At 47.6% G+C, this 144,179-nt stretch overlaps 2 protein-coding genes and 2 pseudogenes across 6 annotated transcripts; 2 read left to right on the top strand and 2 right to left on the bottom strand.

Moving 5' to 3' along the window:
* The first annotated feature begins 163 nt into the window (after nt 1-163).
* Nucleotides 164-577, top strand: LOC139009972 (histone H3.3A-like; annotated as a pseudogene).
* A 28,750-nt stretch (nt 578-29,327) lies between these two features.
* On the bottom strand, nt 29,328-133,607 carry DPYSL2 (dihydropyrimidinase like 2). 3 transcript variants are annotated; one of them, XM_070416628.1, is made up of 15 exons: nt 133,281-133,606; nt 133,095-133,193; nt 93,053-93,141; nt 91,204-91,388; nt 61,837-62,001; nt 58,663-58,724; nt 58,099-58,179; nt 57,468-57,536; nt 50,739-50,859; nt 42,357-42,513; nt 41,918-42,059; nt 39,084-39,254; nt 34,355-34,534; nt 33,371-33,536; nt 29,328-31,843 (listed from the first exon to the last, which is right to left on the bottom strand). In XM_070416628.1, the coding sequence occupies exons 1-15, from the start codon at nt 133,446-133,448 to the stop codon at nt 31,752-31,754; spliced, it is 1,947 nt and encodes a 648-aa protein (XP_070272729.1). In that variant the 5' UTR covers nt 133,449-133,606; the 3' UTR covers nt 29,328-31,751. The 3 variants fall into 3 exon arrangements, with proteins under 3 accessions (XP_070272729.1, XP_070272728.1, XP_070272730.1); XM_070416627.1 differs by having other exon boundaries at nt 133,095-133,607; XM_070416629.1 differs by lacking the exons at nt 133,095-133,193; nt 133,281-133,606 and adding an exon at nt 96,534-96,947.
* LOC139011226 (coordinator of PRMT5 and differentiation stimulator-like) lies at nt 114,613-115,234 on the bottom strand (annotated as a pseudogene).
* On the top strand, nt 132,602-141,056 carry PNMA2 (PNMA family member 2). Of its 3 annotated transcripts, none has more exons than XM_070416632.1 (3): nt 132,602-132,621; nt 136,926-137,060; nt 137,352-141,056. In XM_070416632.1, exon 3 carries the CDS (start codon nt 137,809-137,811, stop codon nt 138,901-138,903), a length of 1,095 nt encoding a protein of 364 aa, XP_070272733.1. In that variant the 5' UTR covers nt 132,602-132,621; nt 136,926-137,060; nt 137,352-137,808; the 3' UTR covers nt 138,904-141,056. The 3 variants fall into 3 exon arrangements, with proteins under 3 accessions (XP_070272733.1, XP_070272731.1, XP_070272732.1); XM_070416630.1 differs by lacking the exon at nt 132,602-132,621 and adding an exon at nt 133,808-133,917; XM_070416631.1 differs by lacking the exon at nt 132,602-132,621 and adding an exon at nt 133,963-134,029.
* Nucleotides 141,057-144,179: the final 3,123 nt, after the last annotated feature.

Below are 144,179 nucleotides of genomic sequence, written 5' to 3'. Positions count from 1 at the left end.
GATGTAACGAGACAGTAAAAAACAGAACCTGGAAAAAAGCGGTTTGGTTATTCGTTGGGGTCGTCTGTGCACTTAGCTCCTGGGCGGCGGCTCTTGTTTAGGCAGCGGGAGCGGCATCACGGACTCAGAAGCGGCCTAAGACTTCGGCGTTGAGTGAAAGAAAATGGCGCGAACCAAGCAGACTGCTCGCAAATCCGAGGGTGGGAAGGCGCGCCGCAAACAGCTGGCCACTAAAGCTGCCAGGAAAAGCGCCCCCTCTATGGGTGGGGTGAAGAAGCCCCATCGCTACAGGCCCGGGACCGTCTCGCTTCGAGAAATCCGCTGTTAACCAGAAATCCACCGAGCTTCTGATCCGGAAGCTGCCTTTCCAGAGGTTGGTGAGGGAGATCGCCCAGGATTTCAGAACCGACCTGAGGTTTCAAAGTGCAGCCATCGGTTTGCTGCAGGAGGCTAGCGAAGCGTACCTGGTGGGTTTATTTGAAGATACTAACCTGTGTGCCATCCACGCTAAGAGAGTCACCATCATGCCCAAAGACATCCAGTTGGCTCGCCGGATTCGGGGAGAGAGAGCTTAAGGGAAGGCAGTTTTCACAATGTTTTGCAGTAAATTCTGTAAAATACTTGGGTTTAATTTGTGACTTTTTTGGTAATAAAGTGTTTACAATAAAATAAATAAATAAATAAAGTAAAAAAGATAAGATTTAAAATATTTGGTAAAGGTTATACACAGATTTTGGCAAAAAAGCCTGGAGTTGATGTTCAAATGGGGGCAGTTTGGGAAACTAGATCAGATGATTGATTCCCAGCCTGTTTCTGAGCCTACTTTATGAGTCCACATTTTTTTAAATACTCATTTAAATTAATTTAATGTAATGTATAAAAATAAAGATGTCATGTATATATCACTTTTGTTTATTTTTACAAACTTTTTCCCATTATAAAGATTATGCATGCTTTATTGTTGTTGAAATGTGACCCTAAAAAATACATAAAGGCATAAAGATATTTAAAAACTAAAAACCACAGAGTAACACCATTTAGAGAGAAATACATTTAATATGTGAGTTGTTTTTTATTATTATACTAGTGGCCCGGTGCATAAAATTCGTGCGCATTAAAAGGGAATTAATTAGAGAAAATATTTTAATATCGCTATTTGCCCTTTCTCTATAATAGAAGTGTCAGAGATGAAAGGAAATTAGTAAAATGTATATGAAAATCTCCCCCCTGTCAGAGTCTGGGGCACACTGTGGAACCTAGAGTCAAGTCCCCACCCACCACCGGCACGTGCTTCAAAAATGCAGGAGACCGCCATAACCGGTTTGGCTCAGTGGATAGAGTGTCAGCCTGCGGACTGAAGGGTCCCAGGTTCGATTCCGGTCAAGGGCATTTACCTTGGTTGTGGGCACATCCCCAGTGGAGGGTGTGTAGGAGGCAGCTGATCGATGTTTCTCTCTCATCGATGTTTCTAACTCTCTATCCCTCTTCCTTCCTCTCTGTAAAAAAATCAATAAAATATATTTAATTAAAAAAAATGCAGGAGACACAGACCCAACTGGCCCCACTGCCATAAAGCCCCTCCGGGTGGGGGGGCACAGCCTCAGGTCCCCCAGCCCAGCGCCAGGGCGGGAGTCGTGGCCTGAGGTCCCCTGTCAAGCATCGCCAGGCAGGGGGCATGGCCTGAGGTCCCCTGTCAAGCCCCATGGGGTGGGGGGGGTGCAGCATGAGGTCCCTCTCCCTGGCCAGGCACCATGCAGCCTCATGTGCCTGCTGTTCGGTTGTGATGTTACCGCATCCTGGTTAATTTGCATATTCCTTCATTATATAGATAGGAACTATATCAAACCTTCCCTTGTATACTTAAAAGTTTAATTTACTTAAAATTTTATACATGTAATATTTAGTGCCCATACTGTTCCAATCATTTAAGACACTTTTTTACTAAAGTGTCATACAATTTCAATCAGTTATAATCAGATGAGTGAGGCTTTCTTTTGGACTTTGTGCATTAAGCCCCTGCTTTTTTTACTTGCCAGAGACACACACTTTCCAGCTCTTTGCACAATTACCCTTCTGTTATGGAAGAATAAAAGCAGCAGATTGGGCTGTGTACTAATTTTCAATAAGAGGAAACAGCTTTGGCTGTATTGCCCCACCAAGTTAACAGATGTAGAGAGATAATTATCTACTTATAAAAGTGGTACAGGTGTTGAAAATATTTACATTTTTTTCCAAAGCAGAATGTCAGCATGGTATAACTATCACTTTAAACACAAGCAGGCAAGATGGTTAGAAAACAGCAACAGCAACAACCACTCCACACCAAGACAGGAACCCACTCCACCAATCCCACCTAAGGATTTCTCTAGAGAATTTTCAGGAGATGGTGTAGTCAGTCATTTTCAGGAGAATGACTACACCATCACTTAATTTTGATGTTACAAGGGGAGAGAGGTTGGGATTATATGATGTTATTAGGGCATTTTGTCAGGAAACATAATGAAGCTAAGGAGATAAATAAGTCATGATCTTGAAACAAACGCCTGCCTAGTCCCGTCAGCTCCACTCAACCCGAATACCGACAATGTAAAAAACTGTAATCTCCACGGAGGCCAGGATTCCATGAAGTTGGCTGTATTCCCTGTGCTTTAAACAGTGCTTAGTTCTTTAAAGTCTCTTTAATATCATTAAATGAATGAGCCATTATCATAACAGCTACACTTCACATCTCTGTGACTATCCTGTAACTACCAATTTGTACTTCTTAATCCCTTCACCTTTCTTCCCCAGTCACTCAACCACCCTCCCCTCTGGCTACCACCAGTCGGTTCTCTGTGTCTATGTCTGTTTCAATTTTGTTTATTTATTTTGTTCTTTAGATTCCACATATAAGTGAAATCATATGGTATTTGTCTTTTTCTGACTAACTTATTTCCCAGCATAGTACCCTCTAGGTCCACCCATGCTGTTGCAAATGGTAAGATTTCATTCTTTTTATGGCCAAGTAGTATTCCATTGTATAAATATACCACAGCTTTTTTCATCCACTCATCTCTGATGGGCACTTGGGTTGCTTCCATAGCTTGGCTGTTATAAATAACACTGCAATGAACATAGGGGTGCATATATTCTTTCAAATTAGTATTTTTTTCTTATACATCTTCAAAAGTAAAATTGCTGAGTTATAAGGCAGTTCCATTTTTAATTTTTTGAGTTATGTGTAGTTTTACCTCCTCTTTTAGGGAAGCAGAATGGAATTGTGAAAAAAGCTGAGTCTCTCCCATGTATGAGTATGTGGCCTGGGAACGTTTTTTTACTTTTTGAAATTAAATGTATTGGGGTAACATTAGTTAATGACATTATGTAAGTTTCAGGTGTAATTGATAATATGATATCCGTGTATTGGTGCTCACTGCCCAAAGTCTGGTCTCCTTCCATCACCATGTATGTGACCCTCTTTGTCCTCCCTCCACCCTCTTCCTCTTTCTTTTTTTTTTAAATATGTTTTTATTGATTTTTTTTTTTTTAGAGAGAGAGGAAGGGAGAGGCATAGAGAGACAGAAACATCGATGAAAGAGAGACATCAATTGGCTGTCTCCTGCATGCCCCCAGTGGGGATGGAGCCCGAGAGCCAGGCATGTGCCCTGATTGGGAATTGAACTGGTGACCTCTTGGTTCATGGGTCAACACTCAACCACTGAGCCACACAGGCTAGGCCTCTTTCTCTTTTCTTAATCTCGCTTAGGCTTCATCTCTGCATCTGGGAAAATGGACACAGTATCTCCAATTCACTTTGTCCTCCGTATTAGTGGTCCTAGGCTAGGACAAAATGATTTGCATGGGGGTGTCCATAGAGCAGCCTGTTCCGCCAGCACCAAGGAGAGTCTTGCTGATCCCATTTTTTCTCCCTTTTGCCTTAAAATGGGGGGGGGAGGGTCTTTTTCTGATTTAAAAAGAGACTAGCCCAGTCAAAATAATTAGGGTCAAAGAAAATAAGGCATTTAGATTAGGAATGGATGAGGGGTTTGGGGGGTGCCTGTAGCAAGGCCGCTCCTCTGGGCGGGGGGGAGAAGGGGGAGGGGAATGCATGGGAAAGCAAGGGGTTTTAATCACTGTTGCTGGGGCTGATCCCAATCTTTATAAAATACCTTTCTGAGACACAGGATGGAATTCCTTTTTTTACGTTAAATGAATAAGCTGTGCTCTGATTGGGGTTCATAGGGTGTGATAATAGTTACAGACAATAATCACAGTAGTAGAGCCCAGAACCTACACTCGGCCTTGGTGAGGCGTGGGCCCAGGGGCCCAGCGCTGAGGCCTCCTCCTGCGTGATCCCTCGAATCCTCAGCCCAGGAAGCACTAGCAGGGCCCGCACACGCCTGCTCAGTGACGTTCACCCCTGACGCCTTGCCTCGGGCCCTAAGTCACAGGCAGTTAGCCACCCTCCCCTGTCCCCGCTCCCGCTGCAGGCTGCCCTTAACCCAGTTCCCAAGGTGCCCCAGGTACCATCCACACAGGGCGAGAGGAGCCCAGGCGACCTGCGGGCGATCCCAGGCGTCTGCGTGGCGGAAGCCTGCACCTCCTCCCTGACAGTTAAAAGAGTTTGATTGAAGAGGTCGTGGGGGGAGTATGTGCCTCTGTAAATCATGTATCGCATCCCATACATGTAGCAGTAAACCAAGAGAAGGTTGGTGCTGCTGTTTTGGTCCCAACGTAGAATAGCCCCATTGGAAAGGCCCTCACACAGTGGGACTGCTCCAGCCCCTCACACAGTGGGACTGCTCCAGCCCCTCACACAGTGGGACTGCTCCAGGCCCGCGGGTGTCCTTCATGGGGAGTGTGGGGTGTCAGTGACCCGCACCGAATGACAGCTGTGCTGGCCTGTGACAGGCATGGAAGGGACTCGTCGACAGGCCACTCAGAGTCCTCAAGCTGAACACCGACAACCTGGACGAGAGACTCTGAGCCCCGGGTCTGGCTCTGCGGAAGTCTGTGTCACTGCGGACAAAGGCCAGTACTTCAGCAGATGTCTGTCCAGCACAGCACTCCTGCTCCCGTGTCCCTCAGAGGCTGGTGAGGGTGTGGGTCAGCACATGCCTCGGGGTCACTTCTCTGGTTCATGTCCGGCTCTGCCCTAATCAGTAACTGTGGCCCTTTGGCAGGTTCTGGACTCTGGCTCTCAGTCTCCCCACTTGTGAAATGGGTCAATTGTCCTATCATCGTGGGGCACCTGAGGAGTAACTAGAACAGCCCAAATACATTCTGTAAGATGTTGTCTGGCACGGAGTTAATGCTAATACATGTCAGCTAGGATGATATTTATGTGACGTTTCTCCTACTGGTATTAATTTTGCTGGCTGTAACATATTCATAGCAATATGAATTTGTAGGATGCTATTAGCATTTTCTATACACATGTGCTAACCTGTATCTCATAACAGCCCTGAGAAGCAGCGGAGACCCAAAGGGCAGGGCCAGGAAATTCACTGGTGGCCGCCGCTCCTCACACTCTCTGTGCCTCTCTAGCTCCCCCTCGCTTGGCTTTTCCACATTGCAGGGCTCTCGCCTGCTCTTGGGGTGCTCCGCAAGCTCCTGCATTGGGGAGCCCTTGGGGTCAGGCAGATGAGGACAGCGAGGCCAGTGCAGCCTTGGGCACAAGTTCTCAGGCCGCTGCCCGCCTCTGCTTGTGCTCTCGGGGCTTCTTGGCTTCTCGGAATCCAGCCCAGTCTGGCGGCCTTGCCAGGATGTTCAGGCAGGTGAACACCACTATTGGTCCTGAGGAACGGAAAGGGTGGTGCCTGCCGGATCTTGCTTTTCCAGCTCCTGTGCCGCCAGATAATGGTGAGGTTCTGTGTGCTTTCAAGTCTGCCTTCCTGGGTCCTCAGCAGAGTTTTGCCATTTGTACAATGTTTGACCTTGGGCATTGTGCACTGACTCTCTTGGCATCGTAACATTCTTGTCTGCTCATGGGTGGCAGCGATAATCCTTCCTCATAGGCTCTGGTGAGGCCTGGATGAGTTAACGCCTGCGGAGTGCTTAGAACCGTGCCAGGCAATAGCCAGCGAGCTGTGAGGCTGAGTTAGTTGTTCATTTTTTCAGTTACTTAACTGTTTCTCTTCCCAGAGGCTAGCCTATAGCCTAAGCCAGCCGGGCACAGGCATGGCTTAGTCTGTGTTTGCTGTACAAGGGAGAAGCGTCGCAAGGGAGCAGGTCTCAGCAATGGCTGTGGCTTGATCATGCATCTTCTCTAAAACTGAGGCCCGGAAGCCAGGTGCTGAGCTCTGGGGACAGTGGGACACCTGCAGTCACAGCCCAGGGACAGCCCTGCATTCCTGATCACAGAGGTGAGAGCCACCTGGCAGGTGGTGCAGTCCGGTCCCTTGTCTCCTGTGAGCGCTCTCAGGGACGGAGCCTCACTACTCACAGGGCAGCTCTTTGGAGACGGGGATGCCTTCCTTTCACTGACAGGTGTCGACTGCCTCATAATTCCAGTCATAGGGTTCTTCTCTTGGCTCTGAGCCATGCAGAATAAAGTCCAATCTCTCTGGCCCATGATAACACTCGAATAATTCATTCTTTCCCAAGTTACTACTACGTGCAGGATGCTGTGCTCCGTGCAGACAGTGAATGAAAGAGGGATTGCCCCATGCTCTCGAGAAGCCTACAGTCGGGTGGAGAGACTCAGGTAAAGCAGGCAAAGCGGCATTAAAATGGAGAAAACTGTGGTAAAGAAACAACAGCTTATGACTGGGCATACGTCATCTTTTTGGAGTTGTTGGGATTCTCACCTCTTAGGAGGAAATGTTTCAGCCACATCCTGATGACAAAGAGGGAGCTGGCCAAGCACAAGGCGAGGGAGTGGCCTATCGCATGGCCCGGGGGTGGGACAGTGGAGCGTGTTTGAGGAACAGAGGTGGCGCTCCTGGATGTGCTGAGTGCAGGGTCAGTGGCGGGATGTTCCTCCCACAGGGACTGGCATTGGCCTGTTTGGGGTTTGGACTTTACTCCAAAGGCAATGGGAGCCATCAAAGGTTTTAAGCAGGCATGTCTGTCTGTCTGGCAGAAGCTGGATTTGGTGGGGCTGGAGAGCGACACAGGATAGGAAGTGAGGTGACTAGTTGCAAGGGGAGCTGCCAGACCGCAGGTGAGCGGGTGGATGGCATCCCGGGTAGCGTGGGGCAGTGCGATGCAGCAGAGTGGGGAATGTGGGGTATGTTTAAAGGTAGAATTCCTGATACAGAGTAATGGGTGAGCAAAGGGATGAGAGGAAAGAGGTGAAATTAAGGATGGCTCCTAGAGGTCTACCTCAACCACCTTGATCATGAGGTGGGGGATGGGGCCATTTATCAGTGACTCTTGGAAACCAATTGATGTGGTTCCTTCCCACCAGACTGCTGGCTGCTTCCCATCAACTTGGAGCTGCTTCTCCCAGACACAATGTGGGGATGCCCACAAGTCTCAGTGTTTTGTTCAATCAAGTTTACAAAAATCTCCGCTCTTTCAAAAACTGTTATGCAACTGGATAGAGATTATTAAGAATAGTAAGAATACAAATAAAAGTAACATTAGCTTCTAATGTTTTTTAAGCCAGTGCTGAGGACTTCGTAGGCATGATATTAACAAACCAAGCTCTAGTGGTCATGATTTCCATTTTAGAGAGGGGCAGGCCAAGACTTGAGTTGATTAATTAACGAAGCCAACACCACCTAACAAATGCATCGTGTGAAACTGAAGTCCAGATCTGTCAGAATCCACAGCCTCAGCTCATACCCACTAGCCAGAGCTAGTCTCCCTGGTACCAGCATTCCATGTTTCAGAAGAATTGCACTCCTCCCTCCTCCTCACCCTCGTGCACACATTTTAGAGGTGGTAGCACATCATTAATCACTTAAGAGGGATTTTTCATAATGTCCTCCAATCAGCCTGATTAATTTCTGAAGGAGAGACAGTTTGGCAAAAGAAACATACTCCTGATGTACACAGTTCTTGTTTACATGTGCAACATTAAAAGTGCCTTATAAGTCAAAAAAGTTGTAAGCCAGGTAGAGTAAATATTTTTTGTTGATAAATTGGTCAGATACTTTAAATTCATTTAAGCAGCATCATATGCAAAATTCTTAAGAGTTAGAGAGACAAGTTGATTTTCTCATTTAGCTAAAGTGTGCATCACCCTCCAGGTAAACATGGGATTGTCATCCTAAGGGGGGAAAGGTAAGGAGCAGTAAGGATAAAGGCAATCACTACTGCTTTCTTCATTTCACACTGAACATCCGTAATTAGAAGCAGCTCATGGACTTCCCTAGGGAGGTAACCATAAGATGCTCAGGCCTTAACGATAAGATGTCCGTGCCCTTTTTTTCCTTCAAGAGCGTAGGTCTCATGCCTTTAGTTTTGCCACCTTTATTTTGAGAAATGTTCTCATCCCAAATGGACAGTGGGATACTGAAACTGTCATGACTGGACCAGGCTGAGCAGTCATTTTTGGATGAAGGGCATTCAGTCACCCTTTGACTGTCAACAGCCACGCCCAGAGAAGTGCTCCAACTTTATTAGCCGTGTCCACAGTGTCAGATACCAAATCAGTTAGTTCTTTGTTAAACCAAGGTAGCCTAAACGAAGTTTCATTAAGGGTAATATACTCACTAGGTATAAAATGGCTTGAAAAAGCTTAACTATCATTGTTTCTTAGAATAACTCAAACCTTGGCTAGGAGTTGACTCTGACCTTGTGCAACAAGCCATCAGCATTTAATTCGTCAAGCCCCTTGATTTGTTGGTTACAGCGCATCCAGGACGTAAATGTGGATGCACCCCATGCAGCGTGTTCAGCTCAGCAATGCTTTTCTGAAACTACTCGTCCGGCGAGTTTCAAAGGCTCATGGATGTTTGTGATTATGTATAGAATAACTCTTCTATTCCCATCCTTGGCTTTTATGGTTATTTTTAATTTACTGCAACCTGATTTTTAAATCCAGGAAAAGAATGCTTTGCTGCTATTTTCCTTTTCAGAATCTTAGCTCCTCCCAAGGACACACCTCAGCCTGTGAACATCTAGCTCATTTACAAATAGAAGAAAGGGGTTTTGAACTCAAAGCCTCTAAATGTTGTTCGACACAGGTTTTACTCATTGCTTCTCCTGGAGGCATTTACATAGGCTTGATACACCAAGAAATTGACATGTCATGTGCCTTTGTGTATGTATATTTTTGTATCATCTCTATCGGGGAGAATAAAAATAGGTCGCAAGTGTAGCCGAAACCAGTTTGTCCTGAGCTTTAGCTTTGCTGGTTTGCCATATTGCATGCTGCCTCCAGTTTTCCCTTTTATTTCCAGGACAAAAAGAACATTTTTTTCTAATCCTCACCCGAGGATATGTTTCTATTAAATTTAGAGAGAAGGAAGGCAGAGAGAGAGAAACATCTATCGGTTGCCTCCATACATGCCCAGACTGGGGATTGAACCTGTGACCCTTTGGTGCATGGGACAAGGCTCCAACCAAGTGAGCCACACCAGCAGCCAGGGCACAAGAAGAACATTTTTCAAAGTTAAATGCATACAGTGGGGCCTTAACTTATGAGTGTCCCAACTAACGAGTTTTTCGAGATACGAGCCCTCTCTCGGCCGATTTTTTGCTTTGAGTTTTGAGCTAAAATTCGGGTTATGAGCCAGCTTCAGATACCCCACCGCTAGTTGGCGCAGCGAACGTCACAGTGAACGCCACAACATCAGCCCAGCATCACGTGTCTCACTTGTTCACTTTTTGATTTGACATATGAGTAATTTGAGTTATGAGCTCCGTCACAGAACGAATTAAACTCGTAAGTCAAGGCCCCACTGTATTAGCAGTACGTTCACACTATCTGTGTTCTGTCTGTATGATGGGCAACCAGACAACCATACCTTCCCTCACTACTGCTTTCTTCATTTCACTTTCTCCTTTCACCTGCTATTACTGCTTTTCTTGTGTTGGGCTTGGAAGTTGTGAGGATTTGCTGCAGCTACAAGAATCTGGCTGACAGTAGAGGCTCGGTCACTAGAATGGGATTCGATTGATCTGGAAATGATGCATCCAGTGACGCAGAGCCTCGTGCTGCTCACATGATCAGCAGCATTGGGCCTGGAAGCCATGAGGGTCCCTGTGCCGTGCAGTGTCAGGCACAGACTGGAGCTACTGGGCAGGGAGCAAGCACGGGAGCCAGGTCTGGCCTCCACTGGGTTGAGGGCTGTGTGGCCTGCCGCAGTGCAATTTCAATCTATACATAAGTCACGTGGGTTTCTCTCTTATGTTCCCCTCCATGGGAATGGGATGGAACTGGCTATATTTACAGCACAGATTGCTTAGAGCTAAGGGAGAGTTGATGTTATGAAAATAATGATGACTAAGAGATGGCATGTATCACTCACCGTAGTCTTTGCCAGATTAGGATCAACCTTTCTCATTGGGGTACAGACTTACCTTTTGTTTACTTTCCATTTTCTAGGGGAAAGCTTATACAGCCTTACTTGTTCAAACAAAGTATACACCAGGTATTTTCAAATATTGGAATTGGCACCAGGTCTAGATGACATCCCAAATGTGACATCTGTGGGACTTCGTTAATAAGGTTCTGTTTATATTAGCAGGAAGAATATTAAAATTCTCCCCCAAACAGCTTGAAACATTACAGTGGCTTTATTTCTGAGGCATAACAGGGATGAAGCACATTACTAAGGTAGAAACTAGGTGGAGCGTCTTCCTCCCCCTTAGAATTCAGTGATGCTCTTTGAGGGCAGCTTATAAAAATCGTAACATCGTTCCAGAGTTTTGTAGTGAACTCATTATCAATATCCCATCCAGGGAGCCCCTTCATGTGCATTGCTTTATTCTGCTGGTCCAGCCCTCTGCTCTCTTTTGTTCTGATGAATTAATTGCTCTCTTTGTCTGTCAATCAGATCTCTCACTTGTTCTCTCGCTCACTGTTGGGCATTGTCTTGCTGATTCCTTTTTCCCTTCCTGGGCCAACTCAAGAGGACAGTTGTCTTGATGTCTACATTACCCCCTTCCCTGCCCCCCAAGAAAACTATAGTGGCTAACTTGTGCACTGCATTGTGAAACAGAGTGGGCTTACTAAATAGATCCAATTTCCATTCATTGTGTCACCATCTTCACCCCTTAATTCATATCGACAGTGCTATGAACAGAGGCCTTTTTTTAGAAATAGTTCTGGGTTCAAATTCCAACTTGGAAGGCTTTCTAACTACTCTAAGCCTCTGCCTTCTTGATTGTAAATGATTTGTTTACCTATTTATCTATGCATACATTCATTCAGTGAGTAGCTAAGTACCTACTATGTGCCAAATGCTGTTCTTGTACTAGAGATGCGATAGTAAGCGTATAAAAATCCCTGCCTTCGTGAAGTCTAGTTTCTGGTGAGGGAGATAGTTGGCAGTCAAGCTAAGTGAGTAAAATTTAGAGTCTGTTAGGATAAGTGTCAAAGAGAAAAAAATAAGCCAGGGAAAAGGGGATATAAAGTGGGGAGTTGATATTTTATTCATTTTTGGTGGATTGACATTTTAGATAGGGCCATGGAAGGCCTCACTGAGAAGGTGACCTAAGCAAAGACCAGATGGAAGTGAGGAGTCACACGAAAGGACCATCTGGGAGATGGAGCAGCAGGCATAAAGGTCCAAGCGGGGAATGCTCCTGGCTTGAGGAGTCACAGGGATGTCTGGACAAGAGAGCTCAGGAGGTAGAATATTGGGAATGAGAAAAGAGAAGTGATGGGCCATACAAACATGGTGAGGGCTTGACTGTTAAGAGTCAATAAAAATATATATTTTAAAAAGAAGGATACTTTAAAAAAAAATTGCTACACTTCTGATTCAAGATGGCAGAACTAAACTGGAATTACAGCTAAAATATAGAGCAATCGACCTGAATAGCCAACCGAAAACTAGCTGAAGAGAAGTCTTACAACCATGGATTTACAGAAAAGGCTGCATCAAGACTGGTAGGAAGCATGGACACACTGAAAGGGCTGGCCCCACTCCCACAGGCAGCAGCTGAGCTTCTGGAGGGATATCTCAGCTGCAAAGGTTCCCCCTGATTAGTATGGAGTTTCAACCCCAGACCAGGCTCCCCAGCCCAGAGCAAGAGAACTGGGAAGAAGCAACCACATAAAATCAATTTGTGGAAATCATCAGGGATTCTGTCCACCAGGGAAAGACAGAGTCTGCTAGGGACACAGGTGCCTCTTAAAGGGCCAATGAACAAAATCTCATTTGCAGCCACTCACCCTGGGAGGGTGGAGCAGACTAGAGTCATATGACTAGAGTCTGGGGTTTGTGTCTCTGGGGGAGAGCTGAGGGGACAGTTGCTGGGATCCCCCTGCACCACAGATACAGTCTTTCATGGATGGAGCTCTGTCCCTCCTTACAGCATCAGTTTCAGGGAAAGACAACAGCTCCATCCTCTGGACTCCCTGTCACACCACCCTGCAGAGCTCATGCCCTTCTGAGGTGTCAGTGACTTAGACCAGGGTGTAGAGGTCTGGGCAGACTCAGGGGGTGTCAGTGAGTGAGTTGTGTGGCCTTGGGGTGAGGGCCATTCCCCCCACTTTCCCATGAACCTGGGACCCTCCCCCTCACAGGAGATCTCCTAGCCCCACCTTCTGGGCTCCTAGAAGCCCCACCCACCCTCTTGACTCTTGGTGGCTCCACCATGCTTAGGTCAAGGCAGAATCCGGCCACAAGCCTGACCAGCATCTTCCACTCTCCCAACTCTGAGCAGCCCAGCCCTGTTGAGATTGGGCTCCTGGCAGACGTTAGGACAGACTGAGTTGGTTGGCTCTGGGACAGCAGAAATTTTTCCCTTGCATAGATGACGAGTGCAGAGCCCTGCCTTCACATGGCCAAATCTTGGTCTATTAGGGCCTCATAAACTCTGCTGGCCCCAGACTGATGACTCCCTGAGCCCCACTACAAAGGTATATGAACACCCAGTGGGTCACAACTAGACTTGGTATACCCTAGGACAGTGGTCAGCAAACTGCGGCTCGCGAGCCACATGCGGCTCTTTGGCCCCTTGAGTGTGGCTCTTCCACAAAATACCACGTGCAGGCGCACATGTACAGTGCAATTGAAACTTCGTGGCCCATGCGCAGAAGTCTGTATTTTGTGGAAGAGCCACACTCACGGGGCCAAAGAGCCACATGTGGCTCGCGAGCCACAGTTTGCCGACCACTGCCCTAGGATATTTGCTGAGTGGCCTCAGACCCAGCACTGGCACCAAATTTGAACCTGTATCAATCTGGTGAACACTACTTGTCCATAACTGGTGACTCCCTGGGAACCTATCTCATGCAACTTGTACTGCCAAGAACTCTTTCAGTGACTGATCCTAACAGGCAGCTGGAAGACAGAGGCAGGCAAAGGTGGATCTCAGGTTTCCTTGCGACTTTTGCTGGCCTGCTCCTGGCCTGGTGCTGGTAAAAGCCAACCTTGCTGCACAGCTTGAAATTTCCTGCACACATCCAAACCCAGCAGAGGCAACCACAAACTGTGGGTTGCTTTATAGTTCCAAACAGGTTGCCCAGAGTCAAAGGCAGCCTCTAATATTGGCATGCCCCAGAGATGCCCCCAAAAGGCCCCAGAACCAATACACCCTGTGGCAAGCTTCAGGCAAAATCAGAGCAAGATCCAATTAGCTTCACAAGTAGAATATCCAAAGGAGGACCTTGGCAGGCACAAGACCCTGATGAAGCAAATTCTGCTCTGTGTGGTTAGCACCTGTATAGCAGCTCATACCCTATGTTCAGGGTTGATTCTCATAGCCATCCAGCCTGAGGGTGACCCCACACATAAATGGGCCAATACAAATCAAGATTCATTTACCACAGGAGGGCCCATACAACCCACATAAGGGTCATTCCTGGAGCACCCAGAACAGGTGATCAAGGAGACTGAGCCAGGGTTTTCCATAGAAGATTTATTACATAGGCCACCCTACCAAAACTGGGAGTCATAGTAGATCTACCTAATACATAGAAACAAACACAAAGAGAAAGCCGAAATGGGGGGACAAAGAAACATACCCCAAATAAAAGAACGGGAGAAATCTCCAGAAAAGGAGCTAAATGAAATGGAGGCAAGCAATTTACCAGATATAGAGTTCAAAATAATGGTTATAGGATGCTCAAGGAACTTAGTGAGAATTACGACAACATAAAAATGGCATAAAAGGTGGTAGCCGGTTTGGCTCAGTAGATGGAGCATCGGCCTGCAGACTCAGGGGTCCCGGGTTTGATTCTGGTCAAGGGCATGTGCCTTGGTTGCAGGCACGTCCCCGGAGGGGGGTGTGCATGAGGCAACTGATCGATGTCACTCTCTCATCGATGTTTCTGACTCTCTATCCCTCTTCCTTCCTCTCTGTAAAAAGTCATTAAAATATTTTTTTTTAAATGGCATAAAAGGAGAAACCAAGATGGCGGCATAGGTAAACACCTAAAATTGCTGCCTCGCACAACCACTTCAAAAATACAACTAAAAGACAAAACGGACATCATCCAGAACCACAGAAAGGCTGGCTGAGTAGAAATTCTGCAACTAGAAGGAAAGAGAAAAGCACACTGAGAATCAGAGGAGGTGCGGAAGTAAAGTGCAGAGGTATGGAGGTGCACGTGGAAAGGGCTGGCACTGAGGACGTGGTTGTCTTTTTCAATCGGGAGGGAGTATCAAGCTCCCCACAGCTCTGAACTCCAGTTCCAGGCAAGTCTCTGGGGACCCAGACTCATACAGGGAGAAACTGGACTGTCTGGCATCAGGCGGAACTCGAGGGCGGCTTTCTCTCAGAGGTGCTTGCAGCGATTACAGCGGGACACTGAGACCACCAGGACCTCTTAGGACAGGACTGAGGATCAGCCATAGCTGTTTGCTCCACCCTGTTGATTCCCTGAGACCCCACCCCACCCAAGCTGTGTGCAGAGGCTTTTGCATATGAATGGCCTGGCCCTTTGCAATCTACAATTACCTAACAAACTGCAGCTGGGTCAGAGAGACCCAGAACATCCAAAAGAAGGCCCAAGGCCCCACAGCAGTTTGCATTGCTTCACAGCTGGGCCTCATCTGGGCACCTCCAAACCCCAAACAAGGAAGAGGAATCTGCAGATCTCTCCATAGCTTCTGCTGGGTAGCCTCAGGCAGAGGCTAAATTAGCACCTCCTTAGAGATCCAAGAGCCAGTGTACCCAGTGGTCAGAGTGGGACCATCCAGATTACAACTCCTCAGATCCATAAGGGAAACACTCAGGGGGCAGACTCAGTGAGCACCAAAGCCCCACTGAAGCAAGTCTTGCCCCAGAAGGGTGTCTCCAGCACAGAAGTTCTCCCACTGTAGACACAGCTGATTCTCACAGCCAATTGGAGGTCAATTCCTCCCAGTGATACCTACAACAATCTAGGCTTAACTAAAACTAGACTGTGCACAAAACCTACAAAGGGGCATGAGCTCTGCAGGGTGGTGTGACAGGGAGTCCAGAGGGTGGAGCTGTTGTCTTTCCCTGAAACTGATGCTGTAAGAAGGGACAGAGCTCCATCCATGAAAGACTGTATCTGTGGTGCAGGGGGATCCCAGCAACTATCCCCTCAGCTCTTCCCCAGAGCCACAAACCCCAGACTCTAGTCATATGACTCTAGTCTGCTCCACCCTCCCAGGGTGAGTGGCTGCAAATGAGATTTTGTTCATTGGCCCTTTAAGAGGCACCTGTGTCCCTAGCAGACTCTGTCTTTCCCTGGTGGACAGAATCCCTGATGATTTCCACAAATTGATTTTATGTGGTTGCCTCTTCCCAGTTCTCTTGCTCTGGGCTGGGGAGTCTGGTCTGGGGTTGAAACTCCACACTAATCAGGGGGAACCTTTGCAGCTGAGATATCCCTCCAGAAGCTCAGCTGCTGCCTGTGGGAGTGGGGCCAGCCCTTTCAGTGTGTCCATGCTTCCTACCAGTCTTGATGCAGCCTTTTCTGTAAATCCATGGTTGTAAGACTTCTCTTCAGCTAGTTTTCGGTTGGCTATTCAGGTCGATTGCTCTATATTTTAGCTGTAATATGAACATTTAAATGCTGTTAATTTTTCCAATCTATAAACATGGTATATGCTTCCACTTATTTGTATCTTCTTCAATTTCTTTTTTCAATGCCTTATAATTTTCTGAGTATAAGTCTTTTACATCCTTGGTTAAATTTATTCCTATGTTTTTTTATGATTTAGACCAGGGTGTAGAGGTCTGGGCAAACTCAGGGGGTGTCAGTGAGTGAGTTGTGTGGCCTTGGGGTGAGGGCCATTCCCCCCCACTTTCCCATGAACCTGGGACCCTCCCCCTCACTGGATATCTATAAATTCAACACAATTTCTGTCAAGATACCAATGGTGTATTTCACAGAACTGGAAAAAATATTCCAAAAATTTTTATGGAACCAAAAGGACCCCAAATAGTCACAGCAATCTTGAGAAAGAACAAAGTTGGAGGAATCATACTACCTGATATCAAATTGTAGTACAAGCCTATAGTAACCAAAATATCTTAGTACTGGCATAAAAACAAACATATAGAACAATGTAACAGAATAGAGAGCCCAGAAATAAACCCACATCATTATAGTCAATTAATATTTGATAAACATACTATGGGGTAAAGAAAGTCTATTCAATAAATGGTGTTTGGAAAATTGGACAGGTACATGCAAAAAAATGAAATTAGACCACCAACTTAAACCATACTCAAGAATAAACTCAAATGAATAAAAGACTTAAATGTTAGACACAAAAACATAAAATATCCTAGAAGAAAACATGGGCAATAAAATCTCCGATATTTCCCAGAGCAGTATTTTCACTGATATGTCTCCTTAGGGCAAGGGAAATAAGGGAAAAATAAATAAATGGGACTACACCAAACTAAAAAACTTCTGCACAACAAAAGAAATAATCAGCAAAATGAAAAGGGAACTCATACAGTATGAAAGAATATATTTGCCAATGATACATCTGATAAGCAGTTAATATCCAAAATATATATAGAACTTATAAAACAACACCAAAAAACAAACAATCCAATTTAAAAATGGGTAAAGGACCTGAGTAGACACTTCCCCAAAGAGGACATACAGATGGCCAATACACACATGAAAAGAAGCTCAATGTCACTAATCATCAGAGAAATGCCAATTAAAACCACAATGAGATATCACCTCACACCTGTCAGAATAGCTATCATCAATAAATCAATAAGCAAGTGTTGAAATAGGAATCGAAGATGGCGGCATAGGTAAACACCGGAGATTGCCGCCGTAAACAACCACTTCAAAAATACAACTAAAAGTCGGAACGGACATCAACCAGAACCACAGGAAGGCTGGCTGAGGAGAGACTCTTCAACTAGAAGCAAAAACAACAGCATTCCGACGCTCAGAGGAGGCATAGTGTGGAAAATTTAAAGGTACGGTAGTGCGGTGGTGCGCGCGCAAAGCGGGCTGGCGGCTGAGGGCGCGGTTGTCGTTTTCAATCAGGAGTGAGTCTCAGACTCTGGGCTACAGATCCGGGCGAGTCTCTAGGGACCCAGACTCAAACGGGAGAAGCGGGACTGTCTGGCTACGGTCCCTCCGAGGTGTGCAGCGGTTGCTGGGACAGAGAGGCAGAGCCCCTGGGGACAGACTGAGAGCGGCCATAGCGGCTCCCTCCCCCCGCCCTGTTGAGCCCGCCCCGCCCAAGCCCTGCGCACAGCCATTTGCCGATCGCCTCAGGCAAAGGCTGGATTAGCACCTCCCCAGAAGACAGACGTTTTCCGCTCAGCTGATTCCTACAGCCAGTCGGCCTGGTGGTCAAATCCCTCTAGTGTTAACTACAACAATTAAGGCTTGGCTAGAACAAGACTGCGCACAGAGACCACAAGGGGGTGCACCAAGAAAGCATAAAAGATGCGGAGACAAAAAAACATGACAGAAATGGAGGATATGGAGCTAAGAATCGCAATTTTGAGGGCTTGCCATAAATTTGTGCAGAGCCTCACGAAAACTAATGAGACCCTCGATGCTACGATAAAGAAATTAGAAAGTAAGCATACATGGACTGAAATAAAGAATATTATACCCAATAGCAGACCAGAGGAGCTCAAGAATCAAACCAAAGATCCGACAAAAAACACCCAACTGGAAAAGCAAAATGAAAAAAGAATCCGAAAATGTGAAGATAGTGTAAGGAGCCTCTGGGACAGCTTTAAGCGGACTAATATCAGAATTATTGGAGTGCCAGAAGATGAGAGACAGCAAGATATTGAAAACCTATTTCAAGAAATAATGGCAGAAAACTTCCCCCATCTGGAGAAAGAAATGGACTTACAGGTTCAAGAAGCGCAGAGAACCCCAAACAAAAGGAATCCAAAGAGGACCACACCAAGACACATCATCATTAAAATGCCAAGAGCAAAAGACAAAGAGAAAATCTTAAAAGCAGCAAGAGAAAGAGGCTCAATTACCTACAAGGGAATACCCATACGACTGTCAGCTGATTTCTCAACAGAAACTTTGCAGGCCAGAAGGGAATGGCAAGAAATATTCAAAGTGCTGAATACCAAGAACCTACAACCAAGATTACTTTATCCAGCAAAGCTATCATTCAGAATTGAAGGTCAGATAAAGAGCTTCACAGATAAGGAAAAGCTAAAGGAGTTCACCACCGCCAAACCAGTATTATATGAAATGCTGAAAGGTATCCTTTAAGAAGAGGAAGAAGAAGAAAAAGGTAAAGATACAAATTATGAACAACAAATATGCATCTATCAACAAATGAATCTAAGAATCAAGTGAATAAATAACCTGATGTACAGAATGAACTGGTGACTATAATAGAATCAGGGACATAGAAAGGGAATGGACTGACTATTCTTGGGGGGGAAAGGGGTGTGGGAGATGCGGGAAGTGACTGGACAAAAATCATGCACCTATGGATGAACACAGTGGGTGGGGAGTGAGGGTGGAGGGTGGGGTGGGAGCTGGAAGGAGGGGAGTTATGGGGGGAAAAAAGAGGAACAAATGTAATAATCTGAACAATAAAGATTTTTTAAAAAAAATAAATAAATAAGCAAGTGTTGGCAAGGATGTGGAGAAGAGGGAACCCTTGTGCACTGTTGGTGGGAATAGATTGGTGCAGCCACTGTGAAAAGCAGTGTGGAGTTTCCTCAAAAACTTAAAAATGGAACTGCTGTTTGACCCAGTGATCCCACTTCTGGGAATATACCCTAAGGATCTTAAAACACCAATCAGAAAGAATAGATACACCCTTGTGTTCACTGCAGTGTTATTTACAATAGCCAAGATTTGGAAGCAGCCCAAGTGTTCATGAGTAGAGTGAATAAAAAAGCTGTGATACATTTACTGAATGGAATACTACTTGGCCATAAAAAGAAGGAAATCTTACCTTTTTGGACAGCATGGATAGACCCAAAGATAATGCTAAATGAAATAATCCAGTCAGAGAAAGACAAATACAATATGATTTCACTTATATATTGAATCTAATGAACAATATAAAGGAACAAACAAAATAGAAATGAACCCATAGATACAGAGAACAGACTGCCAGCTGTCAGAGGGGAGGTGTTAGTGGCAGATGGGTGAAAAAAGTGAAAGGATTAAGAAAAAATCTTCATAGACAGACAATATGGTGATTGCCAGAGGGAAAGGGAGGTAGGAGAAGGTAAAGGGGGGAAGAATAGTGATGGAAGGAAACTTGACTTGGGGTGGTGAACACACAGTAAAATATGCAGATGATGTATTATAGAATTGTACTTCTAAAACCTATTTAATCCTATATAATAAAAAGGTAATATGCCAATTGACCCTAACAGTGGAATGACCAGATGACCAGTCACTATGATGCACACTGACCACCAGGGGGCAGACACTCAATGCAGAAGCTGCCCCCTGGTGGTCAGTGTGCTCCCACAGGGGGAGCTCTGCTTAGCCAGAAGCCCAGCTGATGGCTGTGAGCACCGCCGCAGTGGCGGCAGCACTAAGGATGTCTGACTGCAGCTTAGGCCCACTCCCTAAGCTGCAGTCGGACATCCCCCAAGGTCTCCCAGGGTGCCAAAGGGATGTCTGATTGCCAGCTCAGGCCTGATCCCCCGGGGAGCGGGCCTAAGCCGGCAGATGGACATCCCCTGAGGGGTCCTGGACTTCGAGAGGGTGCAGGCTAGCCTGAGGGACCCCTCCCTCCAGTGCACAAAGTTTCATGCACCAGGCCTCTAGTTGTATTAATAAATGTCACCTCAATAAATTCAATTTTAAAAAATAGATATTGCTATATTTCTAACTAATGTAATAAGGAAAAAAGAGAGAAGACACAAATATCAATATCAGAAATCAGAGGATGACATCTATGTCAGCCTCTGATTTTTATATATATATATATATTTATTTTATATATATATGTTTTAATATATATATATATATATATATATATTAAAAATACCTGACCACTACTCCTCAAAACTGCCAAGATCATCACACACAAGGAACGTCTGAGAAGCTGTCTATCCAAGAGGAACCTAAGGAGACATGTGATCCCAGACAATAGGTAAAAACTAAGGAAAAATGAGTAAAATATGAGCTTTAGTTATTAATAATGCATCAATATTTGTTCACCAAATGTGACAAATGTACCATACTCATATAAGACGTTAATGATAAGTAAGGGACACTGATCTTCACAGGACATCAACATGAAAATCAGAACAGGCTACCAGGGGAAGTGAAAAGCCCAAATCCTACTGTGCCTGGTTGGCTAACTGATGAAACTGCTGGTAAACTATTAGAAAACAGGCCGCCTGTAACAGGAAGACCGTCTTACTTAAGGCTGATGGGGGCAATCTGAGACTTTGGCCCCTAGTAATCAACTTTTTTGGTGACTCTTGTTAAATCTACATGTCCACTTTGTACTGATACTCCAAACTCAGAGTCATCCATTGGTCTCATACACAGAAGATAGCCCATATCCCTGTGTAGCTGGCTGGGTGCTTGTCTAGGAATGGGTTGTTCACTGAAGTGGTGCATTCTGTTCTGCTCTGTGTCAAGGTTCTTTTGCACAACTCGTACACTGCTGCCATCTAGTGGCAAACCTGTGCAACCCGCCAAAGCTAAGTTGTTACTGCTTCTTTCCAAATTCCTCAACAAATATTTTGTCAACTGAGACTCTTACGTCTTAGGCCTACCATCCAGGAGGAAAAGGGCATGGTGATGAGCACACAGGACCCCATATTAAACTGGAATTAAGTGTTTAACGGCAATCAGGCAAAGGACCATTCATCTGAGTAAGAACTTGGGATGGGTGGATACTGAGTGGCAGGGGCGCAGTGGGGTGTGGGGGGGTGGAGAAGAGGGAGAACTGGGACGGAGGGAGGGAGTTATAATTCCAATGGAGTAATCCTTTGTGAACATTATAACATTTCAACAAGTAGCCTCATATTAGATCTGCAAATGAGTCACTAAGAACTGATAGAAAACTTATTGGGCAATGAACACCAGGACCAGAAAAATAGGACATCTGGTCAACTTGGTCCTACAAAAGTTTACATAGAAAGCTCCAACTTGGTCCTATAAAAGTTTACATTAAAGCTCAAGTTAATGATCAGATTAGTGCCTTTAGAAATGAACTGGGCCTGAGATACACAGACAATGTGCCTCTGGGTTCTGCAGTAGCAGACTTCCCCATTTTTGTTCTTTGTTCTATTTTCATTTTTTAAGACTCATGAATTCGTTGTGGAATCTTTCCCATCCCCTCAATTAGTTACCTTGCTTGTGTACCTTGTAGTTTATAGTTCTGGCACAACTCTAATCACAATTATTTGTTTATAAGTCTGCCTGCCACTCTAGACTGAGACTTCATGTGATCATTTTCTATTGTGTCTGGGTTTGGTGCGGGATCCACCTCTCCACAAACTGTCAGGTAGAGGGAGATTCGAGGAGGTGTGTGAGCACAATCCATGCCACTCTGCCTTTCTCTCTGCCAGGTAAGCCCCGCATGAAGGGGATTTATACATGAACACAGGACAATTGGGTCAAGTGCTGAGGTCATAACCAGGAGATCTCTCAGATGGAGTCTGGCAGAAATCACTGCAACACTTTGAGACTCAATTTCCCATTTTTCTTAAGATAAAAGTGATAAGATTACCATCTAGTGGAGACTAATTCTGTAATCAGCCTGAGTGTAGTAAAATCAATGGTGTTTTCCATCCCTCTTCTACTTCTATCACCCGCATGTTCCTTTGGGGAACTCCCCTTCCCTAGTGTGGCAGAGACAATGCTCTATGTTAACTAAACTGTTTCCTTGTCATCCTGGGAACACAGAAAACCTGTATTTCCCAAGCCACTTGCATGTAGGTGGGTTATGAAATGAGTTCTGGCCACTGGGATGCAAGTAAAAATGATGTGCCTATTTCTAGGCCTGACCTCCTCTTCTCTCTCTCTCCCTCTTCTGCCAACACTGGAAGGCAGGTGTTGAGGATAGTGGTTTTGGAGAATGGAAGGATCCAGGGTCACTGTGTTACCACTTAGAGGAGAGATGCACAGAGAGCCTCTAGGCCTCGTATGGCCATGCTGGAATTTGCTGGAATAAACTGTCATTGAGTTAGTCACTTTATTTAAATATCTTGTGTTCCAAAAAGCTTACAGTCTACTTTGGGAGATGAAACATGAACCTTAGAAAGAAAACGAAAATAAGAGCAAGCACTGCTATAGTGCTTATGATGAGCCAGGCATTGTTGCAAGCACCTCACATATAATAACTTACTTAATGCTCACTGCAAACTTACAAGGTGTAAAACATTATCTCCAATGTGTGGACGAGGAAGCTGGGGCACAGAATACTTAAGTCACTTGCTCAAGAGCACACAGCTAGTGACAGGTCTGGGATCTGAACCCAGATTAGTGAGGCTCCACAGTCTATGTTCTTAAACACTATACTGTCTGCTGATAACACAGCTCAGTTGACATTTATTCAGCACCTATTTGTGCAAGAAACTGTTCTAAATGCTATGGGGGAATAAATAAACCATGTCTCTATTTTTAAAGAACTGATAATCTCCTAAGGCAAAATTGAGAAGCATCTACTGAGTACTGAGTATTAAGTACTGACAGTATTGAGTACTGAGTATTGACACAATAGAGGTGAAAGAAGGAAAAACTAGCAATGCAGTGAGTGTAACAATAACCAACACCAACTGAGCACTGAGTGGACCAGGCAGTGATCCAAGTGCACGGTCACGCGCTAACCCATTTAAGCCTCGAAACAGCCATAAAAAGGATGTACTGTTATTATCCCATCCTACAAAGGAGGAAATAGGCTCAGAGGTTCAATGACTTGACCGCACACCCAGCTAGGAGACGGCTAAGCGAGGATTCAATCCACACAGCAGACTGCAGAACCCATGCTCTTACCTGCTATCACCTCTCATGACTCAGCAAAAGTCCAGGATGACTCATGGATTTCAAATTTTGCCATTTCCACTACTATGAGACTGAGCTCATTATTTAACTTCTCTTAGCTTCAGTTTCCTCATAAAATGGAGCTAACAGTTTTCCTTTGCTCACTAAATTATACTTACTAATATTATTGATATTATTATTACCAGTACTATCATTAGATATGGAGACTAACAAAAGAAGAAGAAGGATGTGTTCCAACCAAACATACTGAGGTAGAAACACACAAAGATGTGTGACCCTGCTGCAAAAGGTCGTGGAGGGCCTGCCAAGTATGAAAAATAACTCAGTCTTACTGAGTCAGTTAGTTGCAGATATACCTGGTGAAAATGTTTCTTTACTATTTTGTCAGGAAACTTTCCATGAGTGAAGATTCTCTGGGCTTCCTCTAGCTTCCTTTTCTACCACTTAGCTTCAGGTCATCAGCTTCATCCTATTCTGTTTCCTGTACTTGAGCTAGCAGCCCCATGAACAACAGTGTTTTGTTGTTGTTGTTGTTGTTGTTTTTATTTATTTACTAGAGGCCCGGTGCATGAAATTCATGGACGGGGAGAAGAGAGGGAGAGGGTTCCCTCAGCCCAGCCTGCACCCTCTCCAATCCGGGATCCCTCGGGGGATGCCTGACTGCCGGTTTAGGCCTGATCCTAAACCGGCAGTTGGACATCCCTCTCATAATCCAGGACTGCTGGCTCCTAACTGCTCACCTGCCTGCCTGCCTGATCATCCCTAACCACCTCTGCCTGCTGGCCTGGTCACCCTTACTGCCCCGCCCCCCCCCCCCCCCCCCCGCCAGCGTAGTCACCCTTTACTGCCCCTTCTGTCAGCCTGGTCACACCCAACAGCCCCCCTCTGCCAGCCTGGTTGCCCCTAACTGCCCCCTCACCAGCCTGGTCACCCTTTACTGCCCCCCCCTGCAGGCCTGGTCACCCCCAGTTGCCCCCCTGTCAGCCTGGTCACCCCTCACTGCCCCCCGCCCCCCCGCCAGCCTGGTCACCCCACGTAGCCTACTGCTCAGTAGTTTGGTCATTCCTCACTAACCCCGCTGCCAACCTGGTCACCCCATGCAGCCTGCTGCTCAGTCATTTGGTTGTCCCTCACTAACCCCACATTCAAATTTTGCCCCTAACTGCCCCCTCTCCCCCGCCAGCCTGGTAACCCTTTACTACCCCCCCTTGCAGGCCTGGTCATCCCAACGGCCCCCCCCGCGCCGGTCTGGTCGCCCCTCACTGCCCCCCTCTGCCGACCTGGTCACCCCATGCAGCCTGCTGCTCAATCGTTTGGTCATCCCTCACTGCCCCCCGCCACCCCCGCCAGTCTTGTCACCCCACTCAGCCTGTTAGGTCATCCATTCGGTTGTCCGTTCGGTCGTGATGGCCCCTGGCTCTTTACATATATAGATTTTATTTTTATTTTTTATTTCATTGTCTAAAGTTTTACATATGTCTCCTTTTTCCCAATTGACTCCCCCTGCCCCAGCCATTCCCACCCTGGGCAAGCCCCCACCGCCCCAGTGTCTGTGTCCATTGGTTATGCTAATATGCATGCATACAAGTCCTTTGGTTGCCCTCTAACCCCCCTCCCCTACCATTTGTCTGAACAGTTTTTATATCATTTGCTGTGAATCTTTATCTTCTTCAGAGAGGAGCACCTATATAATGGGGGGGGGGGGGGGGAATAAAACCAAAAACCTCATCCTCTCTTGCTGACATGGATCACCTCTAAAGGCATAATTCCAAAGCATCATTTTGCCAAAAGGTCCCCTTCACACCAAGCATAAGAATGGGATGGGGCAAAGGAATGAAGAGGACGGTATATTTGGAAAACAATAAGGAAAATGGTCTGGCTGGTGCAGATTTCGTTTAGATAACATAAAGAATTTAGTGAAAGAAAACCTGAGAAATACAAAGTTCAAATTAGCATATGAGGCCCAGGGAGGAGAAACCATTTTTACAACCAAAGCCATGCCTGATGAAGTCTACTCATGTACCAGCCAACCTCAGTATAGGCTGCTGGGATGGGGCATATGGCGTGGGCTGCTATTGGTCAGGAGGTCCTTCACCAGGAATGGTTGCTCTGAGGACAGAGCGGTGCAGGGGCTGCGGGCTGGCAGGGCTGGGTCTGTGGTGGGGGCTCCAAGCTGGGGTGTGTTCAACAGTTACAACTGGGGGACATGGATTCGAGGAAATTGTGAGAAGTAGGAAGAGTTCAAATGATTGCCAAGGGGTTCTGGTGAGATGCTAGGAAAGCTAATAGTCGGAGGACAACCAAGCCACATGGTTGAAGGTGCAGGACGTTAAAACCTGAGTGTGGCGGGAAGGGTGCATAGGAAAGCTGGTCAGAGAGCGGAAAATAAGAGTAGGGGCCCATCTGGGCAGGACACCCAGCAGACGGCTAGACCCTCCCCTAGCTCTCCTGAGAGAAAAAAGCAGTCCTGACGACAGTCTGCTTTCTCACAGCTTAAATATGTAGGAGAGAAAAGAGGTGTCCAGCAGAGGGAGTGCAACACCATGAATACGCCGACCTCCTGAAAGCTTACTGGGAACCAGAGGCTCTTGAATTGCTGACGAGTGAAAATGGCGAGCCTTTGGAGTGAGAGGAAAAGCAAGGGAAAGAGCCACCAGAAATGGAAAGCCCAGTGCACATCTAGTCTTTTCCGAGGAAGGTCTGACCCTGAGGAGCTGTCACGGCAAATCGGTAAGTTCCCTGCTGCCTCTTCTTCTCTGGGGGGTCCACATTTGGGACTATCATGGTTTCCTGGTCCCTCCCAAGTCACAAGATGAAGCTGAAAACAGCTGGCCCTGGGCAAGGTCATCGAGGTGGGAGTCTGGCCCACCTGCCTCTGCGCTCTGCCCGTTCCCATCACACACCCCAGGTTGCCAGGTGGTTCTGTGCTGTGGGATGCACTTTAGTGGAATGAGGATTGTTTGTGTAACCACAGCACAGCTTAGCTGTCAAAATTACTAGACACATAAATAATCTCAATGCAATTAATTATTCGAACCATAAATCTCTCTACACCCCTCACAGCATGCCCAGCTTTGCAAGGAGCTACCTGTCCCCTTCCTAACAGCACCGCCCTCTCCTGACATCAAATCTTCCTGAAATGGCAAGGCACTTACATGTCTAGGTCCCTTTGCTCCTTTCAAAATATTTTCAATAGGCATTATTTTGTTCATGTTTGCAATATCCTTATAAAAATATTTATGTGCATATAGACACTTGCAATTTTCTTTTCTTTTTCTTTTTTTTTAATATATTTTATTGATTTTTTACAGAGAGGAAGGGAGAGGGATAGAGAGTTAGAAACATTAATGAGAGAGAAACATCCATCAGCTGCCTCCTGCACACCACCTACTGGGGATGTGCCCACAACCAAGGTACATGCCCTTGACCAGAATCGAACCTGGGACCCTTCAGTCCACAGGCCGACACTCTATCCACTAAGCCAAACCGGTTAGGGCGACACTTGCAATTTTCACCAAATCAACACCATTTCCCCAAATCTTGTATGTAAAATTTAATGTACCCAAACTATTATTGTTTTCCTTTGCAGCTTTTGCCCTTCTCTGAACCATTTTTCTCATGGCTGTGTGTCTTATAGCCCTCTCATTTCTTTTTACCTAGAGCCCACATAGCTCCTGATTCAAGACGGCTTCATGAGATCATGTACTCTTTTCTGCAAAGCTCGTCTGTCCACAGTTTTGCTCCTGAGCCTAACTACCTGCACAGCCTTATCCTCTGGCCCTTGCCACCTCTCTTTTCCCCACACCCTTCTAAGGGGACCTTTCCCATAGATGGTGGAATAACAGTCATCAAAAACACGGCCACCGGATCCCAACGGATCGGTTTCAAAGCCTGTTCTGAGCCAGTTGTTAACTCTGTGCCTCTGTACAGTGGTAACAATTATTCTGGGTTGTTGCAAAGATTCACTGAGTTAACATGTGAATGCCCTTAAAGTGGTACCTGGCACATAATAATAAATGTTAGCTATTAGCAATGTGCCTTTAACTGATTGTTTTAATTAACAGCTGACATCATCTCTGATTTCTCATAGTTCTGTGACCTCTGCAGTTAACTATCTATTTCTATTTTAGAAAGAGACATGTAAGACACTGTTCCCAACAGCTTCCTATCATTCCTCTGCTCGGCCCCATGTCTGATTTTTGGCTTGCCCTTTCCAATTTGTACTTAAGCAGGGAGTTAGGCTGAGAAGATAACACCATCTCTACCTTGAAGAGTAAATAAGACACAAACCTAATCAGTAGCACAAAACTTATCCCCATCTCAGTTGATGGGAAAGGAATAGCTCTGCCTTTTCTTACAGAATGTGTGCTACAGAAATTGCCAGAGGCTGTAACTTCCAACCCCAGGCAATGCAAGGCGAAACACTTGCTGGAGGATATGCATTCCACTTACCTTTTCTAGATGCTCTTCAATCTCCTTGGATTAAATCATAGTTATATACCTGGCCCACTGTTTAGCCACATGGCACCCATGGGGCTCCCTTTTTAGAGTACCCGCCTCTTGGCCATCCTCCCACAATTCCCTGCTCAAATGGACCCAAGCCTGCAGCCCATGCCTACTCTGGCCTCTGCTGGGTTGTCCTTCAGAGCGGAGCTCACCACTGCTGCAGGCAGCCTCGGGGTGTCTGCTAGGGGTGGGGAAAAACTTGGGATGTGAACTGGGGTGTCCACAGGCATGAGCATGAGCCCTGAGTGTGGGAGGAAGCCAGTGGGACCAGGAGGATGGGCTGCATGCCTGGGATTTTTAACACTTGGCCCAAGTCCCAACAGTGTTAGGGCTGGCCTTTATGGCCCCTCCCCACCCCTCACCTCAGCTCTTGGACAGACTTGAATTTCCTGGATCCCAATGCTGAGTCGTGGGCACACCATGGAGGCAGTGTCAGAGCCAGCCCTAGACATGCCACACTGGCTCCTGGGGTCCCCACATTTGTCCTCAGGGCGAGGACCAGGGTCTCTATTTCTTCTGAAGGATGCATTTCTCTTCTGGTCACTGTAAATGTTGTATCGCCTCTGGCCATGTCTCCGTTTTTATTTGTTGCTAGGACGGTTTGAGCTCCCTCACGATTTCCCAACCTCATGGCAGGCGTGCTGTGCTAACCCCAGGCCTTATCTTATTTTTCCTGCTCTCATTTTCCTTTTGCTCAAGTACTGTTTACAAAAGCTTGGTGTAGTGTATATATTTTTGTAAACCACCTGATATCCTGTTTGGACTGGGGGAATAGAAAACAAAAAGAGAAAGGAAGAGAAAAAGATGTCATCAGCCCTACGATGGCCTGGGAGCCCCCAGCACACACCCTCTTCACTCGGTGTTTTCAGAATCAAAAACGCCAGTTAGCGGGGCTGTGGGGGCGAGCATGCTCGGCACTGGCTTGGGGACAGAAAAACAAATGCTTTATGTCTGGGTTTCCTGCAAGCTCCTGGACTGATGCAAATCAGCACACATTAATCGCTCATCTTCCACGTCCCCATGCAGCTCAAGGGTGTCCCAGGGAGCCCAGAGGTCACCCACACTAACCGACATGGCCCCAGCCACTCCCACGTCCCATGGTAGGTCCGTAGCTGGATTCCGGGGCCCTGGTGGCCTCCCCAGTACAGTCTATGAATTTGACCCTCAGCTCCACCATGCAGAGCTCTGCTGGGAATCAGACCTCAGTGGCCTGGACATGCAGTGACAACTCTGGAACGGGGACAGTCACCAAAACAAGGTCAAAGGGCCCAGGACGCTTCGGGAAGGGAGGTGGTGTGGGAAGGCCAGGCCAAGCAGCTGCCTCTTGAACATCTCAACGCAGACACAGCTGTGAAACAACCACATTTTGCTTTATTAGGCGTTCCATAGTAATATAACACAGAGTTCTTAAGGAATAATAAACACGAGACTTATTTGTTTTTTAACCATAATTATTTTGTCATTAAGACAGTGGTTACAAAACAAAAGGTACTCTTCTGGCTACACACGATGATGAGCTTTAGCACTGAAAGTTCCTCCTCATGGGTCACAATCACAATTCCAAGGATTAAGAACCATCTATTATGAAATCCTACACTGTTTCAGAGCATCAAGTCACTGCAGTTATTCAGATCTGAGACACTGTCGATTTATGTTAGCATTTACACATGACATTCATCTAACAGACACACAAAGCAAGCCAACAGGTACACATGCTTACACAGCCTGCGGGAATCTCCAGGTTTCAAGCGGTTTTAAGGAAACAATCCAAAGAACCAAAATGACCAGGACCTGGTACAGGAAAGACAGGAAGACTCAAGTGAACACTGAAGAGCTGCGAGTGTTTCTTAGAATTGAAACAAAAAATACTTTTTCCAACTGGTTCAAATTTCTTCTAAGTGAAGGTGAGAAAAAAAGCAAATATATTAAATTAACCAATTATTCTTTAAAAGTGCAATTTCCTTTTCAAATAACAAATAAACAACAACAGTAATAAAAAATACACCCCAACCATAACCCCAAAGGCAAAATGTGTGGAGAGACAAGTGGGATGACGGGATGACCTACTTTTGTGTGTGAAAGCAGCTGGGTCTTATGAAAGCCGCAGACAGACCGCACTTAGGAGAACCTGTACACACGCTTGGGAGGACATGCAACACAAATCAGCAAAGACAGGGACGGGCACAAAGGCAGCGAGTGAGAGGGTCACTGAGACAGAGAGGGAAGATGCTGACCCAGGTCACCTTCGGTCTCTACGGGCCTCATGTTCGATGTGTAAGTTTCTCCACAAGCAGCTCTGGTGTGACATCGAACTCATTAAACAGATGTTTCCTTTTGCAAAGTAAAATGGGCTTTAAGGCCAATTTCCCAAGAATTTTCAGAGTTTAAAAGGCCTCCTGCATTGCATGATGTCTTTTGAAATAATGGGAAAAGAAAAAAAGGTGTTCCCCCAAAGTGAGAAGCCCCATTGTGTTCAGGAACCCCAAAAGACACTTAGCCAGGAACAGCAGGCTCTTGGGGCCACTCCCACTAGCTCAACAATGCTGAGCTGGTGGTTGGCCTGAGGGACTGGATGGCTCACTCGGGTTTGGGGCTCACTTTACAGATTTGATTATGTCTAACCAGGTAGCACTGCCTGGAGGAAAAACTCGCACGTCCTGTAGCCTCAACTTCTGCCACATCTCGGCACTGCGTCAGGGTCTATTCTGGGCCCAGGTGTGCCCGTGAGGGTGGGCACCTCGGCCCTTCCCTGCACCTAGGAGGGTCTCAGACCCACATGCATATCCTCATGGTGATGGGTGGGTAGCACCAGTCTTACAGGGACAAGGACAGCAGATTACTATGGTTGTGATGACAAAGCTCACACCCCCCCAGGCAGGTTCTTATGACCACAGTAGAATGGTAGACCTGGTCATTTGAAGAGGCAGTGGGGAAGGCGAGAAACCAGTGTCTCAGAGACAAGGGCTGGAGGAAACACAAAGAAAGAGAGAGGCATGAAACGAATTAAAAAGCTAGAGAGAGAGAAAGAGAGAGAGAGACAGAGAGAGAAAGAGAGAGGAGGTGAACCGAGGAAAAGATTTAATCTGCAGCAAAATCTAAGCCAAAAAGAAAACCTGCCCTAAAAGCAGTCAGCCCAGAAGACTACGGAATGGTGATGTGGACATTCTGGAACCTCAGGAGGGACACGACGAGTTTGCCGACCACCCTGAATCAGTGTGATGGTTACATAATTGCATCATTAGGACGTCCAGTTCAAACCCCTTGTATTAGTATTGAATTAGGCTTTTCTAATTTAGTATTAAAAAAAAATCTCCCCCCTCCCCGACCCACCCCTTCCCAGCCCCATAACGAAAACATTTTTTTTTTAATTTAAAAAGAAAAAGGCAGCTCTGGGCAATTCACTTTATCTTCCCTCCCAATGAAAAGGAAGGTGATAAATACAACAGAGGTTGGAGATGAGAAACACCCTCATGGTGATTTGCTCTGTTTCGCATGTCTGAGTGTTGGATGCAGTCCCCTGTACAGGGTTGGTGGGTAGGCGTGGTGTGATGTTTGTAGATGTGTAGAGAAGTGGGTGAGCAGTCAGTGACTCCGGGTGAGGGACGGAGTGTGAGGCCCAAGAGGGAGCCCCGTGAACTGGCTGCCCCACAGTAACTATCACAGGCTCTTTAAAAAAAAAAAAAAAAAAGGAAGGAAGGAAGGAAGGAAGTCTCAGAATGTCCTCAGGTGTCCCATCCCCCAACCCCTATCCCCCAGTGGAATGGGCCCTGGAACTCTAGCCCAGGCTGGTGATGTTGGCACGGCCACCAGGGGGCGCCACGATGCGCTGGGTGGTGCGACGGGGGATGTTGTCATCAATCTGAGCACCTGGAGAGGAAAGAGGGGTGAGGGTCAAAAGCAGAGTTACAGGAGTTCCTGCTCTAAGGGCCGGACCCATTCTTTGTCCTCTCAACACTCCCTGGAAGTTTAAACTACCAAGAAGTGATGGGCTTAAGGTGGCCAAAGACTCTGACGGTATAAAGCAGTACCTGCAGAAGCCAGTTGGATCCATCACTTGAAAAAGTAAAGCTACATATAAAGGAACACTCCATTCCAGGCTGTCTCCTGACTCGTTACATCCTGCCCCTATTCTGGTAGTCAGTTGAGTGCAGCTTTTCCGAAGGCACAGCCCTCTAGCGTTATGTTTCCCTAACACTACTCACCTCACTGTCTAATATGATGGTTCCTTATATTAATGGCCTGGTGACATAAGACAGCACAACACCATTAGCCCATTTTCATTTATGACAAAACTAAGGTTCATTATTATTAAATCTTTCGAAAATGGGTAATCTGTATATGGCATATATGGCAATGTTCTAAAAACCAATATATCTGACCCTCCCCCCCCCCAAAAAAAGGATCTAATTAACTGTTTAACACACCTAGAAATCTGGATACATATTTGTGGTTCAGACGGCTAGAAAAGTGGAAGGGTTCTAGTTATGGGCCAAATGAAGGACTGGAAGGAAATTTCAAGTGTGGAAGCTCTAAAATCTTGACCCCTTCCTCTCATCATCCCTAATATCACATATTTTATTCAAGCAAATAGCTAACAATTCTCAAATGGCTCTATTCTGAGCTCTTTGCATGCACATTAATTCATTTAACCCTCACAACAACTCCATGCGGTAGCTACTACTATTATACCCATTCTATAGATGAGGAGACTGAGGCACAGCTAGCAAGCATCTGGACTACGAAGTTAAGCTGCCGAAACTCCATAAGCTGAACTATACAATATACAGTTGACCCTTGAACAACGCAGGGGGCAGGAGTGCCAACCACCTGTGCAGTCAAAACTCTGTGTATAATTCTGACTCCCTCAAAACTTAATTACAATGGGCTCTTCGCATCTGTAGATTCAACCAAACATGGACCAAAAGCACTATTTTAGATTTTTATCTGGGAATCTGCGAATGCAAAAATATTGTTTTTGATCCACATCTGGTTGAACAGTATTTATTGGAAAAAATCCACATATAAGTGGACCTGCACAGTTCAAACCCATTGTTCAAGAGTCAATTGTACTGCATATTAGGGAAGAAGAGAAATCCTGAAATACCACCACATCTTTTTCTAGGATGGCCATAATACAGAGAAGAAAATGTCCTATTAATATACTGGGTATGCACACAGTGTACGCATCATGCCATTATATGTGACACAAACTGATGTCAGGGCTCTGAAACCCACTGGCCACTGGCTGTGAATGACATCTCTGGTGATATCAGTATTTCCCACTTTGGGGAAAATGGGAATACCATTCATTTCTGCTGCTTCTCCTTCTACAAAAGTGATTCCAGACTCACCAGCCCGCTGCAGAAATGGGCCCTCCCCAAACCATAACCATACCAGACAAGCTGAATCCAGACTGGTGCAGGTTCCGGACAGGTGGGGCCTGCTGCTTGGCCGGAGACGTCTTAGCCGACGAGGCTGGAGTGACTGTCTTGGGTGTCACAGACACCTCGCACACAGGCCCATCGTACAGGCCACGGGGAACCCCTCTCAGCTCTGCCAGCTGCAAAACACAGGCCCCGTCCCCCGATTCAGGCCGCATTCGGAGGATGCCTCCCTGGACACCCTCCCGATGTGGAAGAGGAGAGGCTAGAACAGAGGCTGGTGAGATTTAGAGATGGGGGCGCTCCTTATGGAGGGCAGGGCAGGGACAGATATCAGCATGGGGCCAGCTGCAGGACTCCAGGCCAACAATCCTCCTAGGTGGGTCATGGGTAACTGGTTACTCTATAAAAATTAACATTTCTTACCATTTTCCCCAAGGCACTTCCACTTAAACCTACAGAATTTCCAAATATATTGTGAAAGGATCTGTTTTGATGGTCAAGATCTGGCCCAAACTTTCTTTCCAGTCTCACTCTCCCTTTAATACCCTTCCAACTCCATTGACCCCAGCCTGACACCTCCCGCCCAGTGCTGTAGACTACTCTCCATGCCCTGAATACACCATACGTTTTCCATGCTCATAACATTCTCTCTACATATTCCCGTGTCTCCCTTCTTTGACTTGCCAATCTCCCACTTAACCTCCAAGACCCAACTCAGAATGCCCTCTCGCCATGACACTTTCCCCCCTGACTCCACAGCAGTGGCTCCTGCCCCGGAACCCTATCACAGCACATGTCAGTCTCACTTCATTCTGGCTGGCTGTGGACGCGGCTGACTCCTCCGCTGGTATTCTCAAATCCAGGAATTAAAAAAAGTTTCCTTTTTCTCTGAATCCCTCGTACTCATCTTGATATTTGGACTCAAAGTGCTTAGAAAGGTTTATGAAACGGAATGTAATCCATGACAAAACATCATATGCTCCAAGCTACTCACCCTGCTCCTTGCCTTGATACGCTTGTAAACAAAATCAGGGAAGGGCTTCCGGGCGATGTAGCGCCCAGAGCCTTCGGTGACATGAAGGGTGCCGTCTTCCAGGACAATCTTCCCCTGGCTGATGACCACCAGCGGAGAGCCACGGCACTCCATGCCTTCAAAGATGTTGTACTCGAGAGCCTGCAGGAAGAGGGCACAGGACACTTAGATACGCCTGCCACCCTGGCTAGCTTTCACCAGGCGGGCAGCACCCACTGCCCCACATCACATGGACAAAATGGCCATCCGGGGCTAGGGTTTCCCGCTGGTGAGCCTGGCTCTCCATACTGTTAGCGATGTGGTGAAGCTGCAGTCCCTGAATGAAAGGACTGGGGTAATTTAAGGGGCTTGCCTTGATAAGATGTTTGAGGTTTAGTTCATTTCCCAAACATGCAGCAATCCAAGCTTTTCAGGGTGAAAGAGTGGCGTATCTGTGTGCCCTCTTGGAAAACATGCTGGAAGCAAGGCAACAGAAATCAGGGGCACTGTGCTCCCCACAAAAACTCCACTGTCAGTCTCATCCCGCAGCTTCAGCTCACCCAGGGCCACCCCGACTCCCGGAGGCCTCCTGCTCCTTCCTGCCTGCCCTGTCACAGGCACCAATGCCTGCGCTGAGCCCAGGAATGGAGCATAAATAGGCAGCTCCAACCATACAAAGCCGCTTGGGCTTCTGGGAGAATCCAGACCAGGTTATCAGCACTAAAGGAGTTAGCCTGGGAATGAGCTGTCCCGCTGCAGGTCAGCACCTCTGCTGATAAGCATGGAGAAGCCCCGGCTGGCTCCTTAGCTCACATTCAGTGTCAAAATGCAGTGGCGCTGGCCCAGCCAGTGTGGCTCAGTGGTTGAGCATTGACTCATTAGCCAGGATGTCACAGTTCAATTCCCAATCAGGGCACATGCCCAGGTTGCTGGCTCAATCCGTAGTAGGGGGTATGTGGAAGGCAGCTGATCAATGAGTCTCTCTCATCAGTGATGTTTCACTCTCTCTCGCGCTCTCTCTCTCTCCCCCCGCCCCTTCCTCTCTGAAATCAATAAAAACATTTTTTTAAATGCAGCAGTGCTGACTGAGAACAGCAACGAGGGAGAGTCAGTACTGCTCTGAGGCTCCGAGGACTCACGTGGAAACAACCGAAGGAACAAGGCAGAGAGCATCTCGGAGGAGGGACCCAAGTGTGTCCCCAAGTCTTTCGTCGACTCTAAGACTCTTCCCTGAAGTCAGAATGTGTCTTACAGCAGGCAGCCCTGCACAGTCAGTTGCTGTCAGTGGAGACTGAACCGAGTGCTTCCAGGGGGACCTGGGTTTGCTTTTCCCTCTGGCCTAGAGGATGACCACATGGAATCCACTGGATATTAAATTCCCAGCTTCAGGTTCTTCTGGACCCTACAGGCAGCAGGAACTCAGACCTCCAACTCGCATAAGTACTGGCATTCGGGTCATACTCTCCGAGGAGGCATTTTGCCCTCTCTGTACCCAAAGCCAAAGTCATGGCTCGCAGGCATTTGCCATCATATCCTGCGAGGCAGATGCCCCTCTCACTTACCCTACGCTGAGCACAAGCTAGTCCTCGGTGGCTCAGCGTATTTTTATAGGGTCTCACCTTAACTGTGATGTGCCCCGATGGTGGCACATAAACTAATGGAACATCTGAGCACCGATGGCATTCAGATGTGGTGAGGTGCAGAAGCTGTGTGACCATGGGCAGCTCACTCAGCCCTGCTGCTCTCAAAGGCTTGGTGACGAATGCAACACAAAAAGCATCCTACGTGTGCAGATCCCTGAGAGGATTCTGTCAGCTCTGAAATGGCCTTGGAAAGGGTGACATCCTTTAAGGGCTGGATCAAGCTCCCTCTCTGTCTTGTTACTCCACAGCTAACTGTCTATATTCTCACAGTCTCCCCTGCGCCCTACTGGAGCAACGGAGACAACCTTGGACCCAGTGCCATCTGCCTTGGGTTCACATCCCGGGCCGCTATTTGCCACTTGTGTGACTTAGGACAAGTCCCTTACACTCCTCTGATCCACAGCTTCCTCATCTACAAAAGGCCCACTTTGCAGGAATGGTGCTAGGATCGCAAGAAATAGAAAAACAAGAGCAGCTAACATGCTCCCTGACACAAAGCCGGCATGTAGAGAACATTGCCTCATCCACTGTCTGGTTCTTCATTGCTCTGTCCCAACAAGATCGCAGGCCCTTTAGTGCCAACATCGTAAGACACATGTATCGAGTTTAACTGCATGTGGAGACTGAGCATAACCCGCTGCAAGAGCTTTGGGCCACCTCCCGTTCTGAGAAGATGGAGGAACCAGCCCCACGACCCTAAGTGACTAAAAAATCAACAAGTCAGTGGTCAGATCACAGTCCTCTGGGTGTTCAGAGCCCATCCTCTGTCAAACCATGAGGCGGTCCGGCTTAATCTCTCCCCAGTGTAGATGTGTTTAACCTACATCCACAGGGGCCCCTAAATTACTCATCTGGCTGGATGCCTAGAAGATCCAAGCAGGCGGTCAATAATAGTTATCTAAATGCTCCAAATTAACGCTAATCAGCGCTGTGGTAGGAAACACTCACATGGGACAGCCTCCTGTCTGTATTCTCCCAAATGACGGATGCTGCACAGGCGTGCTTAGTGTGGGCTCTTTAAAACAAGTGAGGATGAAAAAGAGGCACTTCTGGAAGTCAGCATGTCTTAGATGAGGTTGCCTGACGGCAAAGCCAGGGCAGTGCTGTCGCCCTCGAAAGGTTCGGGTGGAATGCCTGGAGAGAGAACCTGTCTTCTCGAATCATCGCTCCTTCACCCAGGTTAAGGGCGCCAAATGCAGCTCCCTAGTGGGTCGTCTGCAGTTTAAATAATGAGTCCAGCTCCGCCTTCACAGGAAGCACCTCTGGGGAAGGACTGCAAGGAGGGGAAGCTGCTTCTGCACTGAACCCTGAGCCGGAGGCGGCATACGCAGTCTGGCAGGGAAGCGCGCTGGACAATTCTGGGTTCTAATTCTGGCTCTACCGCAAAATAGCTATGTAACATTAGACTTAAGCTCTCTGAGCCTCCGTTTATTTATCTTCCCAATCGGGATAATAATACCATCTCTTTACTGAAAAGGCCAAATGAAAGAGTAAATGGGAAGGAATATGATGTTAACTGCATAGGAATACGGGGGTTCACTGGGCAGGACCCGCTACCTGTAAAGAAGCCACCCTGTACCCCAAGAGGTTGTGATTAGGTTACAAGTCGGTGTGGCCGTAAAGCTATGCTGCAAAGCTAAGCCAGCCAGTGAGAAAGGAGGATGAAAGTCAGCTACAAATAAATACCAAGGGCGGAGCAGCCTTCCCGGAAGGCACCCACCATCCCAGCACCCACAGGTGCCGGTAGAGGCTAGTGAGCACCACACCTCAAACCCCTCTGCTCAAATGGGAGAGGATTGGGGTGCAGCAAAGGGCCCAGGGCTGTCCTGGAGAAATGCCAGACGCCCACCCCTGAGCTGTGGTGGTATCTGGGAAAGGAGTCAGGCTAGCTGGGGTGGGCAGTCTAGAATCAGATTCCCTATTGAGCCAGCTTTCAATTCAGAACTTTAATTCACTTCCAGATTCATGAGTTTCTGACAAAACACTTCTGTCCTGTGTCCATTTCTTTTCCAAAGCTCCCTTTGCCCATACTCTTTCAATGTTAGATCTATAAAGATACATCGATATATCTATACAGACACATACACACAAAACTTTTTCTGTAAAAAACCAGTGGTATCTAACACCTCTGCCTAAGGCCCCTGACCTGACTCACAGGACATCCAGAGACCTCATCTAAATCCCACACTCGCAACGGAGGAGCTTGAGACGTGACATGAGTTGCTTGCCCAAGGTCCCATTAACAAGTCAGGGCACCGCCAAACTCTGCAGTCTGGACTAAGAGACAAGAGACACTCCAGGGCCTTGGCCGGGCAGCTCAGTTGGTTAGAGCGTTGTCCCAATATGCCAAGGTTGCAGATTCAATCCCAGGTCAGGGCACATACAAGAATCAACAAATGAATGCATAGATAAGTGGAATAACAAATCTCTCTCTCTCTCTCTCTCTCTCTCTCTCTCATATCAATAAATGAATTTTAAAAATTAAAAAAGTGACACCCCAAACTCCAGATTCTAAAATCTTATCAGAATGGCTGCAGGGAGTATTTCTTCTATTTGGAAAGAAGTCAAAGTCAATTAGTTCCTTGAGGACAATAAGAGCCTCTGTCATTTATGTTTCTATAGGGCAACATTGACATGAGAAAACAACGGCTTAAAAGAATAGACATGCCCGGTGGGCACCTCAGGAGTGTTTACTTAGGTCCCCTGCACCAAGTGCCGCCATGGGAGGTGCTGCACCAAACTAGAAAAACGGAATGGTCTCTGACTCCTAGAAGCTCCCAATGTCCTGCATGCCTGGAGGCTCTGAAGGTCTGTCAGTAGAGACTCTATCTGTAAGAGAGGCTGTGCTACTCCAAAATGATAAGAGTAACTTACCGTCAGTCTTTTTGACCTCACTAAAGAAAAAAAAAAAATTTTTATCAACAAAATGCAAATTATAATATAGCCCAGGGAACGTTCATTCCTATCACAGTGCGTTCTCTCCCTCAATCCTGGGACTCTCCATGCCTCTGTCTCTTTCTGTGACTGTGATCTGTTTGGATTGGTTGCGCACAGTGAACAGGCCTTACACTGTTGTGGGTCTTGGCAGAGATGGTTTTAACGCTGTCGGGGTCCCAGATGACCAGGTCAGCATCGGATCCCACAGCAATGCGGCCTTTCCGGGGGTAAAGGTTGAAGACTTTGGCTGCGTTGGTGCTGGTCACGGCCACAAACTGGTTCTCATCCATCTTCCCAGTGACCTGCAGAGTAGAATACACACACACACACCAAAAACAGGTCAAGAGGTTGAAGGGTGGACCCCAACTCAGCAATAAAAGTGAACACACTTTTGATACATACGACAACTTGGATGTTAAGGGCATTATGCTGAGTGAAACAACCAATCTCAAAAGGTCACCTACAGTATGATTTCATTTATATACACATTCTTAAAATAACTAAGTTACAGAGAAGGAGAACAGAATAGGAGTGATGAGGGTAGGGATGGGTGTGGCTATACATGGGTAGAGTGAAGGGGCTCCTTGTGGTGACAGGGGACATCTGTACCTTGTTTGCAGTGATGGTCACATGAATCTCCATAGGACAAAAGAACACACACACACACACACACACACGGCACCATCGTTGATCGCTGGGCTTTGATATCTTACTATAATTATGTGAGATGCAGCTATCGGGGGAAACGGGAGGAGGGTACACAGGCCCTCTCTGTCTTCTCTTTGCAACTTCCTCTGAATATAATTATTTCAAAATGAAAAGTTAAAAAAAAAAAGTTGACGGGGATACAAACGCCTCTTGAGGAAACATCATTAGACTTGAGTGGCTGTCCTTTTCAAAGATACGGCGCAGACCTAGGCTTCTAGTCTAGCCAATCTAGAGGTCTCAGCCCATGTCTGGGTTTCTGCAGTCAATGACATTTCCTCATGTCCTTCCTGCACTTTCTCATCTCTACCACGTGTGCTCTATGTCCTTTCAAAAGCAGAATTTGAGGACGTGCCTGCATAGAAAACTACCCTAAAGTAGTAGAAAACTGGGCAAAGGAAATGAGCTGGTATTAAGAGGAAGAGAAAAATATCAATGGTCCATAAGCATATGAAAACATACTCACTCCAATTAGTAACTGAAGGGATGGAATGAAAGACAAAATTCACCCATCAAATTAGCCACATTTTGGGGGTTTTGATTATAACACCAATGCGGACCAGGTGGAAGAGACTGAGGGATGTCACACAATGCTGGTGGCACACAAATGGATGCAATCTTCCTGGAAGTAACTTTGGCAATATATATAGCAAAAGCCCAAAAAATATACATATCCTTTGACTCAGCAATACCACTTCTAGAAATTTCTCCCAGAAGCATAATAAAAGATATGTCCAAGGATAGTCATCCCAGTAACAAAACCAGGTTCCCTATGGGAAGCTGAGTACTGGATCAGTCCAGTGGATGGCCTGACAGGTCCGAGAGGCTACCCATTTCTTCAGTGGGGTGGGAGGTGGTTGTTTTGTTAAGGTACAATTCAATGACATACCCAGATGCAACTCGATTTCACTGTTCATATGTATCACCAATAAGGAAAATATTGCTTGGTGATGGTAAGACATAAAAGTACATGACAGCCCGGCCAATGTGGCTCAGTGGTTGAGCATTGACCCACGAACCAAGAGGTTGCTAGTTCAATTCCCAGTCAAGGTACATGCCCAGGTTGCAGGCTTGATCCCCAGTAGGGGGCATGCAGGAGGCAGCCGATCGATGTTTCTCTCTCATGGATGCTTCTATCTCTCTTATCCCTCTCCCCTCCTCTCTCTCTAAAAAATTCAATAAAAACATATATTTTTTTAAAAAAGTGCTCTGAGGCTTTCCTAACTCAGTTCTTTCCTAAGTCGATTCTGTATGAGAAAAATAAATTTTCACTGCAGGTGTAACTTCTCAGTCACAGCAGCAAACTATTTCCACTTAAAGTGTATATCCAATTTCTCAACTTAGAAACATGCAATTAAAAATCACTTTCAAGACCACTTATGCAGTTACCACCAAACTACTGTCAAAACAGAAATAAACTTTTCCTGCATTAAAAAAAATCAGAAACAACATAAATGTTCAAAGAACATAAAGAATAAAAACAAGTTTTTCAGGTATATTTCAGAATGTGGAGACCTTTTCATGATGTATTGTCTTAATAAAACAGGCCATGGTGTTTACACACTCACACACACACATATCATATACACACATGTGCACTCTTGCACTGACAAAAAATGGAAAGACATTTGGCCAACATATTAATTGTCATTAAATCTGAAAGATGGTGTCATGAGTAGTTTTCATTCACTTCCATTCTTTCTGGAACAAGGATATATTGTTTGCATAATTTAAAAAATTCGTTAGGAAACAAAACCTGTGCTGTTGTTATGTTTTAAAGCACTGAAAATGCAAAAGTCCCAAGACCCTTAAATGTCAGAGTATCTCAAAGCAGGCCCGCCACCAGCCTGTAGTTGTTGTGGGTAGAAATGCTGAGCCCACAGAGCCCTAAAAACACTTTTAAGGAGATGGAGTCCATTTCCAAGAATAGAAGGTTAACTGAGAAAGTCACCAGGTCTCGAAGCTTTTTCCTGACTAATCACAAAAGAGTCACATTTTAAAAACTGTGGGGTATTGTTTTTTTTAGTCTCCACTGATCACAAATGATAATGATAAAAAATGTATATAAAATATTTAGAAGGAAATGAACTATATAAGGAGAGATCTTGGATTCCCAAACCTAAGAAATATTGTCATACAAATACCAGCTTCTAGAATTTTCTCAACTGCCATTGCAAGGCTGGCATGAGACCGATGGCCCTCAGATGAGGAGGCCGGAGAAAGCTGGGGCCAGCCCGGGAGGGAGACCACTGCTCCTTACCACAGCCTTATCCCAGACGACGGACATCCGCTCCTCAGTGCCATTGGTGCCTTCGGGGATCAGGGTGAAGTTGTCCTTTCCGACCGCCTTCTGGGCAGTGTTGAACGTACAATGGGCACTGCCAGTGACCTGGAGATCTCCACTGGAAGGGAAACAGATGACACCTATTTGTAAGGCATCTTAGGGTGTCACCGAACCACAGTGGAATCCTTTGGATATCGCATTCATCCCTGTCGGTTGGCCCACGTTTTTATTCTAAATTCCCCTCCCCAGAATGGTGCCAAAGTGACAATCCCCTGTTCCCGTTTAGCCAACTGAGTTTGGAGAACACAGGTCTGTCTGCAAGCCTTCTTCTGCCCACCATGCTGTAACCCACCAGGTCAGGTTGGTCTGAGCAAAGACTGAGAATGGAAAGTGTGAACAAGTCGCCAAGACTCACCAGGACAGCAAGGAGTTCAGAAAGTCTGGAGTGGTTGGGTCAGGGCTCAGAGGTGGGGAGGTGACAAAAGCAGCGGCCTTGGCCCAGTTCTTGCTCCAGTAGTGGGAGCCATCAGTTCCCAGGCTGGCGGTGACGGGCTCGCCGTACACCACGGTTCCTGACAAAGAGAACAAAGCTGAACACCATGCAATGAGGGAGAAAGGAAACCAGCCTTGTTGGGAGTAGCCACCTGCCCAGCAGCATGTCAAGGACTCTCACCATCCCTTCAGAGAAGGTGCCAGCGGCATCTCACCGGTGAGGACATAGATACCTGAAGCCAAATACCTCATCCACCAAAGGCACCACCTCAACGTGTGTTCCCTCAGAGTTCACCTTGGGACCTTGCTCTTCTAACTCAACACACTCCATAGGCGATCCCAAACATTCCACCTCCTACACTGCTCATTCCCAAATCATTAACACTCTCAGACTGCATTCAAGCATCCAGGCCCAAGTGCTGTCTAGACTCCTATTTTTGGGTGATCCATAGCATCTCAAACTTAACCTTACTGCTCACCAAATACTCCCCCTACTCTCCCAACACTTCCCAGCCCCCCTCACAGTGTCTAGTTCTAGCTAATGAGCTGAGAGAGGGGATGAGATGTTATATCAAGGAGCTGAAGCATTTGAGAGCAAACACAGATCTGCCCAAGAGACAGTGTGGCTCCCTGAGTACCACCTGAAGGGAACTGCCGTTAGCACCCCGAGTCACAGCTGGCTGTGTAAGAGAAACAAAGGACTTTGCAGTACATACTGCGAAATACACTATAAAGAAAGACTGTCAGTTCCCCCATGCCCAAATCATGTCCTTCTCTGTCCATTCATGTGCAAGCCAGAAAGGTGGGAATCATTTACATCATAGAATGCCAATGCTTCAATGGCTGAGACCCATCCTTTCCTCCACTGCGTGTCCCATCCCTCAGCTCATTCTCCCCCAGCTCATTCCAGCAGAGCCTCCCGATCAGAGTTTAGATTTACTTTTGCTTTCCTAACCTTCTTCCCCAGCTCTCCATCCCTTCTCCATGACATGCCCGGAGTGATCTCCCTAAGACCATCTTCCCAGGCCACTCCCTTCAAGAAGTCCTTCGAGGAGCATTTGCCTTCAAGCACAAAAAGGAACTGCCACATCTGATGCAAGCCATTGTCCAGCGGCCTAACAAAGCTTATCTCCCCATTCACATCATCGGAAACTCAATCCAGTCTCCACTCCAGTACTCCAATAACCACCCATTTTGAATTTTTGGATTCTCCCTAGATGGACATACCCTACCAAACACGACTCTGCCTGCACATAGGAGGCTGAACTCAGTAAGTGTGTGTTAGGGTGATCTTTTACTAATGAAAGGCATCGGAGCTGAAATTTGATGCCAGGCCAGCCTTCCCACCTCCAGGAATCCCCTCTCCTCACCTCCTCCTGCCACACAGCTACCCCACCCCCACAGCGGTCCTTCCAGCCCTTCCTCATTCTCCAAACACAGGGTCCTCAGGGCCAAACACTTCTCAGTCAGGAATGTGTCTCCTTCCTCTCCACAGCCTTCCCGAGGCCTTACCTCCGGATAACTAAACCACAGGCCCTCTATGCCTTACCTCCAGATGGATAACTAAACCACAGGCCCTCTATGCCGCAGCGGCCACTCTAGCTGGCTCCTCCCAGCTGTGCCCTCCAGCCTCAGGAATTTCATAAAGAAGTCCCTGTTCAGCCAGCGGCGTCAGAGGCCACGGCGGCAGCTCTCTAGGGGAAATCGGTAACAATCCTGAAGCAGAAGGGAGGGCTCCACACCCGGGAAGCCTCACCCAGAAGGAAGCCCCGAGAGCCAACGCTCAGAACCCCCTGGCAGGTTTCCTGGGTGCTGGACCTTCTCAAAGCCTCTCAGGCAGAATTCGGTCTGAGGAGCCAGCTGGATGTAAACAGCTCCAGCTCATTCCAAAGTAGAAAAACGCCGCACACCGCGCAGGCCCTGGCTGCCACCAAGTCCATTTATGAGATGCAAACGGCTGAGTAGGACCCAGCCGCGCGGTTCTCGGGACCTCCGCTGGGGCTCTTCCCCTCCTGGCTCCGCGCAGCCAGGCCTGGAGCCCTGCTGGCTATTGCCATAGCACAAGGCAGAGGCTGGCACAGGCATCAGGAGAACAAAGGACTCAACCCTAACGTGTCTGAGTTTTGTTGACATGAAAAAGTTCAAGAGAGCAGAACCACCTGGAGAAAAAAATCCTGGACCACCATAAAGTTCCCTGATTTTCCCGTAACTTGCTCCTGTTCGTCCTCGGCCTGAATCTGCCCTGCAGTCCTGCTTTGGAAACCTGAGTGCAAGGAGCGGTTGGCTCCTGAACGCATCCTGAATCCCCCTCACATGCGTACCCTTGACTGCGGCCCTCATCTCAGTCTGTGACATACAACTGCTGGCAGCACGGGGCTGGTGCACAGAACATGCACTCACCACGAAAGAATGAACTCAGCCTTCAACCTCTGGAAAACCCAGAAGTGGGTCAGAGCTCCAAGGCCACTGCTGAGCAGCCCTGCCTGAGGCCCAGGCTGAGCCAGGGCTCCTGGGCCGGGACCAAGCTGAGACGGGGGCACTTAGAGAAGGAGAAAGGCAGCTTGAGGTTCATTTCTGCTTTGTCCTTCCTGTTCAGATTCCAAGGGATCCTAAGATACTGCGGTCTTTTGGTTTATTCCTTTTCTTCAGCCCCTAAGGGCAGGGCAGGGCAGGAGTTAACCCATCCTGTGGGAGACCCCCACCCCAGGAGGCGTGTGGGCCATGCTGGGGGCTGGGGGCTGCTCCCAGCACCAGGGCACCACCCCTTTTGATGCACTGTACCTGAGCGAGCAGTGGGAGCTTCTGACCCTCAGGCCACAGACACCACTGAGCTGCCTGCCAGAAACAATCACCACTAATCAGAATAAACCACGATGGGCTCAATTGGCCGATCCGCACTCCTCCACACACACTGCTGAGGCCTTCTTGGCGGAGGTCAGACCTTCCGATGTCCTTCTCCAGGGAAAGTCCAAACTGAAGGATGGATGGGACCCTGAGCCAGCAGCTGGCAGGCTCCCCAGGCCAGCCCGGAACTGCAGGGCCCGCGGCTGGTGCTGATTCACAAGGGGCTGGGGCCTGAGAGCATTCATGCAGAGTAAATGGGAGGCTGGGCTGTGACAGCGGCCCCATGGACAAGAAGCAGGGCAAACCCAGAGCAAAAACAATGGAAAACTGAGTACATGTATTTCAACACACAACCACAAAAGCAGTGAAACACTGACTGGGTCTCTCTGTCTCCCTGTCTCTCTCTCTCTCTCTCTCTCTCTCTCTCTCTCGTCCGAGCCAGGAGCCAACAGCCGGGCCTACCCATGAGTAATCCCATCAGATTCTGGTACCCAGAGTGGTTCCAGAGGAAGAGAATCAACGTTCCCTGAAGGAGCCTGGGGCTTTGGAATCGCTCCTCTAATCTGATTTGTTTTAAGGGCACTAATGACTCATTTCCACTAGGAAAGAGGGCAACAGGGATGGGCAAAATATCCCCACCACAGACACACTCACGATTTATTCTAGGAAGCAACGTTTGGGTTGACCGAGTGTTCGATACCTTAGGACATATCTGTCAAATGGAGTAATCGTGCTAGACCACGTGGTAAAGAAAGGAGGGGCTCGGGGATGCAAGCTCACAGCCCAAGTGCAGCATCTGTGACCCGGGGTTTCTGCCTGCCCTGAGGGAGGTGCTCATCTGCAGCAGCCTCCAGCCTCAGACCTGGACCCTGCACAGACTCCCATCCTGCAGTGGCTGCGTTACAGTGCAAACTGCATTCCCAAGGTCTGTGTCTGCTGCTAAAGTGAGGGCTTTGTCTGGGAAGGAATTTTTGCCCCAGACAACCTTGGGGCTCCAGCTGCAACATCAAGTCTTCCCTGAGTCTCCAAGCCCCCAGGCCAGCCTGCAAATTTCAGACTTGCCAGTGCCTACAACTGCGGGAGATTCCTTAAGATCTCTCTCTCTCTCTTCCCCTTCCTCCCTCCCTTCCTCCCTCCCTCCTTCCCTCCTTCCCTCCCTCCCTTCCTCCCTTTCTCCCTCCCTCCCTCCCTCCTTCCTGTTTCTCTGAAGAGCCCTGGCTAACATATTTCTATGGAATGCACAAGCCAAGTCATGTGCCACTCTTTGGGTCCAAGACTGCAGGCTGTGATTAGCATGACACTTAGGATCCATCCCCAAGTTGGGGTGGTCCTCCCGGCTCCATCCATGACCACATGCTTCTCATTGTGCCTGCGTCGTTCCTATTGACCCGCAGGGCAAAGGAAGCCTTGTCTCGGTTTGGGTTCCCAGGGTTTAACATCCATCAGCAACCACCAGATGTTTTGAGCATTTCTGCATCTGGGTGGTGGGGATGGGAAGGAGGAGGCTGGAGAAGGTTGTCGCTGGCTAAGGTCGGGCACTCACTGCCCACACACTGTCACCCACACGCGGGAGGCATCTCGGCCACACTGGATGTCACACGTGGACAAAATGCAGCCTGAAGGAGCCACTGCAGAGCAGTCCCAGAGGGGCCCTCAGTGGAGAGGGGGCTGGCTCGGAGTCCCGATCCCGGGTTCGGTTTCTCATAGGATGAATGAGCTGGGGAGCACGATACTCACTTCCACATTTCAGTTTCTCTTCATGCTAGGAGCCTATTAAATAGACCAACGTCCAAGTGCTTTTGAAGAGTAAAAATTGCTCAGGGCAGCCTGGTCCTGGCTGTCACAGTGGACGGCACAGAGGAGGGAGGAGCAGGTGCAAGGCCGCCTCTGGGGAACAGTGTGGTCGTGGTGGGTCAGACGGGCATGTGAAAATAGTGTTCATTTATGTTTTTCCTCATATCCTTGCTTCCCCAAACTCCCCGTTTTAGATGTAGGACCAGCACATGGGAGCCAATCAGAGAAGCAGGTGTAGGGTTAGGATTTTCCAGTAGCGCCCATCTGCAGAGACATGGCGAGTCCTCCCCTGTGGCCTGAGACAGGTAATGTGTGTCTGTCAACATCGGCGCCTTCCTCTGCACTCTGACCACACATGGCTGCACCTCTTTGGCAGCACTGACCATTTGCCATTGTGACTTTCTGCCCGTGTTCCCACCCTGCTGGTGAAGGAGCTGAGGGCTAGGACCATTTCGACCACGGCACAAAGGCCTGAAGTATCACACAGTAAAAGGAAACAGTAGCCCTAGCCAGCTTTGCTCGGTGATTAGAGCATCAGTCCTCGGACTGAAGGGTCTTGGGTTTGATTCCACTCAAGGGCATGTCCTCAGTAGCAGGCTCGATCCCCTACCCAGGTCAGGGCATGTGCAGGAAGCAGCCAATCAATGTGTCTCTCTCACATCGATGTTTCTCTCTCTCTGTCTCTCCCACTCTCTCTAAAAAGCAATAGGGAGAAAATACCCTCAGGTGAAGATTAACAATAACAACAACAACAAAAGTACATAGTAAAAGCTCTTGAATGAATGAAAAATCTCTCCAACTTATAGATGAAGAAATGGAGCAGCGGAAAGTTGGCCTCACACTTGCCTCCAGGGCCAGAAGAACCCACCTGAAGAAAAGAATCCTTCGTAGAAAACCCTCGCCCAGGTCAGCAGGCGTCTTTCCTTGCTTCTCTGACCAGCCCTTGACTCAGCAACCATGTGAGTAGCAGGTATGCGTGTTAAACGCATCTTTATGAACAGCGTCTCACTCGAGCATCACTGTCGTGCTGTGGGGTAAGTCACTCTCCCTGCCCCCCCTTGCAGGGGCCTAGAGATGACCCCCCGCCCCCGCCTGCCCAGCATCTCGTGCGAGTGCACAGGGGCCTGGCATCTGTCAGCACAGGAGGTTGATCCCAGAGTGTGAACACTTATACAGCCTTACGTTGTTGTTCTTCTCGGCCCATATTGTCCCAGACTGTGCTGGGCGTCAGGCTTTAGTTTTACCAGGCTTGTTGAGGAACTGAATCCCAACAGATACCGACAAGAAGATGGTCACCACATTTCCCATACTAAAATAATCTCAAAGCATAGAGTTCCATATTAACATGGATATGCATGGCCTGAGGCCAGATATCCCACCACACGCCAGCCTCGGGGGTCAGTCTACTCGGCTGCCAAGTAAAGCTAAGTACAATGACCCCGGCCCGGCCACCTCCCAAAGTTGTTACAAAGTCCCAACAAGACAGAAAGAGTCTTAAGAGCCTGCAAAGCCAGCTAGGATTTCCATTCTTCCTCATAAGCACGGGATGCACTGGAGGGTTCCTGGCTCCTCGGTCCCTCTGAAGCAAAGGCTTTCCCGGACTAAATAGTGAGCGAGAGTCTGAATGCAAGAGCTGCCCTGGGAACCGCAATGCGGGCACAGTTGGGACTCAGACCTGGAAGGTTCTAAAACAAACAGACTTCGTAGTCCCTTCTTCACCCTCACACCCTAATACAGACACAGGATCAAAGTCATAAAGACAACAGAGAGACACCTCGGGCACCGAGTCTCAGCGCATTAGAACAGGACTGTTTGTATAACAACATTCTCCAGCTCCAAATCTTCAAGTGGGGAAACTAAGGCACAGAAAGGAGAAGGGTCTCCAGCGCACCTGCCAGGGCTGGCCCAGACCCGGTCTGGTGAGAGGCCCTCCTCCTCCCTCCTCCTGTGCAAGTCACAGGCTGAGTTAAAAAACAAGGCCTCAGCAGTTAAATTATATTAAATTGAATGTTTAACTTTTTGTATATTAAAATTACATTAAATGTTTAACTTTTTGTTTCTTATTGTCATCTGAGTACAGGATGGTTATTAAAACAAATGAAATGGGCTGCCCACCACTTCCTCCTTCAGACACTGTGCCCACCGTGCCCTCGGGGAAGCAGCGGCTGTGACGTGCTGGGCGCTGAGGCTGACTCCACACGCCAGCATGTTAGAAGCGGGTGCCTGGGTGACACAGGGCCCTCATGAGGGAGGGTCACTCACAGTCACCATCCACCAGGTCTCCCAGAAACAACCCACAGCCCATTCTGAGCAGACGAAGTTATTTTAGGTGAATCTTTTATTTCAAAAAGGCAATTCCTTCCAGCTGCCATGAGAGGATGAGCTGCAGGAAGAGGACACAGAGCCATCCCATCTGATCTGGAGCCTGAGGACAGAGGCCCAGGAGAGCTCCAAGGAGGGCCTTCTGCAAGCCGCCCTCTCTTGGGACCAGCTGACTCCGTGGTCACTCAGCAGTTTGATCTAAGTCTTGCCCCAAGTCACCCATCAGTGAAGAAACCCTAGTCCTTATCCATGCAGATCCCATCCCACAGAGAACTAGAAACCAAGCCTCAAGGTCAGACTGCCCCTTATTAACAGAGAAAGAGGAATGGAGAGAGAGAGGTAAAGCAAAAGGAGAATGAGAAAGAGAGGCCAAGAAGAGATGCGAGACCAGGAGAAAGCAGGGCAGAAATCAAGAGAGAAATGGAGACACAAAGATGGAGAGAGTAACAGAACAAGAAATAAAAGAAATGAAGAAATACAGGACTGCAGAGATCCAGAGAGGCAAAGGGTGGGAACATAATGGGAGGAAGAAAGGAAGGAAGGAAGAAAGGAAGGACGGAAGGAAGGAAGGAAGGAAGGAAGCAGGGAGAGAGGAAGGACCCTCCTATGATAGTCATGTTCACGTCAGGCCAAGAGCCACCTGTGTCCACTGCGTGCGATCAGGCTCTGTGTGGGAAGCTACCCTCCCAAGCCAGGAACAAGTGGTGCGAGTATCCAAACTCGCTGCCAAGGGCAGGTTACAGCCAGGCTCGGCGGCATCCATAATGGATAAGGTGCCCACGGAACAGCTCTGGAAGCTGCACTTAGTAAATTAGTTTCCAATAACTTTCTCGATGGCCTCCCAGCTTCAGCCCAGACTATATCAACATCATGCACAGGGAGTGACTTGGGCACCAGGAGGCCTGGACATGACATGTCCAGGGCAACACCCCCGCCCCCACTCCCCAGGCTCTCTCACCCAGTGGACAGCACTACCAGCCACAAGGGGAAATGCATTTTGCAATAGAAAGTTGCCCAGAAGGGTGCTGCTGCTGTGGATGGAAAGTGATGCCATCTGTGTACGTGCCTAGTTTATCTAGACTGCATCGAATTAATCCAACCTTCCCAGAGGAGGGCGTGGCAGGGGGAAGTGTGCCTGCCCACCCACTGGTGCAGTGCACGGCTTTAAACAGGTACTGAGGGCTGCGCGGCAGAGCAGGGGAGAAACTGGAGCTCCTGCCTTGCTCAGCTGTAATTAGGTTAATGCTGGCACGTGGTGAAAGCGGACCACTTGGCATGAGGGTCTGGAAAAGGAGCCCTGCTCGCTTCCAAACTGGCCGGCAGTCAGGCCGCCAGCAGCACCTACCCTTTTTCCGGGCCTGGGCGATGACTTCAGCAGCGCTCTTGCTCATCACTTTGGTGATGTACAGGGGGCAGTTGGTCTGGTTGGCGATGGTAATCGAACGATTCACGGCTTCAGCCTCGACCTACAGAAAAGCATCTGAATGTAAGGACCGTCCCCACTCCACACGCCCATCGTCACCCTCCACCCTGCAGAAAAGGCTAAGTTCCTGGGAGACCACTGTGTCCTCAAGACTCTACCCTGAGTGGCACGCCAGAGGTGACCTGCCCAGTGTCACTCCATGTTGACTGGAGTGAGCAGCCTCCCTTCCTGGCCCTTCTGTGGTGGACAGGCCTGCAAAGCCGCAGCCTGGGAGAGGTGCAGCCTCTCGGGCCTCGCCCACACCCACAGGGCCAGCACCTCTTGACAGTGAGACTCGAGGTGGTTTTGATGCTTGCTAACATTTGAGGACCACCACGCACAGAAACACTGCTCCCAATGTTAGTACTTCATTCCAGCTGCGTGGTCTTGAGTCAAGACCCTCATTGATGTGATCATTTGTGCTGGGCTTCTGTACGATGCTCACAGAGGAAGCCAGCACTGACAAAGGGACAATGCGGCCTCACAGGGCCCTGGGGATGGAGCAGGCAGCATCTGTGCAAACCAAAGTCCCTGTGTGTGTGGACCATGGCCGTGGCCAGCCACAGGCTGGTACAACCTTCATCACAAGAAGGGAAAGAGCTGCTCTAATTAATAACGTGATGCTTTAAACCTGAGGCTTCAATGGATGAAAATTCAAAGACCCCATGCGACGACTGCTAAACCTGATCAGATAAGACTACTCAGAACAAATTATATCTTACAGAGGAATCAGCCAAGCGTTTAGAAAGGGCAACTGAAAAAGCAAGTAAAGCTGTGAAACAACGGTGTCAGAAAGACTTTCACTCCCTCCCAAATCTGGGCAAAAGGCTGTGGCTTTATCTCTTTGAGGCAAGGGGCTGGGCGTTACTCGGCTTTTTGTAGCCTCCGTTGCCCACCCTCAGCCGTTCCCAATGTAATGCCCCGTGCACAACAAGTGCTTGAAAATGTTTACTGAACAAATAAGTGGCTTCCTTCTATGTTCATGGTTAAAGCGAGGCTGTTCCATAAAGAGCTGTGATTTTCTTCACAAGAAATGACTGAACTCCTAACTGAATCATCTGAGCTAACCAAGCCTCCACAGGAGCTTGGCCAAGAGCTGAAGTTCTATAATTGCATTAACTGGTAATCTAATTTAATAACCTAAGACAACACTCACATTTGGCCTTTCAGGCATCAAATATGTGAAGAGAGATGTCTAGAAATCTAAAGGCAAATCAAATGGCTCTTGAAAAAGCTCATTAAACATCCAAATGTTTTTAATTCCTGGAATAGCTACCCGATCAGCTCTCTCTTTCTCCTTGGCTCCAGTTACAACCAAAGTGCCTCTGGCCCAGGCAGCACACAGGACAGACGTCCTCCATCTCTGTGGTCACCTCACAAGTCTGCAGAGTACCCAGATGGTGTGGCTCATTGGTTGAACGTCGACCTACAAACCAGGAGGTCATGGTTCGATTCCTGGTCACATGCCCAGGTCCCCGCGGGTTCCATCCCTAGTGGGAGGGGGGGCAAAGGGGGGTGTGCAGGAAGCAGCTGATCAATGATTCTCTTTCATCATTGATGTTTCTATCTCTCTCTCTCTCCCTTCCTCTCTGAAATCATTAAAAATGCGTATTTAAAAAAAAAATGTCTGCAGAGTAAAGAGTAAAAAGGACTCCCCTAGAATCCTCATCGCTTCCTGGGGGTGCCAGTGACTTCCCAATTCACTGTCCCAACCCAGACACTTGAAAGTGAACAGAGACACTATTCATAACCGCAGGGAGCAATGGGTGGGGACTGGGCTGTCCCAAGTGCACTGGAATGAGTAATCATCCTAATTAGGGAGTAAATGGAGCAAAAGTGCCAGTTCTATCGGGGCCCTGCCCAAGAGGACTGGCTTCCAGGAAGACTGGCTCTGGTTTGGCGAATCCGGGTCCCAGGGTCCCGTCAGGATTTGCTCATCCGCTGTGAGGTTCTGACCCCACCTCCCCCACCCTCGCACAGGCCTGGAATGAGGGCAGAGGCCAAACTACAAGATTACCTCGTGGAGAGAGAAGGTCATTTAAACAAGTCCCCAGGCTGCACCCAGAACCATGAGAGAATCCACATTCCACCCTTCGATGTGTATAGTTGTGTGCCTGACATGCAGCATAAACTGTCTCACAGACACCGAGCTCTGCTTTAAATACTATTGCTTTAAAACATTACGAAAATAGTATTAAAATTAGAAATAAAAACTATTATTTGCCTCATTATAGCGCTCTCAGAAATTGGGGGGTCACTAGCCTTGCTTTCTGATTTTAAAAATGAGGATGCCTCCCTGGCCAGCATGCTCAGTGGTTAGAGCATCGACTGCATACCAGAGGGTCTCGGGTTTGATTCCTGGTCAAGGACATGTACCTGGGTTGCAGGTTCGATCCCCTGCCCTGGTCAGGCCACATGGGAGAGGCAACCAATTGATGTTTCTCTCTCTCCTCCTCCTCCCTTCCATCTGTTCTCTCTTAAAAAAAAATAATAATAATGGAGAAGATATCCTCTGGTGAGGATTAATAAAATAAAATTTAAAAATGCAACATCCCTAGGTCCAGAGAGAAAAGCAAACTATTAGGAATACAGTGTCACTACACACAGCAGTGTTAATACACACACCATCCCAGAACACACAGGTCAGTACACACAACAGGGTTCATACACACACCAGCCCCAGGACACATAGGTCACAAGTCAGTACACACAACAGGGTTCATACACACACCAGCCCCAGGACACACAGGTCACAAGTCAGTACACACAACAGGGTTCATACACACACCAGCCCCAGGACACACAGGTCAGTACACACAACAGGGTTCATACACACACCAGCCCCAGGACACACAGGTCACAGGTCAGTACACACAACAGGGTTCATACACACACCAGCCTCAGGACACACAGGTCAGTACACACAACAGGGTTCATACACACACCAGCCCCAGGACACACAGGTCACAGGTCAGTACACACAACAGGGTTCATACACACACCAGCCCCAGGACACACAGGTCAGTGCCAGCATGCCCTTCATGGCTCAGTCCCCAGCTGTCTGTGTAGCCCACAAGGCCGTTAGAAAGTTCCTTTCAGTAAAGAATTCTTCATCACCCTCACCTCTGAGCCCCACTCTCTTCCCAGAGCCAGTCTTTCCCTCTTCCCCCCTTTCACAGGGGTCACGTTCTCCTTCATCTCGCTGCCCCCACGGGCCGCAGTCCTACTCCGTGCTGGAACAGCTTTGATGGATACTAGATTTCTGCATTCTCTGCGTCTCCCTTCCAATCTTCCCCGCTGCAAAAGGCCAGCCGTGCTGGCAGCCTCCCTGGGTGGCGGGGAGAGCGGCAGAGGCAGGGACCGCTCTGGGCAGTCAGCGCAGGTCACGGACTTGCGGAGCGACATTCTCGTAGGCTCTGAGCCGCTATGTCCTATGGCTGGGCAGCATCGCTCCAGCTGAACTGTGCATGAAGCTCAGTCCCCTCAGAATGGCTCCACATTTTATCGCTCATGTAGGGCTTAATACACAACAGACCCCTGGCGTCAAACTGAAAGTTGCCACCAGTAGCGGAGGGAGAAGGCGTGGGACGTGCTGGCAGCTGTCCTAAGGGAGCACCAGTCCTGGGCCTGGCAGAGGGCAGGGCCTCTGAACCCGCTGAGAAGAGCAGGCAGAAGAAAGCCCCCAACAGCAACCCCTCGGGAGATGAGAGGTCGCCCCAAGGAGCCAAGAGCTCCCCATGTCGGAGCGTTCTGCCAGCCCCCAAAAAAGCCTTCGCGCCCCACTGCTGTGGACTCTGAAACACTCAAAGCAGCAGCTGCTACAAGAGACGTCTCCGCGCCAACCAGGACAATGGCCTTGATTTTGTGGTCAAAATGGCAACCGGAACAGCGCTCCTCCCGTAGCTCCGGCCTGTCCAGTGAACCCAGGGCGGGCTTCGCGTTCTGATTGGGGTTTGCAGGGATCTGGGGATGCAGAGCAGACAGCAGGGAGAAGGGGAAGCAAGCCCCACCAAGGCTCTCAATTTAAACAAGCGCAGGGCTCCCAGAATGGCCTCCTGGAACAGGGAGAGCGGTGTGCTCTCTCAGGGCCAGCACCTTCCTGCCACCTGCACAGGTAGTTGGGACAGGGTGGGAGCAGCTCTGCAGCCAACCAGTGGGATGGGGGTGAGAGGAAACTGTAACTAAGTCCAGCCCAGGTGTCACCACCTGGTGACAAGGGCCCACTGGCTCGAGGCTGAGCTGGGGCTCCGCAGGCACGGCTGGGGGTTGGTGCAGAACAGGAGAATGTTGTGGGGAGCAGGCAGACACTGCATCTTCCTGCTCTCTGACACGGGGCAGCCACAACATCCCACCACCGTGGTGTCTTTATATGAGACAAGTAGCTCACAAAGGCTCTGCCGCACACAAGCAGTGGAATATGAATGGGTTCCCTGGATAACGCTGTGCAGTCTGCATGAACGGCGCACCAGCAGTTGTGTGAGGAGGGTCTTTGTGCCTCTCACAGAACCACCATCAAGCTTAAACTTGAACTGTTACGACAGGGTCTGGTACCTCTGGGGACTCAGTAAGTGCTGTCTCTGAGTGGGGCTTCTGAGGGAAAGAAAGACAGCACCACGCGAGCCATGCCATCCTGGGCCTCTCCTGGGCCTTGCAGCTCAGAGACCTCACCCCAAAACTGTTTAGGACCGAATGCAGGCCCAACCAATTCTAAGGAGGATGGAGCTGAGGGCCACCGTGGCCTATGCCATCCTTCCCTCCCCAACAGAGAATTTGATTACAATGGTCACCGAGGCCAGCTGAGAAGAGAAACGAAGCCACAGACAGGAATCTTCAGGGTGTCTGTGCAAGTGAGATTGTTTCTACGCATGTGTGTATATGTGTGTAAATGTGCCTATGTATTTTGCAATGTGTCAATGTGTGTGTACATGTGTGTGCATGTGTACATGTGTGCACTTGTATCTGAACAAGTGTATGTGTGCATGCTTGTGCATAAAACCAGCCTAGCCTCAGGTGCTCTTAGCATCAGCTACTGAGATGGTCTCAGCTACTGTCTCCCTCTCTCCTCCCGAATCCTGTCCACCAGCCAGTCACAGCACGGGTCTCCCGCAGCTAATGCAGGGGCCTCAAGAGGTCACCTGCAGCCTCCCTCGCCCTCATGACAGCTCCAGCTCACGCCTTCAGCTTTCAGCACACCTGGGTAGGTTGGATGGTTAGGAAAGGCCCTCTATCCCACGGCCCGGGGAGGAGAACACTACACTGAAAATTCCACAGCTTCCGCCTTCATGTGGGGAGGAAAATGTCCTCAGGGCCTCAGTGCTGAAGGTGTCCTGGTGTGTGTGCATCTGTGTGTCTGTGACTATGTCCGTCTCCACCTGTCTGTGTGTGATTCTGTGTCTCTATGTGTGTATCTGTGTGTGTGTCTGTATCTATGTGTGTGTCTTTGTGTGTGACTGTGAGTTTGCAGTAGGAAGGGCAAAACAAGGAAGTGGAAGCACTCACATTCTAAGTGTCTTCCACCTTCACCTTTTCTGCCTTACATCCTTTCTGCCTTTCCAGCCTCACTCCTTCCCCACGCCTGAGAGAAAAAGGCTGTGGGTGCCATGCCGCCTCCCCCTACGCACACCAGCACCTTTGATTCAGCCCTTGAGAATCCCTTTTCATTCTGGGGGGGCACCCACGGGCCCTCACGTGCACACTCCCCATACTCAGCGGGAACACCCCAGTTCTAAAGTTCTGAGATTTGGGGGCCCTGCTCCCATTCATACTCCTCTTGTCAAGCTTCTCTCCACCTGTTTCTGGAGGTAAAATCCAAATTTATGCCAATATCCAGTTTCCTGTTGATTTTATCTGCCTTTCTCTGCACCCATCCCTTTTCCATCTAATTTCCAGTAAAGAGGAAGTCTGTTCATTTCCAGGAGACTCCCCAGAACTCCCTTTGCCAGGTCCTCAAACACCTGACCTTGAAGCTTTCATTCAGGAGCCAACTTCTGAGAAGGACTGACAGGCCACACACTCTACTTTAGAGAAACCGATTCTCCACCACATACGGTACGATGTGCCCCCCCACCCACCCCTGCCGCCCAGTAACTTACAAGCCTCACCATCCAAGTCAGCAACTCTCAGCCTTGATGCCAGCGGGGCCCCTGCTCTTCATTCCCCGCCCCCCACTTTGAAAAATTCAGCCTACCAACCCTGCTGGTCACCCTGGGCAGACTTGCCATGGGAAACACACAGCTCTCTTTTGCTTTCCGATACTTAGAGGAGCTTTAGATCCCCGTGACTAATGCTTGGTGACTGGTGAGATTCCGGAGGCCCCAAGATCTGAACCACGAAACCCAGATTGCAGGACGCTGATTAAAAGCTTTGTGTCCCCCAAGAAAGGGCTGGAGAATCCGAGCGGAGAAAGGAGTCTTCAGGCTAAACAAGCCACACTGCTCTACGCCTTGGCTCAGTCTCCCCCTACACTTTGCCTGAGTGGACACACACGGGTAACCTGAGACGTCCACAACCAAAACAGCCTCGCAGAAGCCCCAGCTCTGCAGGCAGGAGGGTGTGCTGGCTCTGGCAGCCCAGGGACACGCGGGACCTCCACTGCATTCAGCAGGTGCTCACCTCCTCAGGCCGGCTCAGCACGTGTCCCTCGGGGCCCGTGATGCCCAGGTCCAGGATCCGCTGCTGCTCCTGCAATGTGTAAAGAAAGCCCGGCCATCAGGGATTGCTGTGTGTGTCCACGTGCATGTGTGTGTCTCTGTGTGGGACTGCAGGTGGCTCTGACTGCTAGGGACCTGGGCAGTTACTCAGGCAAGATGTAAAAATGCCGCCGCTGACCACCTGGCCCTCATGCCAAGGCCCCATGAAGAGAAGGGCTCACTACCCGATTCCCAGTCCTGCCTGAGCTATGACAGGCCAATCACAGCCTCCCAAATGCACGCAGCTGCTCCCTGGATGCTAAGGGCAAAATGTCTGCACGAGGGGGTCCAGGGCCACCCCACACAGACAGGTGCATCCCAGCACCGAGAGAATCCCCGTGTCTGTGGAAAGGGAGCAGGCTGTGTGTCCTATGGAACACACCACGAGGCGCCTGTGGCACACGCTGCGTGAGACCAGCACAGCACCCGGGATGGCTCCATCAGGTCCCCTGCTTCTCCTCCTGGGGCTGAACTACAGAACTCATCACTTCTCAAGCCCGCGTCTCGCCCTGCGGCTCATGCAGAAAGAAAAGATGGAGAGGAAGGCACAGTACCTCCGCAATGATGTCGCCATTCTCTGCGTGGACCTGGGCGATGGCACCAATGTCCCGGATCACGCTCAGGACTTCATAGATCTGAGGAGGGAGTTGGGGTCAGAGACAGGGACCTCCAGCTTCCTGGTCACCAGCACAACCCTGTCCCTGGCGGCCACAGGGGCTTAAACAGCACCCATCTCCTCAGGCTTCTACAAGCTGGTGTGTCTGCAGACCCGGAGGCCATGCTTCTGGCCGCGTGTGGCAGAGCGGAACCTCCAGTAATTAGCAGAGGCAGAGTAACGGAACAGGATTGAACTGGGAGTAAGAAGCTCAGAGGAGACGCCAGGCTCTGCGCACACCCTCAGCCACGCGGCCCCTTGGCGTGCTGACTGCAGAGCCGGGGAGAACACAGTCCTGGTTCACAGCCTCCCTAAAGGTGAAGTTAGAGCCAGGACTTGATCCACCAGCCATTTCCCCTGAAGCTAAGGGATGTGCATACACTCGAGGCAGCTTTCAAGACCACAGCCGTGGCCAAATGTACCGAATGCCAGTGAACTGCTCAAGAAAGCCCACGTTTCTTACCTGGGAATCCGTCAGCTGGAAGCGATCTTTGAAAGCCATGTACACGAGGAAGGAATTTACCCCTGGAGGACAGACAAAATAAACAGACAAAATGCATAAGTATAACAGGCCATCCAAATAATCTGGAAGGGAATAAAAAAGTTACAATATTATGTGTATGTGTACATATACAGTGTAGGCAAAAGTAGGTTCACAGTGGTGGGTATGGAAAAAGACATACAGGATATGATTATTACATTTTTACAATAGCTTGTTACCTCTATGTATGCTGTACTCACAACTGGAAAACTACTTTTGCCACTCCACCCCCTGCACCCCCCGCCTCATGCAGAGAGAAAGAGAGACAGATGGAGACACAGAGAGAATGATAATGCAAATGAGGCAAAATATAAACAACTGGTAAACCTGGGAATAAGGTGGGAAAGTTCTTTTTAGTATTCTTACAAATTTTCTCTAAGTTTAAAACTCTACCAAAATTAAAAGTTGCTGTTATTTGTACACCCATACACACACACAGCAGCATTATCCCAATACCAACGAGTGAAGCAACCCGAGTGTCCCCTGACAGATGAATGGATAAACACAATGTGGCACAGCCATCTAATGGACTATTACTCAGGCTCAAGCAGGATAGTAAGAAGCTAGGACAACTCCTTGGCAAGTAAAGTGGGGACACAACACACAGCTGAACAAACTGGCAGAGCAATTCCGAGCAGACACAGGTCACTTTCTAAAGACAACACCTAGGTCTTAGTTGTATGTCAGCTCCAGGCCAAAAGCAGCAAAACCAGGTGGGTGACACCAGGACCAGCTGCAATGACTAATGACCCCTGTCCTGGCACTGGCCAACCAGTGGAGGCCGGGACAGAGCACATCTGGAAAAGCTGATGAATATTTTATTGAGATCTTCCCCTAAGATCTGCCCTAAACCCTCAAAACAAAGGAGCCAGCCCGCCCTCTGGGAGTACCTTCCTCCTCCACCTCCCCACAGGCGTGCATCTCCTAAACTCTAAGAGTCCCCAAGAGATTTGCTACCAGGGGAGCAATGGGCAGTGGCAGCTCATCCCGGGTTAACTGCCTGAACCTGTCCCCAAGGCCCCCTTTTCTGTGACTGCAGTGAGCTGATTGCAGCCCCACCTCAGCTCATTTCTTTCCTGTAACATTTTTAGAGAATCGAAGCAGCCCCACATAGGCTCCCTCCTGTTGCTTCTTCTATTCTAAACCTTTCCTTGTTTCACTGTCCCCAGAGTTAATAAACATACTCTCACAATCACCTGGAGTCCTATTGTGAAATCTTTTTTGCACAAAGTCAAGAACCCACACACTACCAGCGCCTGAGGCAGACCCAGTCTGGGCCGGTCCCTTTTCCGGTAACATTCTGACACATGCCACAAACATGGATCAACCCTGAGGGTATTATGCTCAGTGAAATAAGCCAGTCACAAAAAGACAAATACTGCAGGATTCCACTTATATGTCAAATTCATAGAGACAGGAAGTAGAATAGCAGAAAATGGGGGTTGCCAAGAGCTGGGGGGAGGGAGAATGGGGAATTATTGTTTAATGAGGACAGTTTCCATTTGGAAAGGTGAAAAGTTCCAGGGGAGGGTAGTGGGGATGGTTGCTCAACAATGTAAATGTACTTAATGCCACAAAAAGTACATTTACCATGGTTAAGGTGGTAAATTTTATGTTATGCTGTGTTTTACCGCAATTAAGTTAATAAGTTTTCCCAACTTTTGTGACTTTAACAAGGCAATGAAATAGAAGACCTTATTGATGAAGATCTATAATAAAAGTCTTTTCTGTGGTAAACAGACTGCCCTCCATGCTGACTTTAAGAAAAGGTCTGTGAGTGTGACAAGCATATATTGCAGTTCTCATTCTGGTATTTTAGAGTTCTTGCCTCCCTAGTGCGAGTACAGATATCCCTGCCCAGATGGTAAACAACTGTATTGACAACCTCATAGCCTTGGAGCTTAACCCAGGAGTGCTGGCGACAGTGCTGTGAGCTGCCTAAATTCAAGGCTCAGGACATCTCAGCCCTCCTCTGTTGCCAGGCAACAGTTGTTATGGTAACTCTCTTGGTTGAGTTAGACTGGATTCATTTATAAGTATCAAAAGTTAAATCTTGGCATTCTCAAAAGTGAGAAAGATCAAGGGTTAGCTACTTCCTTTTATGCTGGGCCTTCATAGTAGAAAGAATCTTAGAATTTCTAGCACAAAACCCTCCTGTGAGAGTCTTTTTTTTTTTAACTGAGATTCAGAAAATTTAAGTGATTTGCCCAAGGTCACACAGCTAATTTGTGGAAGAGCAAAGCAATAAACCCAAGATTCTAGATTTCCATTTCGAGCTTCTTCTACCATATCTCTGGATATCTACCATATCTATGTCTAGCAGTTTCCCTCCTGCCATTTTATTCACAGCTCATGGAACTTCTGAGCTTAGAAATCTCCAAACCCGAAAGCAATAGGTTCTTCCCCAACAGTTAAGATCCAATGAGGTCTACATGTGACCCAGGAGTCGAATCTAGTCTACAGCCAAGTTTAAGGGGTCCCTGTAAGACTATATAATTTGGCAACACCACCCAAAACCCCAAGCTTCCTGTGGATAACAGGGTCCCAGGGGCATTTTGAGGTAGTCAAGATCCCTCCAGCCTCCCTGGAAATCTTTCAGAACCCAATCCTTGGAATCCTGCTCCCCAAAATAGTCTTAGGGATCAACAGACCCCTCAGGTTGTCCCACGGCCTCCTCACCCTCAAATCTGTCCTGGTTCTTCCGGATTTGCAGGAAGAAGCTGCTCTAGTCCTCTACCCCAGGTCCCAGGCACTCTCCTGCGACTGCCCAGAATCCTCACTGGCTCATCACTCTCGTAGCCTCAACTCCCCAACCTGGCTTGGGCACATGGTTCCCTCAAACCAATAACATGCAAGCAGTTGTTACATAAGCGCAGGTCCCTGGAATAAGGCTCAGGTTCTCATATATCAATGAAAGCTTCTTTGGCTGCCCTGGGTTTGGCCACCTCCAATCAGCATGAGCTACAGCCAAAGCCCTGTCTCCTCAGAGGCACGGGGTGAGGCCCAAAAGGGATCTATTAAGTACCATTCACAGAGCTTGTCTCCACAGGGCTGTGCCAGTTCATGACCTGAGGGTGCTGGGTCAACACAACCTACCATGATCCTTCACCAGGGCCTCCATCTCCTCTTGGATGCCCTTGTGCCACTCGGTGATGTCCACGTGCAGAGAGTAGTCACAGCAGGACTTGCTGTCGGCCCATTCCCTCCACTGGTCGAAGGCAGCCAGCAGGCTTGTCCCAGGCTCTGGCACGACATGGTCAACTAGAAAAGAACAGATATTTATCATCAACAAAAGCCTCCAGGGCCACAGGCCAACAGCTGTTTTCCCATGTCAACCCTGAACAAACCTTCTTGGTTTCAAAGTCGAGATGGTGATCTCTACAATCAGCTTCTAAGAACCCACTTAAACCAGTTGACTACCCAAGAGGGAGAAAGCAGAAACTTGGCATGGCATGGTCAGTCCAGTGAAACCACGCATGAACTGCCCAGATCTGATTTCCCAGCTCAAAGCCCCTGAAAGGACACACCTTGGGCACATTTCTTGGACAATGAGTCATTATGGACAATGGCAGTGTCAAATGGCCAGCCCGAGCTGCCAAACCCTTCCTTGTGTTAATAGCTGCTTGTGAGACGCCCCCACCAGACAGCAAGGCACTTGAAGTTGCTGGACCCCAGCCACACAGACAGAGCCTTTTAAAAGATCCCCAGCATATCCACTCTCTCATCACCACTCGTATTTCTGCAGCATAATACCACTTTGTAAATTAAGGGAGAGCTTTCATCATAAGAGTTCAAAGTGTTTTAAAACTGTGGTCATTGTTATATTATTATTGAGCTCGGCTGATATGGAGACAGAGGACTCTGGCATCAAGCTGACCTGAGGTTTTGGGTAAGCTACTTAACCTCCACTACCCCAGGTTTCTGCGAGGGTTTAAAATAGGGGTATTGCGTACCATACACATTTGCTGTGAAGATTAATTGAGACAGCATATCAACCTTAAGTCACTCCCCTATTTAAATCTGCCAATGGCTTCCTCTTGCTCAGCGGTTCTCAATCTGTGGGTCGCGACTCCTTTGGGGGTCGAATGACCCTTTCACAGGGGTCGCCTAAGACCATCGGAAAACACATATATAATTACATATTGTTTTTGTGATTAATCACTATGCTTTAATTATGTTCAATTTGAAACAATGAAATTGGGGGTCACCACAACATGAGGAACTGTATTAAAGGGTCGTGGCATTAGGAAGGTTGAGAACCACTGCTCTTGCTCTTCAGATAAAGACTAAAGTCCCCAATCAGGTCTGCATGCTCCTGCCCAGCTCGGCCCATGACTGCTTCCCCCACATCGTCTTGGAGCATCGCCCCTTCCCACGCTGTTCTCACTTCCTAAAATATCACTGCTCCCTTCTGCCATGGGGCACTTGCACATGTTGTGTTTCCTAGGTGTTGGAGAGCTCTCACCCAGTTAACACGGCAACAGGAAGTTTACCAGATCTATTATTCCTCATCTTCCACACAGACACACTAAATTTCAAAATGAAATGACTTGTCCAAGGTCAAATCAAACTTGTGCAGCAAAGAAGATAAAGCCCAGGACTCTTGAGGCCCTTAAGCAATGAATCATTCTTCTAAATAAAATATCACATTTTCTGCACCCAGGTAAGCAGTTCTCAGCTAAGAAAATGCCAGCCCAAGCAATGCTAGTGAGCTCAGATTTCTGAAATGGATCAAATCTTGCAGATGCTGCTAAATCGGAATCAACTGAGCTTGGCTCTGTATGTTTCAAAATGTGGGCAGGCGGGGGCGGGGGCGGGGGCGGGTTGGAGGGGTCAATGGTGGGAAAAGGGGGACAAAGGTAATACTTTCAACCATAAAGAACTATAAAAAAATGTGGGCATCTAAGCTGAATTTTCTTTTGACAATATTTACTTTTTATAAGTAGTAGTATATGCAATTAAATGGGTACATACATAGCTGGGACTGTAATACAATGATATCTAATGAAAGCAATGAGGATGTGTGCACTTCTAATACAATCGTTCAATCTGTAAAATGCTAACAGGAACCCTGACAAAACAATTCCAGTACCTGTTCTTATTTCCCTGCTTGGGAAGGAGGGCGGTGAGCAGTTTGGACAGAATCTCCCAGTCACGCCCCACACCCCTGGCTTGATCTCTATCCTTCCTCCAAATCACTCTTCCTAAGCAGCCAGAAGGCTCCTAAACCTTTCCTCAGGTCCTATCATTCCCTGATTAAATCCTTCAGAAACTGGCCACCATCTTCAGAGTAAACATTCAAGCTCCTCCCTGGGCCCTGTGCATCCAGTCCTGGCTCATACTCCCACCCCCACCCCTCCATTCTGTCTGCCACCTGCCCCCAGCTCTCCACCATCAGGCCACCCCAGCTGTTTTATAGCCCCTGACCAGTCCAACCCCTCCCAAACTCCAGGCCTTTGCGCAAGCAGTACTCTCTCCGGAAATCCATTCCCTTGCTCTTTAGTCAGGCATCTCCTCCTCCTCATGGGGCTAAATGTCACCATCCCAGGGCCGCATCCCATTTGCAGGCATTTCTGTATCAGTTTCCATAACTTGCTATCTCACTGCCCGCACGAGGTTCCACACGCATCACAGCAGGGAATACGTGCTTGGATACAGTAAGTGCTCAACAAATGTTTTCAGCAAATGAAGGACTGTTCCCCGCCCCCCCCCGCCCCCCCCCCCCCCCCCCCCCCGCCCCCCGACCCTGCAAGACCAGGTCAAACACAGAAGGAAGTGTTCTCCTGGGAACACAGCCGGATTTTCCTGTTCAACCTCAAGAGTGTGTAAGAACATCCTCAAGCTCCAGGGTATATGAAAGCTATCTTGAGAGCTTATTAAAGCACAGGTCCCTGGCCATCACCCCAGGGTTTCAGGTTCTGTGGGTCTGGGCTGGGACCAGAGAATGCGCATCTTTAATAAGCTCCCTGGGAGCTAACGAGTCTGCCTCCAACCACCTGAACATCACTAAAGGGAGGTGGTTTCCCATTTACTTCTCCTGCACCTCTATTCACTTGTGCCCGTTTTACTGCACACAGCAGCATTATCCCTTACAAACACAGCACGGTTCCCTGGCTGTCATACTGTGGCTTCCCTCCATGTCCACAAACACCCCGGTAGTTGTGAACCCCTGAAAACTCAGGACAGATAAAGCTGAGGGCTTCAGGGGAATAAACACATTTCCTCTGGGAGCTCATGACACTCAAGAAACGTGTCCGCGAAAAGCTCCCACATGTTTTCCCACAGTCATCCTTCCGTAGAAGCTCTCCTGGGAAGAGCTGGCCCAGGAATGGGGCAGAAGGTCATGCTCACTTCCGGAGGGAGCAGATCCCCATTGCCTTCCCGCTGGTGACTTCTAGGCTATCTGTCCCTATGAGCGCAGCTTCTGCCTTGCAGCTGACTCCTCCCACTCCTGTAAGACGCGAGGGAAAGCTCGCCAGCCCAGCCTCCTCCCCCCACCTCCACCCCGCCCCCAGCAGTGAACAGAACACGGACTTGGGTTCAATGGGCCCGAGTTTAATTCGGGTTCTTGCTGGAGCACTCTCCTGCTGCACACGTCGTCTCTGGGAACTCTATTTCTCCGTATATAAAGCATGGGCATGAAGCCACCTGGTGTGCAGGGCAGCAAGAAGTAAAAGCACCTGACGAACGGCTGCCACCGTTTTCATGCCCCGGGTGAGCAATGGGAAACGCCACTGAGGTGTCGGCAGCGAACCCGAATCGGGTTTATGAGGGAGCCATCAACCTGCCCCAGGGCCGTGGCCTGAATTCAGGCGTGACAACCAGTGTGCAGAAGTGCTTTTATCTAGAAGACACAAGCTATTTCCAAAGGACTGTGATTACTTCTCTTAAAACTGTCAAAAGACCCTAAATTTCTAACAGCTTTATTGAGATATAACTCCCACACTATACAATTCACCCATTTACACGGAACCATTCAATGGTGTTCAGTCTAGTCACAGAGTTGTGCAACCATCACCACCATCTATTTGTAGAGCATCACCCACAAAAGGGGAATTACCCAAAGAGGAAGCGCCGACCCATGAGCAGTCCTCTCTGGGCCCTCCTGGCCCTGCCAGTCCCGGCTGCAGGCAACCACTGATTTGCTTTCTGACTATAGATTTGCCTGTTCAGGAAATTTCATACAAATGGAATCATACAAGATGTGGTCTTTTGTGTCTGGCTCCCCTCACTTAGCATCATGTTTTCAAGATCTGTCCATGTTGTAGCATGTGTCAGCATTTCATTCCTTTCTATTGCCTTGAGTGGTCCTGGAATCCGATTTTCTGTTTACTGGATATTGCAAGGTGTTAGACCCGGAGCAAACAGGCTGCTCCCCTGGAATTTGTGGCACTTAAAGGACCCTGGTTTCTTACAACTTTTGTTTTGAGGTAATTGTAGATACGCATGCAGTTGTAGGAAATGATACAGTGAGATCCTCAGACCCTGCACCCAGGGTCTCCCAGGGTTAACATCCTGCCCGACTTTAGAACAATATCACAACCAGGAGGTCGACAAGACCCTAAGTTTTTAAAAGGCCAGCAAAGCAGTTCGTATATCTGGTCAGCTCTCAAGGGGCCCTTTTTATTTAAAACATAGACGCTAAAAAGTCATCACCGCTGTCCCTGTTGTGGAATTGCAGTGGCTGAGTGGGAACCACATTCCGTGGGAATGTCTGCTGTAGGGTTAAGTATGTGGGACAGAAAGAATGGGGGGACTCCCTCCCACTAGGCCCCCACCCCCATGGCTCCGAAGCCTCACACAGTCACACATAGGGCTGTTCTAGGAACTCCTATAAGTCAGCACACACACTTCCCTCGCTCCCTCGGCATTCACTCCATCAGAAGCGCCCATGTCCTGTCTCCCATTCCAGAATCATCACTGCCTCATTCTGTAGTCCCCCACTTACCAGCAGCCTCTCCCCTTTCATCTTAGATAAATGAACAGATCTGAATTCAGAGCAAACCATCAAGGAGATGGCAACACACACCACCGCTGGCTTATCTGTGGCCCTCCCACGCTGGCATCTATTCAGCAAAATGCCGGTGACCCATTCAACAGGGAAGGGCTTTGTTGGTGGGAGATAAGAGCCCTGGGGAGCCCGGCCTGCCAGTTGGGATAACATGGTTTTGTTCTGGAAAAAGGCAGGAAAGGAACAGAAAGCACCTGTCCCTGGGAATATGCAGAGAATCTGCAGGAGAGGTGGGTTCAGATGTGCGAGTGTCTGGCCAGTTCTGCCACTTACTCATCGTGTGGCTTTGGACAAGATGTTCAACCTCAGTGGCCTTCAGATTCCTCATCTGTAAAAAGGGGCTAATACTAGTAGCTCGCCCACAGGATTCCAGTGAGGTGAAATGAGTTACTACGGGAGCTACTTAGAAGAATGCCTGCTACAGGACGTGTTCAACAGACACCAGCAGGAAGACACAGTCACACTCTTTATGCGGGAGCCGCCATGCATGCACCTGCATGAAGGAAGCATCCAGGTGGCTCTACAGCACACGCTGGCGGGGATCGCTCCTGCCTGGCACAAACACAGCTGACTCTTGAGCAACGCGGGTTTGAACTGCGCAGGTCCACTTATACGTGGATTTTTTCATCGAACACAAAGTATTTTCTCTTCCTTATGATCATCTTAACATTTTCTTTTCTTTAGTTTCACTGTAAGAATTACATTGTATAATACATATAACATGCAAAATATGTGTTAATCAACTGTTTATGTTACTTCCAGTCAACATTAGGTTATTAGTAGTTAAGTTCTGGGGGAGTCCAAAGTTATCCTTGGATTTTTTTACTAAAGGGGGGTCAGCACCCCTAACCTCTGTGTTGTTCAGAGTCGACTGTATATTGCTTCTCCCACAGCACAGAGGAGCGCTTTCCAAAGAGCTGGACTATCCAGAACGTTTGTGCCTGATTTTCTCATCTACAACGTGACTGACTGTTCATGGCGCCCGGCGAAGCCCTGGGAGCACAGCCATCCCATCCAGACTCACTGTGGCCGGCTTAAAACCCCAGCCTGCTCAACCAATAGGTGTCTGTCTCTGTCTCTCTCTTTCTCTCCTCATCCCTCCCTTCCATTCTCTCTATAAATCAATGGGGGGATGGGAGAGGGAAGCCAGTCCAACTGAGTGCTGGCGAGGGGCCCGGCTGCCTTCGGGTAACACTAGCCGAAGAAAGACTGGCCAACTTTAACCTAAAGGTAATTCGTGTACTTCCAAGATGGGAATGATGCTCAAAATAATTAACATGTATCGAACACTTCTATGTGTCTGGTGCTTTTCCAAGCATCTCCCATGGTTTATCTCCTTTCATCTTTAGACCGGTCTCCTGATGTCAGAGCCGGGGTTGGCCCCAGTTTTCAGTTGAAGCAGCTGAGGGATATGAGATGAAGTAACCTGCTCACGTTACTTAAAGCACCCCCGGCAGAGAGCCTGACAGACAGAAGCTGTGCAACATTCCCGCCACCCGTGCCTCGGCCAAGGCAGGCCCTGGGGGAACTGTGGAAGGTAGTCCCTAATGTGTCCAGAGGTGGGCTGTGGCTGCAGAGCCCCTTCTCCTACCACCTGCTCTAGAGACGGGGAGGGGCGCTGAGTAGCGAAATGCAGCTTCATCCCTTTACTGTTTATAATTACAGCAAGTGGTTCAACAATTCAATAAACAGAGAGGAAAACCGTGCAATTAGCCTAATTGTCCAGGCATAGCAACACGTGCTTCTAACTGCTCAAACCTGGAGACACTTGAGTAATTGCTTATTTCTCCTTCCCAAACGTTCTCTAATGTAATCTTGCTTTTAAGACAAACGATATATTCATGTAAACCAAGTAGAGCCGAAAGCAACTGTTCCGCCTCCAGCAATCGCTGCTGGAATCATTAAGCCAGAATCTGGCAGGAATAGGGCTGAGGCAAGGCCCAGTAAAATGTGTATAAACCAAACAAACAAACAAACAAACACTTAGGTGGTCTGATGAGCAGCCAGCTTTGGAGGAAAAAAAGAGGTAAAAGCTATAAGCCGTGCCCTTAAAATATTTAAAATCGAGTTGGGGAAAATACATTAAAAGATAACATAGGAAATGATTCTGCCTGATCCTTGGGCTCTGCCCTCTTCCCAGCCGATCCTTCCTCCCAAGGCCTAGGAGGAGCTGAATGCTGTCAATGCCCCAAGTTCTTGCCTCCCATTTGCCTATTTAATTATTTTTTTTATTGATTTCAGAGAGGAAGGGAGAAGGAGAGAGAGATAGAAACATCAATGATGAGAGAGAATCATTGATCGGCTGCCTCCTGCACACCCCCTATTGGGGATTGAGCCCGCAACCCAAGCACGCGCCCTTGACTGGAATCGAACCAGGGACCCTTCAGTCCACAGGCCGAGGCTCTATTCACTAGCCAAACCAGCTAGGGCTCCCATTGCCTCTTGGCCCTCTACAGCCTTGCCCCACAACATGCTCCTGGTTCATCCCATCCCTGTCCCACACCCCCGACCGCCTTCCACAGCCACGGGGTAACCCCGCCGCATCATGGCCTCTCCTGTCCACACAGCTTCTGAAGTCTGCTCCACCTCTCTGAGTGCTCCCTGGCTTCTCTCCCCCCGACAACCACCCCCATTTTCAATGCTGGTGTCCCCTGGAGCTCTGTCCAACCTCCTTAGCTTCCATTCACAGTTCTGACATTTATTTACTCAAAAGGTGCTGAGCTGGGGATCTGAACTGTGGAACAGCAGGTCCTCCTATGGCTGGCCCAGCTGGGGCTCCTTTCTGCCTGCTCTTGCCTCACCTTCTCTCATTCCTCCAGCCACATCCTCTCTCTTCCCTCCTAATCTCTTCCCCATTCCTCTCTGCTTCCCGCACTCTTCCTCAATGCATCTTGGGCTCAACACTCACCAGCTGCTGGGTTTGGGGGCTGGAGCCCTCTTCAATCTCAGGCAAATCTCTGTGAATAAGTAGCTGGAAGCAGGTGGGACCCACTGGCTGCAGCACCGTCAGGATTGGCTCCTGCCGCAGGAAGGAAGCTGCCCATCCAGAAGCTGGGCCCGGGCACCTGGGGCTGCCCACACCTGCAGTCCATGCCCCTGCCCACCCGACTCCCTGGGCCTGCTGGAACGAGGTTCCCCATTTGTTGCTGGCAGAAGACTCTGGGGTTCCAGAAGCCAGGGCCAGAGACTGAGAGTGGGGAAGGACAGGTGGGGACGAGCAGAGAAGACTTCGAACCCAGTGCTATTTCTGATCTGAAGGTGACCTTGGAAAGCCATCTTCAGCTCTTCATTCCATTTTCACAATTTAGTACAGGCATAACCAGAGCTCCCCCTTTAGGAAAATATATCCACCCACCCAGAAGTATTTTTCAATCAGAATGGAATGATTGATTGAACCATGTTATAATTTCACACCACTGTTTGCATTTATTTGATAGCAACAGATAGCAACAATATCAACCTCACATCGGTATAGCTTTTTAGGGGGTCATAAAGGCCTATCATGTGCCTTATCTCATTTGCTGCTTAAACTAGGTAGCCAGGATGGGTTCGCAATGCTCCTGTCACAGATGAGGAAACCGGGGCCCCGAGACTCGCCTGAAGTCATGCACGCACTCACCAACAGCTGAACCAAACCTGCTTTGTTTATAGCCTTTCCTAACCACCACCTTCTTGACTCCCCTCAACCTTCCACACCTAAGTCTTTCCCTATCCTCAAAAACATATGCAGGATCACTTAAGTAAACAGCTAATGAACTTACCCAATGGACAGAGGGGGAATAGCCAATGAGAGTCAGTGAAAGTTAATTTGGGGCACCAGATACAGAGCTTGTCAAAATGTCAGCAGCTCATAAAACCCTTTTCTTTGAGGCTTGGGGAAGCTTGCACATGGCCGGCTTGCATGCAAGATCAAAGGCCAGGCTAATGAAATCTGTGTGTGGTGATGAAGGGTGGTTTATAATGTGTAAATCCTAAGAGTGACAAACCAAACACCGAGCAGAAAGAAATCCTCCCCTTGACTCATCAAAAACAGCCGTGGAGAGACCGGAAGAGCAGAGCCCATCTGTAAGCAGCGTGGGGTCGACCTTCCCAGGAAGGGGCCCACCAGTCAAGGGTGGGCATGGGGAGGGAGGGCATGAGGAGGGAGGGCCCAAATTGACCCACTTCGCCAGAACCAGCTTTACATGAAAATCAGCCTCCCAGGCAGGACCTAGTACTGGCTCTCCACTCTACTGAGGATGGATGGGCATGGACACCCTCAGGAGAGGTTCCATCACACCGCCAGTGGCAGGAGCAGTTAAAGCACCGGGAGTGCTTACAGGACTTCAACTGTCTGTGCACAATGATGTGCTAACTGCGCATGAGTCGTACTTACTGATAGAAGCAAGCCTGGCAGACTCTACTTGAAGAGGTGGTTTAGTGATGGTGAACCTTTTGAGCTTGGCGTGTCAGCATTTTGAAAAACCCTAACTTAACTCTGGTGCTGTGTCACATATAGAAATTTTTTTATATTTGCAACCATAGTAAAACAAAGACTTATATTTTTGATATTTATTTCTATATATTTAACAAAGAAAAATCAACCAAAAAAATGAGTTCGCGTGTCACCTCTGACACGCATGTCATAGGTTCGCCATCACTGGGCTAGAGTCAGGTTCACACCCAGGGACCCTAAAAACTGCTCTGTCTTTTTGCTGATGAGGAATCTGATTCCCAGGAAAGTTTCAAGAGTTGCAAAAAGACACAGAATGAGATGTGGCATTATCAGAATTAATCCAAGGTCTGAATCCCAAATCTGTACTATTTCCTTTACTTTTATTATTATTTTTTAAATCTTTATTGGTAAAAGTATTACATATGTCCCCTTCCCCCCCACCCCATTGACCTCCTCTAGCCCACCCCAGACCCCCGCCCAGGCCCTCACCACTCTATTGTCTGTGTCCATAGCTTCTGCATACATGCCTACAAGTTCTTTGGCTGATCCCCTCCCTCCGCCCACCCTATCCTGCCTTCCCTCTGAGGTTCGACAGTCTGTTTCATGATTCTCTGTCTCTGGATCTATTTTGTTCTTCAGTTTATTTTTTTCATTAGATTCCACATATGAGTGAGATCATGTGATACCTATCTTTCTCTGACTGGCTTATTTTGTTTAGCATAATGCTCTCCAGGCCCATCCATGCTGTTGCAAATGACAAGAGTTCTTTCTGTCTTACAGCTGCATAGTATTCCATTGTGTAGATGTACCACAGCATTTTCATCCACTCTTCTGCTGATGGGCACTTGGGCTGTTTCCAAATCTTAGCTAATATTATCTATAATCCTGTCATCCTACCAATAACTATTAATCTTCCATATTTATCATGTGCATATTTTTATGTGGGTGTAATCACAGGGCATACTCACTTTTAATTGTGGCTTTTTTGTTAAGACCACGTTGTCTTAGAGTTTTCATAATTCAATTTTTATATAAGATATTCTTAGGGAAATCTATTATAACTTTCCTAACCATTACCCGACGTTGAACCTATAGGCTACTTCCTATTTTCCTCTGTTATACAAAATGTTCTTATGAACATCATCACACAAATAACTTCCCCCATTTAAACTGGATTTCTTTGGAACAGATCCTAGAATGGGATTCCCGGATGAGCTATGGCTCTTAATACAGATGATCACATTGTATCCAAGTGTCACCACTTCATGCTGCTCCCAGCAACGCACTGGGATGTCACCCCGGCCACTACTGCTATTTTTATTTTATTTGCTTACTATTTAAGGGGTTAGAAAACAAAGCCCTGCCCGGCCAGCATAGCTCAGTGGTTGTGCATCAACCTATAAACTAGGAGGTCACGGTTCAATTCCAGGTATGGGCACATAACAGGGTTGTGGGCTCGATTCCCAGTGTGGTGCAGGAGGCAGCCGATCAATGATTCTCTCTCATCATTGATGTTTCCATCTCTCTCTCTCTCTCCCCCTCTCCCTTCCTCTCTGAAATCAATAAAAATGTATTTAAAAACACACACACACAAAAAAAACAAAGCCCTTTCACTGGACTAGGCTATCTCTGTTTCAGATAAATGGCCACCTTCCAAGACCAAATAGGGGACTGAGTAAGCCCCGAGACATCAGATCCACAGCTATACAAAGAAGCTACTGACGACTGAGCAGAAACATAATTAAATGGCTACATCCAACATTTCAATTCTAACCCCGCTCATCAGCCTTCTCCCAGCTTTGTCCACTGGAGCCTAAAGATGACTCCTACCGAGGCCACCTTGTTAGGTGGACAAGATGTAGGCAAGGCAGGACCGACGTGTAGAGAGCCCAGGCCCCTGGGCCCCAGGCGTAGAGAGAGAGACTCTGCACTGTGTCTCAGTTCTATGTATATTCACTTAAGAGGAAGTGCCCACCCGGCCAGTGTGGCTCAGTGGTTAGGAGACTGACTGGAGAGTGTGTATGTGTGCATGTATGTGTGTACATGTATATGCAGGCACATGTGTGTGCCTGTGAATGTGTGTATATGCAGGCATGACTGTGTGCCTGTGAGTGCAATAATAGTAAAGGAGGTGAGCTCATGCTCTACCTCCTGTGGCTGCAAACTGCTTTAAGGAAATGGAGTCTGCCATATAATCAAGTTCAGATTGAACCAAGTACAGAAGGACCACAGGAAAGTAATGAGCAACAGGGAACAACCGAACGGGACTCCACATGGGGCCAGGTCAGACTCAGCTCTGCGAGCTCCGCCTGGAAAGGGGGCAGCAGCTGGCTGTGCAGGGCCAACACAAGGCAGCTGGGAAACACGTGAGCAATGACACTTCCTCTGTTTGTCTCGGCTTTTGGTTGCCCGGGACTACCAGCCCACAGATTCAGTGCAGGCCTGCCAAAAGCAAGAGGTTACAGGGCTGTGTGGAATATCACACAAAAATAAGTCACCCCACATGCTTTCCCGTGCAAAGACTGTCTCGCTCATTTTCCTTCCTGATGGTTCCTTGCTGGGAAGGGAATCCGGTGATAAACTCAAGGACTTGCAGCTTCCTAATTAGAGACTGACAGAAACATATGTACTTACATCCATAATGTGTAGAACTATGTCAAAACTGTTCCAGCCAAAGCCCCAAGGTCATTATCAACAACAGGAAGAACAAGGAACAAATAAATGAAACAGGGTCGTGTTTCCATTCCTACTGAAGTAGATAAACAAACCCTATGACCCGATGACAATAACCCTTCTGTGAAAACATGGACTGAAATAGAAGAGATGATGTTTACCTACTATATTTCAGGACATCGTCTATGGACACACACCAATCCTATAACAAAGAGCGCCTAGTTCACGTGGCCTGCTGGGACTAACCCTGCCCAGCCTGGTTCTGTCAGCTCCTCCTACTGCAGTCAATTCATCCGCCAACTCCTGCATCTTTGACAGGTCCTGCCAGACCACCTCAGCCTATTTCGACCAACCCAGCCCAACCAGCTGGGACCAACCCTGCCCGGCCCACAGTGTCCCTCAGCCTGACGCTTCTAGGCCTGTGCCCTACAAAACATCAACTTGCACTTCTTTCCAGAGGGAGCCGGTTTGCAATGCTGTGAACGAGCCCCAGACCCCGCCCAAGCCTCAAAACCAGTATCTACTCAAAGATTTTGCCTGTCAACAAATTCCATGGAGGAAACCCAGTGTTTCTGGGCCAGTAATGTCAACACCATCACAAACGAGCAGAGGCCAGAGGGGGAGGCCGAGAAGAGGAAGGCTCAACTAGAGTGGTAGAATGCTGCCAAAAACAGCTCTTTGGGGAAAGTGCAATACCTCATTGAGGGGGAAAAAGAAATGGAAATTTCTCGATACTATGGCTATGCACAATAAGAGATGCTAGGAGTGTTGGTGCCACTCTGGATACCTACTGTTTTCCCATAGACAGATAGATATAAATTTTTCTATTGTGATATAGTTTAAATCTTAATAAAATTGAATAAATAAATGTAATAGAATTAGTAGATGAATAATAAAAAAGCCTTTTGAGTTTTGTTGTTTTTTTTGGGGGGGGGGGGGGGGACTAACAGGTACACAGGACTCGCCAGCCACCCTTGTACAGGAATGGCTCTGGCTCTTAAATGCCCTGCTCAGGATTTGCATGGACGTACGGAAGATACCGGCTACTGGATTGGAGCTCAACCCAGAAGCAAAAGCATGAGGAGCCTGGTCCCTGTTCTGTTTATTCCCATGTTAACAATTCTCCTTGCATAGCCTCCAAGTAAAGCCGAGCAGGAAAGGAAGAGCTGGTGAAGTCATTGTTGACGGGAATCTATCTAGAGCCAACATAATTGGAACCTGGACTGAATTCAAAACCACAGCACAGCATCGCCGGAGCCTGAACCATGGCCTGGCACCGCACGTGCTCCCACCTCAGCTGAGGCTAACTGCTCACCGGGGCACTCTTCACCCCAGAGGATTAAAGAGCCAAAGCCAATGCATCTGGACAATAGGATGAAGCCCAACCAGGGACCAGCTGGTCAGGGAGCCTTGATTTACTCTCCGACTGTGTGGACAGTGGAAGAGTTCAGGTCCCTGCAAGCACCAGCCGCACCACTGGACATAAATTCAAGTGCTTCCTCACATTATGTTCTCTTCCTGCCCTGGAATGACAGGGGTAAGAAATAGTAACCCAGATGCAAAGGAGTGCTCTACAGGGACTTTTTATAAAATTCCTTTTAGTGCAAAAATACTTAAATGCCAACAAAAAACCTTGGAAAACCAGAAAGAATTCAATTTTTCATTATTCCATCACCCAAAGAAAAGTACTTTTAATATATTGATGTGTGTCTAACCAATCTTTTTCCTACCCACTTATTCACACATATATATTCTTTACAAAAGTAGTAACATAATTTTATAGTATGTAAATTATACACCACTAACGCTTTTAAAAAGTATATTATCAAACTGGACATAGTGGTCCTGGCCTGCTTTCTTCCATCATATATTGGAAATATGTTCATATTAATATTTCCCACTGTGGTTTTAAATGACTATACACTAATTTGTCCTAGAGATGGCCACAATTTACTTAACCAATCACCTATTTTAGTCATGTAAGTTGTTCCTAATTTTTTTCTCATCATAAATAATGTCATGATGAACATCCTCAGAACTAAATGTTTGCACATTGATTATTCTGCATCAAGGGGTATGAATATTTTTTGCTTAGAAACTTTTAAAGCTCTTATTAGACATTATTTTACTACCTTCCTGAAAGGCCATACCAGTGTAAATAGCTACCAGCAGTTTATGAGCGTCCATTTCACTACAACCTAGCCAACACCTGTAGTAACATTCCTTTTAATATTTAAAAATTTAGTAGACAAAAACTTAGATCACTGTTATTTTAATTTGTATTTCTTTTACTACACATTAGTTAAATATTTTTTCATAAGTTTAACAGAATTATTTCTTCATACCCTTTACTTTTGATTAAAGCATTCATACTTTTATCAAAATGTTATGATTTCATATTTTATTTTTTTAATATATTTTTATTTCAGAGAGGAAGAAAGAGGGAGAGAGAAACATGAATGATGAGAAAATCATTGATCAGCTGCCTCCTGCACGCCCCACACTGTGGATCGAGCCAGCAACCAGGTCATGTGCCCTGATTGGGAATTAAACCCTGACCTCCTGGTTCATAGGCTGATGCTCAACCACCGAGCCACACCAGCTGGGCTGATTTCATATTTTCCGTGCATCAGTTCTACTTGAGGACTGGGACCATGTCGGCAGTTCTAATGCTAGGCCAGTACCTCACACGTGGCCTAGCAAACGTCAGCTGAGTGGACAAATGAAGGGATGAATGAACAGGCTTTTCTTAGCAGGGGAAACCACAGTGCTGATGAGCTTGGTTTAAACAGAGCAATAGGTGTGATGGCAGCGGGAAGGGCCCACAGCCTTTCTCCTCGCCGTCACCTCCATCAGCCGCAGCAACGCGCTCAGCCGTCAGCACCCTCAGTTCTCAGGCCTAGCAGGTGCCACCACTGAGTCTGTTACATCAGGAACATCCAGAAAGCAGGATGGAGTCACCTCCAAGTGCATGGACCGAAATCACGCTCCCACCTGGTGCCCCGGTGACAGAGGCCCAGCAGCGTGCCCAGCAGGACAAGCACCAGCCAGGGGGCCAGAGGACCAGGGTTTCCTGCCTCGTTTGGCCTCATTATTAGTTGGGTGGCCTTGGGCAAGTCACTTGGCCTTTCCATCCTGCAGTTTCCTCATGGGAAGCGGGGGATGTTTCCGGCCCTATCTATTTTATAGGGAGGCCCCAGGAGAGAGCTATAAATGCAGTCTTCTTACTCTGGGCCATGAGGCGGGGGCAAGGCCACCGGAAGCAGGAAGACTGGCCTGGGAGATCCCTGCACTGGCCGAGCCACACCGCGCCTGGCAGGCTGCAGGCAGTGGGCTGGGGCAGAAGAGGGGCACAGAGCAAAGAGGCTGCAGGCCTCTGCCAACTTCCCTCCCTGGCCCAGGCCATCTACCTGTGCTCCCTGGGAGAAAGCAGAGCAAAGGGTGGTCATAAAAGATGGCAAAACGGGGCCACGTGGTGAGAGGGAGCCAGTCTGGGAGGACGGAGTCTGCATTCCAGCTAGCCTGGGAGAGGGCTCCAGGGGGTGGCAGTGAGGGAGGGCTGAGTCCCCTCCTCTGGGACGTCCCTGATTTCAATTCTACTCTCACCACCAGGAACGTCCTTCTACTTTTCACATCAGATGTCTCCATGCAGGATGAGGAAAATATACTCAAAACCAAATTCTCACATCATAGATCAAGATAAGTGTGGCTAGGAGTGAGTGTAAAACTGAAATGGCCTTAAAGTAGAGCCTAAAACCAAAACCATAATGATATCCTGACTCCCCCGGGATGGCTGTGATCAAACGACAGATGATAACAAGTGCTGGCGAGGACGTGGAGAGATTGGAGCCTTCAAACTCTGCTTGTGGGAACGTAAAACGGTGCAGCCACTGTGGAAACGGTCTGGCAGTTCCTCAAGAAGTAAAGAAGTATTACCCTAGGACCCAGAAATTCACTCCAAGAGAAATGAGGCAGAGGCGCATGTAAACACTTGTCCGTGAGTAAACATTATTGTTATTTTTTTAGTAATTTAATTCTTTTTTTAATCTTCACCCAAGGACATGTTTTTATTTATTTTAGAGAGAGGAAGAGGGAGAGAGAAACATCGATCAGTTGCCTCCTGTACACCCCAATTGGATCGAGCCAGCAACCAGGGCATTGAACCAACAACCCGGTATGTGCCCTGACTGGGAATCGAACCCGCAACATTTTGGTGTATGGGATGATGCTCCATCTAACTGAGCCACACCAGCCAGGGCCAAATGAACATTAGTACAATATTATTCAGCCATAAAAATGAAGTGCTGCCCAGCCAGCATGGCTCAGCAGTTGAGCATTGACCTATGAACCAGGAGGTTATGGTTTGATTCCCAGTCAGGGCACATGTCCGGGTTGTGGGCTCAATCCCCAAAGTGGGACGTGCAGGAGGCAACCAATCAATGATTCTCTCTCATCACTGATGTTTCTACCTCTCTTTCCCTCTCCCTTTCTCTCTGAAATCAATAAAAAATATAACAAAAAAAAATGAAGTGCTGATACAGGCTACAATGGGCATGAGCCTTGAAAACATGGTGAACGAAAGAAGGCAGACACGAAAGGCACATGTCATATGATTCCATTTATATGAAATGTCCAGAACAGGCAAATCCATGGAGGCTGTGAGTAGACTGGTATTTGGCAGGGGCTGGGAATGGGAAGTTGTGAATTGGTATGGAGTTTCTTTTGGGGGCAGTAAAAATGTTCTGAAATTAAATAAAAGTAATCGTTGGTTGCACAATTCTATGGCAATACTAAAAACCACTGAATTTAAAAGGGTGGATTTTATGCTATATAAATTATATATAAATTTTAAAATAAATTTTAGTTAATCTAGTTTGTGTAAGCTAACACAAAACAAATAAATGATGAATGAATGAAGCAAGCCTAAAATAATAAGGCTCTGTTACTCAGCATCTTTATTTGATGAAATCCCTTAAACATGCCGCAAGAATAGGCTGTAAGAACAAAGAGAAGGAGGACAAGAAAGGGCCAAGCCCATACATGAAGAGGGAAACACATTTTCTGGTATAATACTGGATGGAAAACCTATCGATCACTATGAGGCCAACTCTAACCGTAAAGTCAAAAAAATTACCATTTCAGAGCTACGTTGACCATTTTAATTGTTTCCTGATGAAAGAAGGGTTAAAAAAAAAAAGGGTGTGTGATGAAATGAGAGGATTGGTGAGCTCAATAATACAAAACACATTTAGCCCTTCAAATTTCCAGTATCCGGGTATCATGATAAAAAGTTTTGACAGGCCAGCCAGCATGGCTCAGTGGTTGAGTGTAGACCTATGAACCAGGAGGTCTTGGTTTGATCCTGGCTGGGACGCATGGGGCTTGATCCCCAGAGGGGGCTTGCAGGAGGTGGCCAGTTGGTGATTCTCTCTCATCATTGATGTTTCTATCTCTCTCCTCCTCTCCCTTCCTCTCTGATATCAATTTCATATATATATATATATTAAGTTTTGATGGTCAGGAGCAAAACTGGGCTGAAGGGCCTAACCCCTCACCACCATGAAGGTAACCTGTCCTACCCACCATCTCCCTGAATCCTTATAGCAACCTTTTTGGGCAAGAAAGGCTGACCCAAACCCTTTCGACAGTTGACAAAAGCAAGACAGAGACTGGGGCAACGTGCCTGAGGGAATGAGCAGCAGAATCCAGACCAGAATTAAGGTCCCGACTCCCAGCTCCATGAAGATGTGTCGTCAAGAAGTTCAGGCCTCAAATTCTTTCCGTTATACCTCATACTTCCCCTTGGATTATCTCCATAAAGGAAAAAACAATGTACAGCATAGCAAACCCAACTTTGAGAAAGTGTTTGATGTTCCTCCCTGCCCCTGTGCCTCCTCAAAAAAATGCCATCTGCCTGAGGTGTTTCCTATGGGGAGCGGAGCCGGGGGAGCTCGATGAAGGACGAGACCCAGGCAGGGCCTCCGAGGCTGCCTGCGTGACAGCGCGCAGCACAGTCTGGCCCTGTGTGGAAGGCCCCTGGCCTCCCGGAAGAGAGATTAAGTCCAGTTGATGAATGCATGACATCAGTTACTCCTCTTGATTGCTCTCCAAATGCCTCCAGGGGGCAGGGGAAATTAGGTCACTAATGCAGTGCTTCCGCTGGGAGAACAGAGATACCCAACACAGCACCATCTTGGTGAGCATCTTCCCCCCGAGGCACAGCCCCCCGATTCGGGAAAGAGGGTCACTCTCTGATCACTTTCTCACTTGATATTCCAGAAAAAAATACTTTTAAATAAAAGTTGGACCTAAAGCTTTCCGTTTCTGAGGGGTGTATCCAAGCCCACCACCTGCTGGCCAACTCCAGGTACGGCTGCATCGGATGTCTGTGAAGCACCTGGCAGGATGCAGGGCCCACAGCAGTACTCAGGAGCACATTTCTTAATTGTTAGAAAGCAAACAGGGCCTGGCTAGGGTGGCTCAGTGGTTGAGCGTCGTTCCATGAACCTGGAGGTCACAGTTTGATTCCCGGTCAGGGCACATGCCCAAGTTGTAGACTCGATCTTCTGGCGTGCAGGAGGCAGCTGATCGATGATTCTCTACCATCACTGATGTTTCTATCTCTCCCTCTCCCTTCTTCTCTTTAAAATCAATTTAAAAGGGGGGGGGGGGGGGGCTCCTTTATCCTGTGATCTGTGGGTGCCACTGGCCGAGAGGTTGGGTCAGAATTTCAGGCCTAACTCTTGCATGCTTCGTGGCTTTAGACAAGTCACCTGGCTCCTCTGGGCTTCCCATTTCCTCGTGTATATGGCATGAGGAGAAGCCCACCTAATTTCAGGATTGGCATGAGAATTAGACACAGTGTGTAGAGAGGGCTTGTGTGGCTCCCGAATCCCCAGTAAACAGTATCAACCACCTGCTCCCTCCAAATGACCCTTCTTCTAACCATCTCCTGTGCAGAGGATGGAGCCAGGCAGCTCCTGGCTATGATTCCTTGCAGGTCAGTGGAGGGGTCCAAAGAGCAGCCACTGGTCGGTCCCTTTCTGAGCTCATCAGAGGACCAGAGAATTCAACGCAAGCCCCTGAGATGAAGAATGATGTATAACTGGGTTTACTTGGGACAGTGCTGGCTTGCGTCGTTGTCCTGAGGTAAAAATTGGTAGTACCCATTTTCACTCTCAAACGTGCATCCATTTGGACAGTCCCTTAAATGCCCGCCCTGCTTACAATGGTGTAAAATGACACTTTGAAAACATACCACCAATACTGGCACTCAGGTTTCATTTAAAGCTATGAAACAAAAATTGCATTTCCTCCAAACGACTAAGTCCAGCCCCTCCCCCAGGCTCAGAGTGGCCCCGAGTCAACCCATAGGGCATAGTTTTCTACTCAACTACCTTCTTATCTTACCTATGGATGCGCTCTGCCTGCCTTTTATCCCCCATGGTTTGTGTAGCTAATGAACCAAGGCACAGACTAGATAAATAACAATAATAAGGCCTGCTTGCTGAATGACAGAAGCAGGAGATGTGAACGGCAAAGAAAAGGCAGCTGTCTATCTCTGCCAGATGGGCAGTGTGGGCCAGGGACCAGGACTTTCATCTCCGAGGGGCCCCACACAGCCGCTCCATTGGATGCCATGCCACGCAAGAGGAGTGAGTCACTCCCCACGCCTGAGCAGAGACAGCCTGCATTTTGCCAGGACTGCCGCCATGCTTCTGAGCGTTGGGCCCTGCATGACTAAATGCTTCCTTAGCTGAAATACCCTCTGGGGAAGAATCTGTCACCAGTGCTGCCAGAGGACCGACCCCCAGCTGCGCACAGGAAGCTCGCGAGCTGCAGGCTGTGCACAGGGAAATGTCAGTGCAGGCTCAGCCAGGAATGCAGGCCTCTTTGATGAGACCACAATGAATCCACTAGGAGAAACAGAGGGGACCAGGCCTTCAACAGCACAGTAACAACCAACTATAACGTTGGTTTCATTTGAATTCCTCTTTTTGGCTGAAAATTCAAAGCTAGAACGAGTTATTAACTTGATGAGCTGTTTCCTGGTGACACTTCTTTGCATCTGTGGGACCGGGTGTGTTGTCAAGAAATGTAGGCCCCAAATTCTCCAGCAATTATTTGGAGGGGAAAATAAGTTAAAAGTAATTCATATATATGAAGCTTCTTATTCGGAGCTGCTTTTCCCGCTGTGTTCAAAACACAAATCCCGTGGCATGGGTTGGAGATGAAGCAAGCCTTGAACTCCCTTCCTAATCTCACAGTAAAGGGAAAAAGCTATCTGGAATCTGGCGTGTGACTGCATCCTTGGATCAGGAGAAACAAATGAATGGGTGATAGACAGACAGATAGATATAGGTAGACAGATTAGATGATAGATATTAGATAGATGATACAAGTTTGGATATATAGCAGTAGATTAGATAGCTAGATAGATAAGGTACATGATAAATTAGTAACATGATAGATTAGATGATAATTGAGAGATAGATGTTAATAGATAGATAGATAGATAGATAGATAGACAGACAGACAGATAGATTCACACAAGTACCAAAAGTATCACAATAATCATTTTTAAATAGTTTGGTACAGCCCTGGCCTGTTTGCTCAGTGGTTAGAGCATCGGCCCTCGGACAAAAGGGTTGAGGGTTCAATTCCCAGTCAAGGGCATGTACCTGGGTTGCAGGTTCCATCCCCAGCCCCGGTGAGGGAACATGTGGGAGGCAACCAACCAATATATCTCTCTCACATCGATGTTTCTCTCTCCCCCCTTTCCTTCCACTCTCTCTAAAAATCAATGGAAAAGGGTGAGGATTAACAAAATAGTTTGGTACAAACAACCTCACTCAACAAAATCCTAAGAAATTGTAATCGATTGTCTCCATTTTATAACGTGGAACTAGCCATCTAGAAATATATCGGATGGTCACACTCAAACAAAAAGTACTAGAAAGAAAAATTAAACGTAGACCTGGTTCCTGGCGTGCTCCCACCCCGGCGGTGGTGTTCCTTGCCATGGCACCTCTGAAGCATGTCCAGCCGCTTTCAGCAGCTGGGAGAGACGCTGGGACAGGAGGTCTCCGCGGCTGCCTTCAGAGCCTAGGATTCTATGTTATTACCAGCTCTTTTGATTTTTCCCTCACAGGCTCCCCACAAGGAAGGATTCCAGCTCTGACCCATCATTAGAGGGAGATTAGGTCATAAACACTATTGATGCAACCTAAAGGCAGCAGGGTGTTCTCAGGGAAACCAGCTCAGCAGGTGGCCCACAGGGCTGGGGGCAGCAGTCCCACTCCAGCTGCCTTCGCCTCCCCTCCCTCCCATCCCACCACCTGCCCTGTTCCTGCTCACCACCTCTCAGCCCACTAACGCCAAGTCTAGCCAGTGTCCTAATTAGCCAAGTAAAACCTCAGGACACCAAAAACAGCAGCTGAGGGAGGAGGCCCTTTCGGTGACATTAGCTCTACCCACCCTGCTTCATTAGCTTCTGGGGAGGGGGGGCACCTGGCTACAGAGACCACCCCCCACATGAAGACAGTGTAATCCCCTGCCCTTCAAAGAAGACAGGACACAGCAGGGGCCCGAGGGCAGAGGTGTGCCACCGCTAGCTTGTAGAAAAGCTTGGCAGACGTCCACTCAATTTCAGCAGAAGTCCCGCTGCTAGAAGCACCTAGAACCCTGGCCCTAAATCCTGGCTGTCCCCTAGAAGCTTGAATCTCCGACGCCCAGGCCCACCCCAGAACAATGAAGTCACAAATTCTGGTCTCTGTTATTTTATGAAAATTCCCCAGGGGGTTCCAGTGTGCACTCGACATTGGTAACTACTGCCCTGGCTCATTGCAAAATCCCTTCTACCAGCTAGTCAGCCGCGGCCACAGAGACCCACCCCCGCCGCACCCTCTCTATCATTAGGGGAACATTTAGTCACATTCAAAGAAAGCTGCCTCCCAAATGGGTTAACCAGAAAGAACTCTAATTTCTACTCACTGTGATGCCCCTATGTCATTACCATGGCAGTTAAGACGGACTAAAAGCAAGGAATTTGGGTAAATGGCTTCACCCAACAACAGCAGCAAGTCAGAAGCAGAGCCCTCAAAACCCAAAGAAATAAATAATCATTTTCCGGAGAAGAAACAGGGAGATGGTCTCAAAGAGGGGAAAAGGGAAGGAAGGGGAGAGGGCCTCAAACGGAGTGGGGTGGTTTGGGGCCGGAGCTACCCACAGTAGATAGGAAAACTCCAGTGACGTGGCCACCCCTCCCCAGACAGTTATTTTTCCTTTAAAACACTGTGCACCATTAACTTTTTTAAAGGAAGAGTATTCACCTATTATGGGCTCTCGTGAAAAGCAAAGCAAACCTAGGCAGGGGAACTGCAATGAGTGCTCTGTCCTGGTTCCTGTCTTGAACAGAAGGAAGTTCATTAAACAAAACCACGGAAAAGTTAGTGTGGCTGCTAGGAGCTCTCTTAAGTGACTGTGGGTATGTTCCTTCTTACTAAACACCCTTTTCCCCACCACTCTGCGTGGGAGCTGTGCAGGGCCCCTGCTCTGGGGGAGGTAGGCAGCGGGGCAGGCAGTGAGGGAATCCTTCTCCAGAGGGGCTGTCAAGGGGGAGGACAGGGAGAAAGGGAGCAAGGATCAGGGCTCCCCCACAGCCCACCATGCCAGCCAGAGCAGCTCTTCTTTACTCAGTCTTATCTGCCGCTAGAGGGGTTCAGTACAAGTATCATATGAAAAAAAAAAAGGTGCCCCAGAAAGCAGTGTAAAAGCTATCAAGAACAGAAGGATCAACGAGGTCTCATTCAGCTGCCAGCAGGGACAGCTTCCATGTATGCCGGGGGCCTCTAAAAATGATAGTCCAGAAGTCTCTGCCCAGGTCACTCAGCCGGGCACAGATCCAGGGTCTCCTCGGACATGTGTGTGCCAGGCAGGCTCTTATCTAGCACACAGCACCCTGAGCCCATGGGGTGCTGACCACGGAGAGCCTGTCCCTCACACCCAAAGACTTCGTGGAGCCCTACCGTTCCACTTCCCCACAACCTCTCCTGGCTCTCGCTGTCATTCCGGGCACCAGGACTGAGAGGAACCCCTACCGTCTGCACATCCCACAGATGGAGTCGGGGCAGAGTCTCTGGGAGCATCCGAGTACTGAGACTTCCCGAGCCCTGGGTGCAGCACTCAGAACTGGAGGGGAGGTTGCAGGCACTGTCTTGAGAGGGGAAGACCCACTCCCTTTTGGAGTGGAATGATTTCCAAAGCTCCCAGCTCTCAGGCCTGGAGCCAGGCAAGGAATCCAGGGGACACCAGGATAACTGTCACGATGTCCAGGACATAGGGCCTAGGGACGCAAGCAGGAATGTCCCTGCTCTGGGAGGACCAGCTTGGAGGCTGGTGGTGGAGCCCCAGCGGGCCTCCATCATGAGGAAAGCGTTTGGGAAAGTGTGTGCGCTGGGCATCCAGGAACGCTGTGCTACCTCCCAGGACGCACGTCTTTTCCCCTCTCCTCCACCGGTGCTAGGTGATCAGCCAATATCCCAGGAGTGGACGGACTCTTCCAGTCCAGTCACTGGTGGGTGAGATTTGCACCAAAACACCTGCGAGGCCCAGCCCCATGGTGTCTGCTTGCAGAAGGCACTGGTGTCCTCAGGCGAAATGTGTGACCTCGCCCACGTGGGGCCTGGGGAGGACTCAGGAGGGACAGGCAGACAGCTGCTCCAACAGCCACCGGATAACGTGGCTTTCTAATCGCCAGGCCACGGGCACATTTTGTGGTGACAACTCTGGTCCTGGACTTGGAAACTTTAGTCTGATGTGGTCGGGCTATTTTGTAAACATTTTCTAACCCGAGTCAAATGAATGATGCAAAGGGAATAATCAAAGTATCAATTACAGATACATTCATATTATAGTGTGTGTGTGTGTGTGTGTGTGTGTGTGTTCACACACGTGTACTAGTCAGAAGTAGGGAGCAAACCCAAATGCCACATGGATGCAAAAATGACAAGCAGTGGATGTGCCACAGTGACACTGAGCCATGTCTCCCCAGGAGAGCCAGCCAGCGGGGCCTGGGAAGCCACCTCGCCCGTGCTCTGGCTGCCTGCCTCCGGGCGAGGCTCTCCAGGAGCTGGGGCAAGCCCAAGGGGTTTGGGGAATGACCACGGAGTCTGCCATGGTGCTCAGAGCCACTCCTCAAATAGCTGGGACCTGTGCCCTCAGATGCAAGCTCTCCCACAAACAACCAGCATGAGAGCTGCTATCCCACTGCCTTCGCAGAAGATCCAGAAACGAGGATACTGGTGAAGAGGCTGCAAACATCAGACTATAAACCCTCCTCCCATCCCAGGATTCTCAGGCTTCAGGCATCAGATGAAGCAGAAAACCAAGTCCTGTTAGTGTATCCATCCATCCATCCATCCATCCACCCACCCATCCACCCATCCACCCATCCATCCAACAGCAGGCAGTAACTGAGTGGCAGGGCTGGGTGGATGGGGAATATTCAAACGAAAGAGACAGAAGAGCCTTGATCAAACTGTAACACAGGATGATGGCTTAGGGGCCGTGGATAAAAGCCCAATGATTGCCTAGCTGCCAAGAAGCAGCAGCAGATTTCCAGGAAGGGGGCTGAGCAGAGGCTTTGGGATGGAGTGGCACCTGGGCTAGGCCTAGAAGGGTAACAAAGATTCCCGTGGGCAGAGGGAAGGGGGAAGGGCATTCTGACTGAGGTGGCAAAGTGAGCCAGGCTGAGCAGCAGGACGGGGCCACGTCACAGAGGGCCCTGCGCTTGGGCTGCATTCTGGGAGCAGGAGGAGCCACGGAGGGTCTTGGAGGAGGGAGTCAGGATCAGCATGTGCAGGATGAGCCCAAGCTGCAGAGCCGGGGTGGGCAGGGAGACTCCTCAGAAGGCAAGGAGGTGACAGAGGTCTGAGTCAGGGGCAGTAAAGGGTTGGGTGCCAGAGATAAGAGACAAAACTGACTCGATTCAGCACAGGGTGACTGTGGGCCTAAACCAGCATGACAGCGGGGACAGCCCTCTCTGAGGCTGGGCGGCAGGAGTGTGGGAGAAATGGTGTGTCTGCTTGGGGATGGCTGCATGGAGGTGCCTGGGGCGCTCCCAGGAGCCACACCCCGTAGGTAAATGACAGTCCGGAGTTCAGGAAGAGGGCCTTCCCAGCTGGCAGCCTTCTCTGTCCTCGCCTTCTCTGTGCTCCAGTCCCGTCCTCATCTCTGCTGGGTGACACCAGGGGGGAGGGGAGGAAGTCCCTTTGGGCATGCTGTGCCCAGGTGAGCAGACATGACAGCCAGGCTCTCCTCTCTGGGCTGGGGCTCCCGCTCCTTGGAGATCTAGAATCCACAGAGCCGGCATGGACCCCCACCTCCCGAGATCCACACTTTCAAACAGCAATCACCGGATCCCAATGCAGGTTCACAGGTTCCACCCGCAGACTCTCTGCTTTGATTGGTCGGGTGGGGCTCAGGAAGTGAATGTTTTAAGATGCAACCAAGACTGTGACACCAGGAACAGTCTGCTGACCTGCTCGGAGAAGCCCTGCTCCCAGCAGATGCTCGGTCAGACCCTCCTGCAGCTGCAGCCCCTGGCTCTGCTGAGAAAGTAGAGGACGAGTGGGGGTGTCAACAGGGAGGGGAGGTTGCTGGCACCTTAAGTGAGATGGGTAATACTAACATCTGAGTGCTCACTACTACGGCTGGGTGCTGCTGTGAGGCCTCCAAGTCAGTATTTGAAACAACTTTCCCCATTTTGCAGTTGAGGCGATTGAAGCTTAAAGTCAGGTCATCCAGCAGGTGGTGGTGTGCACTCCATACCTGTCCCCTAAGGCACAGGGTGTGTTGGCAAGCTACGCCCTTCCCTCTGGCCTCAGTCTCCCCTCTTTAAAATGCAGAGAACTTTCCCCACCTGCTTCCAGGAGACTCTGGGGTCTTAATGATGATGATCATAACACCGCTGGAAAGCCAGCAGCATTTTCCCCAAGCAGCACCCGTGCCACCTCCGGGACCCTTCAGCCAGCCTGGATGCTGCCTGCAGGGCACGTCTGGACCTCTGCCATCACTGGATGGAAAGGGCAAAGGGCGTTCCTTCTGCCCTGTGCTGAGTGCCGCAGACAAAGGTCTCACTATGCAAGTCTCAATAGAAGGCTCTGTTTGGCGGCAATAATATTATTTTCTGCTGCTGGAGCGTCACCTCCATTTTTAAACTGGGAATATTCGGCTGCATTCTCCTCTGTGGGCCATGCCATGTCAGAGAGAAATGACACCCCCAGACCCTCTGACCTGGGAAACACATGGAAGGGGGCAGGTGACATGGCTTGGAAAAAGACAGAAAGATGGGAGGAAGAGGTGCAGGCTTCGTTGTACCAAACTGCTTACTTCAATGGCTTGTCTCTGCAAGTTTGCACTTGAATCTCTAAGCATTTCTTTCTGGCCTCGGTAGTGATTAAAGAAGCTCCGAGCTCACCAAAGGAGCAGATCATGGATACCGATGAAGCCACCTTAAGCTAGTTCTGTGCAAGGCTCCTTCTCTGGAAAGCATGCCCGGGCCACGCAGTCGCTTGAAGCAATGCAGAAAGTATGACCAGCCAGCAGGAAAACATCCCGGTTTCCTCATCGGCATGATTACTGCTTATCTCCTGAGGGAAGGACGGGCAGGCTAGTGGAAATTCTATGGAGGTCAGTAACCACGGTGGTTATCTGTAAGCGTAGCTAACACTTTTCTCTGGATGTAAAAACAGTGGAGTTTGGGGTGGGACAACTGACCACATCCTTGCCACTTCTGATGACTTTTATTCTTTGGTGTTTGCTCATTAAATCCCCCTACTCTTTAATGCATCCCACACCTGCATTAAAATGTGAACACATTCTGCCCAACTGAGCAGGGCAGGCAGTCTGACTGCTCATTGCTCCTTCATTCCAATCTGCCATTAGGCATCTGCTGACTATTCCGGGTCCCTGGACCAGCTGCTAGGCTCATGAGGATGTCCCTTATCCCTGCACAGAAGCAACCACCTGAAATGAAGGAAGAGAAGCCCACAGCCACTGAGAAAGAAGGCCCAAGAGAGAAGGCAGGGCGTTGGCAAGAAGGGATATGCCTACCTGGTGAAGGTGGCAGGAAAGGGAAGGCACAAAAGGGACAAGAAGCAGGAGAGGGGCCAAGAATGGGCCCAGAGTGAGGAGTGCAGAAGCACATTCAGGAATGACTGATGGGGTCTTTCAAGGATGTCTGAGAAAAAAACAGAATTTTCTGTATCTATTGAACAAAACACATGTTATTAGAGGAAAACTGTCTCTGAGCTCCAAGGCAGGAGCCGGAAAGTACCCCAGGGCCATCTAGTGCACACCCTCACTGTGCCGATGAGCAGCTAAAGCCCAGAGAACTGAGGCGACATGCCAAGGTCACACAGCAAGTTAGTGTTAGAGAGACCAGAACTGGGGACACTTCCACCACGGAGGGCTCCGGCCCAGCAATTCCTCCAGGGGCCGGCATCACTGGCCACTCCCTCAGGAAGGACTTATTAATACTTGGTGACCAATGCTGGGACCTACAGGGACCCCATATGAATCCACACCAGAGGCAGACTATAACCTTGATTTGACCTTGCAGGCTGACAGCAAGCTTTTCCAAGCTCCAAGTGTGGCTCCCCAGCAGGCCTTGGAGGAGAGACAGAAATGCCCAGTAGTGCCAAGTGCATCCTGACAGATACAGCTGACAAAACAGCAGGCTTTCCCATGAGGCCAGAGTCCCAAGGCATGCGGGGAGGGCCCCCTTGAGAATGCACCTGCTAGGTTAGGTGATGTGTGCAGCAAGAAAGAAATATGAGCCCTAGCTGGTTTGGCTCAGTGGATAGAGCGTCAGCCTGTGGACTGAAGGGCCTGGGTTCGATTCCGGTCAAGGGCATATGCCCGGGTTGTGGGCTCGATCCACATTAGGGGGCGTGCAGGAGGCAGCCGATCAGTGATTCTCTCTCATCATTGATGTTTCTATCTCTCTCCCTTTCCCTTCCTCTCTGAAATAAATAAAAAATATTTTAAAAGAAAGAAAGATGAAGGCCTAAGCTTGGAGGCTCTTTCTGGGCAGTGATGAGAAAGCTGAAACAGGAGAGTGGTCTCTGACCCTTCAGACACACGGAAGACCAGGACAGAGAGAATGCGAGGAGGTGAGTATGTGATTTAAAATGTAGGGGAGTTCAGACTAGGAGGGCAAGGCAGGTGACGTTCTTGTAGGTGGTAGGATAGAAAAGAGGAAGCTTCAAGACAGACCCTGAAGCCACAGGTAAAGAGACCATCATTCTGAAAAATAACCAGTTAAGATAGGTTTTCCTAAAGTATACATAGCTAAGTCTTCTGTTAGCTTTTCGGACAGATTGTATGTTGACTTTCACTCTTGGATAAAATCTTTTCTTTTTTTTTAATATGTGTCTGCTGGCCACTGTGCAGTTTGCTTATCTCCTCAAAAACAAAATATTTGTCAAAGGGGCAATCAGTAGGCATGCTGAAAACTGACCATTCGTAAGTAAACTCCTAACGTGTGTGCTATGACCCCAGAAACAGACTTTAGATTTGGCGGAATGAAAAGCATAAACCCTTCAAAGCAAAACATGAAGGGTACCCGGCTACTGGTGGGCACAGGTTTCTTCCCAGATCAGACGAGATTGGGTGTGTTCAGGGTGGTATGGCTGTAGACTACAGTTTTCTTATCTAAATGAGAAGTAATATTATGTGTGGGTCTCAACAATAAAGAATTTTTTTAAAATATATTATCTGTGGGTCCTTCTCCAAGAAGGACTGCTCAATTCTATTCATGTCAAATGCGGGCCGGGAAGAACTGCCCCCGTCTGATTTTCTCATCAGTGGACAAGAGATTCCTGGTTCAACATGTGCTGCACCCCTCCTCATTTCGAGAAGATGCACCCTCAAGAATTCTTTAAAAATCAGAATCAAATACTTATGAGCAAAAGCTCAAAATTGGTAGCTTTGAGGATTACTCTGAATGCTGTGTTTTCACAGTAACCACAATCAAATCACATTTGCAATTTAACTTTTGTCTGAAAGTTCTCAGGCAGAGAAAGCAAGAAGCCACTCCTTTTATCCTACCACAATTCTCTAGATCCGTATTCTCAAGTTCCATTGGAGAAGTTAGAGTTGGACAGAAAACGCGAGTAAGAAAACAACTGCCTGGCCACCCGCACCCCCACTCCCTTCTGTGGCAGATCAAGCCACTGCTCAGTTCAGCAACTTCTAAAAGAAAAAAAGGCAAACAACACAGACTCATTTTCCCGTGGTAAAGGTTCCCGAGTGCGAAGATTATTATTGTAAGCTGTCTTACTGATCATGGTGGTCCCACCAGCCAGAGCTGCCTTGGTGCCTTGAAAGAAGTCATCAGCAGAAGTCATTCCCTGGTCAGGCATCTGGAAGCGGGTATGGACGTCGATCCCTCCGGGAATCACCATCCTGGAATGGGCCTCGATGGTCTTGACCCCTCCTGGCACAATCAGGTTTTCTCCTATTTGCCTACATTAATAGGGTGGTGACAATGGTGGTAAATGAAATGTCCTTGAATCCAGTGAAATCTGACAGACATTTTCACCAAGCCCCACCCTATCCTTCCCGTGTTCACTAGACTTTTCCAGTTACTGTAATTATTCATAATATATGTGCACTCCCCACTCCCTACCACCAACTAAAAAGCAATGCAGCGCTTACTAGAAAACAAAAGTTAAATAAGGCACCAGAGGCCTAATCAAAGAGTCTTAGTTACCAGAAAACCCCTAAAATCAAATGATAACAAGTCCCCAAGGAATTTACATAAAATGACACTGCACTTTTTCGATAAACACACAGTTGAGCTAATTATCTTATAGCAATTTCCTCCAGATCTGTTGGCACTTTACAAACACGTATTTTCACCAAATCCTTTGCAATATAGAGAAAATAGGGGAGAAGCAAAAAATGAATAAATAAATAAATAAGTGAACACTATGATTAAAACAATTTGAAAATGTGGAAGCATGTCATTAGCAACTCAGATAAGGCAGAAAAATTAATATTCATTATGTTGAAGGATATGAATTCATTTCCAATGTTTAAAAAAAATATCTCTGCTTCATCTTTCTAACAGTTTTTTTTTAAAGGAAAAAAGTAATCAAGGAGAAGTTGATAAAGTTCAAAATCAAATTAGTGATGACTAAAAATAGCCCCCAGGCTTGCTCACTTCTAGGCCAGTGTCTTTCTGCTAGATTCTAACTGGGGGAATGGGACAGGCAAGTCATGGTATGTGAGAGCCTGGAGCAGAGACTGTCATAAGCAAACACACATGGAGAAAACATTAAATGTGGCAATGGTAGGACCTATTTTAGGTCATAAATCAGGGTTTGAGTTTCTAGGCAACAGATACATCCACTCCAGTTTTCCACTCCTCAGCAATGGTTTGCCGTAGCACTTGATGAATGCTGCTTATTCAGAAGATGTCATTTGCAGCAATGTTTGTCTTTAAACAGATGTGCTATTTCTCTGGAGCCTTATGAGCTGTCCCAGTCGGAAGGGCACAAGGATACTGGTATGTACTCAGCTCACTTAACCCTCTAGAATCCAAAAATACCCTGATGCAATAATTGCTCTGTTGTTAGAAACACAATACACAAGCAACACAAGGGCAGTCTTACTGGTGTTTCTTGGCACTTAAAGAATGAAACCTAAAATTCCCTTGGGATGAGGCAGTAATTTGTCTATGTTACTTAATTTGTTTTCCTTTGGCCCAACCACTGGATTCTTGATTCAGAAAGCAGATGTGCTATCTTGATAGAAAAGGGTATACTCACATTTGTGTCCTTCCATTGGGTAAAACATGCAAACAACTACATTCTAGGAAAACCTTTAATATATGCAATAGATCCTAAACCAAGTATTTGAGCTGGCAACAAGAAGAAATTGTGTCACCTGGGTTAAAAATAGCAAGTTACATAATGCGTTAGGAAATGGGTATGCATTTAATTGTAGCTTTGAATTCCTTAAATCTGAGTTTTCAAATTCACAAATTACTACCAATCAAAATGGGCTTAAATGGATACTAAGTCACTCTTTGAAGTCACTAAAGCTTGATATTATGTGTGTGAATTGTAGGTGATGCTTGGGAATACTGGAAGGTACACGAATTCTTCTATATGAGTTACACTTACTTGATCAACCCATCTTCCATGTATATGTCTGCATAGAATGACTGGTCATCATTAACGATTTTACCTCCTTTGATCAGAAGACGATCACTCTGAAACAAAGACATACTAAGGTCACAATGTGTACCTGGCCCATGAGGAACATTAGTTCTAAAATAAGTGAGCTAAGGACACATTTCACTATTCAAAGTGATGCTCAGCCCAGCCGGCATGGCTCATGTGGAGCATCAACCTGTGAATTAGGAGGTCACAGTGTGATTCCCAGTCAGGGCACATGCCCGGGATGTGGGCTGGGTTTCCAGTGGAGGCATGCAGGAGGCAACCGATCAATGATTTTCTCATCATTGATGTTTCAATATCTCTCTCCCTCTCTCTTCCTCTCTGAAATCAATAAAAATATATTTAATGCTCAAAATGAGCCAATTTTGAAAAGGTTCAGTGACAATGGTGAACCTGTATGTAGGAACCTATTTGACACATGATGAGTAGAAATATGCTGGTAAAGCTCAAAGCTTATCATAGATTTAAAAACAAACAAAAAACCTTCTTTCCAGAAGACAATACTTTTTAATGGCTTTAAGCTAAACCTCATTAAAAAAAAAAAAAAAAAACACCCACATGTAGGGAAGTCAATTCTTGGCAAGCTTTGTGTGGGGAAAAAATTAACCAAAAGTCTGTTGTCATGGCAAACTCGACACAAACACACTAGGTTCCACCATAACAAGGTTTCAATTCAGCCTGTTCATTATATTTGCATTTCATTTTGAGATAAATCACAGCAATTGTAGCAAAGAGAGAAAAAAACCTCTTCAATTATACACCATTTTAACTATTAAACTGTTAAGGAAAAGGTAAAGTTTTATGACAAAGTAGATGAGAGGACAAGTTCTAAATCTAACACCACTATAAACTGTCAATTCACTTATAATATAATTAGTGTAAAAAATACATATGACAAGCAGCACATGAGGGCCAAGAATATAATGAAAATGTTACTTTATGACTCATCTCTATTCCAAAGGCTTTGATGGAATGGGACGTTAAAATCAGTGGCTACACACCTGTGCTATTCCACACTGGGTTGAAATGTTACAAGTTAAAGCACAGATTGCCCTCTTAACATGCAAAATATTTCAAAGGAATGGCATTCATCTTGACAATCGTTAACTCTAAGTTGTTACAAAACAACATTCTCAGCAAGTGCTATTTATGCTTAGCACCTGCCAAAGAAAATATTATAGCAAATGTGTAGTGAAGAACACATAAACTATGAGACCCAGATAGATCCTTTTACACAAAAATGTACACATGGGTTTACAAAGTATTTATTGTCTCTCTAACATACTGAAAAACAGATCATTAAATTTTGTACACTTCAGTCTGCTGTAGACTTTGGAAAGTCATATGGGACTAAATAATCAACAACAATTCCTACACTTGTATAAGTTAAATGTAAGAACCTTCACAAAATCCAGTGAGGTGGATGGAGTAGATTCTTAACCCATGACACATAAAGAAACTGAGGCACAGAGAGATTAAGTCACTTGCCCAAGGTCACCTGATCCCGTACACTTTCCTCTGGCTACTCAGAACTCCCCCGCAGGATCCCACTTTGACAGGATAAATATTGCCTGGGAGCAAAGAGAAACCCTGCCCTTCACCACCTGCTCCCTCATTCGCTGTGGTACCTGTCCCAGCCATCACTGTGAATCCCGGAGGAGAGAGAGAGAGAGAGAGAGAGAGAGAGAGAGAGAGAAGCCCTGTTCACTCTGTGCCTTCCAGAAGGCTTCTTACATAAGAGGCGGCTGTGATGATGGAAGGAGGGAGACCATGCTATGTAGGTCCTCCATAGTGCACCCAGATTTTAAGGGTAGAGGGGGCGCTCTTTTAAAAGTCAGTCTTGTTTGCTCTTTAATTTTTTTCCTCCCCACACTGTCAAAACGAAACTGCCTTTTTCATTCAGGAAGACAGCGATTTATTTGAGACTTGCAGCCAATGTGCTCTCCACCCCCACACTCCAGACTTCTTCCTCCTAACGGAGAATATCGAACATCGGGTCCCCCTCGCCCGGCCCTTTGGGATCCTGGGTCTCTGGCCTTTTAGAAAAAGCTACTACCCACCCTCGCCCTTGAGCAGCCTTGCTCATCCTATAAAATCCTCTCCAGCACACACCCCGCCCCGTGCTTTGGTCTCCACATCTCTCTCCTGCGGATGGGTGTGTCCTTGTGCATCCACAGGAGGCCGGGGTGCCCGTGGCTAAGGAGGAGACCAGAGGCAAGCGCGCCCTCAGATCCAGCCCCGAACACATCTACACTTTTCAAGGATTCTCTCGGTCTCTGCCTCGGCCCTGGGTTCTACCCAGCAATCGGTTGGCCAATTGCAATTGCACATCATTACATAACAATGAATACCCCTCGCGTTCCAGCCGCCCTCCCCAGCGTTTCATTGGGGATGTGGATAGAGAACTAAGACTAGCGAAATTTTTTCCAGGAAAAGCTGGGGAGAGGATGGGCGCGGTGGGAGTCAGAACCTGTGTTCATCGCTGAAGCATCGCCAGTTCATCGCGTAGATGTTTTTCTCGTGATTTACAAACTAAGCACCCCTAGCCCCACAAGTGCGCCAACACCTCCGGCCAACGGGACCATTGTCTGCCGAGGCCCGGCCGGGCCATCTGCTCCGCGCGTCGCGCAGCGCCATTACCTCCCGAGCCGGGCTCGGCGCTGTCCCCGGCGCCCACCCTCCCAGCCCGCTTTGTATGCGCCAGCACGGACGCCTCCCGGCTGCAGAAGGGACAGAGGCAGAAGAAAGCCAGCCCCGAACCAGAGGGCGAGAAAGCCAAGAGGGCCACCGACACCGGCCCCTGGTCAACAAAAAGCCCACTCCTGGCCCCCACCCTTCTCTGTTCATCACCGCGTCCCTTTTTTCCTTCCCGTTTCCACATCAGCCTGGTGCACCCTGCCCTTGCAGCATCCCTCTGCTGTCAGTCCGCCGCCAGGCTGAAACCTGCCCCTTTTTCTCGGGAGCCGGAGGAAGGCTCCAGAAAGCCCTTTATGGCGGGGGCGGGAGGCACAGGGAGCTCCATCCACTTCCCATTCCCCCGTCCAGCTCCTAGAGCCCAGCTCGCAGCACGCAGCCGGAGAACAATATCCGCGCTCCAACCACGCACATTCAATCTGGCATCCATTTGCTTACACCCCCAGGCCGGCACTGCAGCATCTCGCTCTGACAATAAAAGGATACAGCGGCTCTGGCGCGCTACCCAGGACGACCTCAATGCACTCACGCTATTTTAATGTCTTACAAATCATGTGGCTCATAATTCTATGATTGCGTCTCCTGCCACCACGATCGCCTTCTTTAGTAACGGGGGCGGGGGGGGGGGCAGTTAGGTCCCTCTTCCTCCCCCTCCTTAAAAAAAATTCCTTAGATGTTCTGTGCCACAAAGGTTACTGGCCGACCACAATTTCCCAAGTGCCAAACTCACCGTGATGCGTGGAATATTTTTCTTCCCCTGATAAGACATCTCTCTCCTGGGAAAAAAATAATTTCAAGAGGGCAGCTTTAAAGCAAAAAAATGCCAAAAAAAGAGAGTTGGTATTTTATTTTTTTTCAGGATTGAAAAAGGTGCAACAGCTTAGCTAGTCTTGCTGATAACAAATTCCAGGAATGTAAGAGATCAACGCAATCCTCTGTCTCTCTTTCTTCCTCTCCTCCAACACAGCCCCAGCGAGGGCGGAAAAAAAAAGAAAGAGAGGGAGAGAACAGGAGGGAAGGGGGTGGAAATAAACTACAGCAATAAAAGCCTCGGTTCGAGTCGGCCACCCGGCGCATGCGCCGCCAGCCACTCCCTTTCCTCTCAGGCGAAAGCCATCCGCTTCGGGAGAGACGAGCCCTGATTGGCCACAATCGCGGGACATGCAAATGCCCGGGCGGGAGGGGAGCGGCGCGAGAGCGCGAAATGCTGCAGAGAGCGGCGAAGGGCGGCGGCCGGGGCGGGCGGCCGGTCGGGGGGCGCGCCTTTCGCGCCCTTTCTTCGGGCCAGCGCCTCGGGGATAGTGGCTGCGGGAGCCCCAAATGCAGCAGCAGCAGCAGCAACGCAGGGAAAATGGCGGGTGCTCCTTAGGAACAGGGGGAGCCCAGCCCGGAGTCGGTGGGCTGCCTTGGAGCCCGAGCGGCACGCACCCGTCCGCGCGCGCCCCGGTGGATGCCGCCCGCGCGCCAATCCGCGGAGGCCGCCGCTGCAGCCCCGCGTGGGGTGACTGCGCCGAGCCAATGGCTTCGCTGGCGGCGAGCGCGCGACTGCACCACCGGCCGGCGCCGCGCCGCCCGGGAGGGGCGCCCGAGCTCTCCTCCCGCCGCCCTCGCCTTTCGCGAAGCTCGTCCTGCCTCCGCCCAGGAGCGACGGGGGAATTGGCATGGCAGCGAGCGGAGCGAAGGGAGAGGGCTCGCCGCGGCGCCGCCCGGCCCCGCCGAGGGGCGGCTGGACCGGGGCCCGCGGGCGGGCGGGGCGGGGCGGCGCGGCGTCCGCAGGGCTCCCCGGGGCGAGGAGGGGTGCGGGCCGGAGGCGAGGCTGGAAACCTAGCCGAGGGCGAGCGCCGGGCTGCGGGCCCCCGTGGCCTGGCAGCTGGGAAGTCGGGAGCAGGGAAGGGGCGGCTGGAGAGGCCGCAGTCCGCCGCCGCGGATGCAAACCCCGCCCTGATGGCCCTTGTGCCTTCGGCCCGCGAGGAACTTGGGGGCAGGGGGCTCAGCAGCTGCCTGTTTAGGCAAAATTGGCTCAGTCCGGGGCCCTGTTCTCTAACAGTCACGCCCACCGAGGCCCATCTGTTGGTCGCATTTCTCTGGTGCCTGCAGATCTGTTGAGAAAAAGCTGTCGGAATTACAGCGCCCAAGGAGCCCCCCAAATTTTCAGTGCTATAGACAGGCCTCCACACACCTAATGGGGCAGAAAGCGATGAGGAGAGAGAAGCAGCAGAAGGGATGAATGAAATGAAAGCTTATGTCCCAAAAGAAGGGGAAACTGAGTCATGGAGAAAGGCCCCTGGAATCCGAGTTAAAAACACTCCCCAGCCATAGACGCTAGTCACTCACAAGGCGCTGGAGGCACCTGGACAGGTGCGGCCTGAGTCGCTGCGGAAGAAAACGCTGGTCCCGCTGGTCCCGGGCAACATACCTGGGCTCCTCTTTGGAAGGTTGCCCGGGCAGGTGCAAGGGCTCAAACCAGAGGCAGCCATGGCTTTGGATTTCTCTGCTTGAGACCAAACAATAGCTAGGCCTGCATAATCTAGGCCGTCCAGCAGCCATTAGAAAAGGCATCTATTTAACTGGCTCACACCTGCTCAGCAAAGATTAGCCAGATAAATACAGAATAATCCTGGGGCTACTGTGGGCCCCTGTTCTGATGTCTTTCTGCATCTGGCCACTTTGGATTGTTATCTGTTCACAAAGTGTGAAATGCACCCACTCACTCATTCCTGTAAATTCTAAAGTCCCAGAAAAGGGGTGTGAGGCATGCAGGAAGCTCCCCAACTGGTTAATTCATTCAGGTTCCAATTAGCTGTGCATCTTGAAAATAAAATAGAAGCACTTCCTTCTCCAACCATGGGCTGTGCTAAGAGAAAAGTGAGTTGATGTCAGCAAGTATGGATGTCAGCCTGCAGGGGTTCAAACCACAGTCTGAGAACGCATGAAGTGGGCCCTCCGACCTGTGAAAGCCAACAGTGCGTTGCAGCTGGGGGTGTAGAGTGGCAGGGCGCCACATGTCATTAAATCACAAGAAACTGCCACTTGGCAAGCAAGTAAATAATGAGATTCAAATTAATTCAAAACCAAATAATCTCTAATTATATTGTTTGTTTATATTCTTTTATGTTTTCCTGCTCCTGAATTGTTTGATCTTAACAGATTTAACTATATGTAGTTGATTGCCAATTTTTCATTGAATATTTTGCTTTGCAATAAAAACTCCTAAGAGCTTTTGTGTCACTTATTTTTATAGCCATTGGCATGAGGTTCTTAGTCCATAATTGACATTTCCACTCATAAATAACCAAAGATGTAAGGCTTAAACTGATTGGTCTGTTCTAAGATAGAGCCTAAGAGTATTTGGCACATAGGAGACAGCAAATAGTTTTAATTGACCAAGGAAAAGAACAGCCAGCAACCTGCATTTCTTACCATACTTACCACTCCATGCAACGCAGAAAAGTAGAGGTGGGGGAAGAATTTTCCACCTACTCTACACTGAAAACTTGTTCCTATACACTTTTTATACTGTCTTTAAACAAACATTGCATGAAAATTTTCTGTAAAGTTTCAGATCATTGTCCCTCTACCAAATATTTTAGTCTGTTCTTGGGTAAGATTTTTCCAAATTTTTTAAAAATTAAATGCATGTCAAACCTGAAAAGGCGTTGTAAGATGGCCTATTCCACATTATGACCCCTCCCCAAAGCCCCTGCCTTCCCATACTCCTCCCCCAGCACCTACAACGAGCAAGATGTGATGACGAAATGACAGAGCCATTTAATGAAATGGTTCTTCCCCTTGCATTTTGGTGGTCTGGGGCAGTGGTCAGCAAACTGCAGCTCGGCAAACCGCGGCTCGCGAGCCACATGCGGCTCTTTGGCCCCTTGAGTGTGGCTCTTCCGACTTCTGCGCATGGGCCACGAAGTTTCAATTGCACTGTACGTGCGTGCCCCTACGTGGTATTTTGTGGAAGAGCCACACTCAAGGGGCCAAAGAGCCGCATGTGGCTCGCGAGCCGCGGTTTGCCGACCACGGGTCTGGAGGAAGGAGAACCTGCCTAAACAGATCCATGAGCAGGAGTGAGGTCTACCCAGGTGCTGTATCAGACTCTGACCTCTGCAGCTGCATCTCCCATCCCTGACACCCATGGCCTCATCCCATGCTCAGGGTGCATGCAGAGGTGCGCCCACACACACTGCCCTTTCCCAAATCTGTGCCCTGTCCTGTCCTGTTCTCTTCACCTCCCTCCCTTGCCCTCAACACTTCCTCTAAAAATGAGCTTAAATCATCTCCTCAATAAAGTCTGCCCTCATCCTGTCTCCTAAAGTCTTAAGCACAACCTCCTATATTCACCTCAACTGTAACATACATCCTGCTATATTGTAATTATCTGTCCATTTCTTCTATTAGAGTATGACTCCTAGGAGCTAAAAGCTTTGCATTCCTCTTTTCCCAGGAACCTGGTCCATGGTGGGGCCCTCAACATTGGGTGCATAAATAAATGCTGCCATTGCTATGACAAGAAAAGAAGATTTTTCCATGTCACCATCACAGGGAGCTGTGACATCAACAATATCTCCAACTCAGGCATTGCTCTGAGCACTGTGGCCTTGCTGGGGCTTCCTTCTTGGCAGCCCAGCTCCTCTCCTGCAAGTCACTAAAAGTGCAAGAGAACCTTGTTATCATGCAGCTTATTATTCTTTTCATGGGTGTAGCTGCCTGGATTTTAAGCTACACCTTCCCTAAACAAACTGCCACGCACCATCAAACCTAGGGAGAGAGCATCCAGTCCTAAAATGAACTCCGGAACCCTACAAGGCATCTCCAGTCACTTCTTCTCAGCACCAACTTCTTAAAGCCTTCCCTCTCCACCCTCCCAATATTCTTTGTGCATACCTATATGATGCCATTTATCGTATTATACCACCTACCCTATCAGATGATGGCATTCCTCACCTATACCATCACTAAGTGAGCATGACTTTCCTTCCATTTAAAGTTGAAGCTCAGCCGAAACCGGTTTGGCTCAGTGGATAGAGCGTCGGCCTGCGGACTGAAAGGTCCCAGGTTCGATTCCGGTCAAGGGCATGTACCTGGGTTGCGGGCACATCCCCAGTGGGAGATGTGCAGGGGGCAGCTGATCGATGTTTCTCTCTCATCGATGTTTCTAACTCTCTATCTGTCTCTCTCCCTTCCTCTCTGTAAAAAATCAATAAAATATATTTTTAAAAAAATAAAATAAAATAAAGTTGAAGCTCACAGAGACTGGGCACTCTTTCAAAAGCCTTACTCGTGTCTTACCCTCATATAGGGCCCAATGGGGTGAGCGTTCAGGAAGGATGGGATGCATGGGTGGGTGTCCAAGGGGTGACCTCCAGTCAGTATTAAGATGTTCGCGTCATACATCCTGGGGGAGCTGGGGTGGGAGATGGAGGGCTGTCACTCAGGCGCCACTGGGTGACTGGCTGCTTTCAGTTCCTCAGCACCCTGCACAGTACGTGTCCCGTCTGGGACCAGGCCCGCCACTGTCCTTGGTTTCATCTTCCCCCTTTGGGAAGCAGGAGTAACCATTTCTGCTTCTGTGGCCCCACCTGGGCCCCTGCAGAAGTGTAACGTTCAGGATGTCATAGAGCAGAGAAACTCCAAAACAGACATTGCTGACAAAGAATGGAGCCTAGATGTGGCCAGGAGAAGCCCTGAGCCCCGCATTGCTCAGCACTGACGCCAAGGGCTGTGGCTCACATGCAGCCTGCAGAGAAGTTAACATTCACGCGGTGGCAAAGAGAAGGTACTGGAATGCTTTGCCAGAAACTGAAGGCATCGAGTAGGACACTTGAGCTGGAAGAGACGCCTTCTTCTCTGCTGATGGAACCAGGCCATCCGGTGCTTTCTTTGTGCATGTAACCCTGAAGGGGCAGGGTCTGCAGAGGGACAGGCAGGGGCGGGCTGACGGGTCCAAGCCTGCCCAAGACATTCCCCTCATGGTGCCTTCTTTACTGGGGAGGGGGAGGGGCAGGGACAGAGTGGTGACCCATAAAGGTCAGGAGTGACTGGCCTCTGAGCTAGATGCGGGTTTTGCTAGATTTGTAAGACTGGCGGTCAACCTAGTGGAGGCTGTGAACACATGCGGAAGGAGGCTCAGCTGTCCAAGCCCATGGGGCCCAGAGGAAAGTGTGCACTTCACAGCATCTAGTAAACTTGGCATTCTCCTCTTACCTCCAGCCAGTAGACATCCTCCCAGGTGACGCTTGCATTCCCTACCTTGCACATCAAACATGCTCTGTGTGACAGATTTTCCCTGGGGTTTTTCTACAGAGCAGGACACTGACAGCATCTTGCTCCAGCCGTCATGCCTCAGGCCTGCCCTCTGGCGGTGAATGAGGAAAGTGCACTGAGGTCCCCTCTGTCTTGGTCTGGCTGGTTGGTGACTCAGAACTAGGGAAGGGCCTTGTTCCAGTGTTCCCGAGTCCCCTGGAGTGACTTTGCCCCTGCACTGGAATCCTTTGGGGCCCTGCTCAGACATCCTGATTAGAATCTCCAGAGGTAAAGCCCCGGAATGTTAACTAGTCTACCTCTGGCCACTAAACCACCCCAGCCTCCTTTTATAGAAGAAGCGAGAGCACTCTCACTCCCTACCTAGGATTTTTCCAACTCCCCAGAATACATCGGTGCTCTGCTCTTTACCCAGTGGGACGGACTTACGAAAGAGTGGTAAATATTATCATCATGACCCTCTACTTGTCTGCCTTTTAGTGAAACACTGTTATATAGTCAGTAAGGAGGGAATTAACATTTACTGGGCATCTACCATAGTCTAGGTATAGCACTGGGTACTTTAAATACATCTTATTTAATCCTCCCAAGAATCTTACTAGGTAAATCTTCATTTTATAGACAGGGGAGTAGAGCTCAAAGCAAGCTCTTGTTCCAGGCTCAAGTTTATGCAAGAGCAAGAGCTGGGTTCTAATTCAGGCCTGAGTGATGGCCTCAAGCCCAAGGGGCTAGTTCTTTAAAGGATAAAGTACTTGCTTAGCCAAAACCAGGACCTACCTTGTAAACTAGGTGGGCTTCTGTCTCTTTCTTCCCCCTCTCACAATCCCAGCCTGAGCTTCCATCAGTCCCCCGGGGCCTGCACGAGTTCCTTAAACACTTCCCCTGTCCCCAAGTTAATTCTCCATTTCTGTCTTTTCTTATCACCCAACATGACTCAGTTTCTCTCAGTGGCCCAGCGCTCTTCTCATTGGAAACATGATAGATTAACACCAAAGTTTAAATAAGCAATGAATATGCAAAAGAGGAAGACCTTGATTGGCAGAATTTCAGACAACAAAGCAGGCTGCTTGCAGAAACCAAATGCAAACTGTTTATCACAATGCCTCCCTTCCCAACCTCGCCCTGGGCTTCCCTCCACACACAGCACCCTGGCTTCCTTCTGTTTTCTTGCAGCAGCCGCTGCTGCTGCTGGCCCCTCTCCTCGCATTCACTGCAGGGCCGGCTCCTTCTCACCCTTCAAGGCCCTCTTCAGGGAGATCCTCCCTGACACCCCTATCAGAAGGCCGCCCACAGACTCGCCAGTTTTCCCTATCTCAGCACTGTCACCAGCTGGAAGTATTCTTGTGTATTCGTTTACTTGGTTATTTCTTGTCTCCGCCTCTCAACTGCAAACTCCCTAATTGACCCTGTTCTCCACCCCAGCTGGCAAGGCCCGCACAGCACTCAAGGGCAGAGACCGAAGGGTAACCCGTAGGTGAGCCTGCAAGCTGCTCACCGGCCCTCCATGCTGTGACAGCGACGCCGTGGTGGTGGCAGTGTACGCCAGGTGCTTCACCGGATCCACAAAGCCGTTCTCCTCTGCCCTGGGCCCGCGCTGGCGGCTCTGTGCCCAGACCATCACCATCCAAAGAAAGTGGGCCCTCAGGAGGACCCCAGGGGAGGAAGTCACTGGCAGGAGAGCAGCCACTGGAGCTGTGCTGGGGCAGCCTGGCCACGCACCTGTGGGCCTTTTCCTGGATTCCAGCTCCATGGGCAGCACTGACTTCCTGTGCGTGCAGTGAGGCCAGGGCAGGCAGGGTCCAGAGCCTGCACTTGTCCACAGGGCTCGGGAGTTCCCTCTGCCTCTCAGGAATTAAGGAGTAAAGTTAAATGAGTGAAAAGGCCACTTTAAAGTGATTGGGCTGAGAGAGGAGGAAAGCAATCCCAGGGGCCTGAGACACTAAGGGGGCGGTAGTGTCCTCCCTCCCTCCTCTTCCTCTCCCTGCAAGGCCACTGCCTTCATCTGAGGTGTCACCATCTTTCCCAGTTAATTATGGGGACCCTGCTTCTGGAACCAGTTCTGTCCTGAAGTCAGGGCACTTTTGAAAAAGTGCAAATCTGACCATTTCATTCAATCCCTGCATCCTAAAGTCCCAAGCCCTCAGCATGGTGTCCAGGCTTTTTGAACAGCCCAGCCTCTGCCTCTCTCTCTCTTGCCTTCTTTAGTGCTCTCTGCATCCCTGTTTCACACCCTGTGCTCCAGCCACATCAAACTGTCTGCATTCCCTGATTGTGTTGAGTTGTGTGTAAACTGTGTCTATAATCACAACTCCACCTTTCCCAGCACACCCTCCCCTCACTGAGCCCTCACAGGTCACCTCCTCTGTGCAGCCATTCCCGAGCCTGCAGGCAGAGGTGACCACTCCTCCTGCTGTGTACCATGGGGCCCTGCACAGACACCTAGTAAAGTGCCTAAAACAGTTTCCTGCACTTTCTTTATATATTGTTTCCTTCTCCTACACAACAAGCTTCCTGAGGTCAGAGGCTTCACTTGTTTCAGCACCCTTCATAGGGCCTTACATATAATAGGCACAGGGCAAATTCTAAAAGGCTGGCTGGCTGGCTGATGGATGGATGGATGGATGGATGGATGTATGGATGAGTGACTGGGAGGGTGGGTGGATAGGTAGGTGAATAAATAAGATCCTTGAGCAAAAGTTTTAGTTATAAAATACATTTACTCTAGGGCTTGAGTCTAAAATGATCTTTCAGGGCATAAAATTCACAACCAGGCTGTCTTAAGACCCACCCTCTTAGTTAAAGTTCCCAGGAGGATCAGTGGCAATCATGACAACCATTCATTCTCTCCTACCAGAGGAGAATGTGGAATGCCACTAAGGTCTGGGCACCTCTAACTTGCTACCACTTCCACCTTACAGTCAGAGATGGATTAGGCCCCCACTTTCCATGTTGCGGAAGTGTTGCAGAAACTTATTTTTTTTTTTTTAGAGGAAAGGGAGAAAGAGAAACATCGATGTGAGAAACATCTATCGGTTGCCTCCCGCATGTGCCCCAACCGGGGCTCGAACCCGCATCCTGGGCATGTTCCCTGACCGGAAATCGAACCTGCCACCTTTTGGTGTACAGGATGATGCCCCAACCAACTGAGCCACACCAGCCAAGGCTGCAGAAACAGTTAAAATCTGCAGACATGTCTCCAGTCACTTCTCCTTAGTGGGATAGGAGAGCTAGAACAAAGGACATCTTTACAGCATAGCATTCCCTGTGTGACAACTATCCCTCCTGGTTGCTAAGGGGGAAGTTCGGACAGGCAATGGCAGGATGACCAAGTTCACCTTGTGAAACATTCTTTCAATACAGTATTGAGACAAATACTCCCTGTGACACCCCTTCCACTATTTTTCCTTTCTTTGGCCATTTCAAGTCATTTGGCCATTTAGCCTGCAGAGTGCCCGAAGTAGTCATGGTGCAGTGGGTGACCAGGGTTGTCACCAGAATTGCAGGGGATCCCTGGGGAGCCAGCGGTGTGAGCCCTTTCCTCTCTGTCCCCGTGGGGTCCAGGCCAAAGCTGAGAGGCGCAGTGGGAGTCTCCCTCAGATGCTTTCCCGAGTCCCCATTTGCTGGGGAGGCCAGGCCTGTCTGCGCATTCCTGTGACCACTTCCCAATCAGAATGAAGAGCAGTAAGGAACTACATTTCATTCTCTCTGTGTTTTCATTTGGTTTTTATCTCTGCATTTCAGCACTGAACATTGCTGTTGACATTTCTTCAAGCTCACTCATCCTTTCTTTGGCTGTAACTAGTCTATTTGTAAGCCCATCAAAGACATTCCTTATTTCTGCTACTGTGTTTTTGTTTTAATTTCCGTTTGGTTCTTTCTTACAATTTCCATCTCTCTGGTAACATTATCCATCAGTTCTTACATGTTTTCCACTTTTTCCATTACAGCCGTTAGCATATTAATCATAGGTATTTTAAATTTCTCGTTTGATAATTTCAGAATCACTGTCATATCTGAGGCTGGCGGTGAGCCTGGTTCTGCTCTGTGTCTCTGAGCTGTGTTTTGTCTGTTAGTGTGCTTTGCAGGGCTGCTGAAAGCTGGCCATGGGTGACTGGGTGTAAAGTGGTCGCTTCTGTGGGAGGCTTCTGCTGCAATAAACTCTGATTCTCTCTATCGGCTAGTCTCTCCGATTGTAGGTGCGGCAGTTGCCCTGAGACCGCACTTATCTAATGGATCTAAGAAGAGTTGTTGTTTTTCAGTTTGTTCAGCTTCTTTCCTGTGAGACTAGGAGTCGTGACTTCCAAACTCCTGGCATGTCAGATCAGAAGCAGGAAGTCCTCTCATCTTACCCCATTTATTAAAATGTAACACACACAGGGCATGTGCACAATAAATGTAAATAAATGCATGTGTATAATTTTCTAAAAGACTCTAGAAGGATATACACTAAAATATTAACAGTATTAATATTTATGAGCAGTTACTGTGTGCCAGATATTATTTCAAGATCTTTATAGTAATTAATTATTATTACATAATTGTTATAATATAGTATTACATAATTACTACTGATAATAATTGATTTATGTAATTTGCTTAAATAATTTAAGTAACTGTTTAAGTAAATAATTATTTAAATAAGTAAATAGTTCATTTATTCCTCACAACAATCCTAGAGATAATTTGTTTTTATCTTCATTTAAATTTTATAGATAAAGATGCCAAAACCGGTTTGGCTCAGTGGATAGAGCGTCAGCCTGCGGACTGAAAGGTCCCAGGTTCGATTCTGGTCAAGGGCATGTACCTGAGCTGCGGGTACATCCCCAGTAGGAGATGTGCAGGAGGCAGCTGATCGATGTTTCTCTCTCATCGATGTTTCTAACTCTCTATCTCTCTCCCTTCCTCTCTGTAAAAAATCAATAGAATATATATTTTTTAAAAAATAAATAAATAAATAAAATAAATTTTATAGATAAAGAAACTGAGGCACAGAGAGTCAAGTCACTCACCTCAGTAAGTATTTGAACTTAGGCAACGTGTCTGCAGTATCTATCAGCACACTTACTGAATAATAGTAACAGTGTTATTTTGGGGGTGGGATTAGAAGAGAGAGCCACTTCTTTATACTTTTCTGCAATGTCTGAATTTTCCACAATCAGCATATGTTACTTCTGTAATAAAATAAATAGATAAAGATATTGCCTTTAAGGAAAACCAGTAGGTACAGCGGCCAGGGGAGGAAATCACAGAAAGCGTTTCAAAGTCAAATTGAAGCTGCTCTTATATTGTCACATCTCTGCTCGTCTCCATAAAGGGCTGTGGCTCATACACTATATCTAGCAACGACTTCAGACCAGTGTTTCGCAAACATTTTTACTAAGGTCCTTAGTAAAGAAATATATTTTACATCATGACCTAGCACACATCAGTGTCCATGCAACTGGAATAAAACAAATATCTTCTTTTTAAAGAAGTGGCCACAACCCACTACAGCATGCTCACCACCCGCTAGCCCCAGTTGAAAGGCTCTTAGACAACTATGACAGAGCAGTAGTTGGTGTGACTGATTGACAGTATGACTGCCACATATCTGCCATAGACCTTTCCATCCAATTCTCAGGTGGCCGATGTTCAAAACTGGAGAACGCTCATGGCCTTTGGAGGTTCTGGTCTACCAGGCATCAGGCAACTGCTGGGAGCAAAGCCCACCAGCTCCTGGGACTGGTTTGTTTTATGTGTCAACTTGGCTGGGTCTCAGCACCCAGATATTTAATCCAAGATTATTCTAGATGTTTCTGTGAAGGTATTTTTAGATGAGAGTAACAGGTAAGTCAGCACATTTTTTTTAAAAAGTATATTTTATTGATTTTTTACAGAGAGGAAGGGAGAGGGATGGAGAGTTAGAAACATCAATGAGAGAGAAACATCAATCAGCTGCCTCCTTCACACCCCCCACGGAGGATGTGACCGCAACCAAGGTAATGCACTTGACCGGAATCGAACCTGGGACCCTTCAGTCCACAGGCCAATGCTCTATCCACTGAGCCAAACCGGTTAGGGCAAGTCAGTACATTTTGACTAAAGCAATTAACCTCCATAATTAAAGTGGGCCTCATTCAATCAGTTGAAGACTTTAAGAGTAAAGAACTGGCTTGGCTGGTGTGGTTCAGTTGGTTGGAGCATCATCCCATACACTGAAAGGTTTCAGGTTCAATTCTTGGTCAGAGCACATACCTAGGTTGCAGGTTTGACCCCCAGTTTGGGTGCATACAGAAGGCAACCAATCGATGTTCTCTCTTACACTGATGTCTCCCTCTCCTCTCCTCTCCTCTCCTCTCCTTTCCTCTTCTCTTCTCTCCTCTCCCTCCCTCCATCTCCCTTCCCTTCTCTCTAAAATCAATGAGCATCTCCTTGGATGAGAATTTTTTTAAAAAACAGTAAAGAACTGATGTCCCCACTGCGGAAGAGGAGGAAATCCTGCCGGCAGACCACCTTCAGATTTGAACTGCACATCAGCTCTTCCCTAGGTCTCTAGTGGCCCAGCCCCCCCTGCAGACAGTGGCTGGACTTGCCGGCCTCCATAATAATGTGAAATAAATCTTTCTCTCTACATAGGCACATCACATTGGTTGTATTTCGCTGGAGAACCTGAGTAATAAAGTGATGAAGTTACAAAAGATTATGACTTCTGTCTTACTAGCATCCTCTTGCAGTTGCCTTCTCTGCTTGCATGCTTTGGCAAAGAGAGCTGCCACGCTGGGAAGACCTGTCGGCCTGTAACTGAGGGCTTCCAACAGCCGGTGCAGAAGTGAGACCATCCATCCAATGACCCAGGAGGCAATGAATCCTCTGACAACCATGAGGGGGAGCTTGGGAGCACATCCTTCCCCAGTCAAAACTGAGAGGTGCCCACAGCCCTAGCTGGCACCTTGACCACAGAGCTTGCGAGAAATCCTGAAGTAGAAACTCAGCCAAGCTGTGCCTGGAGTTTCTTCCATTGACACAATGGCATGATGAGGTGAGCCTTTGGGAGGTGATTAAGTCACGAGGGTGGAGCTCTCATAAATGCGATCAATGTCCTTAGGAGAAGAGGCCAGAGAGCTCTCTTGCCCCAAGTGCCATGTGAGCATACACGGAGGAGTCAGCTGGCTGCACCTGGGAGGAGAGCTCTCGCCAAAACTTGACCCAGCTGACACCCCGATCTCAGACTTCCAGCCTCCAGAACTGTGAGAAATTAGTATTTGTTGTTTAAGATACTCAGTTATGGCAGTGTGTTATAGCAACCTGCACTAAGATCCCTAACGATTTAGCCACCGTTCTTATGCTAATCTAATCAATAAAGGAACAGTCACAGAAACATTATTACCAGATAAGATAGTGAATGTCCAGTTAAATTTTTATTTGAGACAAGCAAGAAATAATTATTTTAATATAAAATGTCCCAAATATTGCATAGGACGTACTTTTCTAAACAAAGTAAAAAAAATTATTAGATGTTTATCTCAAATTTAAAATTAACTGGGTGTCCTATATTTTTATTTGCTAATCTTGGAAACTGTACACAGAAAGGGTGGGTAAGTTGGCCAAAGTCAAACAGCTGGTAAGTAGTAGCAGCTGCTGATATAAAGCCAGGCAGCTGACTCGCGCTCACACTTGCACCTCGTGGGTCTCTGTAAGGGCTACTGAGATAGTCCACATAAAGGGCACAGCTGGGGCCTACCACCCAATAAGAATTCAAATGGGTAAACGGAGCATGCGCGGCTCTGGCAAGAGTCCTCTTCCTGGCTCGCAGGTCTCCTCACATGGTGGAGAGAGAGAGGACTAGCTCTCTTCCTCTTTGTAAGGACACTAAGAGCATCATGGGGGCTCCACCCTCTTGACTTAATCACCTCCCAAAGACACCACCTCCTACTACTATCTTCTTGGGGGTTAGGGTTTCAACGTATGAATCTGGGGGGGACACAAACATGCAGTCCATAAAATTAATGGAAAGAAGCCAGTCACAACAGGCTTCACATTGTATAATTCTATTTATATGAAATGTCCTGAATAGGCAAATCCATAGAGAAAGAAAACAAATTAGTAGTTTCCATGGACTGAAAGTAGAGGGAATAGAGAATTACCGCCTAATGAGTTTGTTTGATGAAAATATTTTGAAAGTAGATGTGTGATCTTTGCACAACTGGTGAATTGTGCAACTAAAGCCACTGAGCTGCACACTTTAAAAGATAAAATGTTATGGTATGTGAATTACACCTTAATAAAAAATGATTTACCGAAACTCAATCTTCTGAGGCCTATCCTGGGCCCACTTACTCCTTCTTGGAAGATACCCGCCCCCCCTTCTCTTTTACCTAAAAATAAAGCTTATCTCGCATCAACTCCCTCAAATGTCCTCCCTTCACCTTCAACCCATCCCCGGGGTCACTCAGTCTCTTCCTGGCTGCAAAAGAACGTCCAGGCCATCCCCACGCAGCCACGTGCACCTCTGCACTTGAAGCCAATCACTCCTTCCTGGTCAGGGAACCACAGCCCCACTCCCTACTGGTCCTGCCCTCCCACAGGGCCTTCCTCTCACTACTCACATGGTCTTGTCAAAAGCAAATGGACTTACAAACTCACAAGGGCCTCCCCTGTGCCTGCCTTTGACCACCCACTGTGCTGCTGAGCAACCTGACCTGAAACCCACCCTGTATGATGTCTCCCTCTCCCAGAGTTCCCTTGCCCACTTTCCCTTCTGGGTGGTGATCCACACCTCAGTCCCCTGGAAAGTCTCCTGCTGTGAGGGACTTTCTCCTCCAGCAACTGTCAAAATGCTGCCCAAATAAAGTTGATTGTGTGCTACTACCATCTAGTGGCCATTTTCCTTTATGAGCCTTGATATCTTTATGGACATGGTCATATGGGTTATAAGGCAGTGACAGGGAAGGATCTATTGAATCCACAACATGACATAGAAAAATATTAGGAGGGATGGAAACCATATTGGAGTGGGTTGAAGTATAAGTTGCAGTATCCAAAATATATAAACAACTCTTCCAAATCAAAAGAAAAGACAAATATTCCCACAGAAAAATGGGTAAAGATTATTGATAGAAAGTTTACAAAAGAAACACTTTATAAAAGACCAGTAGCCATCTGAAAAGAAGCTCTATCCACCAACACTCAGACAAAGGCAAGTGAAAATTATGAGATCCCATTTTAACCTCTGTGATTGGCAAACTTTTAATATTTGATATCAGTGTTGGTGAAGTCATGGCGAAACCAGTATACATCTATTTGGCTAGTGGAAGTGTAAAATGGACAGTCTTTTTCAAGGATGATTTGACAATATCTATAATATTATTAAATATGTTAAATGTTTCACCGTCCAGTGTCTACCACAGAGAAACATTAACACTCTTGCAAGCAGGCACATACAAGACGCTCCCTAAAGCTTTGTTTATTGTCCATAAAAACTGGAAATAACAGACAAATGGGTAAATATGCCATGAAATATAGAACAGTGTAGTAATTAGAAAGCCATACTGGGGAGCCAAATGCCTGATTTTATATCCTAACTTCATCACTTACTGAGCACATAACCTTAGGCAAGTCACTTATTCTCTTTCTGCCTCAGTTTCCTCATTAAAATGGAGATAATACCTACTTCCCAGGGTCATTGAAAGGCCTAAACAAGTAACTACATGTAAAACAATTAGAATCGTGCTTGAGACATATTTAGCACACAATAAATATTAGCAATTATTATTTGTATCAGCAGTTAAATAATGTAAGTTTATAGGAACTAATATAATTTATATATACTAACATAGACCTTTGAAACACAGAGGGGGAAAAGGAAGAGTTGCTGATAGTGATTTCATATAGTTAAAACACACAAAAGCACACATGCCTGCACACAAATAATAGACATTATCGCCAGGACGTACACATGTGTAAATATGTAGAAAAGGGGCTGGACGGAAACCAAAGAACAAATAAACCTTGGTTCCCTCTGGTCAAGGGAGGGGACCAGGATGGGGAGAGTTGTCAAATGGGCTTTAGCCATATCTCTATTTAATAATATATTCCTCTGTGATGTATATAAAGTTCATTTTTTTATTAAATCTTTATTGTTCAGATTATTACAGTTGTTCCTCTTTTTTCCCCCCATAGCTCCCCTCCACCCGGTTCCCACCCCACCCTCTGCCCTTACCCCCCCCCCCCACTGTCCTCATCCATAGGTGTATGACTTTTGTCCAGTCTCTTCCCCCACCCCCCACATCCCTTTCCCCCCGAGAATTGTCAGTCCACTCCCTTTCTATGACCCTGATTCTATTATATTCATCAGTTTATTCTGTTCATCAGATTTTTTATTCACTTGATTTTTAGATTCACTTGTTGATAAGATATGTATTTGTTATTCATAATTTTTATCTTTACCTTTTTCTTCTTCTTCCTCTTTTTAAAGAATACTGGTTTGGTGGTGATGAACTCCTTTAGCTTTTTCTTATCTGTGAAGCTCTTTATCTGACCTTCAATTCTGAATGATAGCTTTGCTGGATAAAGTAATCTTGGTTGTAGGTTCTTGCTATTCATCACTTTGAATATTTCTTGCCACTCCCTTCGGGCCTGCATAGTTTCTGTTGAGAAATCAGCTGAGAGTCGTATGGGTACTCCCTTGTAGGTAACTAACTGTTTTTCTCTTGCATCTTTTAAGATTCTCTCTTTGTCTTTTGCTCTTGGCATTTTAAATATGATGTGCCTTGGTGTGGTCCTCTTTGGATTCCTTTTGTTTGGGGTTCTGTGCGCTTCCTGGACTTGTAAGTCTATTTCTTTCACCAGGTAGGGTAAGTTTTCTGTCATTATTTCTTCAAATAGGTTTTCAATATCTTGCTCTCTCTCTCTTCTTCTGGCACCCCCATAATTCAGATGTTGGTATGTTTGAAGTTGTCCCAGAGGCTCCTTACATTATCTTCATATTTTTGGATTCTTTTTTCTTTTCCGGTTGGGTGTTTTTTGCTTCTTCGTACTTCAAATCTTTGACTTGATTCTTGTGATCTTCTAGTCTGCTGTTGGATCTCTGTGTATTATTATTTCAATCAGTGTATGCTTAATTTCTAGTTGGTCCTTTTTCATATCCTCAAAGATCTCACTAGATTTATCGAGGGTCTCACTAAATTTATTGGCAGTTTCTAGAAAATTCTTAAAAAACCTTATAACCATGGTTTTGAACTCTATATCCAGGAGTTTACGTTCCTCCATTTCTGTAATTTGTGACCTGTTTCTTTGTCTCCGAATTTTGGCTGCTTCCCTGTGTTGATAGAGTGGCTTTCTGTGCTAGGTGTCCTATAGGGCCCAGTAGTTCAGCTTCCCCAATTACCTGAGGTGGACACTTTTGGTGCACCCCTTTGTGGGCTTTGTGCACAGTCTAGTTTTAGTTAAGCCTTGATTGTTGTTGGTGTCACTGGGAGGAATTGACCTCCAGGCCAATTGGCTGTGAGAATCAGCTGTGTCTACAGTGGGAGAACTTCTGTGCTGGAGACACCCTTCTGGGGCAAGACTTGCTTCAGTGGGGCTTTGGTGCTCACTGAGTCTGCCCCCTGAGTGTGTCCCTTATGGATCTGAGGAGTTGTAATCTGGATGGTCCCACTCTGACCACTGGGTACACTGGCTCTTGGATCTCTAAGGAGGTGCTAATTTAGCCTCTGCCTGAGGCTACCCAGCAGGAGCTATGGAGAGATCTGCAGATTCCTCTTCTTTGTTTGGGGTTTGGAGGTGCCCAGATGAGGCCCAGCTGTGAAGCAATGCAAACTGCTGTGGGGCCTTGGGCCTTCTTTTGGATGTTCTGGGTCTCTCTGACCCAGCTGCAGTTTGTTAGGTAATTTTAGATTGCAAAGGGCCAGGCCATTCATATGCAAAAGCCTCTGCACACAGCTTGGCTGGGGTGGGGTCTCAGGGAATCAACAGGGCGGAGCAAACAGCTATGGCTTATCCTCAGCCCTGCCCTAAGAGGCCCTGGGTCTCAGTGTCCACAGTAATTGCTGCAAGCACCTCTAAGAGAAAGCCGCCCTCGATTTCCGCCCGATGCCCGACAGTCCAGTTTCTCTCCGTATGAGTCTGGGTCCCCAGAGACTCGCCCAGAACTGGAGTTCAGAGCAGTTGGGAGCTTGTGTCTCCCTCCCAATTGAAAAAGACAACTGTGTCCTCAGTTGCCAGTCCTTTCCACGTGTGCCTCCCTACCTCTGCACTTTACTTCCACACCTCCTCTGAGTCTCAGTGTGCTTTTCTCTTTCCTTCTAGTTGTAGAATTTCCACTCAGCCAGCCTTCCTGTGGTACTGGATGATGTCCGTTTTGTCTTTTAGTTGTAGTTGTTTTTTTTCTTTATTTATAAAGAACACAACTCCTCCTCCTAATGCAGAAACAAACACACATCTAAAGAGGTAACACACTCATGAAAAACAACAACAGAACGAGGGGGCAGTGGGACCTTATTTAACACCAGTCTGTTTGCCTGGCTCAGGAATCATTGGGAATGTTTCCTCAGATATGACATCTCACCTCAAAGAAAAGAAGAAAGACCTTAATCTTGAAGACCCATGTACCTGGCAGGCAAAAAGCTGTACCCTCAGTCTTCAGCGTCATCGAACTGTCCAGTTTAAAAGGCCATCTTGGAATAATGGGGTATCGGTGGAGGTGGATGATGCCAACTGGGGTCATAAATCATGTCTCCTTGCAGGGCACAGCACACCTAAGGTTTGACCTCTTGAGAAATGCAGCCCTGGATGTCATCAGCATCTTACGGATTCCCTTGATCCGCTTTCAACTCTAAGTCCCAGTCCTCATTAAAAGGATCAGCAGCCTGTTCCCTAGGCAGACGCCTGGACACCCCTTCTGGCAGCTCCCAGGTATTCAGTTCCCCATCAGAATCTTCATCCTCCATAGCAAAGCCTTCCTCTTCAGAATGGGTGCCCTCATCACTGGCAGGACCACCATTAGGGATGCTCTGTGCTCCACTGGCTAGTCCATCCGTGGCTTTCTCAGTCTCTCTCTCCTGACCTGAGTGGTCATGCGGGGCAAAGCCAGCCTCGGCACTGGGGGGCGAGTCCCACGCTCGCCAGCGGCAGACCCCAAGGCGGCTCCGCGGCCCCCAGCGCCAGGGCCCAGGCAGTCTGAGGGTCCATGCCCAGCGGCCCGGGCTCCGGGCCCTGGACGCCGGGCAGCCACGTGACGCGCCAGCCTATTAGTTGTAGTTTTGAAGTGGTTGTGCGAGGCAGCAATTTCAGGTGTTTACCTATGCTGCCATCTTGGTTTCTCCTAAAGTTCATTTTTTAAAACAGTGAGTGTCAGATGAAGAAACATAGATATGTGGATAAGTATTTAGAAAAGTTTGCTAAGAAAAGGAGTAGAAAATAGTACAATCTGGAGAGGATTGTGGGGTCAAGAGAGGATTTTGTGAGTTTTATTGTTGCTGTTGTTTTATAATGTTTTATCATGGAGATGCTAAAGGACCTTCATATGCTGATAGAAATGGTCTAGTAGTGGCAGGAATGGGTGCGGAACTTGTAGGATGCAGAAAGTGATGATATTCAGGGTATAGTTAGCAGATGGCCATAGGCAGAGTAGGGACCTTCCTTCTGCTGTGAGGGGTAGGGAGGGGAAAGACAATACCAGTGAGGGAAGATGACAAATTTGGTGGTGAGAAGATAAATGAGACCCCTCCATAATCACATCTAATAAAATATAAACACTGTCTAAGTCACAAAATACCAAACGTCTCCCTCTCCCAAACAGTGTGAGTGCCTCTACTTCTTTACCAATCACAGCTTCGGCCCCTCAGTCTAATCTGCCCTTCCATAGATAAGGTTTCTTGAGATACTCAGTCATAGAATTTTCCCCACTCTATGGCAGCACCAGTCCAGAGGGAATCCTTACTTCCTTGGACCCTGCCCAAAATCACCACACCAAAGCTCAGATCCCTGTGTCGTACTCTCCTTCAGCGATGGCCATGGTTCCACAAGTATGTGTTCTCCCTCAATGCAACAAATTATAAACCAAACTCACTTAGCTACAGGTGTGGTCCTAGTGGGGACCAGATGAAAGGCATTGACAGTCTGCACAAGTAAGAATTGAATGATTATTTGACAGGATCAAAAGTATCTTTCTCAAACAATAATGAAAACATAGAGACCTCATTAAAGTCAGAAATCAAACAGGGAACCCTCATACTACCACCACCTTCTGACATGTTTCTAGAAGGTCTAGCCAATGTAATCAGACAAAGAAGAGAAATAATAAATAAAGGCATTGGAGAAAAGACATAAAAGTAACATTAGGGCCCTGGCCAGTGTGACTCAGTTGGCTGAGCTTTGTCCCATGCATCCAGAAGTCACAGTTTGGATTCCAGGTGAGGGCACATGCTCAAGTTGCAAGCTCAATCCCCAGTAAGGGGAGGGGGGGATTGCAAAAGGCAGCTGATCTTGTTTCTCTTTCTCCCTCTCCCATCCTCTCTCTCTAAAAATATATATATATATTTTTTAAAGTAATATTAGGTAATAAATTGAAAAGAGGATCAATTGAAAACTGTGAGAACCTATTATCTATACTAATAAAAGGGTAATATGCTAATTAGACCAGGAGACCTTCCAGACAAAGCCATGGTGGCGGGGTCAAGGCAGAGGTGGTTAGAGGTGATAAGACCAGGAGGGGAGGGCAGTTGGGGGTTATCAGGCCGGCGGGGGGGCGGGGCAGTTGGGGGCAAGCAGGCCAGCAGGGGTGTCAGTTGAGGGTGAGCCGGCTGGCGGGGGGGCAGTTGGGGGCGAGCAGGCCAGCGGGGGGGGGGGGGCAATTGGGGGTGAGAAGGCTGGCAGACAGAGTGGTTAGGGACGATCAGGCAGGCAGGCTGGTAAGCGGTTCCCCCGAGGGGTCACAGATTGGAGAGGGTGCAGGCTGGGCTGAGGGACACACACCCCCATACACAAATTTTGTGCACCGGGCCACTAGTTAATTAATATAAAACTCAAGAGTCAGCCAGAATGTAAACTTCAAAATATAATGGGGAAATTTCCCATTCAAAATAGCAACAAAACATCTGGGAATAAATGTAACAAAAAAAATTCAGAAAAATAGAACAAAGGGCCTGAAAAGAGGGGATATAATATAAAGTTAGGAAGAAAGCCTGATTATCTTTAAAAATATGTCTTTTAATTCAGTATATAAATTTAATATAATGTGATAAAAATCACATCAGGTTTCTGTAGTTGAAAATAACTTTCATGGAAATTACAAATGAGTAATGACAAAATGAAGAAAAGTGAAGATATTAAAAAATTACAGCTCACTTGTTGAGCATTGACCTATGAACTAGGAGGTCAGGGTTCAATTCCTGGTCAGGGTACATGCCTGGGTTGCAGGCTCAATCCCCAGTGTGGGTGTGCAGGAGGCAGCCAATCAATGATTCTTTCTCATCATTGATGTTTCTATCTCTCTCCCCCTCTACCTTCCTCTCTGAAATCAATACAAATATATGTATATTTAAAAAACTTACAGTAACTAAAGTGGCATTGAAATATTGTGACATTAGTAAGGCAGATCAGTGGAACAAAGCAGGAAGCCCAAACACATCCAGACATATTTACAAAGTTGAGTATATAAAAACTACTGGTAAGTGAAGAAACATCAATTATTTAGAAATTGCCATTAGGACAACTAGCTAACTATCTGAAAAATTGTTATACCTTACTTCAAGTTATAAATAAAAATTAATTGCCAGCCCTGACCGGTTTGGCTCAGTGGATAGAGCATCGGTCTGTGGACTGAGGGGTCCCAGGTTCAATTCTGGTCAAGGGCATGTACCTTAGTTGCGGGCACATCCCCAGTAGGGAGTGTGCAGGAAGCAGCTGATCGATATTTCTCTCTCATTGATGTTTCTAACTCTCTATCCCTCTCCCTTCCTCTCTGTAAAAATCAACAAAATATATTTTTAAAAAATTAATTGCCAGATTTAAATATAAACCTAAAAAAGTGTAGAAGAAAATGTAAGTAAATGATAACTTGAAAGGCAAAAAACAAGTCAGAAAACATGAATTGACTTGTGTGAAATTGAAATTTGGATGTCAAAAAATAAAAGTCATACAAAAATTAGAGACAAAGTAGGAAAAAAATGTGTAACAAGTGTCTTTAAAGTGGATACATTTTGATACATAGTTTTTATGAATCAATGTTTTAAATATGAATACATTAATAGGAAGTGGGCAAAAAAGGAGGATGCCACTTGTCACCTATAAATTTGGGAAATATCTATAAAACTATAATACCCAGTGAAGTCAGGGATGTTAAAAAGCAGTATTTCTCATTCATTTTTGGTGGAAGTATAAAGAATGAAAGAAACAACATGACCAAATGCTATCAGTGGTTATTTCTAGATAATAAAATTATACATTCTTTCTTTCTTAAAAAAAAAATTGCTGATCATATATCAGGAATGGAGGAACCAATATGGCAGCATAGGTAAATGCTGGTACTCACCACCTCCCACAATCACAACAAAATTATAACTAAAATACAGAACAACAATCATTCAGTACCACCTGAAAGCTGGCTGAATGACGTCCTACAACTAGAAAAGTAAAGAAGAAAGCACACGATGACTAGTAAGGGGGGGGGCGGGGGGGCGGGCGTGATAGGCTTTTCCAACACCCATGTGTGGTGTTTCTTCAACTGGGAGGGATATCTTTGCTGCAGAGGCCTCCCATGAGGAGCAAAGTGTCCCAAACCCACACTAGATCTCCAGCCCAGGGTTCCAGAGCTGGAAAGAGAAGTCCCCATAACTTCAGGCAGTAAAAACCAGCAGGGATTGTGGCTGAGTGACACGGAGGCTGCTGGAGACCCAGGCAGTTCCTCTTAAAGGGTAGGCACACAAATTTACACAGACTCACTCCCTCTAAGCTCCAGAACTGGGGAAATGGCTTGGGCAGATCTAGGGACATACAGGGAGGAACTGGATTGTCTGGCATCAGAGCAAGAACTTGGGGGTGGTTTTCTACCAGATAGGGGTGCTCACAGGGATCACTGTTCCTCTGCTGAGATCGCTGTCGCAGAGCTGACTGGCAGCCATATCTAAGTTTCCATCAGCCTGATTCACACTGTTCATTCCACCCTGGTGATTCCCTGAGACTCCACCCCATCCAATTTGCAACTTCTCCCAAGCTGTTTGTAGCCGCTTTTCCATATGAATGGCCTATCCGAGCTCAGGCTTCAGACTTTCCTAAAATCTCTCAAACAAGCAGCAGCTGTCCTCAGCGTGCCCCATACCAAGACAGCTTGGCCTCATCTGGTCACCTCCAAGCCCAATACAAGCAGCAACCATCTGCAGATTGCTCTGTAGTTGCTGCCAGGTGGTCCCAGGCAGTGACTGACTTTGTACCTCCCAGAGGCCCCAGAGCTAGGGCACCTAGTGAACAGCTTCAGATCATACCAGATTACAACTCTACACATCCATCAGTGACACACTCGAGGGGCAGACTCAGTGAGCACCAAAGCCCCACTGAAGCAAGTCCTCCAAAGAGGCATCTCAGCTCTCCCACTGTAGTTGCAGCCGGTCCTCACATCCAATTGGCCTGAAGGTAAATCCCTCCCAGTGACACCAACAACAATCAAGGCTCAACTACAACAGGACAGTGCACACAGGGATACACCTAGAGTGCCCAGCTCAGGTGACTGGGGAAGCTGAGCCACTGGGCCCTTCAGGACACCTACTACACAAGGCCATGCTACCAATTCCAGGAGACATAGCAGCTCAGCCTAATACATAGAAACAAATACAGGGAAGCAGTCAAAATGTGGAGACAAAGAAATATTTCACAAATGAAAGAACAGAAGAAATCTCCAGGAAAAAAAAACAACAAAACTAAATGAAATGAAAGCAAGCAAATTACTCGATACAGACTTCAAAAAAATGGTTATAATGTTGCTCAAGGATCTTAATGAGAACTTCAAGGGACTTAGTGAAACTTCCAAGGATCTTAGTAGAATGTCAAAGACATGAAAAAGGACCAGTCAGAAATTAAGCATACACTACCTGAAATAAAGAATAATTTACAGGGGTTCAACAGTAGAGTAGAGGATTCTGAGAATCAAATAAATGATTTGGAATATGAGGAAGCAAAACACACCCAATCAGAAGAGCAAAAAGAAAAAATAATCCAAAAATATGAAGAGAGTGTAACGTATCTCTGGGACAACTTCAAGCATACCAACATTTGCATTATGGGGTGGCAGAAGGAGAAGAGAAAGCACAAGATATTAAAAACCGATTTGAAGAAATAATGACAGAAAATGTCCCCTACCTGGTGGGGAAAAAATAAAAGACTTACAAGTCCAGGAAGCACAGAAAGTCCCAAACAAGAGGAACCTAAAGAGGCCCTTACCAAGACACACCATAATTAAAATGCCAAAGATTAAAGACAAAGAGAGAATCTTAAATGCAGCAAGGGAAAAGCAGAGGAGGAGGAGGAGGAGGAGGAGGAGGAGGAGGAGGAGGAGGAGAAGAAGAAGAAGAAGAAGAAGAAGAAGAAGAAGAAGAAGAAGAAGAAGAAACATGAACAATAAAATGGCAATAAATACATATCTATCAACAATTGAATCTAAAAATCAAAATAAACTAACAAGGATTCTAATGAACAAAATAAACTGATAAATAAAATAGAACCAGAGGCATGGAAACATGGAGCAGACTAACAAATCTCAGAGGGAAGGGGAGCAGGGGAATTGGAAGTGATTAACCAAAGAACTTACATGCATATAAGCATTACCTATGGACACAGACAGTAGGGTGGTAAGGTTTGGGGTGGGGCAGGAACCAGGTGGAGGGGGACAATGGGGGGGGGGGGGAGGGGACATCTGTAATACTCTCAACAATAAGGATTTTTTTAAAAAATTGCTTATTAGTGTAATCTATAGTCAACATGATACTTTGTTGTGTTACCTCTAAAAAATAAAACAAATTGGATTACATTAGTTTCTTATATTTATTTTCCCTAAATTCAGCTTAATCACTGCCCTATAAATATTATATATATAATACCACATATATGTGTGAATACACACACACAGGAATTTTCTTTGTATGAATAGGATCCTGAGATAAAAAGATCAGACCTATACAGTATACAAAATACTCAAGAATACTAAGTTATTGCAAATGCTATTTTTTTTTAAAATCTTTATTGTTGAAAGTATTACAGTTGCCCCCCCCCCTTTTTTCTCCCCACTTCCCTTCTCCACCCAAATCCCACTCTACCCCAGGCCTTCACCACCCTGTTGTCTGTGCCTATGGGTAATGCATGTATGCATATAAGTTCTTTGGCTAGTCACTTCCAATCCCCCTGCCCACCTTGCCTCTGAGGTTTGTTAGTCTGTTCCATATGCCCATGTGTCTGGTTTTATTTTATTAATCAGTTTATTTTGTTCATTAGATTCCTTATTTTTTATTTTGATTTTTAGATTTAATTATTTATAGATATGTATTTATTGCCATTTTATTGTCCATTTTTTTAATCTTTTTTTCTTCTTCTTCTCAAAGAAGACCTTTAACGTTTCATGTAATACTGGTTTGGTGGTGATAAACTTCTTTAGTTTCATGTAATACTGGTTTGGTGGTGATAAACTTCTTTAGCTTTTTCTTGTCTGAGAAGCTCTTTATCTGTCCTTCAATTCTAAATGAGAGCTTTGCTGGGTAGAGTAGTTGAAGTTCTCACTAAGTTCCCTGAACTTCTCATTAAGTTCCTTGAGCATCCTTATAACCATTGTTTTGAACTCTGTATATGGTAGTTTGCTTGCTTCCATTTCATTTAAGTTTTTTTCTGGATATTTCTTCTATTCTTTCATTTGTGACATTTCTTTGTCTCCACAATTTGGCTGCTTCCTTGTGTTTGTTTCTATGTATTAGGCTGAGCTGCTCTGTCTCCTGGAATTGGTAGCATGGCCTTGTGTAGTAGGTGTCCTGTAGGGCCCAGTGGCTCAACCTTCCTAGTCACCTGAGCTGGGCACTCTAGATGAATCCTGTGTGCACTGTCCTATTGTAGTTGAGCCTTGAGTGTTGTTGGTGTCACTGAGAGGGATTAATTACCAGGCCAACTGGCTATGCAGACCAGCTGTGACTACAGGAGATTCCCCTATGGTGCAAGACTTGCTTCAGTGTGGCTTTGGTGCTCACTAGTCTGCCCCTTGACTGTGTCACTTGTGGATGTGGTAGGGTTGTAATCTGGTGTGGTCTGAAGCTGATCACCGGGTGCACTGGCTCTGGGGCCTCCTGAGAGATGCAAAGTCAGCTACTGCCTGTGCCCTGCCTGGGACCACCCGACAGGAGCTGCAGAGTGATCTGCCAATGGTTGCTACTTGTGTTGGGCTTGGAGGTGACCGAGTAAAGCCAAGTTGTGAACAAAGGCAGGTTGCTGCTAGTCCCAGGCCTGGGGCCACTTATCAAGAGGATGGGGCATGCTGAGGCCAGCTGGTGCTTGTTTTGAGAGATTTTAGGAAAGTCTGAAGCCTGAGCCAGGACAGGCCATTCATATGGAACAGCCACTGCAAACAGTTTGGGTGAGGCTGCAAATTGGATAGGGCAGGGAATCTCCAGGGTGGGGCGAACAGTGTGTGCCAGGTTGATGGAGACTCAGATATGGCCACTGCCTGTTGGCACTGTGACGGAGAGGTCTCAGCAAAGGAACAATGAACTCTGCCAGCATTTTTGTCTGGGAGAAAGCTGCCCTCCCACCACACACACACAAGTTCTTGCCATGATGCCAGACAATTTAGTTCCTCCCCATATGTCCCTGGATCCTTTCAAGCTGCTGCCCCAGCGCTGGAGTTCTGAGGGAGTGAGTCTGCATAAATCCGTGTGCCGGCCCTTTAAGAGGAAATGCCTGGGACTCCAGCAACTCTCTTGTCACTCAGACACAATCCCTGCTGGTTTTTACAGCCCTAAGTTACTAAGACTCCTTTTCCCGGCTCTGGAACCCTGAGCTGAGGGGTCTGGTGTGGGGCTGGGATCCCTTTATTCTTATGGGGAACGCCCACAGCCAAGATATCCCTTCCAATTAAAAAAGAAGCCACATGTGTGGTCAGACCAGCTCGTTCCCCACCTCCACCCCTCCTATCGGTTCCTACCAGTCTTAATGTGGCTTCTTCTTTAATTCTCTAGTTATAGAACTTCCGTTCAGCCAGATTGCAGGCAGTTCTGAATGATGGTTATTTAATTGTAATTTTGATGTGGTCATGGGAGGAGGTGAGTACTGCATTTACCTATGCCACCATCTTCTATGCAATTCTTTGCAAATGCTATTCTTAATAAATTTCAAAGCTCCCATAAAACATTAGGATTTAGTTTCATGAATATCACGCTGGAAAATGAAGCCCTGGAACTTCTTTGCTAGATTTCTTTTGATCAAGTAGTCCTAGAACAGCCAGGGATAATATAACATCAAAAGCATAAGTAACAAAAGAAAATACAGATAAATTAGACTTCATCAACATTAAAAACTTTTGTGTATCAAAGGACACTCTCAGGAAAGTGAAAAGAGAACCCACAGAATAGGAGAAGGTATTTGCAGATCGTGTATCTGATAAGGGGCTAGTATCCACAGTACATCAAGAACTCCTACAACTCAACAAGAAACAAACAACTGAATTTTCAAAATTCACAAGGGACTTGAATAGATTTTTTTTTCCAAATAAGATATACAATTGCCAACAAGCACATAAAAAGATGCTCAACATCACCACAATGAGATACCACTTCACACTCGCTAGGATGGTTATAATTTTTAAAAAGGGAGAGTAATCAGTGTTGTGGAGGGTGTGCAGAAATTGGAACCCTTATACAATGTTGGGGGTATATGTAAAATTGTGGAAAACAGTTTGCCAGTTCCTCAAAAAGCTAAATTTAGAATTGCCATATGATCTAGCAATTCCCTTCCTACATAGCTAAGTGAACTGAAAACATACGTTTAAACAAAACTTTAAAAAGAATGTTAATAGCCAAATATTATTCATAATAGCTAAAGAGTGAAACAAACTAGTGAATGGTAAATAAATTGCTACATACAAACAATGGCATATTGTTCAGTGATTAAAAAATATAAAAGAAGGACTGATCGCTACAGTGTGAATGAGCCTTGAAAACATTACCCTAAATGAAAGAAGCCAGACACAAAAGGCCACGCATTGTATGATTCCATTTATGCAAAATGTCCAGAACAGGCACGTCCATGGAGACAGAAAATAGATTGGTGGTTGCCAAAGGAGGATGGGGGTAGGGGGTAGGGGGTGAGAGGATAATGGGAAATGATTGCTTACTGGATATGGAGTTTCGCTTTGGAGTAATAAAAATATTCTGGAATTAGTCAGTAGTGATGGTTGCACAACATTGTGAATGTACTAGTCACTAAATTGTAGACTAAAATGGTTAAAATAAGAATTTTATGTTATGTAAATTTTACCTCAATTAGACCATTTCAAAAATACAACTAAAAGACGGAACGGACATCACCCAGAACCACAGGAAGGCTGGCTGAAGAGAGACTCTACAACTAGAAGGAAAGAGAACAGCAAATCGAGGCTCAGAGGCGGCGCAGTGTGGAAAATACAAAGGTACCGAGGTGCGCGCGCAAAGCAGGCTGGTGGCTGAGGGCGCGGTTGTCGTTTTCTGTCGGGAATGAGTCTCAGACTCTGGGCTCCAGATCTGGGCGAGTCTCTAGGGACCCAGACTCAAACGGGAGAAGCGGGATTATCCGGCATCAGTTGGAACCTGAGGGCAGCTTTCTCTCCGAGGTTTGCAGCGGCTGCCGGGGTTCTGAGAAGCAGAGCCTCTGGGAACGGGACTGAGAGCGGCCATAACTGCTCCCTCCGCCCGCCCTGTTGATCCCGCCCCGCCCAAACCCTGCGCACAGCCATTTGCCGATCGCCTCAGGCAAAGGCTGGATTAGCGCCTCCCCAGAAGGCAGACGTTTTCCATACAGCTGATTCCTACAGCCAGTCGGCCTGGTGGTCAAATCCCTCTAGTGTTAACTACAACAATTAAGGCTTGGCTAGAACAAGACTGCGCACAGAGACCACAAGGGGGTGCACCAAGAAAGCATAAAAGATGCGGAGACAAAAAAACATGACAGAAATGGAGGATATGGAGCTAAGAATCGCAATTTTGAGGGCTTGCCATAAATTTGTGCAGAGCCTCACGAAAACTAATGAGACCCTCGATGCCACGATAAAGAAATTAGAAAGTAAGCATACACGGACTGAAATAAAGAATATTATACCCAATAGCAGACCAGAGGAGCACATGAATCAAACCAAAGATTCGACAAAAAACACCCAATTGGAAAAGCAAAATGAAAAAAGAATCCGAAAGTGTGAAGATAGTGTAAGGAGCCTCTGGGACAGCTTTAAGCGGACTAATATCAGAATTATTGGAGTGCCAGAAGATGAGAGACAGCAAGATATTGAAAACCTATTTCAAGAAATAATGGCAGAAAACTTCCCCCATCTGGAGAAAGAAATGGACTTACAGGTCCAAGAAGCGCAGAGAACCCCAAACAAAAGGAATCCAAAGAGGACCACACCAAGACACATCATCATTAAAATGCCAAGAGCAAAAGACAAAGAGAGAATCTTAAAAGCAGCAAGAGAAAGAGGCTCAATTACCTACAAGGGAATACCCATACGACTGTCAGCTGATTTCTCAACAGAAACTTTGCAGGCCAGAAGGGAATGGCAAGAAATATTCAAAGTGATGAATACCAAGAACCTACAACCAAGATTACTTTATCCAGCAAAGCTATCATTCAGAATTGAAGGTCAGATAAAGAGCTTCACAGATAAGGAAAAGCTAAAGGAGTTCATCACCACTAAACCAGTATTATATGAAATGCTGAAAGGTATCCTTTAAGAAGAGGAAGAAGAAGAAAAAGGTACAAATTATGAACAACAAACATGCATCTATCAACAAATGAATCTAAGAATCAAGTGAATAAATAACCTGATGTACAGAATGAACTGGTGATTATAATAGAATCAGGGACATAGAAAGGGAATAGACTGACTATTCTTGGGGGGAAAAGGGGTGTGGGAGATGCGGGAAGTGACTGGACAAAAATCATGCACCTATGGATGAACACAGTGGGTGGGGAGTGAGGGTGGAGGGTGGGGTGGGAGCTGGAAGGAGGGGAGTTATGGGGGGAAAAAAGAGGAACAAATGTAATAATCTGAACAATAAAGATTTAAAAAAAAAAATTTACCTCAATTAAAAGAAAGATAGAAAGAAAGAAGAGAGAGAGAGAGAAGAAAGAAAGAAAGAAAGAAAGAAAGAAAGAAAGAAAGAAAGAAAGAAAGAAAGAAAGAAAGAAAGAAAGAAAGAAAGAAAGAAAGAAAGAAAGAAAGGAAAGAAGGAAGGAAGGAAGGAAGGAAGGAAGGAAGGAAGGAAGGAAGGAAGGAAGGAAGGAAGGAAGGAAGGAAAGAAAGAAAAGCCAGGGACAGCATAGCTTTCTTTCAGGGACTTTAGAGGAAATGGAGGAAGGAATCTTAAACATTAAGGCCCAGCCTGACAGCCCCAGGTTAGGTGACTGAGCAGTTAGCATAGCGAGTGACTGTAGAGCCAGGAAGACGAGCTGGGCTTCCTGACTCCTTGCCCAGAGTGCTTTCTGCCAGAGAGCGGCCTTGGAATCAGACCCCAGGCAAACTGTCTGTAAGGTCCTGAAAGCAAACCAAGCCACCTTACGACCGGGTGCTTCCCCTTCAAGGCATTCTTGGTGTGCAGCTCTCAGCCTACCCTACCAACCAACCAAATCCAAGTGTCCATCAGCCCACTTGCCAATCAATGCTGTTATTGATGGCCTCTTAATTATTTGCTTGTTGTTCTTGGTTTACATCAAGTAGAAAAATCACACTGTCATCACATTGCTCTAATCTTAGAAAAGCATGTCATTCATACTCTCAGAGTTGGCCTCTGTCCAGTGATATCTGAAGACATCTCTTGAATTAAAAAAAAAATGATGGACAGAATATTGAAGTTTAGGGCACATTCATAAAGACAGATCAACAGTCCCTTTTATAAATGGCTTCAAAAAGTACATTGCAAAAAAGAAAACAAAAAAGGTAGGCACAGAATTTTTTTTTTTTTTTTTTTTTTGCAACAGTGAATTTTTGGAGATAAAATGAGAAAAGAATAGTTGAAATAGAGAGCAATTCAGTACCTCACAGTGATTAAGAGGCTCCTTAGTCACATAGACCTGGGTTCAAATAATGCCTCTAACTTTTAATTAGCAAGTTGCTTTATAAGTTTGTTTGTTTTTACCTTCAGATATTTTTGCAAAATAAGAATAGCGGTAGTACCTACTCAGTATAGTTGTCTTAGCATTAGCAACATAGCACATATAAAGTATTTATCACAGGGCTACCCCTTAGACCATATGAAGTTTAATAGAATATGAAATATTTTGCCCACAAAACTAAACTATATCTTTAAATTCACTATATGTGACCTTGGAACTGAACTAAAGAATGAGGGGCTCCAGTAGCGCAATCGGTTAGCGCGCGGTACTTATAAGAATGATGTGTTGCAAGAAATATGAGACTGAGTCGGGAAACCTTGGTTCAAATCTTAGTTTATGTACTTACTAAATAGCAAGGCCTCGGGATCCTCAGTAAATATCACTAAGACTCTGTGTCCTTATTTACAAAGGGAATAATGCCTATATCAGATGGTACTGGGGCAAGTTTTAAAGTAATATATTCTATTCATTCTAAAACACAGGATCTAGATGTAATGCTACATAAATAACAAGGTCTTACTGGCATAGGACTGCAGTGGGACTAGGCAGTGAGGGGCCTCCATTCCAGTCCTGGGACTGTCACCTGAGTTCCATGGGATGAAGTGCTATCTTTCGGGACATCACTTTCTCCACCTCTAGAAATGGGGTGATTAATCAGAGGCCTCCTTCAAGCTCTCACATTTGGTGATAGTATACATTGGACTCCATGGCCAGTTCTGACTCTCCCTTCTCTCTCAAGGAAGTAGAAAGTGCCACTGACACCAAAGGGTCCACAGGAATACCGGCTGTCTTTTCCAAAGTAGAAAAATGCCCAGCCCTGTCCAGATTTCCATGGGCCAGGAGCTCACGAACTATGCAACATTCAAGAGGTCACGGCCGGATGTTGTCACTCAAAATTCATGGACAGCAAGTATCCTCTCCACCTCTGAGCTACAAGGGAAATGATGATCAGCTGGTGGGATTTTCTTCTACTCAAGCCTTAGTCCCCAGGTGGAGGTGGTGGGGTCTACCGCATCCCAAACGTAACCCTTCTTTCTTCCTCCCATAATTCATCGCGGGCCTATTAATTGAGCAACAACTTTCCAATATCAATGACTCATTAAAATTTAACTAATTATAGGAATATTATTCAGTCTTAAAAATGAAATCCTGTCACATGCTACACGGATGAACACTGAGGGCATTATGCTAGTGAACTAAGCGAGTCACAAAAAGATAAACACTGTGATTCCAATTATATGCAGTACTTAGTCAAATTCATAGAAACAGAAAGTAGAATGATGGCTGGGAGAGGTGTATACTAATATGTTGTTTAACGGGCAAAGAGTTTCCGTTTTTCAAGATGAAAAAGCTCTGAAGATGGGTTGCACGTCAATATGAATATATTTCACACCACTCAACTGTACACTTAAAAATGATTAAGATGCTAAATTTTATGTTATGTGTATGTCACCACATATAGAGTTTTTTAACTAATTATCTGATTACTTCAATAATCATTTGGGAAATCAAGAGCAACCAATAATTATCGATTATCACCATTTCCTTCTCCCAAGCATCCCTCTCCCTTTGAACCCAGATGGGTCATAGTTGTTTTTTTTTGGGGGGGGGGGGCTCCTGAGCACATACATGTTCACATTTGCACCTCCTCTTTTGAAACAATGTGCCCTCTAAAGTATCAAATCAATACTCTTGTTCTAGGCTCCCAGCCAAGTCTCTACCACACATTGTGCTAACTAGACGTTCTTTTTGTTGGACAGGCTAGTGCTAGCCTACTATCAAACAAGCATCTCTAGGGACAACTTGTGAAACAGCCATTCACAGAAGGTATGGATGCCTTCAATCACTGGGATTTCTCCCTAGCTAAGATTAACACAGGGCAGGAATTTTGAATGAGAGAGAGGAAGGCAAAGGGGAAGGAAGTGATTTCAGAATTTGTTGCTTTGGGAGGAAGAAGGATCTAGAAAAAGCATCACGATCAGGCTGGGGTAGGGGTAGCATTGAACAGTAAGAGAGCAGCAGAGTCACCAGGCAGCCAGTGTTGGGAGATAATATGGGGAGAGGGGATGGGGACACGCAAGGGAAAGGAATATCAGAAAGCATTTACAGAGCTGGTGATCTTGTCAAGTTCAGCAGCTCTCTTGTGTAGTTCACAGACTGGCACCTGCCCTGGAAAGTGGAGAATCACTCCCCTGCCACTCTAGTCTGCGCAGGTTGTTTGCTGCTGGGAGAAGGGCCTGGGAGCTCCTTTGGACAGGATGCTCATGATCTAATTTCCTTGGTGGAATAGCTGGTCCTGGCTAAGTTGTGTGATGCAATGGAGGGAATTCCTAAGAGGAAGGAGGAGGCTGAGGGACCCCAGGGCACTGGCAAGGGAGATTTGGCCAGCAGTGCTGACCTTCTGCTCTCTGTCCCAAGGGGCTCGAGTCCTTCACAGATGGTCATCAACCTAACCTCACTGTAGCCCAAGGTGGATTCCCCAAGGACAAAAAGAAAAAAGACAGTAATGAGATAGAAGCTTCTCTTATTTGCATTCACAACACTGGCTCTTGCCCTTCACCAAAACCTAGCAGCCCAGCCCAAGCCACGCCCAGTGGTTCCTAGTGCTGACCTGCTGACACCTGCAAATGCAAGCTCAGACACTTTTCCTGGTCTCCCACAAGCCATCTGGGCTAAGGAAGCCTGTTCCCTCCCTTCCCAAAGGAATAGAACCCCTAGTGCAACAGGTGGACAAAGCCATTTCTGTGACCAGGCATTAAGAACACCCACAAACAAAGATTCAGGGAGGAGGAGGGGGGTGAATCGGGGCCTCAATCCACTTGCTCAGTTCCCCACCTCTCTATGCTAGGGCTCCACATAGGCACGCACTGCGGTGCTGGCCACCACCCTGCTCATTAGCTGAAAACTAAGTAATGGCCACTTGTTCAGTCAAAATGGCAGGTCAAACTGCACTTTTGGAAATCACCATACACACACACACACACACACACACACACACACACACACACCCCACACACACACCTTTGTTCTCTTGTATAAACGTGAAATATTCAAACACTGTAAGTACTGATCCTGGTAAATACTCCCGGTCATGAATGAAACAAATCCCATAGGAACAACCCTTATGTGATAAGGCAAGATTGAAAATGAAAATTAAAAAAATAAAATAAAAGGGAAGGCTGCAGAAGACCAAGCCAGAATCACCCTCTGGTACAAATGTGGGTTTGCAGAGGCTAAAACTGCCTGGAGTTTTGGCTGGGTATTTCCTCTTCAAATCTCTCTCATATACCCTAGGCTTACAATTTAGAACTTCAGTTAAATTTGGAGTGTGTTCAGACTCGTAGCTCTGATGATCAAATATCTAAGATTCTAAATGAACAGAACAAGAGATGTTATTCAACCCAGTGAAACTTTGCCTTTCAAAATTTAATTTTAATTCACTGACATCATTATCAAGATGGCCACTTTTAATCTCCGTCCCCTGAACTGCTATTTTAAAAAAAAAAATCTCTTCCTTATCTCAAGGCATTTTTCTCCTCTCTTTAGGTCATTAGGATCACCAGCAAGCACAATGTGTTGAAGGCAAGAATACTCACATAACCATGATGCTATATGATCATGGTTTGCCCCCACCCATTGTATTCACATAGGGAAGTATTCCACACTCACTCAGCTTTCACTATTAGAAACTTTACTTCAGCCCTGGCTGGTGTGGTCAGTTGGTTGGGTGTTGTCTCATTCACCAAAAGGTTTCAGGTTGATTCCCAGTCAGAGCACATGCCCAGATTGTGGGCTGATCTCCAGTAGGGGGCATGCAGGAGGCAATCAATGTTTTGCTCCTATTGATGTTTCTCTCTCTCTCTCTCTCTCTCTCTCTCTCTCTCTCAGACACACACACAAAATCAATATCTTTTTTTTTTTTTTTTAAGAAAAACTTTACTTCAATTGTCAAAGTTTGTGTAATGACTTGGTAAAAAGTGAGTTTTATGGATTAAGTTCTTCTGGTTGACTCACAGTGAAATATGGATATCAAGTACTCCCCTATAGGAGTAGATCAGAGGACAGGGCTGTGGAAAGAGGAATCAATTAAGTAATTAGTTGCCCTATCTTTTTAAAATGACAGCAAATGGTTTCTCTTTTCTAGAATTGGCCCTATAAAAGTGAAGAGCTAAAAAAAAATTTAAAGGAGCAGATAATAATTTAAATAACATTCTCTAACTTTGACAGTATTTAAATGTGAAAGTACTCATTAAAGTTGGGTACATGTTGTTTTACTAAATTGTAAAAAATTCAATACAGTTGTAGAATTTCAAATGCAACATTATGCACTCAGACTACAATAAAAGTGAAGGGCTGCCACACTCCATGCTACATCAGGAAACAGTAACATATTTGGGCCATTATCACCAACTGTTAATTGTTTTCTGATGTGTTCATTGTCAGCACACACCCTGAATGTTGAGCCAAAGAAATGACTGTGGAATCACTCAGTGAATATGTAGAGACCACCCCCAACTACTTAGAAGCCTTTAGGAAAAAATTGCCTTGAACTTTTTATATAGCTAACCTTCCCCCAGCCCCACAAGGCAAGGTACATAATAGATATTCAATAAATAATCAATCATTGACTCATTTCTCGTCTTCACCAATGGGCCTGGGAGAGAAACAGCAAACAAGTGTTAAAACATTTCACACTGTAATTCATCAGTTGAGAAATTACGGTTTGTGTGGAGGGGGGGGGGGGGTGCTGCACAAGTATGAGGGTCACACTGATAAAAAAAAAACTGGTGTGAGAAGATGACTTCACTTAAAATACAAACTGTTCATTTTTGCCAGAGGTGACAAACATTTTCTAAATCAAGGTTTACTATATTGGTTCTCTTTGTTTCCCCATTAACACAGTATAGGGGGTCCAATCCATCTTTGACAATCTATTCAAAATGTGAAGGTGTTTCCCTTTTCTTTTCACCCTTTGAACATAATCTACTTAGTCCCTATCTGCAAAGCGCCTCCCAAATAGGGCGGGCGGGGGTGGGGGAGGCTCTGGGAAGCCCTTCCTGAGAGACTTAGCGGAACTTTGCTCTCCATATGGGCTATTTAGGAGCGTCAAGGTTTCCTCGGGTGACTCCATCGCCTCCCTGGTTCTTCTCACTTTGCGAACAGGAATCAGGGTGACGAGATTCTCCGAGGCTGTTCGGGAGCCGCTGACCATGGTCCTGGCCTCCAGCTCCGGACGCGAGCGCGAGAAGGTGCGGTGGAGAGCGCGCTGGGCGCCGGCGGGAGCAGCGGTCTGAGCCCCCGCCCGCCCCTCCCGACCCCTGGGGAGCCCAAGCCTTTACCCGAAGCCTCCACCGCACGCTCCGAGCTGCATCGAAAAAGGGTGGGACACCAGGCCACAGCTGCAGTAGGGAGCCGCCCGGGAGGGTTTAAGAAGAATGGAACCGCCGCCCATCCCCGCACCCCACCCTGCGATCCCCCAGCCGAGGATCGGCCCATCCTTCCCCCCTCCACCTCTCAGACCCAGATAAGCACTGGCAGCCTTTGTGGGCGCATCGCCCACCGCCCAGCCGGAGCCTCTCCGCACCCTTCGAGAAGGGTAGAGTAGGGTGGGGTGCTGGCACAGATCCGGGGAGGGGCAGGACGGTGGGCACTCTGGGATGCGAGGGAGGGGCGATCCCCGAGCCCCGTCCTCCTTCTCCGGCCTCCCCTCCCCCATACCCACCTGGTCGTAGACGTTCTGCAGGGCTTCCTTGCCCGAGGCCCGCCGGATCGCCACCTTCCGGCCCGATTCAACAGATGGCTCCCCGCCGGCACGCCGGCCCTGCCGGGAGTACGGCGGCTGCGGGTCCGGGCCCAAGTGGGCGACGTCCCGCTGCTGAGCCACCACCTGCCCCGAGCCCCTGCCCACCGACAGCGAGTCGAAGTCGATGGTCTTGTTCTCCGAGGACCCTTCCACCGGGCAGAACATGCCACAGAATTTCTGCCGGGGCTTGGGGCTTCCTGAACCCAGGTTCTTAAAAAAGGCAGGGACCTCTTCGTCCTCTGCCGCCTTCCCGGACTGCTTCCTCTCGGCCATGGTGCGGGGCTCGGGGAGGGTCCCTCCGTCTGTCCGCCCGTCTGCGGTCCCTAGGTCCGCCTCCCTGAGCACAGCCCCCGGCTGCCGCCGCCACAGCCGCGCTCTGCCTACCGCAAGGTGCACAGAAAGGAAGGAGGGCTGGCGAGCGGGCGACCCTCCCTCCGGCCCCTCCTCCTGACCCGCTAGCTCCCCCTGCCCACGCCCCCGCCGCCGCGGGAGCTCCCGCGAGCTGCAAAGTTGGGTTTGGCTGGGCGGCCGCTGCGGCAGCGGGAAGGAGAGGCTGCCAGTTCCCGGCAGCAGCCGGAGGGAGGCGGGGCGGGGCGGGGCGGGGCGCCGGGGTGGGAGCTGCGGAGGGAGGGGGAGAGGGAGGGCCGCGCTGCCCAGAGCCCCGCGCTCCGGAAGTGAAGCTGCCAGATCACCGGCTAATGGATGCGGAGCGGAGGGCCCGCTGACCGCTCTCGGCTCCCGGGTGAGTATGGGGCAGGCGCGCGGGGGCGAAGATCAGAGGGCGCAGGCCCTGGCCAACGCGCCCTCCCCCTCCACCTGCCCGGCCCGGCGCCTCCCGCGACCGCATTTCGGAGGTGGGCCAGGGACGAGGACCACGGCGGGGAGGGCCCCTGCCCCCTTACCCGGGGGTGAGCTGATGGTGCGAAAAGGGTGGCGTACTGGCTGGCGCCAGGACACCCGGGGAGAGAAGAAGGGGCCTCATTGAGGATGGAGAAGGGATGGCGCAGGCCTCGCAGAGGTGGGGGCTGTACGACGCCTGGTCCCCCAGAGCTTCAGTCCACCCACAGGCTTTGGGAGCAGAGATTGAAACGAGAGGGTTCCCACTTAGTTCATCCACTGAGGTGTGGGGGGGGGGGCAGGGGGGGCGCGCACAGCGTGGCGGAGAGAAATGCCGAGGGACGTAGCAAATGATGGGGGGAGGGGAGGGTGGTACAAAGAGAGACATAGATCTGCGGGCCCTTGGGAGTGTAACCAAGAATGCAGTCTGCAAATTCCAGCCCAGCACGACAACTGATATGTAGTGAGCGAGGGTGCAGGCACTGGGGTGGGGGGGTGGGGGGGGGGCACGTACCGCTAACTGCGCCACAAAACAGGCGCAGGGGAGTGTTTTGAACGGGTATGAAAAGGCGCAAATTGTAGCCCAATCCCTAAAGCGCCAGACCTTTCCGGTCCGGTACCCCCACCCACCCCTGTTGCGCACTGCGCCAGAGCCGAGTGCTGGAGAACTAAGAGCGGGGTGCCTGCCCAGTGGGGTAGGAGATGGGGGGCTGTGATGAGTGCATTGTGTGTGCACAACGAAGCAGGCCAACCATGTGTGGGGATTTGTGCCACTAACACGGTCCCGGGTGGATTCTCACTCATCCCCACGTCTTTCCCTGTATCAATACCAGTTCCTCAATCTGGTAGATTACAGCCCCGCCCTTCTCTACATTGGCAAAATTGTGCAGAGATGTTGCCCATCCTTTGGCGGGTCAAGAGGGAGGTCTGGGCATGCTCAGTAATTAGGATGGGTTTGGGTTAAAAGAGGCTGCTGCAGGGTCATCACGCTGGCCCAGGGATTCTGTCCCATCGTCAGCCCGTGCCCCTGGAAGGATTAAATGGGGATACTCCCACCCCACCCCCCAATTGGGAAAGGAGTTAAATTTGGAGGACTGCCAGTTACAGTTTTAGGTTGAGACCATCATGATGGGTGTAGGGAGAGGAGTCTTCGGATGAGAAGGGGAGGAAGAGGAAAGAGGAATACTGTGAGGGCTGAGAGACCCAGAAGCTGGCATTGAGACCTCAAACCAGATGTGCTTTCCATTTGAATAAAGCGCTTCCACACGAATGGCATCATTTCCTACTCACCGCAGCCCCGCAAGATGAGTGTGATGAATGCGCTGAGTGCTTTACCATCACTGTTTTCCAGGGTAGGAGACTGAGATTTAGAGAGATTGAGGCGCTTTGCCCAGGGTCACTATCTAATTCAATGATCCAACAAGCCCAGTGGGGATCTTCCATCTGAAAGTCTGGTTCCTTTTCCAACTAATTCTATCTTTACGTTAGAATATAAAAGATTTCCCCTTTTCTTCATAACCAAATATTTCAATCCGTGTAGCAAGGACCATGGTTCAGTTGCCATCTTTGTATTTGAAGGTCGCCTTGCAGGGAGAGATTGCCTTTGGAGAAAGAAGCCACCCAGAGTATCCTAACCTCAGGAAAGCAGTTACTACGTACACCATGAAGATATTTCTTCCTGGGCATTGGATGCCTTTTTATATCTCATGTGTCCTTGAAGTATTACAATGAAGAGGAAGTCACCCTCGTACATTAGCAGGGCCTAGAGAAGTCACTGGACTCAGATCCCTGGGGTTGCTGGGCCAGGATGTGATCCTTCTCTTTGTCCTCCTTGCCCTGGGGCACGCACCATGCCTTCCAAGCCCTCCAGAAGGGACTGGGGAAAGGTGCCCGCAGCAGGAGCAGCTGCCTCGATGGTGACAAGTTGGCATCTGTGGCATATAAAGCCCGCGAGGCGTGATGGGGGTTTTCAGGCCTGGGGAGGAGTGGTCAGGGCCCCAACACCCACCCCGCAGCAGTAAGTGGAGATGGTAGGCACTCTTCCCTTTTCACATTACCCATTCTCCACTGGTTCCCCATATCCTTCCTCTCTTTTCCTTTTTCTTCAAATGACCCCCATTCAAGTTCAAATGCTACGAAGAAAGTGTCATGTTAGTAACTTAACATCCATAGCAAAGTAACACCTCCTTTTGCATTTGCAAAGCCTGCCCAGACATAACAAAAGAGAATGAGTTCATAATTCCAGGTTTAACTTATTCAGCCCTGGGATTTTTTTGAAATATATTTTTATTGATTTCAGAGAAAGGAAGGGAGAAGGAGAGAGAGATAGAAGCATCAATGATGAGTGAGAATCATTGATAGGCTGCCTCCTGCACAGCCCCCACTGGGGATCAAACCTGCAACCCAGTCATATGCCCTGACCGGGAATCGAACCATGACCTCCTGGTTCATAGGTCGACACTCAATCACAGAGCCACACTGGCCAAGCTCGGCCCTGAGATTTTTAAAAATTATTAGGCCTATATTAAATTGTTATGTCGCCCTAACCGGTTTGGCTCAGTGGATTGAGCATCGGCCTACGGACTCAAGGGTCCCAGGTTCGATTCCGGTCAAGGGCATGTACCTTGGTTGCGGGCACATCCCCAGTAGGGAGTGTGCAAGAGGCAGCGATCAATGTTTCTCTCGCATTGATGTTTCTAGCTCTCTATCCCTCTCCCTTCCTCTCTGTAGAAAATCAATAAAATATTTTAAAAAAAAAATAAATAAATAAATAAATAAATAAATTGTTATGTCTATATTATCATATTAAAGTGTATTATATGCTATATTGTTATACTGATATTGGTTTTAAATGTTAGAGTGATTTCTAATTGTATTTTTAATCAAAGTAGTGACGTAACTATATTGTTACAGGACAGCTTGGCTTGGCTGGAGCTAAGAAGGACCCAGACATGAACATTGTGTAGAGTTGGGTGACATCTTCCTGTGCTAGAAGCTGAACAAACAAGCTTCGTGACTCTCACAGAACATTCTGGAATGTAAAAACAGGTATCTGGCCATCTCCTGACTTCATTCTTCACGGGGGAAGGATCTTGAGTCCTGGCCACAACTGGGCTCAGACATTAATTGACATGTCTGATGAGTGAATGGCAGGGAAGCCAGATTTCAGGAGGGTCCCCAAGAGGGAGAAAAGGTCACTATCAGCAGAGACCTGACTGTGGGGTAGACACAAATACAATGTGGGGTAGAGCCCCGTCTGCCCTCACTTCTGTCCCTAATGAGTGTGGGTGCTTCCTGGGAAGGAGAGGGCTGTGTGGTAACTGACCATTGTTTCACTAGGAGTCCAGGCCCTCTGCTGTGGAACGTCCCTCCAGGAGTCCTGGGTGCCACGTGGAGGCGTTTCCACACTGACTAGAGAGAGGTGAGGCGACGGAGACCCAGAGAGTGTGAAGCAGCTCTCGCACGTGCCTCCGTTGGTCAGAGAAGGGTCAACACCACCACAGTCTGCTAGCATCTGGAGAGACACCGCAGCCGGGGAACTACAGAGCCACTGGCAGTGGCGCTGTCCTAACTGAGACACTAACCACCCACCTTGGGTCAGGTCCAGAGCTATAACGGGAAGTGCTGAGTTCCTGCCACCTCAGCAGGAACTGGGCAAGGAAGGGTTACTGGTCCAGAAGACTTCGGGCTGCTGTTGGAGGGAGTTTATCCAGGATACTTGAAATCCTAAGGGAGTGCCTACCTGCACTGCAAATTCCTTGTACCCTAGAGTTAGAGCCAATAGGTACTCGTGACGATGGCACTGGCGCTGTTGGAGGACTGGTGCCGGCTGATGAGTGTGGATGATCAGAAATCCCTGCTGGTGATGGGGATCCCAGTGGAGTGTGAGGAGGCGGAGATCCAGGAGGTTCTCCAGGAGACGTTAAAGTCTCTGGGCAGGTACCGGCTGCTCGGCAAGATATTCAGGAAGCAGGAGAATGCCAGCGCCGTCTTATTAGAGCTCCTGGGGGACACTGATGTCTCGGAGATTCCCAGTGAGGTTCAGGGGAGGGGGGGCGTCTGGAAGGTGGTATTTAAGACCCCCAACCAGGACGCTGAATTTCTTGAAAGGCTGCACCTCTTTCTAGAAAAAGAGGGGCAGACAGTCTCGGGTATGTTCCGAGCCCTTGGGCATGAGGGCGTGTCTCCAGCCGCAGTGCCCTGCGTGTCGCCAGAGTTGTTGGCCCAGGTGGTGGGGCAGGCAGTAGCACATGCCCCGCAGCCCCTGCTGCCCATGCGATACCGGAAGCTGCGGGTGTTCTCAGGCAGTGCTGTGCCCGGCCCCGAGGAGGAGCCCTTTGAAATCTGGTTGGAACAGGCCACTGAGATCGTCAAAGAGTGGCCGGTAGCAGAGGCAGAAAAGAAAAGGTGGCTGATGGAAAGCCTGCGCGGCCCCGCCCTGGACCTCCTGCGCATCGTGCAGGCAGACAATCCTTCTGTGAGTGTGGACGAGTGTCTGGAGGCATTCAAGCAAGTGTTTGGGAGCCTGGAGAGCCGCCGGACCTCCCAGGTGAGATACCTGAAGACCTATCAGGAGGAAGGAGAGAAGATCTCCGCCTACGTGCTGCGGCTGGAGACGCTGCTCCGCAAGGCTGTGGAGAAACGTGCCATCCCCAGGAATATCGCAGACCAGGTCCGCCTGGAGCAGGTGCTGGCCGGGGCGAGCCTCAGTGAGACCCTGTGGTGCAGGCTTAGGGAGCTGAAAGACCAGGGGCCGGCCCCCGGCTTCCTTGAGTTAATGAAGGTGATCCGGGAAGAGGAGGAGGAAGAGGCCGCTTTTGAAAATGAGAATACTGACGAGTCAGATGAAGGTGATGGCTATGGCCACTGGCATAAGGAGATTGATAACTAAAAGCTAAGTCGGAGTGAGCCTGCAGCCCGTGGGCTCGGGGACTTCGCTTTACCAGGCTAAGACCTTTTCCATGGTCTTTTCTTTAGTGAATGCGATTAAAACCAAGGCATTGAAGCCAAGTCTTGATTCTTTCTGAGAAAAAATTATTTGAGAGTTTCTTGGACCTTAACATAGATTACCAATAAACAAAATATTAAACTCCAAATGTGATATAGTAACCTAAAGGAAATGTCACATTTCCTGTAAATATCCCCAATAGACAAAGTTTGCCCATACCATAGAAAGCAGAATTGACATGAGAAAAAAGTATCCTTTGTAACCTACCTGAAAACCTAGGCTTTTTTTTTTTTTACCTGTAGGGTGATTTTCTTTATTGAAACAGCAAATTCCGTGTCCCTGAAGCAGTGAGAGGCTCTGTTCAAGGAGGTAACAGTCCTAAGGGCACAGCCGTGCTCTCAGAGAGCGACAGGCTCGTCAGGACAGGCCTCCCGTGTGGAAGCGGAACAACGTTATGTGTAAATAAGTTCATGACGCCGGTAGCAGTGCAGTTGCCAAATGAACACAACCATCTCCACCTCCAGGATTCTCTCCTTTCTTGGGAAGCACTCCTCCCACCTCTCTGCCAGGTGTCAGGTAGACGGTCCAGGCACTGTGTTAGGCCCCAAAGACACAACACTCTGCCTGATCCCTGCTTTCAAGAGGTTCGAAGCGTGAGAGCGCCCTCAGGAAAGGGCGATGTTGCAGGAGGGCATGCTGGAGTAGCGAGCAGGCCTCTCTGGCTAGAGAAGATTTTTAGTGCCGACAGAAGGCAAAGAGGGGAAAGGAACGCACACTTACGAGGGCCTACAAGCCAGGTGTTGTGTGCATGTAGCAGTTAATGTGTGCAGCAACCCAGTGCTCCTAGATGGTAAGCCTTCTCCTCCATATCAAATTGCTAACAAGTGGAGCCGAGGCAAGAATTGAGAACTCTCTGAAGCTCATGTTTACAATGGATTTCAAACCCTTTAAATCTCTAATAAATAATGGGCAGATGCAAGTGTGTTGATATCCACATTTTAGCACCTAGGCATTCAGCAACAGGCTCACTTTTGTTTTCAGGCGTTGGAGAGAAAGTTCCCTTGCACTATCTGAGCATGTAGCTGAACTTCGCTCTCTTTTTTTCCTTTTTATTGAATTTATTGGGGTAACACTGGTTAACAAAAGTATACAGGTTTCAGGCGCACAATTCCACAACACATCATCTGCGCACTGTATTGTGTTTACCACCCCAAGTCTTCATCCATCAACAGTTGTCTTCCCTATACCTTCCTACAGCTCTCCCTACCACCCAACTCTTCTTAATGTTCATAGATTAAGGGACCTGTTACTTCTCATGGGTATTTAAATCAAGCCCATGCATGCCCTTGATGTTGAGTATGCTAGTAGAGCCATGATCACCATTCTGTGAAATGCTAGTTGATGTAGCACAGCATGGTAGCTTTGTGTACAACAAACTTGCTGAAATCCTCTGAACATCAGTTTCCTCATCAGAAAAATGAGAAGGTAATGGAATAGGGCTGTTATGTTCAGATCAAATGACATAATGCCTTTTAAGCACTTAGCATGATGTCTGGAGGATAGAAAGCCCTCAATATATGGAGACATTATTATCTTCATGATGCTTTTCTGCTCAATGCATGCTCTCTTTATTGTTCTAACAGTTGTGCCACAGCAAGTAAATATGTAACCTGTGAGTAAAGTTGTGGTAACATTGCATTAGAAACCCTTTTAGCTCTTATGGTAAGTTTGAGTGCTTCGTGTCTGTTACTCTGTGAAAAGTATTCTAGCCAATTAGACTATTCCTAGTGATTTGACTTTGAAACAACATTGTAATTTCTGATTGTGGATCATTTTAATTGAAGAATATCTTGTGATTGTAAGAAAAGAATTTTTTAAAAAAGGGATCATGTGTGATCATTTGCCTAAGTTATATTTTTCAATACTGTTCAACCACAGTGGCACAATATCACCCAGTGCATCCTGACTTCATGTTTTGTACTCATGAAAATGCCCTCACTGTTTTTATTTATTGACAATATGTGAAGTAAACTGTTATAAATGTGAAGTTACAAAATAAATACATACTAATAAAACTCTAAGTTTTTTCTGTTTCATGCAGCGTGGTTTTGTGTAAACTATTACTTGAAGGAGTTTTACTAGTATTGGTAAAAGAAAAATTTTGGTAGGTAAGATTAGAAAATCACTCCAAAGCCAAATGGTCTTGAACTCTTCTAGACATACAATCCTGAGAACAAAACACTGGAACATGAATACTTGGGCTTTGTCTCCAGGGATGAGAGGGCTCAGTCCACCCATCATTGATTTCTCTTTAAAATACAAAAAGTGACAGATGGAGGCCAGGTCCCTCAGAGACCTTCGACTCATTTGCTCAGACAAGTAACTGCAGACAATTCACCAGCCTCTATTCTGCCAACAGTAAAATGACCAAATGCTGAAATATTGCATTTCTTGGATGAAGTCATTTTCTACTATATATACTAGTATGTGCAGGGTGAAAATTTTCTCTCGGCTTTGGTCCTCTTGAATTGTTTCTCTTCCTTTGTTTCAATGGGGGAGTGTTCCTCATTGGGCTGTGCACGGTAAAAATGGACCCATTACAAGGCGAGTGTCCTGAGGCTTACCCAACACCCTCTCCCAATGATTTCAGCGAAAACCTCCTAGGAGACTGGTCTTGCCTTGTACTAAATATCTCCAGTGCTGACCCTCAGAGACTGAGGCCTCCAAGATTACATAGCCCACTGCTGCGATAGCTTTTCACCAGGGCCATCAGCCTCTTCAGGCCTCAGGTGTCACCTGACATCTCCGCCTGTATCAGCCAGTCCTGCCAAGCCTCTCATCCTGTTTTCTTTTGCTGTCCATCCTCAAGGCAAGACTCTCTGATCATCAGTTCTCGTCTTTACTGTCATGTTCGTGCTACCCTGTGCTTCCCAGTACTGGCCTTTAAGATCTTCTAACACGCCTACCAGATATTCAGTCCTAAACAAATTTGCCTATATTATCAGTGTCCTTGCATATTCCTTAATTGACCACTGGTCCTTGTGGTAGTCTGTTGCCCTCAAGTCCCTTGAATGGAAGCTGCCCAGTCTCGCCACCTCAGGAGAGATGGGGAGTGATGGTAGCACTTCTTTTAGCTCGTCATCATCACCTGCCCATTTGCAAACACATTTGCTCCCTCCTGGCATATACTCATCAACTCTGCCCCACCACCCACTGTAGACCAGTCCAGACAAGCCTTAAAAGAGGGGCCAAAGAAGCCAAAGAGGAGCCCACTTAGGACTGAACCTGGCTGGGGTCATCTAAAGCAACAAAAAGTAGGAAGAAAAAGATAACGAGGGTAAACCATGTTCAAGAGAGTTCTGCAAGTCAAGACTCGGAAAGCATAGTTTTGAAGGGGTAGAACCTGAAATGAAACACAAAAGTGAAGTAAGAGGATCTGAGACAATTGTCAGATGCACTGAAGGTTTGTTTTTGTTGACCACCAGCATAATCTTTGGATAGTCTCCCTCCCCTTCTTGTCTGGGTGGGCCAGAAACTCCTTGAGTTTGCCCAGGGAGAAGCTGGCTGAGAAGCAGAAGATAGTGCCTGTAGATGGGCTTCTCAGAAGCTAGCCTTCCACTGTAGTGGGCCCTGGAGTGGTCCCTGGCCTGGAGCTGCATTACACAACTCCCAGATGTACCCAAATGGTTCTTGGCATCCCAAATGGACACTTTCTTAAAAACTAGAGTAACTCCAGAAGTGTATGTCAAAAATCAATTCATCAGAAGAAAAAAAGGTGTAGCATTTCAGTCTCTCAGGACACCAGCTGGAGCTGCCCATCTAATCATCTGGGCTGTTTTAAGCAGCAGCTGAGACTTTCCCAATCTGCCCCACCCACCCACCCTTGAAGGGAAAAGTCATGAAAGGGAGGAGTTGCCTACACTGGGTGGTGGTGCTGAGGCTGAGAGCCACTGCAGGAAGTCCCCAGGGAAGGCAGGGGAAGCCTACTCCCATCCTGTTCTGTCCCAGATCTGCCCTGCTCTGCACCATGTAAAGGCAGACCCACTAAAGGCCTTTCCTGGCTTCTTGGCACAAGAGCTAGGCCAACAAACTCAATTATTAAAATAAGGCTTATTTGTTCTGGGATGTGCATAAGTTACTTGCTAACAACTTTATCCTTTTGATTCTTACTGTTAAGCATTGTTAGGCAGCACCAGCATATAATTTAATCTAGGTTTACTTTGCCCCAATACTGTGACAAAATCTTTATGAGTACTCTACCCATGGCTTTCCATAAATTATGAGGCTTTCCTTTAGTTGGTGGGAAGAGGCACTATTCCTAAACCTGGTGTGAGAACCAATGACTATTTCCTCCAATTATTTTAAGTGATTCTTTTCCAAGCATTGGGTTGTTTCTTTACACACATGAGCTAATCAGTACTTAAGTGATTACTTAATGGTCCCCTTTGGCAGATCTCCAGAATTCTCTCTCATCTCCAGCACTCTGCCCTATGAACTCTAGCTGCCTTATGCTCCTAGCTCCTTCTCTGTAACTCTGGAAAACCACCATATTCTATTTGGGTTCTCTCCCTGCAGTGCAGTCAAGTTTTTCATCAGGCAGTAAGCTGGGACAATTATGGGGAGTCAGTTCATTTTTGCCTGATTCTCAGAGATCACTGACCTTGGTTCCTGATCATCAATACCTATGAGCTCTTATTTCATGTATTTTTTTTTGTTCTTTCAGACAAAAAAAAAGTGTAAATCTAATCCCTATTATTCTAATCCCTATTATATCTTGGCTGAAAATGAAAGTTTTTTCTGTTTAATTTTCTTATAAAGATACTTAAAATTAGGAGAAATATCTTTTGTATTTACTCATCCATTTAATGTTTCTAGTACACCTCATTTTTTGTATACATTTGAGTTTGTATCTAATATTATTTTCCTTCAGCCTAAGGAATCTTCCTTAACTATTTCTTGTGGTGCTAGTTTATTGACAATGAGTTACCTCAACTTGTTTGTATGGAAAATGTCTTTATTTTAGCTCCACTTCTTTTTTGTTTGTTTGTTTGTTAATCTTCACTTGAGGATATTTTTCCATAGATTTTTAGAGAGGATGTAAGGGAAGGAGGGACACACACAGAGAGAGAAACAGCGATGTGAGAGAGACATGTCCATTCCTGACCCAGGCCAGGGACCAAGCCTCCAACCGAGGTACGTGCCCTTGACTGGAATCAAAC

Source organism: Myotis yumanensis, unplaced genomic scaffold (genome assembly GCF_028538775.1).
Source record: "Myotis yumanensis isolate MYYU_CA2020_CCGP unplaced genomic scaffold, mMyoYum1.0.hap1 SCAF_5, whole genome shotgun sequence".
NCBI lineage: Eukaryota > Metazoa > Chordata > Mammalia > Chiroptera > Vespertilionidae > Myotis > Myotis yumanensis.
Note: the sequence above shows the minus strand (reverse complement) of the source record. Positions and strands in the feature narration are given on the sequence as shown.

Excerpts from the sequence above, each read along its gene's own strand:
- PNMA2 (XM_070416632.1), top strand. The coding sequence starts at position 137,809 with ATGGCACTGGCGCTGTTGGAGGACTGGTGCCGGCTGATGAGTGTGGAT.
- DPYSL2 (XM_070416627.1), bottom strand. The coding sequence starts at position 133,448 with ATGGCCGAGAGGAAGCAGTCCGGGAAGGCGGCAGAGGACGAAGAGGTC. Across the intron at positions 91,389-93,052 it reads ATGGAAGATGGGTTGATCAA|GCAAATAGGAGAAAACCTGA; the intron begins GTAAGTGTAACT and ends CTATTAATGTAG. Across the intron at positions 42,514-50,738 it reads CGCCCAGGCCCGGAAAAAGG|GAACCGTGGTGTACGGCGAG; the intron begins GTAGGTGCTGCT and ends TCTCTTTGTCAG.